Source organism: Lagopus leucura, unplaced genomic scaffold, assembly GCF_019238085.1.
Source record: "Lagopus leucura isolate 7727_CA_CO unplaced genomic scaffold, USGS_WTPT01 Super-Scaffold_73, whole genome shotgun sequence".
Taxonomy (NCBI): domain Eukaryota; kingdom Metazoa; phylum Chordata; class Aves; order Galliformes; family Phasianidae; genus Lagopus; species Lagopus leucura.
Genome location: NW_024962252.1, coordinates 32,980,719 through 33,124,897, shown reverse-complemented (window position 1 = coordinate 33,124,897; position 144,179 = coordinate 32,980,719).

Below are 144,179 nucleotides of genomic sequence, written 5' to 3'. Positions count from 1 at the left end.
ATAGGAACATCTGGACAGGGGACAAATTGGGACAGAATTCCTTAACTTTGCAAGTCCTTTTAAGCAATCACTTGTAGTGCCATGGCTCAGTGTCACAGGTTAGTAGCTGTGCATCACATAGGGGATGCAAGGACAATTCAAACTGGAGAGTTAGTTGTCAACCTTTTCTTTTCTGCTATGAAACAAACAAATGCAGACAGATTGTTTGTTGATAGAGTCACTTTTTTTGGGGGGGGTGGAGTGGGGAGGATCAAACCAGTGTCGTTTGGTTTTTTCATTTATATATACTTTTTTCAAATATTACATCTTTTTGGTGCCTACTGACCTATCAAAAATGAATTTTATCAGGGTATTGGGATTTTGAGCACAAAGAATGTTAATTAATAAGTGAGATGCATAAATAAGTGAGATGCACAAATTAATAAGTGAGACTGAATAATTTTTTTGCCTTATCTTCATTAACTGCATAAAAAAGTGCCTGGCTTGAATAAATCAGTTTAAAAAACTAAAAGCTAAGCAGGATAAATGTGAATCCAAACACCTAGAACATGAAGTAGAAGATCTTTTGAAGGCAGAGTGCTTTGTATCTACACAGGTGCACGGTGAAACCATTTTCTTTGTGTTCTTTGATCCGCCTGCAGTGTGTGGGGTCTGTTAATATGCCTCGTGCTTGGACTGCTGCTGCAAGATAACAATAAAAACAATCAAATAGCATTCTTTTTACAGAATCACACAGAATCACAGAATGGCCAGGGTTGGAAGGGACCTCAAGGAACATGAATCTCCAACCCCCCTGCCACAGGCAGGGCCACCAACGGGACGGGGCATCCACAACCTCTCTGGGCAGCCTGTTCCTTTGGATGCCTGAAACTTCAAATTTTTGATTCATTAGAAACAGCCCCGAGGTATGTGTCTGTTTGGGAACATCTCAAATAAACTCAGGAATTTTTGGACTACCACTTCAGACTGTTATTTGCACATAAAATTTTTCTGAGCCTCTTCTTCCAGTTCCACCTCACAACTAGCAAGAAGCTCATTTTACATTCCTTTTGCTAAAGGAAGGAGTTAGTGAAGAGCTGAACTGAACTGCCCAGAGAAACATGGGAACAAATGACAAGCATTGAGCATAAGCACCCTGAAGATAGTATGCTATTAGGTAAATTGTCAAACCAGCCCAGCATCCCTAGATCAATGCCCTGGCACAGAAAATAAGGCTTCCCTGGATTTGTAAAGTTTCATGAAGACATATCCTCACCTGTCTGGCAGTGCTGCAGAAAAGTGCCCAGAAATTAGAACGGAACCCAGACCAAGCATGTATTCTCAATGTTAAACTTCTGCCAAAATATTTTTAAAAAAGCAAACACTGTATCAGGATGTATAAACATGATTATTATATGTGAACCAGCTGCTCTGCTGAATACAGGCGTCAGCTGGAGCATTACTGCATCCAATTAGAAGCAACGCATTTCCAGAAATTTGTGGACCAACAGAAGAGGAGGGCAAAGCAGAGCAAAAACACTGATCAGAAACCAAGGAAATGTGGTTTTAAAGAAAGAATTGGGATGATGGTGTACAAGGAACAGAAGACTGAGGGGTAGATGTAAGTCTTCAAATATGTGCAAGATTGCTGCAAAGACTTCCAAAATGTTTTCCAGGCATTATTTAGGGCATTGATCTATTAATCTTTAGGGCAAGGAGTTACACAATAAAATGCAGCCAAGAAGATTTGGATTAGACATGAGAAAAGATTTTCTATCAGTAAGAATAACTACACAGCGGAAGAGATTTTTGAGGCAAGATAAGAAGTCTCAATTGCTGGAAGTTTCTAAGAAAAAATAAGACAAACATCTGTCAGGAATTTTTTAAGTATTGCTGATTCTACCTTTAGATTAGTTGACCTTCCTACTACACTCTGTGATCACAACTGTTTATCCTGAGTGATTTGTAAGATACTGGTTTAAGGGTTACCAGGTCAAATGTGGTGGATATATTGATTTCCCACTGTCACTAAGCTGGGTGCTAGCTAGGCTGTGGAAATGATGAGCCAAATTTACCAGTAGCCAGAGAGCACAGTGGAAGAGAGCAGAGTCTGAGATGAGTACTAGGGGTAATTTCCTTTTCCTCTCTTGACCTCTGGTTTGAATTTAGCTGATGGACTCGCCATCTGTACCTGCTCCTTAAAGGAGCATGCTTTCACTGGTATGCTGCAACAAATGGAATTTCCAAGTTCAGAACTGATCACTTCAAGTGGGAAGAACAGCAGGGTAAGTGAGCACTAGATAAGTGAGAATGTAGCAGGGAAATAGACAATACAGATCTAAATTTCAGAAAGACAGAACAGAGACAAAAAGTGGTAAGTCATTATCAAAGCAGTTTAACTTACAGCAAGAGGTCAGTTGAACTTCGATGGAAGTGAGCATAAGCTGAATTTGGGATCTGCAGTTAAAGAAATGAAACTGGCATCTAAGTACCCAAATCATAAGACATTGTTCCATATGGTCAATCTGTATTTTTAAACTGCCCTCATCACCTGAATATAAGAACTCTCCAGTAATGCATTAAGTGGGGTGATTTATATCTGCCAGAGAAGCCTGCTCTTTTGATCATTTCTTTTCCTGAAGGGCACTGTATTGTTCTGGTTTAGGAGTTTTTAAATGGTATGACTGATTAAAAAAATGTTCGCCAACACATGACTTTGATATTCATGTTTCATTCCCAGGATGTCTTTAGGATTTATCAGTCCAGGCATGTGAAGCTAGTGAGTTTCACTTGGCTAGTTTCATTATTTTAACTTGAATGATTTTGTGACTACATGTTGCTCAACTACAAAAATCACCTAATTAATGAATTTTCAGTCAGAAATTTCACAATTCCTACTTTTAAATACTTCAAGAGCACCAGAACTTACTGGCAAATATAATATCTAAACAATGGAGAAATCTAAGAGAAGTAGGAAATGTTTTCTTTTTTAGAAACTTATTATTACTGTTTCTATTATTATTATTATAAAGCTAGTGCACTTTTCTCTTTCTCATCTGTTACAGAAAAAGTGCTTGTGTCCTATAGCTCAAAGGTTGTCTTTTTATGTGCAGGAAGAACAGTTTCCATGGAGCAAGCTGGCATCAACTTAAAACATTAAAAATGTGATCAAAGAAGTTCAGTTATTTTTGGACTACAAGTCCGTCCTTGATGAACTGTATCCAAACAGTCTTTTAAAAATATAGACTGCTACTGACTTCACCTAGAGTGAAAAGATTGGGTTCATTTAATTACTCATAACAATAATAATTCCAGAAGGTCTTTTATTTCAAGTCTAAATATTAAGCATTAGATATGAATGACATATGAAAGACAAATGTTGGCACATTCTTATTAAAGATGTGATTAATAATTTCTCACATATTTCACATCTTTCCTGAGATGTTTATAAATATTGCCCTTATTTTTAATATATATCATTCAAAATTTTGTCGAAAGGAAATTGACCGTATTGGCTACCTTCACCTTATTTCCCTTTCATTCATACTCATAGTGAACATCCTCAGGTTTTCAGGATTGTTATGCTTAGATTCTGATGCTCCTGCTGGTTTAAAAAAGAAATGCAACACTAATAAATTATAATAAATTGTCAGTCTCAACGGGTCTGTGACCTTTAATCTGTAGGGGGTTATATGCAACACTTCATTTCCCCTTCTTTTAGCTCTGGCTGTTTCCCTTGCTGTTAGCCAGTGTCCTTGATTTATGGGTGGGCCACCAGCAGGATATCTCACCTGCAAAAATAGTTCATACTGTGTTGTTTATTGTACTAAGTAGGCTTCATGCTGGCTGAGGATTTTTACAAGGGAAAGGAGCTGCTGTCAGTCTTTCTGTCATCTGAGCAAAGCTGGCTCCAAAGTTCTCTCAAATTTCTACATGAAGACTAGGAGCAAGAAGTCAAAATGAGCTATCGGCCCTTCTGCGGTGAGTCAGACTCTTTTGGCTTTTTGACTAGAAGTTCCACAGAAGATGAGAACAAAACTAATGGAAAACAGGGATAAAATAAATTAAAACAAAACAAAGCAAAACAAACAAACAAACAAAAAAACCAAATTCACTCTTAATTTAGACAAAATATTTAATGCTGCCCACATCTTTTTAAATATCTGGTTTTCCCTTATGTTAAATTATTACCTGCTGTGACACAGTGCCATTTCTTGTGATTAAGACAAAAGGTTTTGATTTGCTGAAGAAAAAAAACAAACAAGCCGCAACTGTCCCAGTGTTGTAATTTTAGTGCAAATTCAAGACAGAAACACTAGTTGCATATTTGACCTTCATAGCATGAGCTTAGAGGCAAGAAAAATATTTAAATAAGTCAGTAGAATTACCTGCTTGTTATGCTTTTTCTGTCTTCATATTTATGACATTTTCTAAGCAAAGAATATTCCGTGTTTCACAAAGGTACCGTTAAAGAGAAGTAAATAATATCTATTGATTTTGAATACATTTACATTGCCAGTTTCTGAACAGGACTTCATATAAAAAGGGTCTGGGTTACTTTAAAATTAGTAAAAAGCTCCAGAGGCTGTCAGCACTTTTGGAAGGACATTTGCTATTGATGGCAAAAATAAATATAAAGTAAATAGATCATTGTATAAAGTCTAGAAATACCCTTTTCCATTGTGCTCTTCTTTAACTGCTTCTTATTGCTGTACTCACAAGTCACTGGGAGGCTATTAGCTGACATGGTCAGCTTTGTTGGATCACCGAGTCTACTAAAATATTTTCCATATTATGGAATCTTTATCAGCCATTTTTCTGAATAAGACTGAATTCTTGATTGAGATGATAAGAAACACGCAGTTGTAAGGTGCCTTCCAAGGGTCTCCTTAAGTGCAGAGAGGATGAGATATAATGATGACCAGTTTTGTTATTTTTCACTACTTACTCATGTTCTTTGTTACTCACCATGTGTTTCCAGACTCACTGTTTGATCCTGCTGCTACATTTCTTGTATTATATATTGTATTATATTATATCTTGTATTATATTTGGTTCTATGTTGTGAAATAAAAAATTATTGTAGACGTCTTTTTTGTGCGTGTTTGTAGGGGCATTCTACGTCTTTAACAATGTAATTATGGTACAAATGAACAAGTGAAAGAACAGAGAGGAAATAACTCACCCCAACTCATCAAAAAATTTATGGGTTCTGGAACATCATGCTACATGTACATGACATAAAGCTACTTATCTCATTAAGTAGGATGAACTGGCATGTAGCCGTAAGATGAGGGGTAATGGCTATAAACTGTAAGAGGGTAGGTGTAGACTAAAAATTAGGAAGAAATTCTTTTCTGTGAGGGTGGTGAGACACTAGAGCAGGTTGCCCAGTGAGGTTGTAGATACTCCCTCCCTAGAAGCATTCAAGGCCAGGCTGAATGGGGCTTTGGATGTCCTTGCTCACAACAGGAATATTGTAACTAGATGATCTTAAAGGTCCCTTCCAATCCAAACCATTCTATGATATTATTCTATGATTCTATGGTGTGATTCTATAAACAGAACTTCTGTGATGCAGCCAAACAATATTTCTGAAATTAAAAGCACAGATTAGATTAACAAAGCCTAAAAATGAAAGTTAGGATTACATATGTATGCTGCACGCACTCCCTCTGAAAGTGTGGCCAGCTATATCCCACTTTAGTAGTTCATAATGTTTTTATGTACTTCCTTATTGTTTGTCCATTGCTAAAACACATACCATGTTCTTCACCTCAGAACTTTTCTGTGTTTCTTTGTAAAAAAGATGCTTAAGTTTCTTACAAGTGCAACACATTATCTGACTGTCTTTCTGTCTGCTTACCTACCCGTGTTGTACCCACCAATCATTCAACTTTGAGAAGGATTCTTATCTAGAGTACATTTAAGCCTTAAATAAGACATATTCTTATACAAAAATTGTAAAAATATTGTAAAGTAAGAAATAAAATACAAGGTAATAATACTTAGTTATCAGTTCAAATATTTGCTGTACACATATGCTTTTGATAGAGTAGTGGAGATGGTAAGTCATGACTTGAAACAGTGATTGAGCACCTGTTGTGAAGGCAGCACCAACCCAGGAGAGCTCAGGTGCATGTAATGCACCTATGTGACTGGAAGGGGTGGAGCCAGGATCCACCCCTTCCTGGAATTCACTTAAGGGTTGGCAGTGGGGGCAAGAGTGTTTTGTTGGAGGTCTGTGCTTACTTGAGGTCTTCTATAGGTAAGCAAACTTTCTTCCTTTGTTTCTGTGTCCATGGCTGCTGTATTTGTGCTTGTCCTCATTTGTTGTAGCTGGAGACTATGCTACCCCACTATTATTGCTATGCTCTCCATCACATTATAGCATTACAGATATATTTCCTTTGTTCCCATGCAATCTTAAGTAATATTAACTTATGAATAAAATTCTGCTGGTTTAAATTTTTCTACTGGCACTAAAAAAAGTAGTAACTGTCTGATGCGTTTTCCTGAATGGAAATTAAGTATAAAATGAAATATATCTTTAAAGTTATGCTTTCTGGGTTAGCCTAGGTGAATGAATATGTCATGTGCTGTGTCGTTTTCAATTTCAAGAGACCTGACTTAAGATTTGAGCTCATTGTTTATCACCAAGCCACAATGCAATGACCTGATTTTCAATGCCAGGGATTTTCTACTTCACAGAACAGTGTGGCCTGTTCTGCTCTGCCAGAGAGACTGGCAGAGACACAAAGAGCTCTTGCATTGCCTGCAAGCATGATGCCTGTCTCTGTAATGCAATGGATGTGGCTACACTACTCTCTGAGTTGATGTTTTGGATATACAGACAAAATATCCAAAGATTATATAATCTTTAGAATAGTGAACTCTGCTTGTCAACATTAAGCATGATTTATGTTAATTTTTATGTTATTTACTTCTTCCACGTTGTCTTTAGCTTTTCAGCAGGTGTGGTATATATGCTGAACAATACATATGGTCAAAACCACATCTCAACTTAATAGTCTGGCATCTGTACATCTTTGTTCACAGCTGCAAGGAATAAACAAAGGAAGAATCTGTCTGTATATTCAAGGAGGTGGCATAGTCAATTTATCTTGATGGAAGTATTTAAATCCTTGAATATTGCTGCCTTCTCACCTGCCTTTGATGTCAGTATTTGCTTCTGCTACTCTTCCTATAAAATCCATGTAGACCTTAGTATATGAAATGTTTTTCCTTGTCCATTTATTTGAGGGAAACATGTCTCCAAAGTTCTATGATTGAGGCTCTAGGGAGACCTTGTTGTGGCTTTCCAATACGTGAAAGCAGCATATGAATAGGAGGGGAAACAACTGTTTACAGGGGTTGATAGTGGTAGGATGAGGGGGAATGGTTTTAAACTAAGATGGGAGATTTAGGTTAGATTTTAGGAAGAAATTTTTCACTCAGAGGGTGGTGACATATTGAAACAGGTTGTCCAGAGAGTTTGTGGATGCCCCATTCCTGGAGGCATTCAAGACCTCACTGGATGTGGCTCTGTGTAGCCTGGTCTAGTGGTTGGTGACCCTGCCCAAAGCATGGGGGTTGAAACTAGATGATCATTGTGGTCCTTCTCAACCCAGGCCATTCTATGATTCTATGACTGTAGTGTTTAGAAAGATAAGTTATGAACTGTATTATTTTTATTAGGCCAAATAAGAAGCCAATTTAATTACAACTTGTTTTCTGCCACACTAAACCACATCCATTGGAGAAGGCACCTAATATTTGCTTTCTATTCTTTCTTCTTTCCTACTACATCTATATTCACTTCTCTTAGTTTGGCTTGCTGCCAGGTATTTACCCATGTGCTCTTTCAATTTCTCCCCTACACAGAAGAACAGGATAAAATAAGACAAGAAAGTTCAAGGGTCAGTATAAAGACAAAGGAGATCAGTTACATATTAGGGGTAAAATAGATTCTCTATGGGTGAATAATTTATATATACAGATAGGCTGGAGAGTTGGTTGGAGTAGACCTTGAGGTTCAACAAGGACAAGAGTAGAGACATACACTTGGAGAGAAATAACTGCATGCATCAATGCAGATTAAGGACTGACCTGCTGGAAAGGAGCTCTGGAGAAAAGAACCTAGGTGACCTGATGGACAGCAGGTTGACCATGGGCCAGTAGTGTGTGGAGGAGGTCAGTAGTATCCTGGGGTGTACTAAAAATATCATGGCTATCAGGTCAAGGGAGGTGATCCTCCTTCTTTTTGCCATGATAAGGCCATATATGGAGTACTGTGTTCGATTCTGGGCTCCTCAGTTCATGAAAGAAAGGAGATTTTTAGACAGAGCCCAGTGGAGGGCCATAAAAATGATTATGGGACTGGAACATCTCCATTATGAGGAAAGGCTGGGAGACCTGGGACTGTTCAGCTCAGAGAAGACTAAGAGGGGATCTTATCAATGATGATAAATGTCTAGAATGTGGGATTCAAGTTGATGAGGCCAAGCTCTTTTGTGGTGCCCAGTGGCAGGACAAGGTACAATGGGCACAAACTGGAGCACAGGAAGTTCTGTAGAAACATGAGGAAGAACTTTGCTGCGAGGGTGGCAGAGCACAGGAACAAGCTGCGCAGAGGGGTTGTGGAGTCTCCTTCTTAGGAGATGTCTGGATACTTTTCTGCGGAACCTACTTGTATTAGTAGGGGAGTTGGACTATGTGGTGTTCAGAGATCCCTTACAGTCTCTATGAGTCTGTGATGCTTTGATTATTAGCAGTTAAAACAGAGTTGGGTGGTGAGAAGCAAAGAAAAACAAAAACAATTTTACACTTTACTCTGTTATTTCTGACTTCTCTAGCTTCTCTGTCATGTACAGCACAGGAGGAAGAGGGGGTTGCATCTCCCACATAACAGCAACTCTGCAGCTAATTCCTCCCCATATCTTTCCCCTGCTCCAGCATGAGCTCTTCTCCATGGGCTGCTCTTCCTTCAGGACATAGCCACCTGCTTGGGTGTTAGGTCCTCAGTGGCTGCAGCATGCACATCTGCCCTGGCATAATCCTCTTAATGGGAAACACATAGTCCTCTGCAGGGAAACACATGCTCTGGCACCTGGAGAACATCTTGCCCTTCCTTTTTCTCTCACCTTGATGACTTTAGTGTTATTTATCACATTTTGTGTTTTTTCCTTGTCCCTCACTATTGGACAGCATTTTGCCCTTTTTCAAATATGCTATGCCACATCTTGGCTTCTGGGTCCAGTGATCCTGTGGTGAGGCCATTGGAGTCAGCTGGAACTGGTCTGGCCTCTATGTACAGAAGAGGCTTGCAGCTCCCTTCCAGTGCCTGCATACAATGTACTTTTATATAATTGTAAGTTAATTTGGTTCAGAAACTGTAGGTGTTCCTGACACCTTCTTTCAACTGATGTTACAAATAAAGTGAATGTTAATTTGGGATCTGCTGAGTTCTCATTTCTTGCTCAATGCTAAAATGCAGGCTGTTTTCACCTTAATGATGGCTATTCATTTTACTCATGCTGTGTTTGCAAGGGCAAGGAAAAATAGTCAGAGAGCACTGGCGTAACTGAACTTGTCACCAAGTCACTTGGCTTTTTCTGAACTCCAGTGAAAACAAATGTCTGCTTTGGCAACTCCAAGGACAGTGTTTGTGAGTTTTAAAAGTTACAGAATTAAGAGCATGAACATTAAGCAATCTGGTTGCTAATTAACACTTTACTTTCTTAACCTCTAAAGCTTTGCAAATTTGAATGAAATTGGCTTACTTTATTTTTCACCTTGTGCTGAATAGTTCTTTTTTAAGAATGCTCAATGCATTTTTTTGTCTGTTTTAAAATATTCTTGTCTCTTTTGACTATACAGTATAAAGTGTTTTGGAGGGGACATTAATATCATTAGCAGTATTGAAAAGCATTTTTATTTGGCTGGTTTTTCTCTTCCTATTTCCCATCCTCCCTCTCTTTTCCTTTCCCCTCCCCCCCCCCCAAGAATATTTGTCTTGTAATGTTTAATATTTTACATAATATTTTACTTATTTTCCTTTTGGAGATGAAACAACAGTCAAATAGGAAATGTAGAATACGTTCCACGTTTTTCCCTTCTGTCTGTGATCAGAAAACTATAAGAGATGAAAGGGCTTGCGACTTGAATGCTTCCTTTCTGTATTTTATTGAACCCTGGGAATAGTTCTGTATTCTTTTTCATTCATTCATTTTTCTTCTATCGGCATAAATAAAACTGATCGGGGGGGAGAGGGGGAAGTCAGTTGTCTTCTAAAAATATAGATCTTATTTATTTATTTAGCATAAATTTAACAATAGTCACAGGGAGAAGATCTATTTTCATAGAAGCATTGAGTTGATTTTTTTTTTTTTTTATGTAAGATGCTTGGTATTCTTGAAAGTATGATATCCTCTATAAGGATATGACTGTCACACTGAGAGCAGTGCGCATAGCTATACTGCTTGAATTTTTTAATTCTTCCCTTCTGTATTCAGATTTTATATATTACTGTGGCCAATTAAGTAAATCATCTTGAAGTACATGTACTGACTGTATGTATTAGTGTCTGTGTTAAAGTATGATCATTCTATCCTCTTGTAGCTATCAAGAAAAAGTTACAGACTTGAAGAATTGTAATTTAAGTTTCATATTGCTTACTTATAGCTATAAGGCAAATACCAAACTGTGATCAGGCAGCTATGAATATGAATCAGATAAATGACTAAATTTACGGAGACCTTATTAAATAAATGACATATATTGTGAATTATGTAAGTGGTTTGGAAATATTTTTTTTCAGTGAGCTAGAATGCTTTCTTCAGAAATATAAAATGCACTGGAATTTAAATCCATTGCACACAACTTTCAAAATATGGCAGAAGTAAGGAACACTAAATGTGCTGTGCATTTAGAATGAAATAAATTATTTTCCATTTTTCACAATGTATCATTGAATTCCCCTTCCCCCTCCCCCCCCGGTTCTTTGTTTGTGTATGAAGTAAATCAGGAAAAGCCATTGAAACAGTTTTTCCATTGTTTTACTGCCCAAAATGCAAGAACCTCATTTTAATTTCCCCCTTATTCTAAAATTGCTCTGAGATAACACCATGTGTATCTGAGGCCTGCCTGGCCATGTGCTGTCTCCAGCAACGCACCGTGCAAAGGTCTGCATTGGTATTTGTCAGTCATTTCTTGATGATTTATAACTGAGTTGAAGTCTTTCCTCTCCCCCTCCTCCTTTCCCACTACTGCAGGAATTTGTGATGAATAGGATGGAAAATCTACAGCACGTGTATTAGTTAACAGGAGGCTGTGACTACAGTTTAAATCTGAGCAGAAATCAAGTAGCCTCTGAGGAATTAAAGAGGTTTTAATTCATTTAAGCTGACCAGCCCTGGTTCAACTCTTCTACAACTGCAAGTCTTTAGCATCTAGAGTATCTATTCTGCTCTAAGAGCAAGAAAATATACATCTTTTCCTTCTTTACAGCAAAGTGGTTAGCTTCCTTTTTCATCTGCATGTCAAGCCATTCTGAGTGACAGAACTGAGGACTACATAATTCAGCTGGAGTTTAGAGCAGAAAGTGTCCCTTCAGGAAACCATGCAATGTTATTATACAGATATTGTGGAAAGAGCCAAAAATAAACATTATGTAGAGCCAAGTCCAGTAACATTTAGACTGATTTAGGTCTCTCGCACTGACAGCTTCTGCTTAAGCCAAAGGCATTTTAGTAGCAAGCTGACAGGACATCTAGACTGTGGAGCAGGTGCTTTCAGTGATGTAAAATGTCTTTCTGGTTCCTCAGATATTCAGTTCTAAGAAACTGGTAGGTTACCTTGTTTCCTTGTAATGGAAATCTGCATGCAGGAAAAGGGAGAAATGCTGTGTTTCTTGGTCTCCATCTCAGCATAAAGAGGAAAAGTTTATGGTATGAAGTCTGGGACACCGCGCTGCTGTAATGATAGACTCTCTGAGACAATGTTAGGATACTGAAAGAGATGAAGTGTACTCTGGTGAATGTAAAACTAAGCATATGTCTTCATATAAAATCTAATCTAGAACAAAGTTAATACAAATATCACATTAAACCATTTCAGCCTGTTAGTATTCTGGGGTTCTGCATCATTGATGAATGGCTACTGACTGTTACAATTCACAAGTGTATTTTTTCTTCAGGCTTGGATGTCCTAGTTATATATTACCAAATGCTGTGGGGTATTCTATATTCTTTTACTGTTTGCAGGAAGTCCAAAATATATCTTGAATTGGAAGTTTACCAAGTTTCTTGATTATCATACAGTGAGGAAAGGAGCTTTCAAGCTATCTAATCTATCTAACTTATGTGTATATAAAGTGGTTCTCAAATTTAGCAATTCTCTTGAACTGGCTGTTAACCAACCTCTGTAAGTATGTCTTTCTGACAAAAGTGAAAGAGGACTTATCTTCATTATGTCCAAGGAGTTTAAATATTATATGCTAAGTACTGAAAAAGCCAAAGCTCTAGAGCCAGAGCAGCTGCTGCTGGCGATGTAGTATTAATGCACTTAGGAAATTTCAGAGTACAACTCTACCTCCGCATAATATACGTTCACAGCAGTGGAAAAAAATTTGTTCTCAGTGGGAACACATGGGGAAGGCTGTGGCAAACCTTTGCCAGCAGTTCTTTACCTACCTCAGGTGTTCAGTGTCTAGCATAAGAAAAGCAATAAAATAACTCATGGGTCATGGTCACCAAGCAACTTACTAGTTTCTATGAGTTGCTACTAGTTTCAGATATCAGAGAATATTCTCTTAGAAAATGATACTGTGTACTTAATGCACATTTGTTTCTACTCTTCTTAGAATTTCTATGATGAGACCGACAGGGAGAAGATGAAGAAAATGTAAAGCAAAGCCTTTTGAGCAAAATACTATCCACACATTTTTGTAGCTCTACAAATCTCAATAGTAGTGCAATTTCAAGCAGTTGTAATTGGGTATCATCATCCTTGAGAATGCTGCATTTTGTTTCCTCTACCAGAAATATTTTATTATGAGTATCAGGAAGATTATTCAAGTAAATTTACTAGAACACTTCTTAGTTATTTGGAAGGGGTGACATTCAGAGGGACATCAACAGGCTTGAAAGGTGAGCCAGGGTGAACCTAATGAGGTTCAACACAACAAAGTGCAAGGTTTTGCACTTGGGCCAGAGGAATTCCAGGCATCCATACAGATTGGAAGGAGTAGACCTTGAGAGCAGCCCTGCAGAGAAAGACCTGGGAGTCTTGATAGATGGAAAGCATAACATGAGCCAGCAGTGTGCTCTTGCAGCTTGGAAAGCAAATGGTATCCTGGGCTCTGTCAGAAGAGGGGTGGCCAGCAGGGACAGGGAGGTGATTGTGCCCCTGGGCACTGGAGCACCTCCCCTATGCAGACAGGCTGAGGGAGCTGGGCTTGTTCAGCCTGGAAAAAAGAAGGCTGCAGGGTGACCTCATTGCAGCCTTTCAGTACCTAAAGGGAGCCTACAAACAGGAGGGGAGTCAACTCTTTGAAAGGGTTGATAACAGTAAGACAAGGGGAAATGGCTTTAAGTTGAGGGAGGGAAGATTGAGGTTGGATGTTGGGAGGAAGTTCTTTACAGAGAGTGGTGAGGTGGTGGAACAGGCTGCCCAGAGAGGTTGTGGATGCCACATCCCTGGAGGTGTTCAAGGCCAGACTGGATGGGGCCCTGGGCAGCCTGGTCTAGTATTAAATGTGGAGGTTGGTGGCCCTGCATGTGGCAGGGGCTTGGAGGTTCATGACCCTTAAGGTCCCTTCCAACCCTGGCCATTCTGTGATTATCTGTTTCCCTTTATTTCATAGATAGTAATACATATTAGTACGCATTACATGTTTGTACTTTACTTTCAGTAAATATTGACAGAAAAATTACATAATATTGCGATTACATTTGTATATATGTGTATAGGTCTGCTACCAAGGGCTTTCTATAAAGCTTTACCTGTGTAAAAATTCATACAATACAAAACAACCTAAAATGAAATTATTAATGTAAAATGAAATAAAACAGTTCTTTAAACTCTTGCTAGGCAAGCAAAATCAAGATTTGTTTTTAAAGTATAATCTGTACAAAAATATATTACCAATTTTGCAGTTGGATGAATGGTATAAAATGTTTATTTCATATATTATAAAATGTTTTAATAATAGTATAAATCAGTCTTTAAAGGATTTAGCTTTGTTTCTTTTGTCTTGTTGAATGTTACTGCAAGTAATTCATCAAACACATGGATAGGAATGTCTCTAAAACAGTGACTGTCTATTCCTATCAATACAGTAGATGCTATCCATTGTATTTCTGGAAGTGAACACCATAAGAAAATTCTCAATTGCGTATGGGCATTCTGTTGCAAAATAATTTTTAAATTATGTGAATCCAAAGGCAACTATGTGAACATTAGACATACAATAACAACTACTTCATAAGAGAAAGTTTGAAAAGGTCACAATGTTATGGCACTTCTGTGACTAATAATCACTCTTAGCTGGAGAGAAATTCCATTAGATCAGTGGTAAAAATTATTGTAATAGAAACCATACATTTTCATTTAAATCAGTGTGAACATGATTAGGAGGCTCAAGTCAGTGTTAGTTTATACTTACTTGCATGTCAAATCAGAGCATTATATAATTACTTGCTTATGCTCTTTTGTGCATGTTTGCCTACACAGACAGTAAATTTACTCTGCTTTTCCTTATAAATTCAATCTTGTTGTATTAAGTTCTCTGGATAACAAAAATAAATTAGATTTCTGTCTATTCCCTCTACAAAAGTAACACAGAAATTCCTAAAAATGTCTTCTTGAAAACCAGGCACTAGAAATTTCTATTAGATCTTTCATGTGATGCTGCTCATTTTTATTACAGTTCCTACTGAAAATTTTTGCTTTTATGGAATTGCTTCTTTTTCATTGGAAAAAAAATAAGTAAAATACAGAGTCTGAGCAAGGTGGATGCTGGAAGGTACTTCTGGAGATCTCAAATTCAACCCTGCTGCTCAAAACAAAGGCACCTATAGCAGGTTGCTCAGAGTTGTATCCAGCTTGGTTTTTAAGATTTACAAAGAGGGAGACTCCAGCACCACACCATGCAGTCTGTGTCAGTGCTCAGTCACCCTCATAGTGGAAAAAATAAGTCTTCATACACATAGATGTGATTTCAGTTTGTCTGTGTTGTCTCTTCTCATTGGGCTACACTGAGAAGAGTCCAGCTCTGCCTTTTCCATACCTCGTCCTCATCAGGTATGTAAACACATTGTTCAGTTTTAACTTGAGTCTTCACCATGCCAAATAACTCTAGCTCTCTTGGCCTCTCTGTGTATGATAGATATTCCAGTTCTTTCATTATCTCTGTTGCGCTCCAGTAAATATGTATCTGTCTCACACTAAGGAGCCTAGAAGTTGATCACCAGGTACTCTTTTGCAGAGCTATTTCCCCTTCAGTTGGCTGGCAGTATTTATTGGAACTCTGAGAAAGGAAATGTTTTCATTGACTATTCACAGAATCACTGAATTGTAGGGGTTGGAAGGGACCTCCAGAGATAGAGTCCAACCCCTCTGCCAAAGCAGGTATTCAACCTGCAGCTGACTTGAAAATGTTATTCTGAGACATATTTTTATCTGCATCAGAACTTACTATAGTCATAAATAAACTGCTAAGTGCTGTATTAAAATGAAAAGAAATGCAAAGAACTGCTCAAGTAAACAACATCTGAACATCTATGTGAAATTTAACTATTGTCTTTATATATCTTCTTTTTCACTTGTAACTTACAACAGTGATTTGAAGTTGGATTGTAAAAAAAAAAAAAAAAAAAAAATCTGACAACAGTTACACCCTTGAAGTTAAGAGTTAGATTAATATTATCCTTCGTTTGCATCCTAGGCTCCCTGTGGAAAGAGGAAGGCTCTTACTATTACTGAGATATCTGCTTGAAGGTATTGGAGTCAAAACTGCAAAGTGGGTTAATTTATTTTCTAGGTCAAGTAATATTAAATTTTATTTCATCAAATGTAAGTTTTTATGTTTTATACTGTTGATATTTGGGTTGAAGTAATAAAATTCACATCCTTGAGATGGATGTATTTTTCTGTATCTTTCATTAATTGTAGACTAATAACAGGAAAAAAAACCCAAAAACGTTATTCTGGCCCAATACAAGGCCAGTCTGATCTGTTGAGACTCCCATAAAAGGCTTCACTAATATCTGCAGTATTCAAAGTACCAGTGACAAAAGAACTTGGTTGTACCCAGAGCTCCTATCTTATTCATCTCAATTTGTTCATTTTGAACATATTCAGAAAAGACCATTGAAACAAAGAACAAGTTTAGGTTTATTAGTGCATAAACAGATGTACATCAAGATCTTTCCCTGCTATTTAGAATAGCAGTTTGCTTCTCAAATACTTTGATGCCAGGAGACTAGATACCTAGTCTAAATGAGATGGAAGTGAGAAGTAAGCAGATTAAACCCATACTCTTTTACGTAGGTGTCTTCATTTTATCTATTTTTGTTCCTTTCACTAAATTATTGTTAGGGCTTCTAGCCTGTTTGACTGCAGTTCTTCAAACTCCTGAGGTGAAGAACAAATAATTTACTGAACAGGCACCATGTAACAGGAGCAATGATTGCAAAGGCTATGTAGCCTGCTGGCCTGGTATTCCTTATGATATTTCTCAAAAACGTGAGCTGAAACCACAATATGAAAGGTGAGATGTTGACACATGAACCTATTCTACTTTTTGGCAGAAAAAGATAGTCATTTTCTGATTTGTTCAAATTAGAAATTGAGGAAAGAGTAAGAATAAGAGATTCCAGAGAAGCAATGGCTTTGTCATAAACTGAGCAAAACTTAAATAGAAAACTGTTCTAGAGAGTAGAAGCTTGCAGAACAAAATTGGAAAGGCAAAGTAGAATACAGTTTTCCTAAGAATGGCTAGAAAAGACCATAACATTGACTGAGAGGGAACATAAATATTTTGACTGAATTGATAGTCTCCTTTTGACTTAAACAAGAATTTAGTCCAGACGATGGAGGCACAATAACACTGATTTTAAACCACCTTAAGAACTTTCATTCTTAAAATAGAGAAGATGAGATAAAATACATCTGTCTATGTTCAGTTTCTGTAGGAAAAGTTCCCTGAGTCTGGGGGAATATTTTCTGTTTTGCCCCAGGAATGTGATACAGAGCAGTAAGACATCAAGCATAGACAACAGAGGAGAGACTTTCTCATGTGAAAATCATTATATCCAGCAGCAGATATTCACAGAAATCTCCAGCAATAAATTTTTTTGTCCAAAACTTACTGCGGCCAGTGAAAGCTTTTCTTAACCTCTTGCTTAGAAACATCTAGTCCCTTTCTTAATTCATCTCAGTCCTCTTACCAGTAGTGGCCATATATGGTTCCCTCTATTTTCCCACTTTTCCTGAAATGTATCAATTATTTTTACCACCTTCATTTACAAAATCATCACCTTGTTCTCAGTCAGATCCTTTCTAAAACGGCACTTCTTTTTAAAACACACCAGGAGTAAATTTAAAAGAAAACACTCAAACCCAATATTGCTAGCCTTAACATTTTCAGCTGGGTCTAATCCACTTTGTTTCTGAATCATAGTAGAAGCAGGGAGTGTCTATATTTGTGGATTTTATTAGGTAAGGATTCTGTTAGTGGTTATTTAGTAAATAATTTAGTGACAATAATGTTAAGAGATAGCTTTTTACAGTTGTCCATCTTCTTTGTTGTATTATATTGGCAGCCTCCTTTTTTTTTTTTTTTTTTTTCCCCCAGAAAAGAATGGCCTCCTGTATTTTGTACAAGGTTGTTTTCCCTATTACAAGATGGTTATCCTCTTTTTGCTTCTAGCTGAGCCTTAGCATGGTTTCTCTAATTCAAATCAAATGTGCACACCGCATTTTTCATCACAATTAAAGACTAGCTCCTGATAGAAAAATAGAATTAGAAACGAATTAATTGTTGGTGCTAGTTTGATACCAGATACAAAGAATCTGTTTTTAATTAAGTGTCCCTCTGGTGAAAATGCTGTGTTATAAAAACGACAGCTCAGCATGCATATGAATACTGCATTATAACTTCGATGTCATGTTTGCATAGTTTACTGTTTTATAAAATGTATTGCTGTGCTCTGCCCTACTGGAATTGAATTAAATTATGAAACTCAAGCTGGCACAGAAATAATGGACTGAGGGTGTATCCAACATTACATTCTTCCCACTCCTTCTAATAACAAATAAACTGAAATGTCATCTGGTTCCATTTTTTTGGAGGAAGTAGAGTGGTATAGAAAAGTCAGGAGGGGTTCTTTCATACTTTATAATACTCACATTGCAAGATGATGTAAAATTCTGAAATAACTTTTCCTGGCTGGATGAATACTCAGAGGAAGATGTTTCAAATGTGACAAACAAGATCTCTTTTGATATGATTTTATTTCAAGCAAAAATTACACTGTGGAACTGTCAGTGCAGCTGCACATATAATTCAGGGCAGAAAATGTAGGAAATACATCTTCACTTCAAAACAGAGATTGAGACCTTAAGATTAGGTTAGCCCCATGATGCTTTTCAGAACTCCTAGATTTTAAGTGGCTATCCCTTAGCTATTTTAAATGTAGAAGGTTGCCTGTTCATACACTGTCCTTCCACATCTCTCCTAGCTAGCATGTCATGCTTTTCCTACCATCAGCCTCTGCATGTGAGATGATACTTGAACTTCTAAACCTAGTTTTGGATTCTTTTTCTGATTTATACAGGGGAAGAAGACCTAATTGAAAACTGATTATTTAATGTATTACTGTGTGATATTTAACAGCCATTTCTGCAGTATTTAATAGAGAGTAAATATTTCACTTATCTGTCTTGGCTTTTGGAACCCAGATGTTTTAGTGTCTGGAGAATACTGAAATAGAGGTACTCAATATGCCTGAATACTTTCCCATTTTATCATGGAAACAACATTTTTAAATTTCTTGGAAGCATTTATGCTATATTTTAAGATAAATATAAGAAAGGTTGCATGTCAGATTTTAATTGCTTAGAAAAACTGTATGAGTTGTTTGAAATATTTATGTTGCTTGTAAATAAAGCACTGCTCATTAGTCGTGTTGTGATGAACTAAAATGAATTTAATCTATGAAGTGTAGCACATTCATTCAGAAATAATGTATTAAAAAGCTGTAGTGAAGATTTCTTTCCTTGATTTTTCCAAATTACATAAAGTATGTTTAATTTCTCTTTTACTTTGAGAACAAAACAAATCTGTGAAAGAACCACAGGGAGAATAAATGTTCTTAGAAGTCCCTTAGGAAGCTATTCCACTGATTTCCATCATCAAGATGAAGGCCTACAGAATTTGGATCACAACCTGTTGATTGTGCTGCAGCTATCTCTGGAAAAATTGGCCATCTTTGTGTAGATTTCTCTTTCAGATTTTCATCTGAGTCTCTGGCTACCATGCATGCTACCGTACTAAACACATTATATCCTATCATAATTTGTACACTGGCGTTGAAGAAGAATCTCCAGGAACATTTGAAATATGATACAGAGCAATTCTAAATGGCTAAAATTTGGGGCAAGATGGAGACTGCTGCATTCAATAAAGATATCAGAGATTTTGACTTAAGTGTGTGAAACATCGTAAATGAGTGATACATCATATGCACAGGTCAGGCTTTCACTTGGATATATAAAATAAAATTGATTTTTTAACAAATTAAATGATCAGTCAGCAGGTAAAGAACCCAATAGGAGCAATAACCTGTATCATCAGTTATATAGATATTTTTCCTCTTGAAGGAAGATTCTATCCTTATCTAAATGTAATAGAAGCTTTGCCAGCTGATCAGTTTTCACTCAAGAAGCAATTTCAAATCACCTTCACATTTTATCCAAATGAGCATTCATTTTAAAATAACTGCTTTAGAATTGAGGACAACTGATTCTGAACACTGTAAAATAGACATACTGTTACTCTTTGTGCATGTTTGAATTAGTTAACTCACAATCTTACTCCCAGGAATTTTTGCCTTTTTTATCATTGCAAATTCCTATAAATAGGCTTCATAATAATGTTTGAATATTTGTTCACAATAATAAAGTGAACAAAACAAAGTATTTAAAGGTTCTCTGTAGCTTGTTCAGAGTCTGCAGCTTTCATCCATATAGATTCTACTGCATTTAGGACATTATTTATTCTTGTGTTGCACTCTTTATTTTATAACTTTTTATATGAATAGTAAGTTGACTGATGAAAAGGAGGGTTGCTAACCAATAAATGTAGAAAGAATTTTTCGAGTTCTAAATCTTGCTTGGTTGCAAAGAGAAACAATAGTTGCTAATGTTAAAAATTAATCAGAGAAGCAGGTCAATATTTCCTTACATGTAGAAAAGAGTAATTAATGAGATAGGAAATGAACCATCTTGTTGAATTCACTGAAAATTAAAGAGGTATGAATCAGTTAGAATGACTGAAGCAAAACTAAAATGATAAAGAGTTTCAGGGTCACCACAGCAGACCGAGCGCTGTCTGCTGCTGTATGAGCCGATTTTCTGTCTTGTAAATTAATCAATTTTACAGATTGAGAGAATATTCATCTCCCATAATTTAACTGTTAAAAGTTAGTTTAAATTCAGGGTAGTCTCCCTAGGAACAGCTAACGGTGAATGAGAGAAAGAAGGCATTCTTTTAAACTGATTGCATTAAGGTAGGCAACATGAATTATTTCTTGAAGTTACATAACTGCCCACAATGGGCATCAGGACTTGGACTTCTAAAACGAGGAATTTTAGATTAGAGATCAATCCCAATCTTTGCTTATTGCTACAAACCAATTGGCATTTGATTCTGCCAGCTTTGTTTCTCTGTTTTGGCAGGAGGGAAAAAAGAGCCATTTTTATTATTAAAAAACAATATTCAAGAAGTATATTTTCAAAGCACCAGTAGCATTACTCAATTTTAGAGTTACACATTCATTTAGAGTGTGTATTTTTTGACTGCAATGCTTAGATAACTTTTTAAGGATCACTTTTAAATTTATGAGATAGCTTTCTTGGAAACAGTAACATTTTAAGAAAAAAGAAAACAAGCCCAAAATAATGAATTAATAATTATGAATTGTTATGAATTAATAATTATTAATTCATAATGAACCCACATAAATGAATTAGTTAATTATAAGAAAAAGGTTGAAAAGTTGGCCCTTGATACTTTAAGCTGCAGACAATTAGAAATTATGTTGTTGATTCTCTGGGTGCAGAATATGCTCTGCTGTACATTTTAGATTTTGATGAATTGTAATTGTTTAGTTTTGTGATGGTAACCAAGTTAAGTTTTTACAAATAAATGTAGTAGTTTCCTACATTCATATTTATTTTAAGAATTAAATGGTGTTCTAATAGTTCTCTTATTCTGCGTTGTTGCTTTTTGGCTCTCTTTATAGATCATTTAAATAAAAATGAATTATACAAGAAGTTACAATAGGTTTCTAGTCTATAAAGTGAGCATTTTTGTTAATTTTATCTCTCTCATTTTATCCTAAGCTATTTGTTTTTCTATTTAAAAGCTAATCTGTTTTAGTTATACTTTGAATTTGGTGCTCCACCATGCCAGCATGGAGCATCATTATGTTCATCAAAATGACAGCAGTCTCGTATTATGGTCAAATTTCTCACATCACTGAGAAGAGAAAGTGCTGATACTTCAGCAAAGCATGATAGGAAAACAATTTCTCCATGCGGTTTGAATTATGGTTCCTAACTGTAAAATATAGCAATGAGTTTAATTAAGTTGGAAATCCATATAAATGTATACAAATTTATATACTTATGAATTTGTGTGTATATAAATTTAACCGGGAAACAGAATGGAAACATAATCCTGCTTTATCATCAGATCATCTTTCAAGAGGTAGGTCACCCATCTATCCAGAGATGCTGTGGTCATCTTCCAGCATAGTGAAATCTCCGTACACTGACATTTGAAACCACTGAGTTTGCTCCATGCAGACAGCATGATAAGGACCCAGCATTCACCAGCATATTCAGGTTGAATACTAGAAAATATTTCTTCTCAGAAAGGGTGTTAATGTTTTGGAACTGATGGCTCAGGGAGGTGGTGGAGTCACCATTCCTGGAGGTGCTCAAGAAACATGTAAATGTAATGCTGAGGATGTAGTTAGTGGGCAGAGTGTGGATAGGTCGATGGTTGGACTAGATGGTCTTAGAGGTATTTTTGAACCTTCATGATTCCATGAAAACCTTCACAAACTGCTGACACTCTGCAAATTTGCAGAATAATTCTGTTTTGGTTGAATAATTCTGTTTTTTCTATAGCAAAAGTGTCACATGTCTATGTGTTATGTTTCAAATTTTTACGGGGACAGAAGTTTTGCAAGAAATGGTGAACAATTTAAGTTAAGAATATTTTGGATCAGATAGAGGAACAGCAAGATGATTCAGCCAGATTACAATGGCCCAACAACACCTTTATCTAAGACCATACTCTGAAATCAGTGGGAAAGACAGTGTTAAGGGAATATGCAGAAATTACAAGCGGAAGAAGAAGGAATATATGTCTCATTCCTTTACTGACTGAGTGGAGCATTGGTTTAGTTGCAAATCCATTAGCAGAAACAAGCACATATCCATTTACTTTCAGTCAAATTTGTTGATTAGCTATTTCCTTTTTTTTAATATGTTGTATAAGTTTAGATCTTGTTTTAGTTGGAGTGCATTGGTGTGAACACTTATGTAAAAATTCTCACAAATATAGACTAAGATGGTCAGAGGTAGCTGATGAATACACTGTATATAAACTCATTCCCTTAGAAACTGATCCTACGTTTCAATTTTTTTGATGTCTTGATTATGCTTTAATTATCTTCTTACCTATAGATCTCTCTTTTGCCTATCTCCCACCATCCTGCTATCAGGAATTCCTGCTACTGGTGCATCATCTCATAGCAAGATTTGGCAATGAGACAATAAACATTGCAAAAACAATATAATATAATGTGTTTCCAACACTAAACAAGATGAATACTTGGATTTTTCTTGGCTTTTTGGTAACAGTAGCAGCCAGTATAATTCTACTGTATCCTTCCAGGTCATTGGTTGCAGCAATTCCTTACACAGGAGTTGTAAGGAAAGAGGCAGAAGGTGGACAGTTATACAAGGGTCCCTGAGGTAACCATGAGACGAGATGCAGCCAAAACAGTGTCAAATGGGAAGAGAGATTTCTTAAGGATAACTTAAAAGTGAGTACATGTACAGGTATTTACTTCAGAAGTTTTTCCTAAAACAAGTTGATTTCTGTTGCCTGCTGCTTTATTGTAAACAATGCAGAATGACACAGTGTGAATCTGTATAATTTGAACTGCCTTTATAAACATGCCGTAATTACTGATAATAAAATTAGTCCCTAAGGAAAATAAAATCTGTAATAAGCACCTGAACAGATAATCCTAGTTTCTGCAATATATTTTTTAAAGAAAGGGAAAAAAAAGACCAACCCTGTAATTAAAAGTCTGTCTGTCTGTCTGACTGATGTGAGGTACCACAGGTTTAATGTACACATCCAAACAATGATCTCTCTTATAACTAAGGAGCTCATCTGCATGTGATTTGCCACAGTAGTTGAGTTGTTCCTGCACTGTTTGCTCAAGGTTCTTGTTACTTTTCTGATAATCTTTCAGAGTACAAAGCAGGCAAGAATAAAATATCTTTGAAGAAAGTGCTGAAGTTATTCTCATAGCAAAAGGCATTGGGCCAGTAACTACAGTCAGTTATCGTTAATTTTAGCTAAATTGAATATTGACTTCAACATTGTTTTTACAATGTCTCATCATTAAGTAATCTGTGAATATTTTTTTGTTTTTGTTTTGTTTTGTTTTCCAGTAGTAAGTTACAGTATGTGGATATAAACAATGGCTATCTTGGAAGTATCAGTGGGAAGCAACTGCTTTCTTAAAAAATGAGGGTGTTTCATTAACAAAAGGAGAATTTCTACCCAAAAGATTTAAATATGCTGGATGCTGTTTGTTTATTTGTTTGTTTTCAGTATTTTACTGAAACTAAGTGCACTGAATTTATTTCAGGTACCTTGTCTCACCAGGTTACCATTAAGTTACAGGCATTATGCAACCATCACATCTATTTTATTCATACCATTGTGGGTTGGTGTACTCTTTCACTAATTAAATACTGATTTGTCAAAGTAACTGTCATTCATTCAAGCCAATATAAGTGCATTTGCCCGTACACTGCTGCCTCCTCAGCCCAGCTGATGCATATTCTGCTAAATGGGAAAACTGCCATCGGATGGACATTTCCGAATGCGCGGATTCCCAGCCCTAGCAAGGTGCCAGGGAGGTTGCATCCATCGCTGGAACACCCTGCTTTGGTGGCTCCACCTCTTCCTTTCGAGGAGAGCTGCCCGCCTGGTTTTGGAGCTCTGGCAAAAAGCCTGAGCTCATTGATTACGGATCACTGTTAATAAAGAGCATTTGTAATGCAGCAGTGGTGATACAATCTCCACACGCCAGTTCATGATGGCCCTTCAGTCTCTACAATTAAGTCGTCCAGCAGGCATGCCCCCTGTTGCAGCTGCTCTGTCAATCTCATTTTGTAGTACAAATGATCTTAGACCCAGTGTTTGACATGGGGTTTTAACACCAAAGAAGGCAATTCTGCAACTTCAAATGAGCCTAATTGGTTGTGCGCTCAGGCGTTCACTCAAGCTGCTTCAGTCCATCAGAGAGAGATTTCCAACTAATTGAACAGCTCAGAAGAAAAAGAACCACGGAAATCACAATGCACTGGGCCGATTGAGAGGGTTTTTTCTTGATAAAAACCTTCAAAATAAGATTTTTTTTTATTTTTTTTTGAGAAATCAGCCACCTGTCAATCTAAAAAGTGGTTTCATCGGTACAGAAATTCCTAATGAGGTATGGCCTAAAAATCAGGGTCTATTAATAGCAAACTCTACAGGTAACTGTACATTTGTGTAGAAAATGTTTATTTTGAATTGGCAATGTATTTTCTTTAGACTGGAATGCTTTTCTTAAGGCATATAATAATTATGTGGTAATGGACAGACAGAGGAATGCCATTCAAGCCAGTCTTAGCACTAAAGTGTGTAAAGTTATTCATGTGTACAAGTGTTGAGACTGGGCTGGGTGAGATTCTGCTCATGTAAGTATTTGCTTTTTTTCTTTTTTAGCAGAGTTGAATTTAAATTAGAATGTTTGTTCTAGAAAATTATGAGGATATTTTCTCTTCTGAACTGTACCTTTTTTACCTCTTGTTTTCACTCTACTGATTTAAATAACTTCCCTTCCAAGGTCAAATCACAGAGACTTTTGCCCTGATGTTTACATATTGTATGTCTAATAATTCCATATCTATTCCACGAGTGACTCAAACATATAATTTATACAACATTTGTATTCGACATTTGAGGTAGTAGTCACATCTGAACTGATGACAGCTCAGCACCTACTTTTTGAAAAGAAATAACGAAGATAAAACTGACAGAATGATATGTATTTATTTCCTATTTAAATAGGAAGAACCCAAAGATTTTTCCTTCAGTAAATAATACATAACTTTATTTCAATAGGCTTTTTCTGGGAGGAGCTGATTAACTCTTTAATAAAGTGCTTCTACACCTGTTTAATTGTTAAGATAGTAACAATAATCCTCTGGTTCCAACTGCCAAACTGGCTTTGCCACTATTTGGATCTTTGTTGTATAGAGGGTTGAACCCATCTTTAAGTTCCTGTAGAATGTTCTATGCACATAGTAAGGGACAGTGCTTGCCCCTGTAATTTTTAAATTTGTATGACATATACACATATATGTATGTGAGTGCATATATATACCTACACATGCATACAGACATAGCTATATAAATAGAAAATATAAACAAATTGTTCCAGGTTGTGAAAAATTCCTAACGTTCTGAAGCTTGTGCTTGTACTTGCGTGTATTGCAGCAATGTTTATGCAATTAGACCATAAATTAGTGGTATTTTCCAATAAAATAAAGCCTCAAGTGTCTGCAAGGAATGTAGAACTCCATGAAATCTAAGAGCATCCTTGACCAGCTAATTATGCCATCATTTATATATTGTTTGCCATGTTTAATGCCAAGTAGCAGTGAAGCCCAGAGTACCAAAGTCTCATAAACGCGTGTATGTTAGCATTTCACAGGCATTCATAGAAGTTAACAGCAACACTCCATTTGACTTCAGTAGGAACATAATCAAACGCTCCAGTTTCATGAGCAAAGAATGACTCCTGAGTTGTGCAGTGAAGAATAATATCTGCATGTTCATAATGTGCTTTTTCCAATCACTTGAGGTGTTTCTTGCTCCAGTGTTGAATCATTACTCAGAATTTTAAAATTCAAGCATATGTAAGAGGATATAAACATAACATGGTTACTTAGATAAAATATCCTTTTATTTCAGGAATATTTCCTAAATTAAATTAAAACACCATTATGTTTATCTCTCTGAGGAAGTAGTTCAGTGTAAACTATACCTCAAGAATATTTTTTGTAAAATCTGAAGTCTTGTACTGTACATATGATATCAAATGCACTTGTAATCCTATAGTAAAGACAGTAATTGCCAAGTGCTTTGTAGGTCCCCTAACAGTGGGATGGAGCTGTAGCTACAGGGATCGCTGTTGCTGAACTCAGCAAACAAACTGTCCATGTGATTCCAGATGTTTCTGTTTCTTTGGGGCAGGGGACCTCCCAGGATCAGAATGCCAGCATGTCTGAGGCAGAGAAGCCACCCTTTGACACTGGAAACTCAGTGGTCCTAACCCTAAAGCTCTGCAAGAAATTGAGTTGGATCCTCAGGAGCAGATGGGCTAAACAGATCCATGTTGTCAGCTTCCTTAGCCAATTGCATCTGCCAAAAATCTCATGTTTAATTTGCACACACACAGTATATTTCCAAACTAAAAAAATAAAAAGAACTGAAAATCGTATGCAGAAAAACAGCTGTACTCATTTGTGCTGTTAACCAGCTGAGTCAGCCCCTGAATCGAGCCCTAATTAATTTGTGCACACGGTGTAGCCAACAAAGAGTGACAACAAACAGAAGAATGGACTGTGTTGAGGGGGCTTAGTCTCTAACAGAAAAGATGCCTGAGAAAGGGAGCTTGATGACAGCTAATTGCTGCCCAAAGGACCAAAATAATGGGCAGCCTGGGAGAGACAGAAAAAAGAAGGGGTTGGTGGAAGTAGTCATCAGGTGTTTGCAGTGATTAAGTTCATTGTCCACACTGTTTACTTTGGTGTTCAGCATTAATGTCCATTTGGAACTGGCACAGTAAGGAGCCTTGTTAAAATAATAAGATCTTAGTGTGCGATGTATTGATGGAGTCAGAACTCCACGCAAATGCCCTTGTCACAGTGGATATTCAGTCTGAATGGCATGTAGGGTTCATGCGCTGGGAGCCTTGGAAAGAGCTGAAGAGCTGAATAGCCTGATGTTTTCACACCGCAGCTCTTGCAGACACTCAACATCTGCACTTAATACAACTTCCTCTAATGGCAACTGTTTAAGTGAGTGATGGCTGAAGAGATTTTTTGCCCTTTAAGATTTGTTCAGTCTGTTAACATCCTGATTTTTTTTAATCGTGGATATATGGCAGAGTGCTACCAAACCACTAGTAGCTTAAACATTTTTCTGCACTATTTTCAAGTGCCTTTCTAGAAGTAGAAGATAAATATAGTTCTGTGGTTGCATCTAAAATTGTGAGGGTGAATGTTTAATATTTGATAAACATATAGCTTATTATCCTAACCTTATGATTTCTTGTACAAATGTGTTAATATTTGTTAAAAAAAAAACTTGCAACACTACTACTCTAGTCTGAGTGCATTGCCAGCAATGACACTGAAATTCAAGCATTGAAAACAGATGGACTGCGAAATCTGAACTCTGGTTTCATAACTGTATTTAATATTTTGCTTTGCACGTCTACTACAGACATATACTGTCAGAAAATTGCAGAACAGTGCCATTCTAGAAGAACAAGTAGCATTTCCAAACAAAATATATCTCTGTGATTAGAATGCAGAAAGAGTCATGAGAATGCCATACATAATGTATACATAGACACTGAACAATCCATGGAAACATGTTTATCCGTATATAGACATACGAGTGATTTATTAACAGTAAATGTCAGCAGTGGTTGATAATAGATGACGTAAGCTATCAGATATTTAAAATTTAATCCTTAAAAAAGAATAGCAAAAAAAAGAAAATCCTGTTGTTCATAGAGTTCCAGTAAGAAATAAGAGTGTAGACGAGTATGAAATAATGGTGCAAGGACTACCATCAACTAGCAAGAATGTTAATTCAAATCTAGCATAGTAAGACAATTTAAATCTACAGGATTGGAGAACTTATATCCACCATTTATAGAAGAAAACCAATGAATTTTCTCACTCGTTTTTTCTTGATTTGAAAAAAAACATAGGTATAATGTCCTGACATTTAAAAAAAAAAAAAAAATAGTGTATTTTGAGTAATCAAGATGGCTAATCTTCTGAAGAAAGCCGTGGAAAATCTCATAACAGGCATAGGCAAATAACAAATTAAAACACGCTCACATAATCAATGCCAGACGATTAAGTTAGCTGTACTAACATAACATAAGGGCACAGTACTGTGTTGTATTATGGTTAAAAATAGTTTAATAAAAAATATCACAACGCCTGTATTGAAGAAATTAAACTGATCTTCAAACTCTAATTCCGAAGGGAAAATCTACACCCAAAGGTGGCAAAAAGTCTAGTTAGCCAGTGACCTGTACCAATTTTCTGTTGTGGCCTAGATAATGAAATCATTGCTCATGAAATCATAATGATAATAATAATAATAATAATGACAATAAAACTCTGAGGAAAAGTTTGCCTGATAATTAATGTTCTAAGATTTCAGAATTTGCCTTCATTTCAAGTAGGGAAGAAAAATTATAAATCTATATATTCTGTAATAAAGAAAAAATATATCTGTATTTGACTATATTTACTTTAATTTTGCAGCATTAGACTTTTTTAATACCCAAACACCCTCCCACAAAAGTAAGTAAATTTAGAACAAGCAAGTAAAAAGTAATCAGAAAAGCAAGTTCTGTGCTCTTGAGCTGTGAATCCCTGCATTGCCTTATAATTTTTCTTCCTGAGTTACATTCAAGAAAAATCCGTGTGATTTTGATTCCATCATTTTTACTCCATTTAGTACTGATAACATAGGAATACAAATTAGGTCATGCACACCATATATGAGGCACTGATCTTGAATTAGATGACATGGAAGCCAATTCAGAGCCACAGTGAAGAATCAGCTAAATATTAACAATATGAACAAGTAGTATCAATTCAGGATTAAAAGAGAGCTAAAGAGGCAGTCTTGTTTAAAAAAATAAAATAAAAGAGAAAGAGAGAACAATTAAAAAAAAACATGCAAAACCTACAGAAATTTTAGAAAAGTCAACAAAATGTAGACTGCTTTTAAGCTTTCTTTGCATAAGGTAAAGAAACAGAGCTTCGCTGAAAGAAGACATTTTGAAATTAGATAATTATTTAAACTAACACAATCTTTTCCAACATTTCACATCTCTTCAAACGCAGTAAAGCTGAAATTATGAAGGTCACTCTTAAAGCAGTGTCTCCTATTTATTTCAATGGAAACTGCAACAGATACAAAAAGCACAATAATACCATTTCATAGAGCAGATTCTCAGCTCCCAGACACTATTTTTCAACACAGTCACCACCATTAGCTATGCAGTTTTTTGCTGGTGATGAGAGCTTGCATGACGTGCTCGTAAAAATCTGTACCAGCAGAGTTGAACCACTGTCCCTGTTGCCACTGCTGAAACACACTATCCACTGCCTCACTGTACTCCACTTTTTTGTTTCCTAAATGTTCAGCAAGTGTCAATGAATGCAATATCTTTCCACATAGAGGAATTCAGTGGCACACCTTTCCGTCATATGCACTTCCATGTCAGATGCTACTTTGTCAGACTGCCCCTCTGCTGCCATCCGTCACATGACAACAAAATGTAATGGAATACTGGCAGGAAGATTGAGCCTCTACTGCCATATCACCAATATCTACCTCTGACATTGTGGGCCAAAGTAGTAAAAGAATTGGTGTCATTTTTTGGAGCGGACTCCAAAAAATACATTAATATGGCTTGAAAATGGTCCTTGAAATAGTGACAAGCATAATTGTACAACTTTGTCTGTAGGTCAGGCATGACCAGGACTAATCTCTAGCCCCAGCTGCAATTAGTAAAATACAAACTTGTTTTATAAAGCTGATCTCATCTGCATCACCAAGTTCATAGTCAGCCTGTTGGATGCAGACTATAGCTTGTGTTCTCTCCTGAATGTATCAGCGCACTGCTAGAATCTTGGACTGAAGTCTTGCCAAGAAAACAGATAACAGTTCAACAGGATGGAAAGATCTGGTCCTGGATAAGTTTATCAGGACACAGGTAATACTTTTGGTCACATTAAATAAACCTTCCTTTTCCTTCATTTTTATCCCATTTACTATCAATTTTCCTGTAATTAGAACTCGCTTCTCCTCATGGCTGACCACCAACAGCCTCAAAACAGTAAAGTAGTTCAGTTCTGCTCTAAAGTTTGTTGTTAACTTGGCTACTGAATTAAGCTGCTTAACCAGAATCTAAATGATAGAGATGTGAGGTGAGCTAGCTCTCCCATGGATAATCATTTTCATCTAGTGACTACAGTGTGAACTTGGGCAAGGTTCCATACTGAGGGATGTGAACTGGGGCCACTGAGCTACCTCCCTTAGGTAATGAGAAAAATTAATTGCGATTTTGCACTCTTTGCTGCTGATTGTTTTATTAGATGGTAATAGTGTACTTTGTGGAAAACAGGTAAGCTGTTTTTGTTTTAGTAGATTTCAGTCACTTTTTTTTCGAATTACTGTTTGTAAATCAGGCATAGGTGCTTAAGCCTCATACTGATAGTTTCCTTCTGCAGAAATCCTGCCAAATCCAGTCCTTGCCTAAGGAATTTCTGTATTGTGAATTAATGTTAGTTGAAGTGGTATGCATTTCCCCTGTCACTGTTATGGCTCCAAGCTCTCTCTACATGGGAGACCCCTAATCTTATAAGAGACTGAGATGTTTCCGTCTGCAAAGACCCAAATTGGTTTTACATCTGTCCTTCGACTGTCTTGGTTCAGCTTCAGTCCCCTGGGTATATTGAGCTTGGGCTTGGGCAGTGAACTTCCTCTCTCCTGCCATATTGAGGTGGTATCTAACACTTTGTACATCTCTGACTGTAAGATGGTCTTTTTTATGTGAATGTAATGGATGAGGACTCAGGGGCAAACGGTTGACCATTTCATAACACAGGCCCTGTGATATGCAAAGCTTTCATGGAATAAGGACATATGCTTGATTTCAACTCTGCACTCTCTGTCTGTTCTAATATCCTTTCAAATTGTGTGACAGGGTTGAGAGACACGGCAAGAGGAAAGTGCGTTAAGAGGTTTACAATAGTTCTCTCTTTTCCAGGAGCAGTGTTAACAAGAAAAGACCATGTTCCTGGCACAGTCCCATAGTAGACATTAATCTCAGTCCTCTGGGATAGCAAGGGAATGAGACCCTCGAAGACTCAATGTCTTTTCTAAGAGTTACTTTTAATAGTCCAGCTAAAATGGCCAAACTGGCCAAATAATAGATCGTTGCAAACCAGAAGTGTCCTACTTAAACTGTTATTTCTTGAATATTGCTTCTTCTGTTAAAAATACAGAAGTTTTGATTGTTCTCTTTCTGTTTAATCATCTTTTTCTATAGTTCTGATGCAAGCATTTATGAAACACTGGGTATTCTGTTTTCCAAAGCAACTTAGTGGCCAAGGCTTATAGATTGTAGTCCAGAGATTTTCTTGTTAAAAGCACCAAGGCATTCAGTGGGAATACAAGCAATTATTTCTATGTATTGACATTTTAAATTCATAAATCTGGAAAGCAGTGAGATAATGAAAGGCTTAATTGTGATGGCTAGATAAACAAGTTACTGTTGAATAGAGGACAAATGTGTTTTTTTGCTGTGTTCTTCAATGTGCTTTTCTTTCTCTGAAGACAATAATACTCACGTTGTTTTTAGTTATTTGGCACAGTTCACATCTTGATATATCAGATTTTCTCATTTTCTTGGCATTTGCCTATTTAATATGTCTATTTTGGTGATTGATGCTGGGGATTTCTCTATCAAAATCTTTCATCTTGGTGGCAGTAAGAATACAAAGCTCAGGTCTCTGCAACTCAACCCTGATCATAGGACTTGGAAAGGAAATAAGAGGATTGGCAGTTTCTAATGTGTACATCTTTTTCTGAATGTATATATTATACTCATTTCTAGAAGAAAAAAGAAAAAGTTACTGAAAATGTGCACAACAGAAATCAACTTAAAGAAAAATGTGATTATGCAAATATTGACAAATTTGTTCCAGGAATATTGACATGGGTTCTATTGATAGCATAGTTTCTATTTAAAGCCTTATGTTTGGCAAGCATGAAATATGATCACCTGTCATACGCATTGTTTCTTATAAAATGTTAAGTTTCTAGCTCTCTTAAATCCTACTTGCTGTAAAATACCACATTGGCTATTTATTTTATGATCCAAAATGGAAATAATACAGATCTCATGTTTCATTCACTAATTACAAATACTCAAATCAGTGTAAGTGCAGAATATGGACACAGTCAAGCCAAACTGCTATGCTATTAATTTCATACATCAGACAGTATTTGTAAGTACTTTCTGTGGCCTCTAAAAGCTAGCTTAAATACAAAATGACTATTTTTCCTATAATCAAAGGAAGTACATCATACAAGAGATTGTAGTAATTAGTCATTAGTACTGACTGAGTACAGAGATTTTGTTATAAAGCCAAATGCTATTTTTGCATTTTAAAATAACTGGATGTTATTTCATTTTTAAATTGATATTTAAAGGATGTAGGGTTGATGCTCATTTTGATTATTATGTGTTATAACGCATGATGGATAGACAAGTGCTGTCTGAATATACTCTATCATTAGGACAAATCTCATCAATTGGCAATATACTTGTAAGATAAAACCAACAACTGACTACCACTTTTTGGATAGATATGAGTTTTGTTTTTATCATATTTCTTTTGCTTACATGTCTTGCTAACTACGTAGTTTCTATAGCAACATCTATTGACCGTTGAAATAATGAAAGCAGCTCTCCTGCAGTGAAATCCCTCATGCTGACAAGCACAACTCCTATTTTCTTTGTCCAGTGTTGCCCATTACTTACATGACTGACTCATCTGTCAAGATGTTTGAAACGTTTGATAATTACTTCTGAATTAGACTACACTAGACAAGGCATCAACCTTTAATGTTCCTTCTAATGTTCCCAGACTAACACTCTAAGATTTAATATAGGAATTATTTTAGTGTGCTGAAAATGCAATTTTACAACAGGAAGAATTTCAAATATGTATTTGCAATATAGAAAACAAAGTGCTTAACTTTTGGAAAATAAAACCAAACAAATGTTAGTTTCTGTAGCTTTTTTTCTTTGCTATGGCTACCTTTGAACTACAGTATTTTGCTTTTGCTTCTTAAATTTGATTGTAACTTAGCAGCTAACGGTATCAGCACCTGGATACTGGACATGCACCTTAAAGAAGGAAGAGCAGGAAGCTGTTTTACTTTAGCTTTTTAACTCCCCAAACTGATGGTTCATCATGAAGTTTGTGGGAACTTAACTGTTGGTGTTCCCACTGTTCATCCAACATCCAGCTGAAATAAAAACTAAAAGCTGATGCCACCTCAAGAGCTTTCTACAATTTCTGTGTTAGCTTAATGATGCTGGCCATCATTCCATTGAAGCAATTATATTTTCCAAATTAAATTCTCCAAATGGATACAATATGTGAACCAGGGTGATGAGCCCATGGCTATTAGTCAGATGTAGCTCCCCTGTGACTGAAATGAATCTTCTAAACTGAGTGATATCTGTAAAATGGAGGATGGAGGCCACGCAGTTTGGACTTCTGGCCGTGTGAGTAAGCAAGCCCATGGAGATTTCTGCTTTGCTGTTGCTCACTGCAGTCTCCTCTAGGCAGAGGAACAGCAAAATCCATGGAGAGTAGTTGCTTTTGCTTTTGGACTGCTTTTAGAAACTTTCCCCTAGCTCTCCAGTATCTGGCTCCTGATATTGTGTGTTCATTGAAACAAGGTAAAGAGAAGTGATGGCTATTTCTGACATAAAGTGCTTAGCTTCTTCTCATAGAGTGGTGTGTTATTTTTCTGTGAACTGTTTACTAATACATGCACTTTCAAGCTGGATGTAGCATTTTCTTATTTTTGTAAGATTTAACACATGAGCTGATTTGAAATTCTGATGGAATTGTTAAGCTGAGCACTGATCATAATCAAATAATGAGTCCTGGTAAACTGTGAAGGTACTTCACATTTTTTAGGTACTTGTTTCTCTTTTAAAATGATTGGTTCAAAACAAATTCAAACAAAATTATTTACTGTATCCTTTTAGATCCGTCTCAAAAATGCAAAATGTGACTTTTGAATCTTTTATTGCTCACATTATTTATCCCTTTTTAAAATAATTAAGTACAGGAAAGTATATGGATAAGATTAAAATCTAAAAATGCATCAAGAATTTAATTATTAATTAAACAATTGAACAGTTTGTGATTTCATCTTGCAGAACAGCAATGCAAAAAACAGTGCAGATGAGCAACACTGTCAACCTGGTCAGCACAAAGCAGCATTGCTGAGCAGGATGAGTAGAAAGAATGTAATGGAAAGGCACTCCATTACAGGTGATCATGTTTTGCAAATGGTTAACCTGCATTTTCTCTAAAGTAACTCTAATTGATAATGCTTAATTTTTTTCTTCATCTGACATGTCTGTGTTTATGGAAGGGATTAAATACAGTGCAGCAATAAGTGAGAAAGTAATATTTGTTGGTTAGAGCTGGTTTAATAATTATCTTTGGTTTGTCTTCCAACTGCAATCACAGAGTACATTGTTTGACTCAGCTTTTTTTTTCTTTTCTTTTAAAATCTGTAAGATCTTTCACCAGCCAACTTCAAACTTTATAGAATTTCAGTGGAGAAATAGACACAATTGATAAGGGACTGAGTCATACATGGAAAACCACAAACAGTTTTCCAATTCTCTGTTAATCTGATTGCAGTTCCAACAAAAACACAGCATATTCAGGAAAAATACTGTCAAGCAGCGCTGTACTGTCCCTCGTTTAGGTATGAACAACTACTTTAAAGTTCTCTGAAACTATGTGCCAAACGCTACTTAGTGAATTAAAAGACAAATCTAAGAGCTGCTTCTCTAAAAGATTTAGGTCTGAAACATTTTTTACTTTTTTGTTTGTTTGTTTGTTTAAGAATAGATGCTGCCTGGCGTAGCGTGGAACCTACTTTGTGCGTGACTTCTCAAGGCCTAGAAGAACTCAGCAGGACATGAGAGCAGTTGTGAGGCTGAGAATGGCTGACTTCAATTTTTCATCTTGAAGATAGCAAGCACAGGCAGTCACTGTCTTTCCCACACTGTAGTCAGTGGTCTCTAGCATGGTCTTCCAGCTCCCATTAGATTTGTGGCTATATCCTTGTAATACCCCCTAGGATGAAGAACAGCCAGATTTGAATCTACCTTGCAGGAGAACTGTGAGCTTACTGAAAATAAATTCCCAATGTGTTTGAGGATGTTTAGATGCTCTTTCGGTTTCATCAAGAAAATTCTGAACAGCTCTAATTTTATAAGGGAAAACACAGGTACTTTTTGCACATAGCGGGTTAGGAAGCAGTTTAGTGCTGGCTTTGATCATCTCACTGTTAGTAAAGGATCTGCATCTCTAAAGTTTCATGTAGTTCTTAGCAGATAAATCAGCAAAGTATGTTTTAGTGTAGATGAGGTCAAGTCAACACCTATAGAATTGTAAGTTTAGAAGTGGAAAATCCAAAAGTAAATGTTTTTTTCTGCTTCTTTGTAGGTATCCCAAAACCCAGAATTTCCCTCCACATTGTCAAGGTAGAAGAGCATTTTATAATTTTCCTGCTTTAATATCTCAAACTTTCCAAACTTTAACAAATTTAAAGACTCTTCTGTTTATGTTTTGATTGATGATTAGAATAGTTGAGATCAGAAGGTCTTCATCTAGATTCATGTGGAAGCCTTTTTTTAATAATTGTTTGTCACCATCTAAAATAATTTCAGATAAGCCTTACACAAGGGAAAAACAAGGTCTTCAATAAACTGCTTAGTATTGCTTTAACACAATTGATTTTTCTGTTAGAGCTTACCAAGATCTTAAGAATTTAAAAACCATCAGGGTTTTAACATACAAATGTTCAGTGGTCAGCTTTCTATCATCTTTCATCTGAAACAGCCCAAGGAGGATTGCACAGGTGCAGTTCACCAGAGTGAACTACTGGTTTGCTTATCATATCAAATACACTCTTTACAGTAAGTCAATCTCAAGTTTAGTGGTGAAAACTGAGTAAATTTATTAGTAGCATGGATTCTTCTCAAGGTTTATGCCATAGTAGCCAAAATCAGCTATGGTCTCTTCAGTTTAATAATGTGGTATTTGGACAGATAATTGTTCACTTGAGTATTTTGAAATAAGAGTTAGTTACTGTGCAGAATCTGTTCAATCAATTTCATGGCTTATCCTTGGCTAATGGGTATCATCTTAATTACTGCATAGAAATGTTGCCTTCCAGCACAGTTCTTGCCATGGTAGTATGCTGTTTTCAGTAATCATCTCTCAGAAATATGTTGACACTAATTTATATATTTAAATTCATTCATAACTAGCCAACCATTTACAAAGGCATGAAAATTGAGAACTTAATTTGATTTTTTTCAGATAAGCTTGTCAAATTTGTTTATTGCATAGAACAATTTTATGGGCATAAATGTCTAAATTTATAAATTACCTACATTGATAGATCTTTGAGCCAAAAAAATAGGGTAAGTGTTTTGATGGATACAATCTGGTAAATATTTTACTGGAGTTAAGAAAAAAAAAGGTGAAAAAAACCTTTCAAGCAGTGTTACATCACTTTTAGTTTCATTTTTAACTCATTGTCAAAATAAATAAGCTTACCATCCATCTTTTGTACTAAAAAAATAAGTTGAACATTAGCTTTAAGTTCATGTCTCTCCTCTTCATAGATTAATGAATTATATTGAACATGTGGTATTTTCTCTAAAACGTCTGCACTGAATCTACGACAGTTCTCATGCATCTAAAAGTGTTTACAATGTATTTTTAAAAATGTTATATTAAATCAATACACCAAACTTCTTCAAAATTGTTCAAAATCCTTTCTTATACGATGTTTGTAAGTTCTTCTCAGTTCCTAAGAATGAATATCTCTGCGTCTTGGGCATATTTTATCTTCCTGCTACCTAAGAACATGGGGGTATCTCAGATAATTCACACAGATCGAACACCTAACTTTCTGATGGATGAACGTAAGTGGTATGATGAACATGTTATAAAATGAGCATACAAACAATATGTATTGGCTGTTGTATTTTCTACATAGAGGAATTTTTTTTTTTTTCTTTCTTAAAAATAGGGCAGTGTATTCATATCACTTGAGAGTCAGGGTGACAGGAAACAAAAAAAAAGAAAACAGGAAAAGAGGATGACAGTTCTGTTAGCAAAGCACATAGCCCAAAATCTGAGCCCTTGCATAGCACTCCTGGTTTTACCACACTCCAAAGCCAAGTCAAGTCATTTCTCAAGTGTCTCTGATTTTCCCTCTGTAAAATGTGGGTAGCAATGCTACCCTGCAGTAAACCACAGATATGTAAGAGTGTATTCCACTTCTTGTATGACAGTTCTCATGCAAGTGCTAAATATTCTGTTATGTAATATGGATGTTCTTGCATGTGGTTGCCTTTTGATGTTAAGGAAAGACTGAAGCAGTTTAAATACAGCACAGATTTACGGATGGGTGATATGGATACAATTGATGAGGCAGTCCATCTGTTGCCCTCTGTGAAAATGTTTTGTGTATTAGGAAATTAGTATTTAAGCATAGATACTTTCCACACCATGTAAGATCTTCTTTAATTCTGCAAGACAAATTAGATCCAAAAGTCAAAGTTTTGCACTTTCATCCATAAAATAGATTGTCTGGAGTATGGACAAGACAAGTGAGTGACATTGGTAGAAAGCAAGGAGTCTTTAGAGATATTTAAGTAGTCCATTCACCAGTATTATCTGGCTCATACCCAGCTATGAACTGGCTTCCTTCTTGTCAGATTTTTATGACAACCAATTAAATCAATATGACTGTGGAGACATATGGCAACAATAATGCTCTGAGTTTCTGCCCATTACCACTTCAGCAGAAAACCAAGAGCATAAAGTATTTGTTATTGCTTATTTAGAGAATTCACTGAAGAATATCTCTTTCTTAAATAATGGATTCACTGTGACTGTGTCAAAGGCAATCATTGCCATGGATGCTATCTATGCTGCTGTTAACAAAGCAGTGAGCAGGAGGAGTTAGCTGTTTTTCTGCCATCTAGAGCCATATTCAGAAAATGTTGCTGGAATCCTAATGTTCATCTGTTCTTGCCAAGACATATTTTAAAATATTAGATATTAATCTTGCTACAGAAAACCCTAGGAGACAAGCCTACATTAATGTGCATTTCTGGGATTTCTGTTTCATGGGTGACTAGACATTTGAGTGCTGCAGACTTCACTAAGCACAGCTTCTTTCAGTGAGTGCATTAGAGCTATGATTTGTGGCCTTTATCAGCTATGAATTTATTTTGGAAAATATGCAACTTGCTCCCTTTACTTCTAGGTCCTCATGGATTTTAATTCAGATAATGCCATGTTCACAGAGCTCGACATGCAAGGTAGTTTCAGTAAAAAGTTTGACTTTGGAATTTCCATTTGTTTATGAGCATAAAATGGACATGGTCCAAAGTCTGCCTTTTCTGATTAGTCATTCTTAAGTAAGCCTTGATGACCAAAGAGACTGTTTGGAGTTCCCTCAATCCGTTCATTTTTGGCAGGAGTTATTTTTCTGTTGCTTTGTTAAGAGGAGAGATTTGTTCTTTACTGGAACTGTGATTTATACGCAGAACAAATATGGATATATTTAAGAGGAAGAAAATGTGGGGATTGCACTACATAAGATGACCATGATGTTGAGACACGAGCAGTATGGTGGTATTAGATCCACAGAGAGCTGTAGGGTACTGTGGTTAAGTGGCTGCTGGTACCTCAGTTGGCTAGCATCTGTATCTGCAATCAAATGTTAGAATAGTACATAGATATCCAAAACAGATATCCAAATCATAGTCTCCTGTGACAATGTCAAGCAGTACGTTTTTGATGTTCCTTCTCATTCTTAAGTTGCCATTGTATGAATCACATATAGGTATAAATCTCTGCATTTAATTGTGATTACAACCTCATGTACTGTAATCACAGCTTTAACTGAAAAGCTGGACTCTTTAGAACTACACTGCAGTTATATGCATATATATTATGGGCAAGGCATATGAAGAGAGAGTGTTTTGAAATTAATTTGGGGTAGTTGTTTAATGTCTTCCTAAAATTTAAGGCTGGCATCTTTCAAGATGGGAGTAAAAATCTTCAAATCTTATATCTGTGTATGTTTCACTTGAAGTGAAACAACTCAAAATGTACTTTGCCCTTGCTGTTGTAATAATTTAACAGTTCTTACTATGAGTAGAAGTAAGAGAATGCTTTGAGATTTTACAGGAAAGTTTGAGACCACACTAAAGAACCATGCTTGTTTTCCTTTCTTAAAAACAAATCAAATGAAAAACAACTCATTAAAATTCAGCACAAAATGAATGCTAAAGTTTTGTCTTGGTTGCCTCCATTGACTTTGGTGTGTTTGCCTAATAATGTGTGAACAAAACCTTTTGGATAAATCCAGACATTCATCCTTTTAATGAATGACAGGTGTCAGCTTCTTTTAAGGCTAACTTCACTGAATAAGAATAGAATTTGTTATAGAATAAACTATTCTTCAACATTAAAAAACGATAATTTCAGACTCCCCTTCCCCCCACCTAAAAAAAGAAAGTTAATATTAGGCTTTAAGCAAACTTAAAAGGCAAAATAAAATTCACACACTTTACATTCAGACTTTTGTATAATGCTGGCACTTTTATCAATGAAGTGATTTAGAGAGATTATCCCCTGCACTACATAGCTTTAGGAGTGTCTAGAAATTTCTAGATATCTTGCTGGAGTCTTGCTAGTGGTCTTGACATTTTGATAGATCATGTCTTAAGTTCACATTCTGTACATTTGCATAAATGCTTTGACAAACAAACTCTCCCTCAACTTCATCATCTGGAAAGCAGAAAAACCAATGAGTACCTTAGTCCTAAGAAACACTGGACTCTAACTGTGCTGTTAACATGGAGAATACAGATCCTGCTTTTGTAATGAAAGAATAGCTATAATGAAGTGTTAAAGTGTGAATCTGTTTTCATGTAATGACCCAGTGGCTTTAGAGGCTGTCTGGAAAGACAGAAGCTGAGGGTCAGTTTCCTTCGTAGCCTGAGAATATAACATTTCTTTCCTCATCCACTTCAAGAACATGTGCAGTACACACTAAAGACAGTGGTTCAGAGGCATCTCCTCATCCAATTGACACTGGTCAGTGTGGATTGCAGCTGTCGTTGAGTTAGAGGAAGAACAAGCAAGGGTGTAAAACACTTGAAACTTAGTAGTGGAACAGTCAGGGTGTTCAGATCGGTCAGAGGATATCTTGGCTTTCACTTGTGCTCTGAGCACGATTTTTGTAGTGAGTAATTGATAAAATTAGAAATTCCACTTGAGTTCAAACTAACTTTGTAGAGAAAATGTAGGTCTAGATTTAGAGAAAAGAGTATTTCTGCACATGTTCAGAAGTTTTTAAGGTGTCTTGTGTCATAGCTCTTAATAAGTTGCTGAAAGTGTTTTAAATACCTTCATGCTTTCTTGAAATCTTTTTCTTGGACTAACAGTCTAGCAAGTCAATATCCTGTCTTTTTCAATGTCTTAAAGTCTTAATTAGGTTGCCTCATCTGATCATTTTGGACTTTTATGTGATATCAGAGCAATTGATATCTACCTGGATTTCTGCAAAGCCTGTGACATGTTTCCACAGCATATCCTTATCTCTAAACTCAAATGATATGGTTTTGTAGAGTGAACAGTTCAGTGGATAAATAACTGGTTGGACAGTTGCAGGCAGAGTGTTGTGATCAGCATCTCTATGTCCAAGTGGAGACCACTGAAAAGTGGTGTCCCTCAGGGGTCTTTCTTGGAACCAGTGCTCTTCAAAATCTTTATCAATAACTTAGCTGGATTGAGTGTACCCTCAGCAAGTTTGCTGATGACACTAAGCTGAGTGGTGCACTTTATACAAAAGAAAAAAGGAATGCTAATCCAAGGGCCTTGGACAATCTTGAACAATGGGCACAAATAAACCTAATGAGGTTCAAAAAACTCGGGTGTGACACTTTGGACTTGGCCTGGGACAATTCCAGATATTTATGCAGTCTGGGGAATACACTGAGAGCAGATCTGCAGAGATGGGGGTCTTGGTGGACAAAAAGCTAGACATGAAACAGCAGTGTGTTCTTGCATTCCAGAAGGCTAACAGTATGCTGGCCTGCATGAAAACAGGGGTGGCCAGCAGTGAGAGGGAGGTAATTATCCACCTCTGCTCTGCACTTCTAAGTCCCTATCTAGAGTACTACATCCAGACCTGTAAAAAATTATAGTGCTTCATATTATAATTTTCCTATGTCTTTAATATTTACCTCACTCATATCAGATGTGTGCGAAGATGTTGTGACTGGAATTAACATTTTTCTTATCCTCCTTGACATTCTAGATATTGTACTCCCTCAGAGTGTGACCATATAATGCCTTTGTTTCACAAGGGAATGAAGATGAATGTGGCTTTGTAATTTTTTTCTTTTTGAAATGGTATAAGGGAACTGATAATGATCATTTACAACATTCTATCCCAAACATTGATGGATATTTTGATCATAGAGAATTTGTTTCTTATTTAGAAAAGCACTTATCTAAATGTTTGGTGGAAAAGGGCATTTTCATAACTTCTTGCTACACCTGCATGCCTTGCTATATTTGACCAAGGTTAAAATTGTTGGAGGACAAAAATAAATATTTCCACTAAGGCATAAGCTGCAAAAATAATATTGATATTATTAAATCTGTAACTCCAGTTTCATTAACAGTGCCAGTCCACCACGAAAATGATAATGTACTTCTTTCCTTCTTATCTGTATTGTTTCACAGTGCTTCACCTTGCTATGTGTAATCAATTAGTCTTTGTTTTCATGGAGATAAGCTGCTTTATTTCCACTGTGGAACTCTGGAATGGCTTGCATCAGTACTGAGGAAACAACCAAGAACATTGCAAATTCAAGTCATGATAACATATGTAGCTAAATATAATACACTAAAATCTTATTTCAGCTATTTTAGAAATAGCTTTCATTTTTCATCAAAAAGCTTTCACCGCTTCAGAGAAGGCACTGCCAGGTACTTGCCAGGAAGCCAAGAAAAACCTCTCCCAGACAGCCTTCATTAGATACATATATTATGTGAATACTCATGGAATCATTAGATGTTGAATCTTTATTTCTATCAATTCAGTCTTTTTGGAAACTATCATAGTAGAAGGCATTATTTGTAGAATGGGATTTTCAACTTCTCAAACTTAAATGGCTAATTATATATAGTACAGAGCCTAGTGAGATATACATAAAATACATATCTAACTAGAGAAAAATGCAGGCATTGAAAATTGGCCAGTAGAAGACAAACCCAAGTTAATTTATGTCTCTTTTCCTACTTATAGGAAACTGATTGTAGTGTTTGTTATTCAAGGCCTGTATAGTTTCCATAAAGTTAGAATGTGAAAGGAAAACTTAGAAAAACATACATACTATCCAAATTAAGTGTGGTAGTATGAAGTATAATTTGAAAAGAGTATACCATGTATACTGTTCTAACTCTATTAATTTAGAAGAGTTTCTCCAGATTTGAGGTTGCATAAGATAGATTTCTCTGCCTGTGCAGCCAGAGTTGTCATGATGCCTACTTTGCCTCCAAACCAAATGGTGTAAGGTGGCCCTTAACTGTGCACAGATCATCTTTTCTGGAGCAGAGTGAGCAAACTGAGATCATGTCCTGCACATTCTTCTGGACCTGTTGAACTGCTTCTGCAAGTTCAGATACTGTTTTTTGGGTATTTGTCTTTTTCATTAAAAAATCCTTAAACAATTTAAAGACTGTCACAACCACCAGAATACTGTTTTTTTACAGTATGAACCAGATGTTTTGGGAGGAACTGCCTATAATCAGTTAAATATTTTCAGGAATTTTGTCAGGATTAAATCATAAAATAGAATAGAATCATAGAATCACTAAGGTTATAAAAGGTCTCTAAGATCATCGAGGCCAACCATCCATCCAACATCAATATTGCCCATTAACCCATGTCCTTAATTAATCCATGTACTACATCTACCTCCAGGGACTGTGACTCTACCGCTTCCCTGGGCAACCTGTTCCAATGCCTGATTACTCTTTCTGAGAAGAAAATGTTCTTAAAACCCAACTTGAACCTCCCCTGGTGTAGCTTGTGGCCATTCCCTCTTTTCCTATTGTGGGAGAAGACGCTGACACTCACCTCTCCACAACCTCCTCTCATGTAGTTGTAGAAATGTATAATGTCTCCCCTGAGCCTCCTTTTTTTCCAGACTGAACAATCCCAGTTCTCAGCTGCTCCTCACAAGATGCTTCAGACTCTTCACCAGAATTGTTGCACTTCTCTGGACATGCTCCAGGGCTTTTATGTCTTTCTTATTATGAAGAGACCAAAACTGAACGCAGTACGCCTGGTGTGGCCTCACCAGGGCTGAGTATGGACAATCACTTCCCTGCTCCTGCTGAAACACTATTTATGATATAAGCCTGGATACCATTGGACTTCTTGGCCACCTGGACACACTCTTACTTTGCTGAGTGTTGACCAAGATCCAGGTCCTTTTTCCTCCACACATCTTTCCAGTCACTCTGCCCAAAGCCTGCAGCATTGCATGGAGTTATTGTGATCAGCACTTTGTCTTCTTGAATTTCATCTACACGAAAATCCCAAACAAACCACCTCAGGAAGCATATATATGGCATAATCTTGGAGGAACTGTCCAATGCACACCAAAGAAAGCCTGAGAATAAGTGCTGACTGAGACAGGGTTGAAACATAGAGCAAAACCATGGAGGTAAAGTATTTGTCGAAGTAGATCAATCTTGTTAATGGCAAGATGGTCATGCAAATGAAGGTCTTCTTAAGGTTGTCTAGTCTCATCAGTAAAAGTTTATACATATGGTTATTAAGAGAACAGAATAGAAATGATGGGATTTTGCAAAATAGAAAGGTGTTAGTTGCACTCAGTTTTGAGATGGAAGAAATCTGCCAAATAAATATGATTGTAATGCATAATTGTGACTAATTCAAAAGAATTCTGAAAAGGTATCACTAATGTTTCAAGCTGAACTGTTTTCTTTTTCCCCAGGCAAGTAATTGGATTTTGGTAATGGTTTTAAATTGCGTGCTTATATGTTACAAATGCTTTTAAAGGTTTTAAATCTGTGCCTGGTTTATATTCAGATTGTGCCTTTCTGTAACTTAAATCTGGTACAGTAATAAGGAAAATAGTAAGCACAATAATCAAAACAAGATCATGAAATAAAAGTGATTAAAGTGCAAATGCAACCTAGCTATATAAAATAGTACTAATGCTAATAGCTGAAGCAAGGCTATTTAAGATCTAAGGATCTTGCATTCTTTTTTTTATGATCTAATAGAAGCTACTATTACAACACTATTGTTTTGCTATAAGGCCTTTGACTAAATGGAAAAATATTTTTTCTGAATAACTTTACTTGAAGACTTAATAAGCTGTTTTAGCTGAAAAGACATCTGATAAAAGTTATAAAATTTCTGTGAGATGTTAAAGCTATCTCTCCTAAAATTTGTCACTCCTTTCTTTCCTGAGTAACTGTAAAGCCATTATGCTCAAATTCACATACTCTGTGGTAAGCAACTGGGAACTATTATAAGTTAAAGAACTAGTATTTGGCACTTATGTATGTGACTGAAATACTGTTTCTTCCTGCACAATTCGGGTGTGCTTTTCATCAGCATGAGTCTGTGTCTGTAGTGTGAAATTCCATTAGCTGATACTGGAATAGCCTTAATGCAATAGGGGTAATATGAAAAGGCTCATGTCTAATTCAGTGCAGTACACCAGGCCTCCCCATACCTCAGTGTATAAGTGTGTGATCCTCCCATAAAAGAATGCTGGTAGACCTTCCTCCAAAATATGACTCTCTTGGTTGAAATATGGGACTAGTTCATTTTTTGTAGACTTCAGGTACCCCTGACCTCTTGATCTTTTGTATGTCTTTATTTTTTTGGCTTGACAGACCACATGCCAACGTGCAGCCCAGAATTCCTCACCCGCGTGATTTATTGTTTACAGCTGTTTCTGCATTTCAGACATGGCAGCTGCTTTTCAGATGTCTTCAAATTAGAATGAAACTCCTAGATAGAGGTCTTAATGCAAACCTGAGTGCTTGCATAAAGAAGGGGAAAAGTTGATGAAAAAATCATCTGAATTCTGTTCTAAAAGCTCTCAATTGATTCTAGCCTTGAGGGCAAAGGAAAACGTTTGGTTTATTTCGTAAGCTCATTAGGTGTGGGAGAGCCTATTTGGCATTTGCTATTGACTGGGCCTGGGCGAAAAGTGATCACTGGCAGGATGCTCAATAAGAGATCAATAACAAGCGTGTGATTGGATTAGCTACTTGATCAATGCTTTGTGCTAATATATTAACAAGCAAATTACCAGGCAGCCCATAAGAGCAGAGTGCTGACTATAATTGTATTACAAACTATCGTGATCTAATGACCCTTGAAGTGCAAAAGGTTATTTATACAGTGAAAAGGCCTAAAAGTGCTTTAGGTGATGCTGCATTATTTCAGAAAGAAAATCTCCCCCTCAATTAGCTAATGCTCAATCATATGGTTAAAAAAGCTTGCATTGTTCCCACATTTTCACACCGGTTTTAGCCATAGATCAGATAGAAACGGGAGAATGGGTGACAGCATTTTGGTGGAAAGTTGAAGGTGGCAGGATTTCCACAAGAATACAGAAATAACCAGAAGGGAGAATGGGAAAGCATATGGCTTTTGGAGGTACAGAGGAGTGCTAGAAGTAGCAAGGTCCCAGTGGGAAGCTTGCCATGCAGCTGAGAGAATTGCTCAAAGGTCTCCATGTCTGCAAGACACAGCTGTGCAGATACTTAAATTTAAATCTGAAAACTCTGCATGAAATTTAGAAGTCATATTGAGGGTACTGTAAAAACAGAAGTATAATGCTTTCTAAAGAGTCTGCGTAGATTTGATTTTTCTGCCTCAAGACCAGAGTAACGTATTTGCAGCTTGAAATTGCATGTATGCTGTATCTTTTACGTTACCATAAAGAGCAGATGAGCGTGTTTAAATGCAGGATCAATGTGGGTTTTGAGACAAGGGACAAAGTCTATCTTCTGAATTTAATCCTCACAGTTAAGTTGAAAGGCAGGAAAAAGAGCAGGAAAATAAAAACCAATGATGTACCCTTTCTAGTTAATTCTCCTTTCACTTTATTGTGCAAAAATCTGAGTGATTTGATTTCTGTTCTTTATAGACATCACGTTCATGGGAGGAAAAACCCAGGCAATTACACTAGTGCAAAAAAAAGGTCACCACTTCTCAATCAGCTGGGCAGGCTTTCAGCTGCAATTTCAGACTTCCATCTCTGCCATCCCTGCTCACTTTCGCCTTCTCCCTGTCCTCCAAGGGAACACATTTCTCGTGTATTCTCTGGGCGGGCTGCGGAGTAGATACAGCTGAGCAAACAGTGGCCATGTTGCTCCCCACAGCGATCCATGCAGCAGAGGAGGAAATGCTGTCAATCACTGTGCACATCTGGGCAGTGAGGAGCTGCTGAGGCGGTGATGGGCACATGTCATTTCCGTAATTTCAGACTGCCAACGTGAGCCAGGGTAGTTTGCCCAACACAGTGGTGGCCAGGCGCGTTACCTGTATCATCATTGTCAGTTCTCTGAGTGTGCACACAGCTAAAAATGTCTGTCCATTTTACCTCAATCTGTGTCTTTTGTTTTCTGTATAATTTTACATAAGAAGCTTTGCACAGATGTCTGTTGATGAAATGGGGTTCTCTGGTGATGATGGTATTGAACCATGTGCGATTCATTTGACTTCTTTCTTTTATTTCCCTTTTTAGAATTCCAAAGTGACCATCTGAAAGTGAATGTTTTCACAGCAACCAACACCTTCACAAATGACTTCAAAGTAATCTGTTTCCTTTTCAAAGCCACATGTTAGGAACTGAAAAAATAACAGCAGTCATTACTCAAAAGAAAGTATGAAGGAATTAAAAATCAGAAATATCTCCTTATTTCTTTTACAAGTCCCTCCCTTTAAAATGTGTAGTCTCTGGACATGACAGTAAAACTAATTGACTGTGACAGAACAGTTTAGTCAATGGATCTTTGAGAAATCAGATCTCTTAACTTAATGTCTGAACATACATTAGACTTTTTGCCGCAACAAGGAAACTAGTTAAAGAAATATGTGCCATCTATTGCTCTAACCAAGCTCATCCAAAGCCTTAGTTTGCAGTTTTAGATCTCACTTTGAAGCTGAAGGCAATACAGAAGTTAAAGGGTGTAATTTCAAAGCAATGCTGAGCCACAGAACCAGCTATTCTTTGTACTCATTCATTGTGCCATGGATCAGAAAGAGATACGTATTCCCATCACCTGCAGTGTAGGAGAAAGGAAGTGGTCACATATAGCTTCTCTATTTGGATAGTCCCCATCCATCCTAAACCTAAACTCTAAAAATTCTTGGAAGATTTAGAGATATTTTCTGTTAAGTAGTTATATTAAATAACATCTGTGTCTGCGTCCATGTTTATGCGTGTCTATATTTTCTCACAGACATTCTGATAACTATCCTTGATAAAATCAATTACTTCTCAGATTTTGATTGTTCCATAAGGAGTTTTGTCAGGTTATTATAGACTGAGAAATCTGGTAGTTGGGAATGCTCTTCACACTTGTGCAGCTTGAACATGGCATAGCAGCTTAAAATAAATATGTTTTTCCCTTCAGCAAAGGGAAAAATATATTTATCTCTGCCAGTCTTTACAGGCAACAGGTATTTTTCCAACAATAACAGTGATGAGGAAAACTGTAGCTCCTCACTAAAATAAGATTCTCCATGACTGAATCAAGAGCATTTTTAATGACAATTTATAAATCATTGTCAAGTGTGGGCCAATACTGTTACGTCACAGCCTTCAATATAAAACAAAGCCACAAAGTGGAGTTAATCATTACGTCTTCCATGGAAAATAATACTTCTTTACTAAACAGTAAAATCCCATTTAATTCTTAATCTTCCGTAACTCATCCACTGGTTTATCAAATGCTTAAAATGAGCCGTTAGATAATCCTGCATCTTAGCAAAGTTTCATAATGCTATTAGCTCTCCTTGTGAAGATGTAAGTTAATACTGCTCTCCACTGCAGACAATGTGACTAATGATACTTCTCGGAATAACTGCTAGAGATGTTTCTTCCTAGAAGAATTGTTTGCACAGAGTGAACTCTGTTTTCTCCAGTGAAGACCATTTGGTGAAATCTTTAGGGAAAAAGTACTGCCTGGACCCTGTGCCTTGTAGTTGGCTGCATGCAAGGAAGAGAGGGAGAGGGGAAAAAATAAAAGCACTGTATTACAGGCTGGAAAGATAACCAATATACTGCTAAACCATTTCAATGCCATGCCATTAAGTGAATAAATAAAAGAGAAATTGAATTGGAACCTTTTGACTTATGTATATGCTTACTTACACAATGACAGCCTTTGAAACACAATTTATTTTCCAACCAACCAGGTAGATGAAACAGAAGAGTCCTAAGAGCAAACTTTTCAAAGCCCCTAACCCCATTCTAGAATCACTGCCTATAGTGATAGGAACTGTGGGTTATCCTGAGCATATCTTCTTTCTTCTAAGAATAGAAACAGAACCAGCATGTGCTAGGGAACTGTGGAATGTGTCCTGTCCTCTTCTGATGGGAAATAAAAAGTTTCCTATCATGTTTATCTCAACATCATAGGTGATAACTTCCAGAGCCTCCTCCTTTTTCTGTCTGACACCACATAATTCCTGCTGATATGTTCTTACTTTCTGGTCTACAGAAGAAATTGGTCTTCAGAGTAAAATCTCAATGATGTGCAACAAATTGCTTTCTTCTGATAAGGTTACTTTCTAGGATTGCTTCAAAACCCAGACAGGCGTAACTATGTCGGTTCTAGTTAGTTAGAATTTCAGCACTTCCTTGAAAAATGTGGAGAGTAAGAAGATGAAATTTCTTTTGAAATGAAAACTGAGACAGACATAAGAAGCCACAGCTTATGAAGCCAGGAATTTAGACTAGGCTAGCCATAAAATACCTATCCTTTAATCAGGCATATCCCTAAGCCTGTTTTATGACCTGGTTCTTTGACGAGGCCCTTCCTGTGTTTCTTTCACATTAAGTCTTGATTTACACCTTGAGAAGATAACCATTGGTACTGAGAACCTGTAATGGCAAACTGAACAAGAATGGGCAGCTTGTTCTCATGAAGCTTTGCTTCCTGAAAAGAGGAGAGGACAGAATCAACATTTCCACTCACTTTATTTCCCACATGAAAGCAGTACAGACATCCCTGTAGTCAGGATGGCTTGATCATCTGGCAGTATGTAACTCTGTATGGAATAATTATTAGAGGTGACTTACTGAGATGTCACCCTCTTGAGAGAAGGTACGGTGCTGAGGAAAACTCCAGAGCAGAATACAGTGAATGTGTGAAGAATCTGTTTCATGATGGTTCCCTAGGCAACATAACCTGCAGCCCTGGAGCTGGCAGCATCAGGGGAGCTTTGGTGATGTCTCTAAGAGAAACAGCACAGAGAGTAGAGTAGAAACACCTTGGCCAGGCTCTGTGATAACATCACAGGGATGGGAAGTTGGTGGTGGTATGGAACTGTTAAACTATGTAGTTGTTACTCTGACGCAGCAGTTTTCTTTCCTTTTTCTTTGTTGAAAACACACTTCTGGGTGATCTTTGCTAATTATAATCTCATTATAATACCAAATCACACCTCCATCCCGAAGGCTACCTGCCTCCAAGGTGTGATCACCCCTAACTGAGCACGTGCTCTGAATTTTTTTTACAAGCAAAGTGAGATTTTATAGCAATTACAACAAAAAGTATATGTGAGTAGCGTCATTCAAGCTCCACCTGAAAGTTAGAAAACAGTGTAAAAGTGGCTCAAGAGATGAGGAATTTTAGGAGAGATACTACTGGGGACAAGTAGGGAGAACGTTTCTGACTTCCAAGACCTGTGAATGGGCTGAGCTTCTCTTCCCCTCCATAGGGGCACCTTTTGCGTGAGATTTGCACATTCAGTTATAATAAGCTCTTTCCCAGGAAACTTAGAAATCTCTAGAGTTATTCCATGATTTAATGTGTTTGCAGTCAGGTGTATTAATGACTCTATTGGTACTTGCACATGCTCTGCACAGTGTATTTATCACCAATGATACAAAGGAATCTGCATTCTGTTGCTTCAACAAACAGCACTATTCATTAAACTAGCTGTGAAAGTTCTCATTAAATGCAACCAAACTCCTTAAACAGGGAGGTGGGAAGGCTGTATTAGTTTGTTCAAATACTGTGAGGTTGAAGATGCCTTATGCTATCTGCACATCTGTAATTGTGATAGTTCAGTATACTGAATGCAACCAGACTTGCAGTGCCAAACTGGGTATCGCTCTGAGTCTAACCCCAGTCTCACCCAGTCCTTCTTATTTAAGGACAAGCTGGATCACAAGGGGATTTATTTTCTGCCACACTTCCTTACCCTTAAACGCCACATCCTGCTGTTCTGAGAAGGTCCTCCACCTGGGACCCTTCCCTACTCAGCAGCATGGTGAAGACAAGCAGGTTTTCTAGGAAGAGCTGCAGCACAGGCATCCTGTTCTCACTGTTCAGGTGTGTGGCAAGAGGAATGAGCATTCCATCATTTGGCTCCTTCACTGTAGTGTACCCTCAGGGAAATGGAAGCCTCTCTGTGAGAGAAGAGGATCAAGGAAACCAGGCTGAGAGATTCGCATGAGCAGCACAGGTCTCAGAGCCAGTATTAAGATAAAGTGACCCTGCTTTCTTCCTTCCCACTCATCTGGAAGCTGAGAGGAAGAGGGAGATTCTGCAGGGTGAATCCAGGGACTTAGGAAAGGGTAGCCAGAGATCAAGATAGTTATCTGCATGTACTTCTAATGTTTCGGATTTTTTTAAGCAACAAGTCTAAATGATTTCAATACATGTATGTTTATTATGATTATTCCCGTATGAATGCCCCATTTTTGTTAGTCCTTTATTGATCTGCCTTTCCATCTTGTCTGTATCTGTTATATCTAATCACAGTTCTGCTCAGGAACTTCTAACCTGACAGTAATCCTGCTCACAGGTGTGACCCCACCTGAGTATCCCAAAGCCCTGATGAGCGAGTGCTCTGGGTGCAATCGTTGTCGAGGTCTCAATTAATTCTCATTAAAAAGATTTCATTAACATAGGATCTGGAATTTTTTTAAGTGTCTCCAAATGAACTGGTTTCCACTTTGTCTATATACTGCAGCATCTCCCTGGATCCAGAACTCTGAGCAAAATAATAATGATAATTGTATTGTTATTATATTATTCAAACAATGAGTTCTAAGTATGCAATATTTAATAGAACTCTATTAAAATATTTAGCGTATGTAGTGAGTAACAGGAAAAAGGAGAAAAATATATAGCTGTTTGCAAAGAACAGGTTTTGATCTTTTTTTCTTTTAGTGCTTGGAACATTATGTGTGCAACTTTCAAAAATATTTGTAAATCTTACTGTATATAAAACAAAAAAATAGAGAAACAGGTATTCTATGGGTGATAGTGTTGGCCTAGCATTTCTGTCTTCTTTTTCACCCTTGCTCATCATAGAACAATTCATTGTGAGGTATCCATGCCACAAACCTTGTTTAATGAGTGTACATCTGCAAAAGTACTATAGCACATGGATATTAGTGAGAGTCAGTGGCATTTCTTATTCTTATTAGTACTTCATTAGAACAAATTTAATGGAATTAGCAAACATCAAAGTCTGCAAAGTATCCTTGCACTATATATCAACATGCCAAACAACCTTGCAACATTGTTAACTGCAGAAAAATCATTGCAGAGCTTTACCAGCTCTATACACTTCAAAACAGCTCCTTAAAATCTCCCATTCCTTTGATCAGATACCTGGGAAATATGCCTTAGTGCATTGACAGTCTGGAATAATCATGCCTTGGTCATTCTAATGCATAGTTAATGTTCAAAATCACATACAGATTTTTGAGATAAAACAACTTTTTTTTTTCTTTCCTTGTGATATGTGTTAAGGTAGTTCAGTTGCTTTGCACATTTGTAGGAAAAAATTTCACATTTAAAAAGTTATTTGGCTGGTAATTTTGTACCTTCCATCACCACCAGCATTAAGGTTTCCGTGATGAACCAAGGATTACAATTTTTTATATAAGCTTATAAGTTAAATGCTTATTTCTTACTTTTCACATGCTTTGGGGTGTTCTACAAGGCCTAGTTTTGACACCACAGATTGTGAAGGATGTAGATATTTAGTAAAGTCCTACAGTTGTTTCAAACCCCATTTTTTTCTAATTCATAGGAATACTATGGTGTGTAATTATTTTCCACTATGCTTTACTGTTGCTAGTTAATTTAATCACACTGCACATCCATAACGTCGGCAATTATTATATTAGTTCAATTTCTTATGTAGGAAAACAGACATTGAACATCTGTGCAATTTGTTCAAAGACTTACCTCAGCTAAATGGGAAAGCGATGAAGAACATCCAGATCTATCTTTAACCACATGATGATCCTGCCAGACCTAAAAAGACATATTGAATTCTACTTAATCACTTCTTGGAGCATGATAAAACACTCAGCAATAAACTTTGATGAAAAAGACACTTTCAAAGTATTAATGATTGGACACTACCATTACTTTATAAGTAATTAATTGCTTCATGAAGATAGAATTGTCCCTCCCATTTGCTATATGGATTTCTCTATACATCATGCCTGCACGTCTGTGCTCTGGCATGTCTGTGTGTGTCACTGCTAAAGAATTTGATATTCTGAACGATAAATGACAGTTTATGTCTTTCATATATTTCCTTCGTGTTTAGATTTTATTTTAATTTTTTAATTGAATACTAGTATATGCTGGTTTAATACTTGTAAACCACCGAACTATTCTTGTTACTCCCTGTAGAAGAATTGATTAAATCATTCCTTCTGATCATATTAGTCACCCTGCAAACTTTCCAGTGGTCCTCTGTGTAGCTTGCATTTCTATGAATGCAAGTTTTATACACAAATCATTTTTTATGGTCTTTCACCACCCTGTCACTGTCATACAAATTCAATAGAATGTGGAAACATCAAACCTCAATCAGATGAGGAAATAGCTTTCAAACCCATGATGAGAGACCATTTTGGAAAGTGTAACTTGAGTTTTTTTCCTTCCTCAAACCAGATTTGGCTTCTGAGAACACCAAGCCAGGACTATGAAGTACCTCCAGATGTACCCCATTATTCCACATTACACTCTTTTTACAATATATTTATTATCTGTATTTATTTAGCTATTTTTTCCATTACCTCTCAATGATCTAATAAATGTGTGTCAATTTGGTAGTGTTGTGATGCTTAAAATATGTCTTTGCATTTCTGAAAATTAGCCTGTTCTTTGTATTGTATATTGCCATTGTGCAATCAGCATTATTTATGGATAAGGACGTCAGTGATCAGACTTTAAAATCTACAGTCAGTAAGTGCATTTGTATATACAACAACATAGTTTCTGGTACAATTTGTATTTATAGAGCATTACCCCAAAGTAAGAGAATATATATATGGTCTTAGAAGAATGGGCTTACTACATGTGCTTCACAACATGTTTCTGAACAAGGACTGAAATTAGAAAAATGTAATTATTTATTTGTTCTCTTTAGAAACATTTTAACTTAATTAAAATTTGCGAGAGTGCTAAAATATTATAGTAAAGCCTTTACAAGGATATATCAGCCTTTGTTCAGTTCCGTGGTTTTGCCCATCTTTTAATGGCACTTTCAGTGGCAGTTCCAGGAGATTAGGAATAAAGAGCAAATAAGCAGTTTAAGGAGCACTGTGTTATCTTCTGGCATGCTTTCTGAATTTTACAGGAAATTTCACTAAGATTATGTAAATTTGGAATGAATCTGTAAAGGAATTTGCAAAATATTGTGCATTGAAATCTTTCAGTATAGAGGAAAAAATATGGTTAGCATGACTGTCCAAATTTGCTGGTATATTCTATGCCCTATTCAATACATGTAAGTGGCTCCTTTAATAAACAGAATCTGTAAAGAAAATCAGGGCTATGGCATAAGCAGTGAAACTGCTCTGTTAAGATGCTGGTTTGGAGGGGAAAGCAGTAGTCCTTCTTGCACATATAATTGTTTTTACCCCATTAGTGAATAAAATTTAAGGAAAATTGAAATTACCAGATTGTAATTTCACTGAATGGCCAGGTAGAACCAAGTTTAGCTACATTTTAGCTATCAGTTTAGCTACAGATGACAGCGCATAGTAGTAAATTCACATATTGCCAAATGTTTACTCTCAAACAATAACTAAAATAGAATATAGTTGAACTCCTGGAAATACCTGTTCAGACTTTCTATATAATTGAGTTCATCAGTCACTGGCCTTTTCTATTTTTATTTACTTATTTTGTTGTTTCAGAAAAATTCTCCATTGCACTAACCATGTTGAAATCCTTCTTCAGAATAAGATCAACATCTGAGGCTAGATTTAAACCTCAGGAAAGGTAAAAGAATCTTTAATTTATGAAACTGAACAAGTAGACTTATCTAAACATCTCTAGGGTTTTAGTGGGGGATATCTATAATTCTCTGAATTGTATTCCTTTCACAGTGATATTTTGTAATTCCATTCTATTACCCTTGCTTAACATTAATGAGATAAAAAGATCACATTATGGCGATTGATGTTCTTCAAATTAAATGCACGTTTCCATGTTCAAAGCTGTCTGCTAATTTAAAAAACATAGCATGTAACATAGAATCATGAGCATGGTCATCACTCAGCTGGGATCAGATAGCATTTTTTATCTATTCATTGGATTTAACAAGGCATGAGATGGAAGCAGAATACAAAATGTGGGTAGATTATCCCATATCCCCCTTTTGGCCACTTCTTGGCAATCTCAGCAAGGAAACTGAGGCTTCATGTTGTCATGGAAATAAACCTCAAGGTCGAAGGGGCATATGGAAGGTCAGGGAATGACAAAGGAACATCTGAGAGGCCATCTGGATGAGTGACCTGACATAATTAGTCATTAATCCCACTCTTGGGAACAATAGAGTTAGTCGAGAATGTGTTTGGACTTTGATCATGGTCAGGGTGATCTCATGGGGAAAAGGGAAGAAAGCTCCACTTGGTAACTAAGCAGATTACCCTGGCATGCTGTTAACTAAAGAAGAGTAGTCAGAAGAGGCCAGTGAGATATGCATTTTACATATGCTGTGTTTTTCCCTTTAGTTACTACAGACCATGTGGCTCTAGGATTAGCTTTTGGATAGTGATTTTTTTTATCCTTTTTTTTTTTTTTTTTTTTTTTTTTAACAATTTTCAATGAAAAGAGAGCAAGTGTCCCAAAAATACTTCACTTAAAATTCCCAGGCAACAGATGGGAAGAGAGCTGAAGAGCCAAAGGCATCAGCCAGCTTGGTTTACAGGTGTCAATATTTACTAAGTAGAGTTTGCCAGGGTGTCTTTGGGGAAAAAAGGGAGAGAATAGTTAATCAGTAAAACAATAGCAATCATCCCTGTTGTCTGTTTTACACTGAATGGTTAGAATTATAAGATGACCAAGTGTGTGGCAAAAGCTCCCCATCAACACCTGTCTTTCCATTCGCACTCCATTCCCCCTCACATGTCATCTTTCCATTGTTTGGACCAATGTCTTGATGAGAGGATATCTCTTGCATGGAGCTCAGATTCTTCTACTTGAAAAGTTGCTGATATTTGGTGATTGATTGTTTGCAGTTTTGTGGGGTATGAGTGTGATAATGGACTGTGCTGAATGCATGTAACCCAAGAGATGCAAAACTTAATTTTTTCCTTGGATAAAAAAACCCATACTTTTGACTATATCATCAAAGTATAAAGTGAAGTGCAGTGTGTAATATAATATACTCATTTGCACGTGGGGTATATTTGTTTAATATCTTTCTCTTAAAAATATATATATATATGTTTTATCATATTGGAAAATTTTTGCTTACATAGATTGCATTTTCTTGTGAGAAAGGTAACACACTGTTTTCCAAGGCTCAGGGCAAAAATTAAGACAGTGATACTTATCTATAAAGGCAAGTAAGATAATTTTTGCATTCAGGAACATTCATAGAGAAGGTCAGATCTGACATCAGCAATTACAATCCTTTGCTGTCTATGTGTAATGAAGGCAACTTTTGCAAATGATTTCCACCATGAACAGGTTCCACATTTTAAATTGTCTTTATTAATTGAATAAACTCAGGAGGAATGTGTGCCAATTCCCTACAATTAGTACTTGATTTAAGAGTAATAGAGGAAACAGTGCAGCTGATCTAAACTGGCCAAAGAGATTTTCCATACCTTATGATATAATGCAAGAGTTTAGAAGAGAGTGAAAGTTCATCTTTGTCCTGTTCGCTTGGAGGCTAGCTGAGCATCTATCAGTGGGTGGTGAGCAATTTCTTGTACATTGCTTGTTATATACATATGTATATATACATATGCATAATCATTATTATTTTCCTTTTCTCTATCTTAGTAAATAGTTTTATCTCAACCCACAAGTTCTTCTTCCCCTGCCCCCCATGTTCTTCCTCATCCCATTGGGAAGGGAGTGAATGACTCTGTGGTGCTTAGCCACCTGCCAGGTTAAACCACAACAAGACCTTAATGAATGGCCTTAGTATAAATAAACACAAACTAAATCTTGTCAGTTGCATTATTTTGTAGAGGCAAATATGGAAAAATTTTAGCATTACTCTGAAAGGAATAATTCAGCCCACATAACCAGTGGTGCTCACACAATAATAAAACTCAATGAAGAATAAGGTATATATCTTTGAGTAACCAATAGCTTTTCAATTAACTTATTTATTTTTAAATCTTGTTTTCATGAGAGAGAATTAAGCCTTGCTCAATTTAGTAGAGCAGAAGATTTCTATAGTGTCTCATTCTCTCTCTTTCTTTCCTCTTAATCTTGAAAAAAAGAATAAAAAAAAAAAAGAGAGGTTATGTAACAACTTGGCCATTCTATATGACTCACCACCATTGCCCTCACATGGAAGGATTCATATTTGTTTCAGTAACTGTGCTGGTATCATGATATTTGTTTCTCAAGAAGACGGAATTCTTAACAGATTTAAGGTTCTGTTTATCCTGAAATACCTGGGCTAGGTTTCTGTTCACTAAATTATGAAACACCACTCTTAGAGCAGCATCAGACCTGTGCTGAGTCCAACTGTTTCTCTTGAGAGACAAGACTAATGCTGTTACATGAAACACCAAGCTAATGCATCTCTGTGGGCTACAGGATCTGAATGAGTACAGATAGCCCAGCTGTTTCTTACAGAACATTGCATGACATGGAATTCGTGCACCAGATGTACTCCTAGGTAACTGAGGTCAGATTTTTCTTTTATTGTGAAGTCCAAAATAATGTTTAAAAAGTAGGAATGATTTACTGTCAATAAGTTTTGTGAAAGGATCCAGTTCAACAGAAGGTTGCACAGCCATAGTTCTGATATCTTCTTTTCACCATGTGCATGCAAAAATAGTGATCAGAGAGCTTCAGTAAAATGTATAGTCATGATTTTTATATAAATATGAGATCACAGTCTCAGGATTGGAAATACATCTGGTGAGACTGAAGGCAACACATTAGAATTGTTCTAAGTTGGAATATACAGTTCTCTTATCAAACAACATCTGATGTTTCTTGGGTTTCACTCGAACACATCCATTGGAAGGCTATTTCAAACTTTTTCCCTCTTTATGCTTCTCCATTTTCATATTTTACTGATATCAGTAATAAGTTTTCCTAACATTCTTTTCATCAGAAAAAACATGAGTTCTATACCTGTCTGCTAACATGCTGGCATCTATCCTCTACATCCATCAGGATAAAACTTACCTTCCTGAACCATGTAAGACCAAAAAGGCCAAAACTGTACTTTCAGTGTAAGTTTACTATTACAAAATATCACCAAATTTTTCACTGTGTAGTCTTGTTTCTTGGCTCTAATGACATTTATTTCACAGTCTCATGTAACTAGGTAATATGAGCAAATCTTTTTGGCTCTGTACTTTCCTCCTGCTCATAGCATTGGATATTGCTATTGCAAATGGGATCTTGCACTTTGAATGGTGAAATTTCTCTAATTTCTGTTATTCCAGATAATATGTTTGTGCAGGTCTTCCTCTACAATGCCCTAGTCCTCCAACAAAAAATGATATTAAAATACAACACTGTGAAAATATGGTTTGGTTTTCTGCCATCAGTTAGAAGAGACACTTTACTAAGAGAAGAAAGAATGGTAAAGAAGCTGTTTTCATTTTATGTTAAGAGGCTAGATTATATCCTTCCTTCAACATCACATTCAAACACAAGCCCTTGATTTCAGCACAGAACTAGTTAAAAGAAGCCAGTCAGAGAGAATCCTGAAAATGTATAGATTCTTTTATCTCCTCCATGTACGAATATGATGTGTTCGTAGGACTCCATCCAAACTTCATGTACCATACATGTACCATGTTCATTAGTGAGACAGAACAGAATGGCTGAATGAGGATATAAACAGGCCTTTAAACACATTCTTGAACAGCATTGCTGGATTGCTTAAGACATGACTTGGAATTGTTCAGATACTGTATTTCAAAATGACTCATCCTAATACCAGTGGTAACAAGCTGCACTTGGTTTCATTTATCAGCACTATTAAATAAAATACATATTCTATGTCCCCACTGCTCTGAATACCTAAACAATACTCAAAGGAGATAACATTTTCAGCTGTTTGATTTAACAGCTCCATGTGATGCAAGGAAGTGTTGTATTCATACTTACAAGTTTGTTTATTTCTTGCCTATGTGGAGTTTTGAAGACAACATCTTCTCCTTGTTTTAATTGACATTTTGAAAAATCTGAAAGTGCTTAATTCTTGACCTCTGTGCTGCCTGCTACACACAGGATCACATTGTCCTTCCATTGCATCAGTGAGAAATTTCTCACCCTGTATGAATAAGACAATGTTCTACTGCAAAAATTGCATAGGTTTCTTATGTTTCTTTCAGAGTTATTAATACTTCACAGGCAAGAAATCTATATAGGTCACAGAATCACAGAATCACAGAATGGGCAGGGTTGGAAGGGACCTCATTGATCATGAATTTCCAACCCCTCTGCCACATGCAGGGCCATCAACCTTCCCATATAATACTAGACCAGGCTGCCCAGGGCCCCATCCAATCTGGCCTTGAACACTCCAGGTATGGGGCGTACACAACCTCTCTGGACAGCCTGTTCCACCACCTCACCACTCTCTCTGTAAAGAACTTCCCCCTGACATCCAACTGAAATCCAACATTCCCTCCCTCAACTTAAAGCCATTTCCCCTTGTCCTGCTGTTATCAACCCTTTCAGAGAGTTGATTCCCCTCCTGTTTGTAGGCTCCCTTTAAGTACTGAAAGGCTGCAATGAGGTCACCATGCAGCCTTCTTTTCTCCAGGCTGAACAAGCCCAGCTCCCTCAGCCTGCCTTTGTAGGAGAGGTGCTCCAGTCCCCCGATCATCTTTGTGGCTCTCCTCTGGACCCTCCCCAACAGCTTTCTGTCTTTTCTTGTACTGGGGGACCCAAACTGGACAAAGTTTTCTAGATGGGGCCTCACAAGAGCAGAGTAGAGGGGGAGAATCACCTCCCTGTCCCTGCTGGCCACCTCTCTTCTGATGGAGCCCAGGATACCATTTGCTTTCCAAGCTGCAAGAGCACACTGCTGACTCATGTTAAGTTCTTCATCCATCAAGACCCCCAGGTTCTTCTCTTCAGGGCTGCTCTCAAGGTCTACTCCTTTCAATCTGTATGGATTCCCCCTGGGATTCCTCCAGCCCAAGTGCAAAACTCTGCACTTTGCCATGTTGAACCTCATTAGGTTCACCATGGCCCACCTTTTAAGTCTGTTGATGTCCCTCTGAATGGCACCCCTTCCTTCCACAGTGTCAACCACATCACTCAGCTTGGTGTCATCTGCAAACTTGCTGAGGGTGCACTCGATTCTGTCATCGATGTCATTGATAAAGATGTTCAAGAGCACCGGTCCCAAGACAGACCCCTGCGGAACACCGCTCATTGCCGGCCTCCACCTGGACATGGAGCCATTGATGACCACCCTCTGTCTGCAGCCTTCCAATCAATTTCTTATCCACCAAGTGGTCCACCCATCAAATCCACATCCTTCCAATTTGGAGATAAGGATGTTGTGGGGGACCATGTCAAGGGCCTTGCTGAAGTCCAGGTAAATGATATTGGTCCTAATCTACCCATTCACTGTAGAAGTTGACACCTGACTGACGGTTGCCAGGCTAGGCTAAGTAGCTTTTTAATGTAGACCTGAACCTGAGCTTCTGGTTGCAGTTCTGGTTAAGTATTTCAACTCATGGAGTGGGGAGGGGGATGGAAAACAACTGCTGGAAACAATAGAGCATATTTTTCTTCAGTTTTCACTCAATGGCATCAGTATAAGGGCTCCTTCACAGCATCAAAGAACAGCTGAGGTCAGAAAGAAGCTCTGGAGATCATCTGATACAACTTCCCTGCTCAAGGAGTGACGCTAAAGCAGGTTTTACTTATTTGCTTCGATTTTCCTTCTCTCCTCCCAAGTGAATGAAGTTGAAACAAACAAACAAAAATTAACATAACAAAAGAACAAAAGAAACACCTATCTCTCAGTTTTAAGCTTCTATTTTTTGCCTCATTTATCTGTAGTTCTGCATTGTTCTGGCTCATTAAAGAAAGCCTAGGTCATTAAGCGGTGCTGGCTAGTACCTTGCACAGGATCTCTGGGGGACTATGAGCCTGGAGCTAGGGACAGCACTGATCAGGCTTGACTTCAGCATTAATTAAGTGGTGGTGAAGGCATGTGTTATTTCACATGGCAAAGCTGCAGGACTGAAATGTTCATTTTCAGTTACCTCTCACAACATTTCATGATCCCCGAGTTACTCTATTTTCACAATCCTTAATTGAAAAATGGCTTAAAAATACTAAGAAAGATCTGGTGATAATTGAAATATCGATTGAATACTGCTATTGATATTTTACCTTGGAAGATTCACAGGACTCTGAAGTTATTTCCAACCCTGTTATTTATTTTCACAAAATGGAAGCCAGAGGTCATTAGCTGATTTCTTATAACCTGGAAACATTCCAAGTATAGACAGAAAAGTTGCAGTAAGGGTTTATTTCTTCTTCTGAATTTGTCATTTCATGTAAATGACAAAGAAAGCCCCAAACTTCTGAACTCAATTTTTATTGCAAGTCTTTGAAGACTGAAAAGCATGCATTTTTAAAAGGAGTTCTGAAGCAATCTTTTCCAGTATTCATGTTTTAAGTAAAATTTTAAATAATGAACAATTATGAGTAAAAATAAGAATTCAAGCACTAAAAATTCATTACGTGGAAGACTTGCAGTCTGGATGCTGTTGGTTCAAATTCATGCTCTAAAAGAGGTAAGAAGGGATTGATCTTCAGTTTTCTGCATGAACATTCTTACTGCATGTGTTGGATTGTTGCATTCTGTAATTTTTTTAAACTATCAGGACTCTCTGAGCCTCAAAACCAGAGACTTCATCCCAAAAGGGTTTGAAATTATTTGACACTTCTAGATGTCCTTTGGGGTTAAAACTGTAAGACATTACTTAAATTCCCAAATAAGCTTGAATTTGCTAAGACTGTGTTTTCAAATGAGACCTAAAAATGTTGAATATATATCAGTTCATTCATGCATGTATTTCCCAGAATCATAGAATCTCAGGGGTTGGAAGGGACCTCTAGAGATCATCTAGTTCAACTCCCCCTTTTGCTAAAACAGGTTCCCTACTGTAGGTTGCACAGGTAGGCATTCAGAGGAGTCTTGACTATCTTCAGAGAAGGAAACTTCACAAACTCTCTGGGCAGCCTGTTCCAGAAAAGAACTTCCTCCTCGTGTTAGTATGGAACTCCCTGTGTTCCAGTTTCTGCCCATTGCCCCTTGTTCTAATGTTACTCATCATCAAAAAAAGTCCACACCAACCAATTTGACTCCCACAGCTTCAGATATTTATCAACAGTGATGAAATTCTCTCTCTGTCTTCTCTTCACTTCTCCAGTCTGAACAGGCCCAGGTCTCTTGGCCTTTCCTCATATGGAAGATGCTCCAGGCTCCTAATCATGCATGCATTAATTTAATGTATTTACACAGTATAAGCTGTATTCATAAAGTTATGGTACCATTTTCTGGACTGGAATAAAATCAGGATAGATAAAATAAGAAAAAATTGTGTTTTTGATTCTAGATATAACTTTTATACTGTTTATAACAGCTGTTAGCTTCCAAATTATAAAAATTTCAAAAATATTTAAAGCCATGTATGACTGTAGAATTCTATTCTGTAGAATCTTTATACTACTTGTGTTTCAATAAAATATGACAAATAAATGTTTCCTGAAGCAGAACCTCTGCTTCAAGAAAAGCTAACATAAAAATTAATAGAAAAATCTGAAATGATACATAGGTTTAAAAAGTATCAAGCTTGGTATATGTATTTTTCGAAGGGCAAATAATTTAGGCCTGTGTAAGAAAGGTAAATAAACAGAATAGTCCACATAGTGCCTAAGGAATCTTAGTAAATATAATAGGAAAAAAAAAAACAAAACAGAAGACAACTGAATTTTGTGGGTTTGTTCTTGTTGTTTTTTTGCTTTGCTTTGCTTTGCTTTGCTTTGTTTTGTTTTGCTTTGTTTTGTTTCGAAAAAAAACTGAACATTTATTTGCTTGTCATCTTAGAATTTAAATTAGGTCTTGACATTGACATTTCAGACTAAAGAGCAGCTTGGAATATGTTTTACTGTGTAAATCTTTCTTTCACTACAGAAAAAGGCTTCAGAAGAAAATATGCTTGAAGAAAGTTTAATTCATATTAATCCCGTGTAAAGATTCACATAGTACATAGCCTGAATTTGCCAGTGAAGAGCATGAAGTCTGTACTTACATTGTCGTACTCCTATTGCATAATATGGAAGGGACTGAAATCACCACTGACTAGATAAGCCGATTAATTAAGCACTAATATGCAGATTTCATACTGTCTGCACAGTTCTGTTACCATAAAAGTAAGAAAAAATAATTTTGATATTACAGTTACTTTGAAAGTATAACTTCAGTAACAGTTAGGATGTCCCAAAATCTCCTGTAAACATGAACTTTTTTATCATATGATTTGGGAACATCTGGTCAAAGTATTGTATATAATCATGTAGTAAAACTGAACATTACTGAAAAAATAATTCCAATCAAGCAAATAGGAGAGACAGTTATTTTACTATATTTGAACTGAAACTACAGTATTATATAATAAAAGTGTCCTAGACAGAGCTGCCAAGACTGATGTAGAACCCCAGAAGTCTTTGATTTTTCTTACATTAAAGATGACATTTTAGTCTGAGCCTCACTCAGTGTTTGATTTATGGTGTTCTTAAATGAAAGAATTGAAATGTGATTCTGTGATTCTGTGAAATGTTCTATGTGACAAAATCAGATTTGTCAGGTATCATTCAGACAAAATCAATGGATATGGCATGCTTTCAGAAGTTAACCGACCGATTTCTGCCCACCTCTCAAAAGCTACTCATTATCATCACTGCAACCTTGGGAATTAAGGATAGGCTTTGCAAATCTGCAGTGAGTGCCTTCCATCCCTATATAGCAAAGGAAGAAGATATACGTGAAAGATGGGTATCACAAGAGTGAGCATGCTCACAAAAAAAAAAAGCACACCCACACCAGGAATTCTTCAAAGAAATGTTGGAAGGCAGTTGTCTGGCCAGTTTTCTTTACCCAAACGACCACAGGCTCGTATCACTGAGCCTATGCTTTCTATTTGCCACCTTCACAATCTAAATAGAAAATGCTTTGGGCTGGAGCACAGAGGAGAGTCTGGAAGAAAGACTCAAGTGCTCAAGCTCTAAAACTGGACTCTACCACTTTTGCAGCAAAGTGCAGGTGGCTTACATGCTGTTTTTGATATTAATGCATAACAGGTTGCTTTTTATTATTTCTCAGCACTGCATTACTGGATTTTGAGTAAACTATTCTGCTCTGTTTCAGAGCAAATTTAAAGATGCAAGTTTAAATCACTGGAGTCGCAGCTTTCAGTTTTCACCTGTTTGATTTTGCTTTCAAAGGGACTGCATGCATCTTCAGTCAGTTACCAGGTCTTAGCTGGAAGCCAGGATCAAACAGCTGAGAGATGATAGAAAACAGCTCCAGAAACTACTTCTCACTTATTCCCAAACGTATGAGCTCTTCCAACCTGCTTGTTTGACTTTGGCATGAGGCGAGTTCAATTTAAGTTTTAGTTTTATATTATCAGCTTGACTCTGTCTTGAAAAGGAAATGCTCATGGAGGTATTGCTGGGAGGAGTTTAGGAAACTGTTCCTTACTGCCTCTCAGCTGTAAGTTAATGGCTTCCAGCTGAAATCCTTCTCCTACAGCCTATCCCAAGCTAACCACTGCCGGACATGGACACAAGCCCCATCAGACGTCTTAGATGTCAGAGCTAGGAGCCACTGTTTCTTAACAGTAAGTTTATTGCTTTCCTGCTTGTCTCCAAGTGAGTTCTTGTCTTCAGATTTGCTCCTTCAGTATTTTTTTGTGAAGGACTGTTAGTGCTTCGTAGTCAGTGTCTGCACTTCAGCTGGGAGCCATTAACTGACAGCTTGTGAAATGGTAAGGAACAATTTCCTAATTGCCTCAGTCAGTAGCTGACTGAGGAACTCCTGCAGCATGTGTCACAGCAAAGCCAAACAGGTTATTTGGGTTATTTCAAACAGCCCTCAGTAGAGACTTTGGCTATTCTGTTCCCAGCCATCTATACAGGCTGGAAGGAGGAGCCCATGAGAGCAGCCCTGCAGAGAAGGACTTGGGGGTCTTGATGGATGAAAAACTTAACATGAGTCAGCAGTGTGCTCTTGCAGCTTGGAAAGCAAATGGTATCCTGGGCTCCATCAGAAGAGAGGTGGCCAGCAGGGACAGGAAAGTGATTCTCCCCCTCTACTCTGCTCTTGTGAGGCCCCATCTGGAGAACTTTGTCCAGTTTGGGTCCCCCAGTACAAGAAAAGACAGAAAGCTGTTGGGGAGGGTCCAGAGGAGAGCCACAAAGATGATCGGGGGACTGGAGCACATCCCCTACGAAGACAGGCTGAGGGAGCTGGGCTTGTTCAGCCTGGAGAAAAGAAGGCTGCATGGTGACCTCATTGCAGCCTTTCAGTACCTAAAGAGAGTATATATAATATGCTCTCCTGTAAACAGGAGGGGAGGTTGGTGACCCTTCCTGTGGCAGGGGGGTTGGAGATTCGTGATCCTTGAGGTCACATCTAACCCTGGCCATTCTGTGAGATATTCTGGTGTTATTTTTGTGGTGGAAAACTCATGAAGTCCTGTGATGGAGAAGGTACACATCTACAAAAATCCTCCTTTTTCAGTGGCTCGCTTTCTGCTCAGACACAGCTATCCATGATTGTACAATCATGTGTGTGAGACACAGGAATAGGAAGTCCTTTGTGACGGAGCTCAGAAGGCTTGCCAGCAGCCCAGAGCACATCCTGGACAAGCATCACTCTCTTATGTGCAAATTATGTCCTTTTCATTGGAAAGACAGTGGAATGAGGTTAGTGCCTGCCTTTGTCATGGTTTTATGATTTTTGGTTATCAGTATATTTCACATCATAACACCATATAATGTACTGGGGGTTTGACTGTTGATGCTCAAGTACCGGGTGCCTTCCAGAAGAGAAGAAGAACTACATTTCTCCATGGGGCTTTGCAGTCAGCAAGGAGATATAACTCCTGGCAAGGTCACCTGATGTTCTCTTCTTTGTCTGCACTTCTTTGTCTGCTCTTCTCTGTCTGCTTTTCTTCATTGGCTCAACTGCACTGCATATCTCACCTCTGCATTGTGGTGAGGCTTATCCACCTTTCGGACACATCTCTCTCTCACTTTTGGACACACTCTCTCTCATATTATGATTTATTAGCTTCAATTCCATTATACCACATTATCTTGCATTCTGATACTATATCCCTCCACCCCGCTAGTCACAGAACCGGGCCGAACCAGCCCGTCAATCACTGACAGCCTTTTTTATGACAAATTACCTAGGGAAGTATTAGTGTAGGAAGAGAGCAGATTATGTTAACTTTTCACAGAATCACAGAATCACAGAATTGTAGGGGTTGGAAGAGACTTGCAGAGATCATCGAGTCCAACCCCCTGCCAAAGCAGGTTCCCTACAGCAGGTCGCACAGGTAGGCATCCAGGCAGGTCCTGAACATCTCCAAAGAAGGAGACTCCACGACCTTCCTGGGGCAGCCTGTTCCAGCGCTCCGTCACCTCACTGTAAAGAAGTTCTTGCGCACATTTGTGCAGAACTTCCTATGCTGCAGTTTCCAGCCATTTCCCCTTGTCCTGTCTCCACTCACCACTGAAAAGAGTCCGTCTTCACCATTCTGCCCCCCACTCCTTAGATATTTATAGACCTGGATCAGGTCCCCTCTCAGTCTTCTTTTCTCAAGGCTAAACAGACTCAGTTCACTCAGCCTATGAGTTCTCCTATGAGTTCACTCATAGGAGAGATGCTTTGTGGCCCTCTGCTGGACTCTTTCCAAGAGATCCCTGTCTTTTTTGTACTGGGGAGCCCAGAACTGGACGCAGTACTCCAGATGAGGTCTTACCAGGGCAGAGTAGAGTGGGAGGATCACCTCCCTCGACCTGCTGGCCAAGCTCTTTTTAATGCATCCCAGAATGCCATTGGCCCTCTTGGCCACAAGGGCACACTGATGGCTCATGGCCAACCTGTTGTCCACCAGGACACCAAGATCCCTCTCCTCAGAGCTCCCCTCCAGAAGGTCATCCCCCAGTCTGTACTGGTGCATGGAATTATTCCTCCCCAGATGCAAGACTCTACACTTGCTTTTGTTAAACCTCATCCGGTTTCTTACTGCCCAGCTCTCCAGCCTGTCCAGGTCTCACTGAATGGCAGCACAGCCTTCAGGCATGTCAGCCAATCCTCCCAACTTCGTATCATCAGCAAACTTGCTGAGGGTGGCCACTATCCCCTCATCAAGGTCATTGATGAAGATGTTGAACAAGACCGGACCCAGCACAGACCCCTGAGGAACACCGCTAGTTACAGGCCTCCAACCGGACTCTGCACCGCCAATGATGACCCTCTGCGCTCTGCCAGTCAGCCAGTTTTCAACCCACCTCACTGTCCACTCATCTATCCCACACTTCCTCAGCTTTGTTATAAGGATGTCGTGGGGGACAGTATCAAATGCCTTGCTGAAATCAAGGTAGACTACATCCACTGCTCTCCCCCCATCCACCCAGCCAGAGACAACGTCATAGAAGGCTACCGGGTTGGTCAAGCACGACCTCCCCCTGGTGAACCCATGCTGACTACTCCTAATAATCTCCTTTTCATCTAGTTGTCTGGAGATGACATCCAGCACAAGCTGTTCCATTACCTTTCCAGGGACAGAGGTAAGGCTGACTGGCCTATACTTGCCTGGATCTTCCTTCTTGCTCTTTTTGAAGATCGGAGTGACTTTGGGTATCCCTCAGTCTTCAGGCACCTCCCCTGTCCTCCAAGACCTCTCAAAGATGACAGAAAGTGGTTCAGCAATCACCTCTGCCAGCTCCCTCAGCTCCCGTAGATGCATCCCATCGGGTCCCATGGATTTGTGAACATTGGTGTTGCCTAGGCGCTCTCGGACCGCCTCTTCCCTGACTGAAGGGAGGTCTTCCATTCCCCAGATCCTCTCAATAACCTCCAGGGTCTCGGATTTCCAAGGGGGAGCTTTTTCACTGAAGACAGAAGCAAAGAAGGCATTCAGTATCTCCGCCTTCTCAGCATCCTCCCTTACCAGAACACCTCCATCACTTAGCAGGGGAGCCACATTCTCCCTAGTCTTCCTTTTACTGTTAACATACTTAAAAAAGCCTTTTTTATTATCCTTTATCCCCTTCACCAGATTTAATTCCAGGCGGGCTTTAGCCTTCCTTGTCACATCCCTGCAGGCCCTGACAACATTCCTGTATTCTTCCCAAGTGGTGAGACCCTTTTTCCACATTTCATGGGCCTTCTTCTTTCCTTTGAGTTTGTGCACGAGCTTCTTGCTCATCCACACAGGTCTCCTGCCACCCTTTCCCGATTTCTTCCTCACAGGGATGCACCAATCCCGAGCTTGGAAGAAGAGCTGCTTAAATGCCAACCAGCTCTCACAGGCCCCCTTACCTTCTAACACCCTAGCCCACGGGATAGCTCCAAGGTAGCAGCTGTGAAGACACATCTCACAGGCCGTATTACCTTCTGCAGAATGACCTTGGCTGGGAAATGTTTCCCTGCTACACTTAAAGCTGAGCATCAGCACAGCCAAGAGTGAAAGGACTTTTATATCAGAAGAGTGGGGACAAGCGGGTCTATGTATATGTAGTCTATTTTCCAGAGCTATGGGTTGCTAGACTGCTAGACTGGGTTTATGATTCCATTTCCTGAAAGGTTTCTGTATTTCATGTTAGGCATTATCTTGCTACTTGGACTGTCAGCAAGTGGCAGTTAAACTGTGCTGCTCTGGTTTTCACTGCTACAAGCTCTGTTATTGAGAATTTTCCACTAACAGCGCTTTCTTACCTGCTATGGTGAGCCTAAGTTGAGGTGCTCCTCTATAGTGTGCTACCAGAGCAGAGAGGAGCAGAAATGGATTAATGGAAATGAAACGTCTGATTTAGAACAATATCTTGAAGGGGCGGTGAGGCAGAACAAGAATTTGTCCTGTTAGTCTTTGCATAAACTGAATGACTTTTTTTTTTTTTTTTTTTCTGAATAAATGTAAGAGACAGAACCATTAGTCTGGAGATAAAAGATCATGATTTATCTCAGTAGATCTGCATTCAAGAAACATGTATTGTACAAGCACATTAAAAACAAGAAGTGGACTTTCTAAATGCTGTCAGCCTGTGAAAATTAATGTTTTATTTCAGGAACTTCTTTGTTTCAGAAATTGCTTATACTAAAGAACTGTGGAGCTTAGACATTAGCTGACAGAGAAGAATTGGGCCCTAGCTTAAGATTTTAACAAGTCTCCAGGGTGGAATGCAAGCAAACCAGAAGGGGCAAGGCAAAGCTTTATTGGAAAGCTAGTTCAGTTTCATGCATTAATTTAGGAGACAGCTTAAAAGCTGTTAGTGTCTATGGAACCAGGTGCATAAACCTACCTCCCTTACGAGTAGTTCTCAACAGTAATCTAAAGAAAAGAAAAAGTTTGAGGATTGAACTTCACAGTCTAGTGTATGTACATTGCTAACTGAAACCCCAGATGGCTTTGTTTTCATACTGTAAGATTCTCTGATACATTAGCATGACAAAAGTGACCAAAACAGTAAATGAAAACAGCTGTATTGGGTACTAAAAATGTGCATCATTCAGAGTGAGCTACACATGGATGTCTGATGTCGCAGAGTTATAAAGCACTTGTACTGGAAACACAGAACATTCCTAAATTTCTATCTCAAGCAAAAGGTCTTATATATTTTTAGTGTGCTTGCTTGAGCAAGAGATAGTTCTACTGGAAAAGATAAATAGCTGATGCTATTCATATAACTATTCTGATTGTCACAAACTAATTAAGTGCTTTCAGCTGTGTCTATATTGTGCCATTGTTTACTTGGCTTATTGACACTCAGCTGTAGGTGGTTCTTCCAAACATTTTTGTATTTATTAATTTAGACCCTCTTGTTTCAGAGTGGTTTTAGAAGGTATTATATTGAAAAATTTCAAACATTCACACCTTGACTTGTAAATAAAGGAGCAGGAAACATGCTGGTGGTCACTGTGAAGGAATTCACAGAATGCAGATGTAGATGCTTGGGAGGAATAGCTACCCTTGAAACTTCAAATCATAATTGCTTTCAAAGCAGATTCTTTCAGAATTGGAGTGCAATTCTGAAGATCAAATGCCTGGTACTCCTTAGAATGTTGCTATCTTTATGGCAATGAAACTTTAATTACAAAAAATATGTTTCTATTTTCAGGTGAAGTTCTGAGAAGTTCCACTTGGGAACTCAACTTTTGCTTGTTTCCTTCCATCTATAAATTTATTAAATGTGTTAAACAAACTATAATTCTAGACGTCTGAAACTGACAGCAATCCAGTGTTTAACTCATTTCCAGTTGTATTATGTCTGTATCTAAGTAAAGTATCCTTTTAAGAACAACTAAACACACAGCTTGTGTGAAGTGAGTAGCAAATAATGGCAGCTAATTTTTATTTATCAACTTCAACTGAATAACTAGACATCATAAGTTAGAAACAATCAACAAATTCTTATAAAATTTGGCTTATCTAAGAACGGTTTGGTTTTGTCAGAAAAAAATACAGATGACATTGTAATAAGGTTGTTCTCTTTGACTTTTAAGCAGAGCTTCCTAACATGTGAAGGCTGAGAAAAAGAAACACAGAGGTCCAAAACTTGCCTACTCTTTCATATACCCAACCTGACCCACTTCATTCATGCTGTTAGGTCTTTCTTACTTATGTTACAGGAAAAAAACAAAGTGCATTCTGTGGTTGGACTAGATGACCTCTGAAGGTCCCTTCCAACCTAAATTAGTTTACATTTCAGAAGATAATTAGTAAATACAGAAGATACCAAATCAAAGTGGCAATTTTTCTTCACTTGCTTTCCTCAGTGCTCAATGTCTACACAGTGAACAGAAAATTCTTTCAAGCTAGCTTAGCACGAGCAAGTCACAATTTTGTTGGTGGAACTGCACTCACTTTTAGAAGATACACCTGGGAGCACAACTGAGGGATCTTAGCAAGGCCCATCCCTTTCCTTCAAAACTGAGTGAGGTCATATCTTACTCTGTAATGGCAGCACTAGACAGAAGGCAACATAGATGTACCAGTGTTTGACAAAAACCCTCTGTTTTGATCACTCACACAGGTGAGTGGACTAAATGGTATACCATACAGAACAGTATACTAGTGCTGTAGGAGGAAACACATAGGATTAGAAGAGTTTTCTACAGAATGCCTATGATGAGAAGCCCTGATAGAGAGCATGAAACAATGCTACAGTGAAGAATTGGATACTGCTGGAATATCTGACTGAGCTCTGAATTAACTAATGTGACACTGGCAGTCTGAACACCATAACCCAAGGGTTTGCACAAGTTCATTTACCCTGTTTCCTGTTTAACTGTTACCCTCGCATTCCTGCTACAGCCTATTCCATCAGCCTCTTATTGGGCCTGAAGGGGAAAAAAAGAAAAAAAAAAGGATAAAATCTTAATGGGATGATAGTTCCCATTGTTCTCAAATTGCACCCAAAACACAGTGGAAGCATTCCATTGCTGCAGCTTGTGTTCAGTGGTTACAGTGGTGGGCAGCAGTAGAAAATCCTTTGACAAATAGATGTTGATCACTTTTGAAAATGTCACCATCAATTTTTGCTGAATGCTTCTGTAAGGGGACTCCTTTATTTTCTGTAGTGCAGGAATGTAATAGGAATGCAGTATGTATAACATTTGTATATCATTATAATCATCATCATTATCATAATGTGTTATCTGTCTGGCAATCTGCTTGCAATATGAATAACAATTCTTCATATTGGTTGTGTTTTTCCATGAAGCAGATAATTATTGCTGGCAGAGAAAGGCAGTTTGGATTTAAGAAGGCACCAGATGTTGCTAAAACTGCTTTTAAACTCCTCTTTGTTGTTTCCTGGATCTTGTACCATACAGAGAAATTGCGGCGAAGTACTGCTTCACCAGATCTGGTAGCCTAATCTCTTCAGCTGTTTTTGTTTCAGTTTAGTAGCACTGTCTGTGTTGTGGACATCCAAGGAAGCCTGTAAATCTAGTCCAGGTCCTCTGTATGGTCCACTGGCATCAATTAAAGATATTGATGGCAGCTATATCTTCCTTGTTGAGAACAACCACAACTGAAACCCATACCAAAAAGACAGCTCAGCTTGAGGCAGAAGACTCTCCTAAATCTACTTAAACACCAAATGTCTTTCCCTTTAGCAAAATATTTTGCATTGAGTTTTGGCAGTAGAGGGTTAAGGGTTTGACACTGAGTATCAGCTATTTGGGAATGCATTTATTCAAAACTGATCACCAACTCCAGGGTCTCCTATTTAAGAGACTTTCCATTTGCCCAAGACCTATATTTTGCAGGTGTTTGTCCTGAGATCCACATTACCTAAACACAATTAATTACTTGAAAGCTCTGAACAGAGATACAATCAAACATAATTTTATCATAGAGCAAAATAAAAATGTTGAGAAGGATCACAGAATCACAGCTGGATGAGCCTATTGCAGGATTATGTTATGTATGGAAGAAAAAACATTATGCGCACCCTATGTTACACACACAGTAATTTATGGATGTTTAGCAGTAAACATTCTCAGTTATTTTTCTAGTTTTATGTTTTGTTTTGTGTTTGTTTTGTTGTTTTGTTTTTTTTGTTGTTGTTGTTGTTATCTTTCCATCTTCTTAAAAAAACAATTACACAATTTATTGTCTTTTGGAAATGGTAGTTTTCAGTTAGTAAAAGAACTTTTGGTTGTATTTTACAGAGAATTTCAGATAGCCTAACATCACAATAAGTTTATTTTAAAGGTAGGTTGGGTCTGATTCTATCTTTTACAGACACTAAATTACACAAGTATGATTACTTCTGTGATATTTCTGTGAAGATATTCTCAGTTCTACTGCTGTAAGACAATGAGGAACAAAGTAGCTCGTGTAGATTTCAAATTCTTCAGATTGTCCTAGGGTACAGTGCTAAAATGGCCAGGAGAAAATTATCCTGAAAGGAAAACAAAACAAACCCAGTCCTTTTCAACCTAAGCAAACAGCAAAGTTCTTCAAGTAATCATATAATCAAGCATCTTTTTGCATTGATGAAACATGTAGCTATCCAATTGAAAAAAATGATTTTGATCGAAGATAGCTATTAATGTCCCACTTACATTTGTGAACCACATCCACAAACATGTCAGATCAAATCACCCCATGTCTGTATCTATCAACTGAACATTTTAGTATATGTAAGTGCAGAAGAGTTTAGTGCAAAGAATAGCTGGAGTGTTAGAAATGTTAATATTTCATTGTTTTTCTTCATTAAAATATTTCATGAAATATCTCATATGTAGATGCAATGATCTCCTTTTCTAAAATGCTATGCCTAGAAGAAAAAGTTAAAGGTTAAAATTAGATGCAATTATGTGCCCCAGGAATAAAATGGATATACTTTAAAAGTATAGTTAGGCTGTAAATTCATTTAAGCTGTTAAAAATTACAAAGGGATATATAAAATGCAAATTAAAGGAGAAAATCTTATTTATCTCCCTTGTTTGTATGGTAATTGGCTGCTTTTAATGAATCAATCTCATGCACAGACTCTTTCTAAATTAGACTACCTATAATGTACTGTCTTCAAGTAACTTCACATTCTCATTATGGCCTTCCTAATTTCTAAAGTAAAATTAATATAATTAGGGAGCAAATCAATACGTATTGATCTTGGGTTACTTCAATGGAACAAAAGAATAACAGATTAAAAGGAAGTGATTTTTGTTAGCATTGATTCTGTTAGCATGCTGAAACAACAGTGCTGAAGAATTAGATCTTAAAATATTTCTCTTCCCTGAATGATATCCTCTGGACATTTTATATTTTTATATCTCTTTGAAGCAAACACTTCTCCTTGGCTGTGTTTGAAAAAAACAAAAATCTTTGCACTCTTTGTGTTTGGGCACCTATAGCATTGTTTTCTTATTGCAAAAGATATTGACTATATTTTCTTTTCATGAGATCAATTTCAGGCTGCAAATTATTTCATCAGATTATGTTTCTTTTTCTTAGTATAAGGTGGATGCATGCTGGCAAACACTACTTAAATCACTGATAGTATACTCGGATATAATCAAGTGTATACAGTAAGGAATTTGATATTTGTAATGAGAAATAATGGAAGCATTCAAGAAATCAAAATATCAACACTTTTCTACAGAACCACAATCATTTCACATTGAAGAAAACAATACTTCCCATCAGAAAAGAGTAAGTTCTCTTTATTGTATTTGGGAAGACATGTTGCACTATAATGGCATTAGACCGACATTTATTAGTAAGGTATGAAGGGAAAAATAATAATGTGCTGCCTCAACAGATGAAGTATGTATCCTAAAAGTTGTAGCTGGGGATCGAAGTGTCTCAGGTGAAGGCATTGTTCCATGTTCCCACAGAGCCTCTGCAGGGCACCAGGCTCCTGCTGCAGGTAGATTTTACCACAACTCATAAGAGCATGTTGATTGAAGTCAGGCGCAGTTAATTTGTTTTTCACATCTTAAAGTCTCTACAGAGCACAAACCCTTTTTCCTAGCTCATATTTAATTTCTGTATTTCACAGAGGCTTTATGATATGTGAACAAATTCCCTTGCTGCATGTGATAAATCTAAATTGCTTTGTTTAAAAAGGTAATTAATTTAGAGTTTTTCTTTCAATTTTCACACCATATGAACACAAATAAAAACTTTTCATGGTATATAAATTTATCTACAGTGATTACCCAAATGAATGGCAGAAACAGCTGCAACTTAAATCTTTACCCTGACTATTCTGCTCTAGGTGAAGCTTAATTGCAGATTCAAGTTACATTTCAGGTATTCATTTAAACATAATTTTAGGCAAACAATAGTGGTATGTGTAAGAGGTGCTATGAACATTAACACAAGAGCTTTTATGTTTTATTTGCAAATATACCAAAGTTTTGTACTATGTAACTTTACTTACTTAAAACACATCTCTGAGTGAGGAATGGCTATTTCACTATTTAACAATATTCTACATTATGTTATATGCTAATATAGTTCTAGTTCAATGTATTGTGAAACAATATGAAAGTAAATAATACCTGGCCTTCTGCATGATGGGTGAGAAAGATGTTGCCTAATATTAAATTTTGTCATTGACAAAAGAAAGAATACTTTCAACAAAAAAATCTTGGTGAAAAGAAGGTAATTGAAATATTACGTGGCTGATATCACCAAAACATGTTATTTTTCTTGTATTAAGACACATCTCCATCCAAAGAAGGCAAAGAGAAGCTAGTGACACCTTAAATATCGTGTTGGTAGTTGTTTTTATTTGTTTGCTTGTATGTTTAAATTGGTAATTTAGGGAAAAAAAATCTCTGTTATATATAAAACCGTCTACAGTTGTGCAACAATGCAACATTTCTGGGAAAACTGAGAGATTTCCCCTGTTCTTGTTATATAATCTTAAGCTTAAGCTGTTCATTTTTTGTTTTTGTTTTTTTTTTATTGATTCCTCTCTTTCCTTGTTAAGAGAGATGAGATGACCTTATTAAATATTATTTTCAACTATACTTAATATTGGACACTATTTGAATAAACGAAATCCCAATGATAACAAATTTTTACCTGAGGGAAAGTAAGCATCTGTGCTGAAAACAGAATAAGCTCACCCAAAAAAAGAATTTGCCCGCAGATGAATGATAATGAATGACAATTATTTTGATTTCTGTTTAAAAGAGAACCTTAAGAAAAATAAATCAAGGGAAAAGATACCACTTTCAGGAACAGGCAGATCCTGAAGCTTGATAGATAACTGGCATTTCTTGCTGGTGTCTAAGAAAAAGAAGTTACTCTTGAAGGGCAAGAGTATTATTATCATGATAATTTTAGGTCTCAGATTTGCATTCTCTCAAGCTGAAGTTAATGACACAAAGCAGTACTTATCTTTGAGTTTACTCACTAATAAAAATCATTATTGAGAAGTGAGGATTTTTGTATTTGACTCGTTTGGGAGAACCTTTATTTAAGTTCTTAATAGTAACTGATTTCTCTTTCTTTTTCTTTTTTCTTTTCTTATTTTTTCCTTTCTTTTGCCATTGCCATTGCCTTTTTGCCTTTGTCTTTTCCAGGTTGTTGTGGTGGTTTTGGTGGGTTTTTTTTTTTTTTTTTTTTTTTTTTTTTTTGTCTTTAAGATCATGGGCAATTTTCTATGGCAGAACATTCTTCTTGACACTGCATAAGTATTCCCACACTGAGAACTGAAAGGGAGGGTAGCAAATCTTTTAAGTGGAGAAATCTTTATAGGCAGAGTAAACATCTAAAGTGTCATGCAAATTCCTAATAAGAAAAAAGAGGTACAAATACTAGAGAAATAATGATTTCATTGAAACAGTAAAAAAAATGAACAGAAATTTTCTCAGGGCGCTAACTGAAGAACTGGTTTGGGGATTTCAATGCTTACTAAGCTAAATAAGGTTGTATAAGGTAAAAAAGTTAATCTGTGTTTATGCTAGGCTCATATTAGCATTTAAAGACAAGATGCAGTAGACAGTGTAAAGTTCACTCGCGACAAATCAATGAACCCTTAAATCAAAGGAGCTTTATTTTCCTTTTCACTGGAAGAAACCAGCCAAATTCATATGTGGCCAAGGCAATTATCTCTGAAATTAAGAAAAATATTTCTTCTTGTGTTTTCTCCTATTGTCAATCTTTAAGGCACAGAAAATACAATACTTACCCAGAAAAACAGGCAAAATAGACAGCAGGCAGGATCATGAGAACAAAAATTATTCCCTTACATGCTTCCTACTTTTTTTCCCATGGAAACTATAGCAGCTATGAAGTGCACAATAGTATTATTTGATACAAAACATTATTTTGTATTTCAGCTACCAAACACAGTCATCACCGTTAGCTATGCATTTTGCCAGTGACGAACAGGAGCCTGCATGCCATACTCATCAAAATCTGCACTCACTACAAGAAAGACATCAAGTCCCTGGAGCAAGTCCAAATCAGAGCAACAAAGCTGGTGAATGGTCTGGAGCACAACTCATATGGAGAGCAGCTGATGGAACTGAGATTGCTTATTCTGGAGAAGAGGAGGATTTGGAGAGATCATATTGCTCTCTACTACCTGAAAGGAGATTGTAGTGAGCTGGAAGTCAGCCTCTTCATCCAGATAACTAGCGACAGGACAAGAGGTAATAGATTTAAGTTGCACGAGGGGAGGCTGAAGTTGGATATTAGGAAAAACTTCTCTGAAAGAGTGGTTGGGCTCTGGAACAGGCTGCCCAGGGAGGTGGTGGAGTCACCATCCCTGTTGATGTTCAAGAAAAGTGTGGATGTGGCACTGAGGGGCCTGGTTTAGTGGACGGTGTTGGTGGTATGTGGACAGTTGAATTAGATGATCTTAGTGATTCTGTTATTTTATGATTCATGCACATTTTGTCAGACTACCCCTCTGTTGCAGTTTGTCATGCAGCAACAATATTTAACAGAATGTTGGCAAGAAGATTCAACCTCTACTGACATACCATTAACATCTGCTTCTACTGTCATGGGGCAACATAATAAAATAGAAGGAATTACTTTCAGAGCAACCCTTGTAGATAGAATAAAAGTAAGGAGAGAAAACATAGGAAAGACAAGTAATGTCATCCTGGTGCCACAGAGACAGAAGGGTACAGGTTTCGAGCTCCCAGGCATATGTGTATCCATCCTGTGAGTACAAGTAGGGAAAACTACTAAAAAGACTGCACAGAGTAGATTTGATAGAAGCAAAGTATTTGTGCCTGAATAGTCATACAAATAAATTAAAAATCAGCAAATCCAGTGTCCTCCAAGATATTTCTTGGGGAAATATCTGTAGGTAAATTCTGTTTTCCTTATTTAGAAGGAGGTAATCTTGGTCAAAGAAGATTTCCTGAAAAAGAAAGACGTATGGGATGAATATGACCTTTTAGGGAAAGAAAGGTTATCATTCTTGGCCATGAGCCAGCAGTGTGCCCTCGTGACCAAGAAGGCCAGTGATATTCTGGGGTGCATTAAAAAGAGCGTGGTCAGCAGGTCAAGGGAGGTTATCCTCCCCCTCTACTCTGTCCTAGTGAGGCCATATTTAGACTACTGTGTCCAGTTCTGACTTCTAAGAGGGCCACAAAGATGGTAAATGGAGTGGAGCATCTCTCGTATGAGGATAGACTGACAGACCTAGGGCTGTTCAGCCTGCAGAAAAGAAGATTGAGAGAGATCTGAGAAATAAGTATAATTATCTAAAGGAAGGTGGGAGGGTTAGGTTTAGGGATGAGGCTAGGCTTCTCGGTGGCATCTAGCAATAGGACAGGGAGTTATGGCCCAAAACATGAACTGAGGAAGTTCTTTACTAACATGCAGAAGAATTTCTTTATGGTGAGGGTGACAGAGCACTGGAACAGGTTGCCCAGAGAGCTTGTGGATTCCCCTTCTATGGAGATATTCAAAACCCAGCTGGGGTCCTACAGGGTACCTGTTTTAGAATGGAGTGGAGTTGAATGTGGTGATGTCTTGAGGTTCCTTTCAACCCCTGCGATTCTCTTATCCTCACTTCCATACCCACACTTTTATATATTTTTACCCCAAAGAATCATTGAGAAGATCATATTGATCAGTAAGTTAATTTTAGTCTAACCACAACACTGAGCTGAACTTCTGTTTACTTTGGTACTTCAAGTATTTCTTGGCTTACTTATTTCACTCAGTATCCAGGAAGATACATTTTTTCTAGTCATTATTGTAAGACTTGCTAGTTTATCGAAAAAAGCCTTATAATGACCACCATCTCTTAGATTGGTAGAGAAAGGATACTTTGTAAAAATACTGAATGAGATAAGGGGAACAGGAATACTCCTGATAATGTTGAGAATTGAATTCGGAAATCTAAAATGAACCTCAGACATGGAAAGTTATACAAGATGGATTAAATTCAGAGGATTTTGAGAAGCTTATTCTTATGCAAAGATAATTATTATTATTTTTAAATTCAGAATTTCAAAAGAGTTGTTTAGAATTTTACTGCTACTGCAGCTGTGAAATAAATTAGATCTTCAAAACTTCATCTGTCATAGATGACATCAATAAATTCGGTAGATATGTGTATGGGAACTACTGAGTCATGGCCTGAACCTCTAATCACCTGAGGCGAGCCATGAGCCAGCCAGAGGAGCACAGGTGAAGGCAATTCACCTGTGCTGCCAGAAGGGGTGGAGCTGGGCTCCACCTCTCCTAGACCTATATAAGAGCTGGCTACAAGGGGGGGAAGGTTCTCAACTGGAGATCCCTCCTTCTGGTGCTTTGTGGTGAGCCCAGCATACGGGTAAGCCTTCCATTTATTCTCTTTTATTATCATAGTCCACTTCGCCTCACTCTCTTGTTTATATTGTGATTGTAACACCTTGATATCTATTGATTATACACTTGGCGGGCCAGGCAGGAGAAATATACTAAAATTCACATCATGTCTTTTCTTTAGAATTTCTATAAATGAGTCAAGGGGGAGAACAATACTCCTCTAAAGAAAATGATTCCAGGGCAGATCCCAGGATTTGAGGGATCCCCCTATTATCAGTTAGCAGTTATCATTGAAAAATGGGGTCCCTTATGTGTTATGGGTATTATCTCCCCCTATCGCATGGCGGACTATTTTCAAGGACTTAGTAAGGATGTCCTCATCACTAAAGAAAGACAACTGGCTGCCTCCATGGTGGCATGGCCACTATTAAGTGCCTTAAATCATGCAGATATAAGAAATAATACTTTAGAGACCGAAAATCAGCTTTTGAAAGATCGCATTGAAAAACTGGAGCACAAACTTGGCATTTTAACAGGGAAGAAGCCAATTCTACATCTTCCTGTAGGCCAAGTTCGTAACATTTCAATAAATGATGACCAGACTCCTGAAGCAACAGACTTCGTTGATCAGGAGAACAAGAAATCCAAATCAGACCTTGAATATCCAATTCTGACTGATCCACTGGAAGTCTGTCCTATCATAACCCAGAAAACAAAAAAAGTGCAGGACAGTCCGGCAGGGGTGCCGCCTGATCAGTGGGTTCTCTTCTCAGACTCATTTACATGTAGCGGCTCAGCCATACACGACAACAGAATTGATGGATTTAGTACAGTGATTTTGGCAGAAGCCTAGAGAAAGTGTGCCAGCTTGATTATTAAGACTGTGGGATTCTGGGGCAGAAAGCGTCTTGGTGAATGGCCTAGAAATAGCCAAGTTGGCCACCATGACTGTCCATCCTGCTCTCAGACAGAGGCTATATGTGGGTAATCAATATCGTGATGAAAACCATTCCATACTAGAATGGTTAATGGCGGCCTGCCGTATGGTATGGCTGAACGGACATACCTTTACATACAGGCATGTGGTCCTCCATGGAGGACCTTCAAAATTATATCCGCGAACTGGGTGTAAGAGAGGCTATCTACAAAGACACATTTGATGGCCCTGATATGGTTAAATTTTCAGCAGGGATGAGAGATTTAATTTTACAGCAAGCTCCCTCCCATCTCTATGGCACCCTAGTCTCCATATTAAATCCCCTTGTAGTGTCAGAAGCCGTAGTCCAGCAGGCTGCCCAGTTAGTTGCCAACTTGGGGGAAACAGAACGCCTGCAGACTAGGCGTAATATTTGGCTATTGGAAGAAGCAGAGGTCCTGCTGGTAAATAAAACCAAAATGCCAGCTACTCGAGCTCCTCGATCAGGACCCATAAGGGTATCCCGAAAACAAATGTTTAATGATTTAATTTGGGCTGGGGTCCAATTTGCTAAGATTGACCATCAGTCCAACCATGTCCTTCTCCAGCTCTGGAGACAACTAAAGGACAGTCAAAAATTCCAGAGCTACTCTAAGAAATCAAGGGTAAGGGTTATAGACAGGGTACCAACAACAACATGGAACCTAGAAGATTTTATTGTTCCGAGCAGAAAAAAAAAAAGCCACCTCAGGTGTCTCGGGCCACAATGCCTGAGCCATCAGAAGCAAAAGAATTGGCCATAGCACAATTCATGGCGTGACTCAGTAGTTCCCATACAATATGCTTCAGTTCCTGTCAAAATGCACAGGAAAAGTGCACTATCAAACAGTGGTTGGAAACCGTCAAAAGCCTCCTGAGCTGTAACAGTGATGACTGCCAGTGATGTTTAATGTTTAAACACTGGTGGCATTCTCAGACTAAGAGATCTCAGATGTGTCCCAGAATGGCTGATATAATAATTAGTGATAATTACCTTATCCACATCATACCTTTGTGGTAGTGCTAGACATATACTTTACAATCTTTCCAAAGTAACCTTAATAGCCAATAAATGAGTTGGAAAGGGCAAGAGTTGACAGAAAGAAGATAGAGGTACTCATACAATGAGTTCACAGTTAACTTCAGACAGGATGGCTGCTTTCTGAAGTTAATTTATTCCATAAATTAATGTTACTCTTATAAATGAGATGGACAAATACCTAATATTTCATAAGAGCAGCACTGTATGTTTCATATGCAGAGTTTCTCACACAAGCCTGTCTCTCTTGTCCAGCTTTCCTCATTACTTCCCAGAAGGCAATGAAGCAAACACTTGGAGCAGCCAGTTTTCTCTTTCTTATCTTCCTAAAAATCTTCAGAAATAATAACAAAATTAAATACAGAACATCAAGTCTATATAGCCAAAGTCAAGAAAAGTCAAGAAATCCACAAAGTTTTCATTAACTACTGATCAGATTCTATAAAAATCCCATTCGTAATCCTGTTTCCTTGTTAAATGTGAAACTTAATAGATTATTGATTATGCTATAAAATCTATACCATAAAATATACAAGATATGTTGAGGTAGCTCTTGCAGCATTAACTTTTATGTTTCCTGACTGTGGATTTTAACTACAATCTCAAATGTTATATTTTTATACCGTCAGTTCATATAGCTCTTACTGAAATAAATTGCAGCTACCTTTTACCAACAGACATATTTTCCTCTAGAAAAGTACGACAATGATATTTTCATTCAAAATTTGTTGTGACAGTCATGGCAAACATGGATAGTAACAGTCTTACTGGCAGGATGCTTATCTTTTTTACTAGTTCAGAAAGGTCTGATTGATGTGAAAGAACAAGGTCTCTCTAAAGATAATTTAGCCATTTCCATACAGTTTACGCTTGTGTTAGCTGTATCCTGCAAGGGAACTCCCAGGGGGATTTTCTCTGACCTTCCCTCTAAAAGGTAACACATAAGAGATTCCTAAAGGAACCATCATCTAACAAGACTAATGATAGCTTCCATGCCTATTATCATTCAGTGAGAGTGAAAGAGACTTTAAAAATGCAGTACCACATTCCTCCCTTGATGTTTCTCATGATCTATTAAGGTATTAGATGCCAGATAAATTAATCATTAAAAACTTACAGTTAAGACTTTACAAATAATAACCAGGTGTACTTTGATTATTTTTTATCTCACTATATATATTTATATATTTCTGTCAGTAAGTATAAACCACAAAAGACAATTTGTTTAGTAATGGCTAATGGCTAGATAAAGTTCATGAAAAGGACTGTATTCTTCAGCCTTTCAGTGTGTTAGAAAGTCAGGATTACAGAAAACCATTTGTTACTTATTTTTGAAACAGTTAATGATTTGTCACTCAGCTATCCTTTCAAGCTATTTTGGTGAGTGTGAGCTACTGTGATGACTTTTAATTAGTTCATATAGCCTAGTATTTGATTTATTTTTTCCTGATCAGTAATGCTTTGCTTAAAAGTTCCTCCAGTACAGAGTTTCTACAGAGAGTTTGCTTGGAAACCTATTTTTATTACAGAAGCGATTCTTCCATACCATCATTTTTCAGCACGAGACTTGATCTTTGACAAAATTTAAATTTTAATTTTAAAACAGAAAATGATTGATCTGTGTGGCTGTAGCTTAATTTTCCTGATGTGGGTAAGTTCAGTTGTATTTCTAGATCCCTAGATAGGCATGCATTTGCACTGAGTATGGCGTTTCTTCACTGGAGTACAACAAATACGTGCGAATTCAACAAAGTAATTACAGATATGATTTTAAATGATGAAGCTGTATTCCAGAAATATTTTTTCTTGATAAATATGCTGATTAAGTAATCATATTTTAATGTCTGTTTAGTTTAGATTTTTTGGGGGGTCTTGATTTTTGTACATGGATATTTGAAAAACTACACCAGAATCTACTCTATTCATGCAGTTAAGGGGATAAGATTTATCTGTGATTTCTCAGTTGGATATGCTGATATAGAATTATATAAAAATAAATACATATATAGTAATATACAGATGCACTTCTGTATATGAAAGATATCTGGAGGTCTTTGTAATCTCCTGGCTATTCCTAGTGGATATGTGTCTACCACAGATAAATCATTTTGTGACCATCCCTGTCACAAAATGGGAGCGCCGAAGACAATAAAAGCACATTTTGTCTTGGAGGAGGTTATTCAAGGTACAGATTAAGCAGAGAGGTGAGTCAATGTGAAAAGTATCTTTTATTAAAAGGTTTTTCCCACTGATCCAGTGATTTGAACAAAACGGGAACATGTTTAACAAGTAAGAAGATTTAGCACGCATGGAATCCTGGATAGAATTTGGGAAGGAAAGATAAACTTTCTTCTTTATTCATATTCAGACAGAATAAGAGATGCTTTGCAATGCCAAGTTTGTTCCAGCCAATAGAACTTGTATGCTGTTGACACTTTTGTTTCAAACTGTTATTGGGTATGCCAAAGCTCTCCTCTACCATTCTCAAAACTGTGCAGAATGGTTCTTATTCAGCAGGAGCTTTGCCACTGCTGTTTACACATTTATACTCAGTACATCTACATCTGTGGTACAACGTGTTATCTAATAATAGTTTGTTGTTGTGAGAAGAGTGTTAAGAGGCAGTGTAGCAAAACTTAAACCTAGAAGAAAGTTGAGACATCAAATGATGATTAATGAATCAATCAATAATTAATTTGAATAATTATATCTTTTTTCCCATGTTATCTGAACAAAGTCAGGACTTTCATATATATGTTCTTTGACAATTTTGGCCTTATTTCTAGAGATAATTTATACCCTACCAAACAACTAGTATAAATATCTTAATGTATTTTTGATATTGAAGAGTTTTACTGATGAAAAGTTGAAGTGATGGGCAAACCTATGGTAGTTGGAACCTTATCTGTGTTCATTAATATAACTGACCACTTTGCATTTTGCTGGTCTCTGAAATATTTAGCTATTTCTTTCTAAGGCCAACACCTTGCATCCTGCAGTGGGGCTCTAATGCCTTTCTCGGTATCACTGTGATAAGTTCCCACCATCACAGTTATTTTCCACTAATATTATACAAATATAGGAGAAACTAATAAAAAAAAAAATTCAAATATTCTGTTAATTAGGAGACACCTTTGGAACATATACAAGTCAATGCAGTAATGTTCAACTGCAAACTATATGAGCTATTACACAACGTACCTGAAGGTTAACCACAATCAATTCATATAAATCAGTTCTCACACTAGGAGTAGGCTTTCTAAGATTTTTCTAAGAATCTACCGGAGTAGCCATGTAAATATTTGAAAATATGTTTGCACGATATATTATGAGCCATTTATCCACCTCTATTATTGACACTTGAACAAAGAAAAGATGAGAATTCTCTTCATAGAACTGTTCTCAAAATTCTTACTTAGTGGAAGAGAGAAGACTCCAGCAATTGTTATAGACATTCCTTTCCTTTCTTCTAATACATTCGATTAGGCATCAAGATGAAGAACCCTGTTTTCCACAGAAAATGTGTTTTATGCAAGGCAAATTGTCAATAATGACATTTACACACATATCAGCAGAATAGAAGTACCCACATGACATACATTCCCGAAGGGTCACATACTTACTCTATTGGTCTGTCATAGAACCAAGGTATAGTGTATTTTTCATATTGTTAAATGAAATACCAAAAACTAGGAATTGGACAGGTATTTAATCAAAGAAGTCCTCATCTGGCAAATCTGAGACAAGAAAAACAACACAGTGAAAGATGCAACTGCGCCTAGAATTTTCAGAGACCTCATAAGAAAATAATCTCACAAAAAATTTTATGTTAGCCAGAAGGGAAACTATAAATAATGCCATCTTCAGCTTCCTCTTTTGGATTATTCCAAAGCTGGAAAACAGCTTTGTCCCATCATGTCTGCATATTTGCCTGATTAGGAGTCTGGTCTATGGGCACCAATGAGGACCATCAAGGACAGGTCAGATGTTAGGCAGGCTGAATTGCTCTTTGAAGATTCCTTTTTTTCCCTCCAATAGAAGGCCCTAAATATAGAAGTCTTAATTTAATCAGCATTTTTCTGACCAAGAAAGAAAATCTCTATTCAGTAGAAAAGAGTACCCATAAGTATTGACATGCTGATCTCCTTCAAGCTGAATTATACTGTTGTGGTCAGCACCATGACGGCTTGATGCTTATTCTGCTAAATGAAATAAAACTGTTTTTTCCTTCCTAGGAAGAAATGGACTATAGTTCTAAGTGTGCCAGAGATTAACACTTTGAGTTCTTATACGTTGTTCCTTCAGACTGGATGCAGCTGAGAGATTGTCAATGAGGCATTTGTGCAATAGGGTTGGTAGAGACAGAGAAAAGATGTGGGATATTCTGCATATATGAAAGCTGAGTGTTATTTTCTGAACAGTTTGATGTTGAAGATAGCACTGTACATCCAAGAATTTTCATGTGATCTCTACACAATTATTCTGTTCATTGATATTTTTTTTGGTAACAATATTGCTCTTTTGAACATTTCTCATTTGATTCTATAAGTACCCTGTTGAAGGCTATAAATGCAATGAATGTAGAAATGAATGATTGCCTATAGTGTTAATAAGCAATAAAGACTCCAGTATGACTTACTGATATAAGGCAAATGTTTTATTACAGGAATTAAATAGGTGCAGCGTGACAGAGGTGTGGAATCTGGAGTGTGGAAATGATAGAGGCTCAGAACACTGTCATAGGAAAAGAATGTTATACAAACAAAGGGGAACAAGGAAGTGATGGGAAAGCACATCAGAGAACCAGTCTCTTCCTCTGTGGCCTAGCTGTTTCTAAGCATAATAAAAAAGAGAGATATGAGGGTAATAAAATTCATGCTAGACACATCTCTAAAAGGGAACTGACCAAAGAATAAAAAAAGCACTTTCCTCCCATATGTTTTAAATTTTCCAAAGTGAATTCACCTCCAGTAGCAGAGTACAAAGGTACCAGTGGTCCCTGGCTAATTTAGAATATAGGCAGTTCTGATGAAGTGCAATATATGCATGGAGCAAAAACTTTAGTATTGTTCTGAGGAATACTTTTTCTCCCCTGCTTGTTTTACAAATGTCTGCATTAGAAAGAGTTTTATTCAGAACATCTGCAGGAACGTTATGTTTCAGGACTTGTGAGTATTCTACTTAGCTTTATCAAAGGCTTACTATCAGATGACTATGCCATGATTTCTTCATTTTGTACAAAGCCTATCCTCATATGGCTGATACGAAGCATTGTGCTTTGACTTCAACCTCAACACTACAAAAAATCGAGTGGCAAATATTACCATTGAGTGGTAAATAAAGCCTTTTTCTTCTCAATAATCTACATATGTCTTACTTGTTTGTATGTCTTATTGACGGTCTTGAAGCTTGAAACTCATGGGCAATGAGAAAACACATTTGTATGTGTGTAGATGAGGGAATATGGTATGGAGTCCATGGACAGTAATGGACAGTAATGAGTGGCCCCCTGGCTTCAGGGAGATCTACAGCATCTTTTCCACATGTCAGTAATGTGTCAGCCTCAGATCCCCCCATCATGGCTTCCATGGCTCGACTACACCTCCTGTCTCTCACTCTGATAGTTCTCCATTAAATACTAATGTGAAAATCCAGGAACTGGAGGAATGCTAGATATCCAAGTAGTGTAGAAAATGTATGGAAATAGCAAGAAGATTATTGTGAATATTAAAAAAAAGAAAAAAAAAGGGGGGGGGGAAGGGGGAAAGGAACGTGCCACTTTGAATGCTTTGCCTAAATCACTGAAATTGCACTAATCACTGAAAGTAGCAAACTGAAAATACTACAATTTCAAAAAGGTTTTGCTGCAGATAGTAGTTCCTATTGAACAGAATCTCAGTCCAAAGCCAAGGATCTTCCCATGTTAGGTTGTAGTTTTATAATAAGAAAAACTGAAAAGTAACTTCACTATGGACGCTGGTTTCCGTGTCTGTGTTGCAGATTGCCACCCACTCAGCTATGCTGACAGACTTGCTTTTTAACCCTGCATAACCACTAGGACAACCACAGAGAAACAGATTAGGATATGAAACCAGAAGAGCAGGAATGAACAGTGAGGGGGAAAAGCAGGCCTTCTACCAGCTCTCATGGAGATTCTATGAGTTCTGCTAGAATAAGTGAGAGAAACGCAGCTACTGTCATACCCACAATCACAAAGGCATTATGTTTGAAGAATTCAGCCTTAAACTGATTTTTGTGCTGATTTTTTTTTTCCACAGTTATTTAGTTTAATCTTGAAAGTTACATACTTGGATTCAGAAGTACTGTAGCATTCTATAGAAATTGCACTACATCTGAATCACAGAATCACAATCACAATCTGCTCTGCGCATAAGTTCTCCTACACAACCTTCTTGACCATCATGCACTATGATATCACATGTATGCCTTAAAAGTATCTGCCATGGTGAGTTTGGGATGGAGAAGAAATTCTGTCTACAAAAGAGAGGAGTAGCACACACACACAAAATCGCTCAAGGATCCATCAAAAATCTATTTCCCTTAAAAACAGATTTGATTGAAAAATTTTCAGCCTCCTGCAGCAGTCTCTTAGGAAGGCTGCTGATATTACTTTGAGAAAACCATTCTTTATACCTTTTATTTGTTCAAAAGATTTTCAGTGTCCTGAAGTACTGTCAGCTACTTCCCTAATAGGTCAACTCAAGTTGCTATAATAATTAAAGCCAAAACTAGTGCTGCAGTCAGAAGACTGCAGGGCAGTGTTTGTTCCTGATCCAATATGGCAAGTAGGACTATATTTACACAGGTTTCCTTGACTGTTCATGCCAAGAGTAGCAGAAGGGAAATAAAACTGGCATGCACACTCAGATGCACGTGCACGCAATCTGTTGAAGGTATGAAAGTTTTGGTCAATGTAACAACCTTGAAAAATTCAGATGCACACACTTGTCCTAAATTGCACAGCACCCACGTGTGAACTAAGTGAGTGTGAGCTTTAAAGGTGACTTTAATGATATGAGGTATTCTAAATAGTATGTTTTCAAGGGAGTTAGATGTCTGTATAATTTTGAGAATGTGCATGGAGTGCTGCTGATTGTTCTATGGCTTCATACTATTGTTAAACTGAGAGGTGGTGAGGTGGAGGGTTACTGATAAAATAATTTAAAATTATGTGTTCTGACACCTTTTATTCGTCTGGGTTCCTTCCTTCCCTTCTTCCCTCCTTCCTTCCCTCTTTTCCTCCTTCTCTTCTTCCTTCCCTTTTTCCTTCCTACTTCCTTTCTTCCTTCCTTCCTTTCTGCAACCATCCCTTCCCTCCCTCCTTCCTTTGATAGTCATTTCTTTACTCAGAGCTAAAAATAATTTACGAAAGACAAGCAAGTCCTGTTCACACTTAAGACGGTGGCAAAAAAAGTGCATTTTGAGGCCAGCAAAGAAAAAAGAACAGAAAGAAGTCACTTTGGAACTATCTGTAGGAATGTAATTAATAATAAATAATTCAGAAATCCTTTCCTCAAATAAGAAATTATCAAGGGTATTTGACCATCTGGAAAGCTTGAGGCAAGTAACACATAATTCTTAAACTAGAAACATCAGACAAAAGTTAAAAGTTTCAAATGACACGGTTTTGTAGAGTTTTTAACTCAAAAACATTTCCAGCTTTGGAAGAATTTTTTTTTTTTTTTTTTTTTTTTTTTTTCCATGGTGAAAATCCAGCAGTTTTGAAAACAACAACAAATATTTTCAAAACCAAGAAATGATTTTTAGTGCTGAAGTTCTTGCATATCCAATATGAAACTGATTAATGTCTGATGGGCACATAGTTTTACAGAACATTATGCATCAACCAGACTCCAAAGTACAGCAGTTTGGGCACATGAAAACAGAGATAGTCAAAAATCACAAGTTCATTAAAAAATCGGAAAAAGAGGATTTTAAGTCAAAGTTAACAGAATAGTCAAAGTTTCTGCAGCACTTAATATTTTAAACCAAGTGGAAGAAGCCTTTGAGTTCCATTGCTGAACAGAGTGTGTAAAACGACGAATTAGTAAGTACCCACAATAGCTCTTCCAGTGATACAGCCCTGAGTCATTTCACCCATAGGGTGGAAATTGATCGCACTGAAACAGATGTCTCTGCGCACACAGAAACAGGGGAAATGATATTGCAGTAGGAAGAACAGTGCAGACACACAGAGTGCAGCTTGTGTGGCACTGAGAAAAATCTGAGAGGCTAAGTGCAGGCTTAAAAAGAGCCAGAACTGCAAGTATGGAAACTCTTCTGCTGCTTGGTTCTTGCTGTCTTGAAGGAAATAGCACAGTGTTCTTTTAGAAATGAACAAGATGATATCCAAGACACTGCTGATGCAATTTTTCCTCCCAGCAAGCACCCTCAAAAGGATCCTGAGATTTGGCTGAAACCTGGTTAAAACTTTTTAAATTAATTAATATTAAAATTGTAGGATGCTAATATGTCCACCTTCCTACTTACATATATTAGACTTCTCCCCCAAATTGCAATAAAACACCTCTTCATAATAATATTTGTCTTTCTCTTGCTTTTTTCTTACATGTCAATATCTCCCAGATGAAAAGCTATGATGCTTCTGCTGCATGATTCAAGATGAAAAAGGATTAAATATCAGTTCACACATCTTAAGATACCATGTTTTGGTTGCATTTAGAACAGCAGATAGTAGTGGTTTACCAGCATGTGTTAACAATTACCAGATGATTCATTTTAACAGCCACTTCCCTGTAAAGATTTCAATATTTCTTAACACAAGGACTTGTCACTTTGCTAATCTGCTTATTTTATTGTCAAAACCAAAGCTTGCTCATTCTTTGAATTTCATGTTTGCGTTCAGAATCCTTTTGACTCCAGCTTTGGGAAGTACCAAATGCTTGCCCATCTGGGAAGGACATTTTAATCCCCAAAATGGACTTGCTGACATTAAAACATATTTGGAATCACTCACAACTACTGAATAGTTCTTTGCAAATGGCACTTCAGGCATGGGGCATAGGAAATAGACATTTATTACCCACACACCCTGTTTATAGAAATACAAGTAGTTAGTAAAGCATATTATTCATGTTTTGTCTATTTTGCGGTGTTATTTCCCTTTTTCTTCTCACCCAGAAACCTTCTATTGACCAGAAGGATCCCTAAGTAGCTGTCTGCTACCGATGGTAAGTTACATCTTACAATGCTGAGTCCAACCTCTCTTGAAGGGAGTGATATATAGGCTCATATCTGACAACATGAGAAAATAAAAGCAGGTCTGTATAACCACAAAGAGCAGGAGGTTGCCTTGGGCAGCAAAATATAATGGGCTGCAAAATGTTAAGAGACTGTTTACACACTGGCTGCCTATTGTGCTGCCCGAACACAAATCATTTCATTCAGATAAAATTGCACTGAGGTATGTAGCCATATATATGTACAGCTTTAGGGAGTACGTGAGATGTCCTCCAGCTCCATGCCTGGCTTTTCGTAATGCTAATGTTGAAAATTCTGTTTTCAACTTTACCTAAGAGGTAACACTTTCTAAATTGCCTTGGGTAGAGGTAGTCACATATTTTTTCCAGCTGGGAGTTGTGCTGTTTCTTTGGTTCAAACAGGAAGACCACATACAGACTGTTCAGAGGGAGGCAAATTACAGCTGCCCCCAACAAATATGAGAACTTGTGTTATAAAGCCACAGCTCCCACCTCAGCTTGATCCAAGCAAGTCTTCTACAACCAGTATAGCATATGGGATCTTACTGGAGTGATCTTATACACCACCCTGCCCTCAGCTGTAGCTACCACTTGTGGCCAGAAGCAGCTTTAGGACCTAGAAAATATCAAATATTTTACAGGGTTTTTCATATAAATGAGCAGCATTCAATCGTAGATCAGATAATTTCCTGATGCCAGCAGTGCAGAAAGAACAGCTGCTAGGACATGAGTTTAAAGTCTTTATAAAATTTTGTCCATTTGATTTGGACATCTCCATTTTCAACATCTACATGCACTTTTCTACCTGTAGATTTGCATCAATACTTTCAGCAGTGTATTCTGTAGAGTTGTTTGGTCATTGTAGTCAGTGTATCTACCTAAAAACTAACAAAGTCATACATCAAAAATCTTAATTTACAGAGAAGTAACTTTCCAGAGATACTAACTAATGGCCTCTTGACTCACAGTGTTCACTTTGGAGTAAAAAAAGTACATGAAAATCTGCAGCTATCTGATCAATAGTGGTTTTAATTCTCTTCTCTCCTGAGTGAAATTAAAGGGCATTTCTACAAGAATAAAATTACAAGATGCTCAATGAATGATATAAAACTTCTCCATTGATACTTTCTTAAAAATTTACACTATCATATCAAGATATGATTATAGGTTTGTGTGCTGATTTTCTGCAAAGAATGAAGATATTGAATGTAAGTGGCACAAATATAAAACCAGTTTCAAAAAGATATATATATATATATATAATATATAATTGCAGACAGAAGCAAAGCTTTGCATTCACATACAGCAGCAGTTTGTGCTGGAAACTCTAGGGGGCTCAGCCAACCAGTGAAAAACCTGTTCTGCTCCAAGTAGCTTACAGTGCTTAAGTTTTGAACACTTGCATGCAGATCTATTTACACAGACAGAACCTTCGAGTGTAAATTTCCCTATGCAAACATGCTATTTTAATGTAAAACACATCAGTTCTTTAATGTTTATTCTGCAGCTGAGAAAATCATTCATCAGTTATTTAAGAGCTTGGATCCTTTCAGCATCAAATTGACACAAGAAAGGGCAGGTGTGAAGAAAAAAAAACAACCTCCAAAGCAATTCAAACATATAGGAGATGAGCCTTGAAGTAGAATAGACAAGAAAAAGCCTTTCTTTAAGTCATCAGCTTGCTGTAGTGGTTAACTTCAAATATATATTTACTTTTTCTTTAACACTAGAAGTCTAGGACTATATTACCACATCTTTGACTTTGTATTTAGTGATGCTATAACTTTGGTTTTCTATGTCTTTCTCAAGTCTTAAATTCTTCAGTGTTGTTCTTATGAAAATCCATATTTTCCTATGTTCCTGGTCTTTAAGGTTCAGAAAATCTTTGAAATCCTTCACTGCTTGAGCTCTCTGACAAGGTAACATGGCATCAAATGAAGGAGAAGAGAGGGAGAAAAGAAAATGAAAAGAAACAGGATTGAAAAGGCAGCATCAGCTGTCCTCATTAGCACAGAGTAGATTTTAAAATCACATAACGTAGATATCAATTTCAGAGTGATATGATGTAGAAGATCTGTTTTATATAGAAGTACTCAAAGCGTAGAGTTTCAAGAAGTAAAATTGAGTAACTTGCAGGCAATTAAAGAAGTTTTGCTTGCTTGAATACCATTTTTCAAAATGTTTGCAAGAATCTGGAGAGAAAAATTCTTAAAAAAATGAGGAATACTAATTTAAACTAAAAAGCATTTGTTACTAAGATTATTTCAAATAATACATCAGGATGGTAGATTTCCACAATTTTGTTGTTCAATTTCATGCAAATGCCAAAACTTTGAACAAGGGATGTCAGCACAACTTAATAGGATAGGCTGACTCAAAGAATTGAGAACAATGGTAATGAGATGCCTGTTGAAGAGAATGTTGAAAGAAATACTTAATTTAACAAAATATAGATAACAAGAATGAAAACAAAGATATCTTGGGAAAGATTTTATGAATTTAAAATCTTAAATTTTTTTATAACTTTACATTATTGAAGGACAGTTAACACAGTACGGTAACTCTGTACCTAGGATAAGTAAGTGTAAGTTATAAATAATCACCACCTGTACCTCATAATGTGAATGCATTAAAAATATATATTTATAATTACAAAGTGTCGTAAAAACTTTTGTATCACTATCAGAAAAACAACTAAGCACACCACCCTATTTCAGCTCGGCTTAGCCTTTTATAAAGGTTCTCCCAACAGACATCATCAAATGATTCCACCTGTCTTCATTATTGCAGTAATAGAAACAAATGCTGCTGGAAGAAATCAGCATTCATTGACATCATTGATCTGACATGCTGAATTATAACTTAAGTTACAGTTAAATTTCCTGCATATGCTAAAATGGAAGTCCCATCACAGGGATTAACATCTCAGTGTTACTGAGCAGAATAAGAATGATACGCAACAGGCTCGTATAAACTTCTCTGATGTTTCTCAGTTCTTAAAACCGAATAACTTAACTGCAAAACGGTATATTGGCTCCTACTCAGCCTTTTCTTGCTCAGCTAGACTATTTTCCTTATTGCTCCCTGTTAAACTGAGAACTCTAAGTGTAGTTTCTTTTTAAGTCTTTGAACAAGCTGCCTGAGGGCTTTTATCACATTCTTAGCAGACATTTCCCCTAGGATTTGAAGTACAATTTCACTTGTTATTTGCCTTTGTATTTCATTGAAAGTTATAGTCAAACTAACAATTTCATATTATTTCATGAGACAGGAAAATAGTTATTTTGCATATTATTTTGCATTTAATAAGAAAAAAAATGCCCACAATTTCACTCAACATTACCCTTGCTTCAGCGTAAATACTTCATGTTAGGGATTTGCATCTGAGAATGAGGGTGGGGAAGCGTCAGTTTGAGCAGCGCTGGGGGTGAACCTCAGCACAGCTGTTCAAAATTCACTGCACTCTCTTCAATTACTATTAATGCACTAGTTGCAGGTAACTCCCAAGTAAACGGTGCAAATATGGCTCAAGCCATACAGAATCTATTTTTTCTTCAGATTTGTTCTTATTTTCAAAAGTTGCAAAGAAAAATTTTAATAAGGAAAACTAAATAGGTAACAGGAGAACTAGTCTGTCCAGGGGCAGGAACTTTACTTTTATTCTTGTTTTATTCCAAAATAGAAATTTCCCCGAGTGTTTTGGAAGCAGATTTTTAGTGTATAGATCTTGCATTTGAATGAATGAAATCTAAATACTTCTATTGTAAAAAATATTGCAGAAAAAAATAACATCAAAAATAAGAAAACAATGCTTATCCTTCTGTGCATTACCTTACTTAACAGAACAGTTTCAAATTATAGAGTTCCAGTTGGAAGATAGAAAGATGCTCATCCTTGTAGGCTTAAATTGTCAAAGAACATAGGAGGAAATTCTGGTTAACACCTGTATAATATTTGTACACTAATGGAAAAGTATAATAGTAAAACAGAAAGTCATTGAAAGGCCAAATGTAAATTGGGAAGCTGAAGACTGCAATATAAACCCCTGGAGATGTTTCTACCACAGATTTTGCATGGCCAATGAAGGGATAATCTCAAACTATATCAACATATTGTTTGTTGATTGGCTGCCATGTGTGGCAGAATCTTTTTGTATTAATCCCATAGCAGATGCTGGTGAATATTCAGCATAAAATAGAGAAGTTCATGTTAGCATTCCTAGAGCTGTGATTATAGCCCATAGAATCATGGTTGTAAATGGCCTCTTGGGATAATCTGTGTATAAAAGAAGGACTCCAGATTGAGAAAATAAATCATGACCAAATATTATATAATTTACACCATTTGCTAACTAAGAGAGAACATTACTCTATTACTCTATGCAAATAGAAGAACAAATGAACAAAAATTATAGCCAGGGGCTTTGAGCATTCAGCTTAATTTTTGTATTTGATGTGATCAATACTATGCAAAAAATCCATCTTGACTTTTGTCTTTGGGTCCTTTTATCTATGAATAATGGTGGTATGAAGGCAGAAGACAGCAATGTACTATAATAGTAATGATTTGTGTGCCCCATCAGCTACTCCTGACCATCTACAAAGCTATGCCCCAACCTCTGCTCCAGCAAACTGAGCAGCTGCCATTCTCATAGCCAACGCAAATAACTGCTGCTACAATGGACAACAAAAGCAGTGCTGCAGCACCTGCTACCCTGGCCAGCCGAGGAGATGGTAGGCTATCATTCAAGCCAGTGGCAATAGGGCCACATAAATCCAAACGCATTCCCTTATGAGCTGAGCTGCTTCCCTATCTGAGCATGGGCAAATGGCTGCCAGCCAGGTTCCCTCTCATGGTTACAATCCTCAGGAAGCTCAGCCGGGTATCATCCTGCTAGAAAGGAGAAGAAAAAAGCAAATCAGGCTATCTGATTATTAGGCAGAGAGCAAATGCCAGGACTTCAATGCGACTCTGTCAAATTATGCTCTGTGTTTTCTGGTCATACCACATGGTCTTGAAATAAGCCTCTGAGAGATTCTTCAGGTCCACAAGGACGTAGCATTTTCAACTGCTCAGCTTGTTCTTTCTTAGACAATTTAACAACTTGCCTTATTATTCCTTGTGGAAACAGTATTTCTGTAGGCAATTTCTACTAGATTCTGAATATCATTGGTTTCTCAGCATCAGAACTCTCAGGAGAATGACAGCCTCTGTCCTGAGTCCAAATTTAGTCCTAAGAACTATAAAATTCCATGTAATTAAAACAATTAAATTATCTCTCTTCTTACTGATATAAAGATAATTATATATCAAATAACATATTACCAAAGGCTTGACAAGATCTAGGAGAAAATACAGTACCTGAACTTCCTTCTAAAAAGTTCCAGATTGGTTTACCCTCTTTTCTTCAGACCTAGCATGACTGTGGAACTCTGGAGGACCTACAGAGTGAATTCATTTAAAGGAAAATCAGTAAGATGATATTAATATCTCCATTGTTTTCGTGCTCTATAAATAAGATTGATTAACATGACTGTGTTTTGAATAGTCTAAAATTATTCAGGCCTTGAATAAAGTCTAAGAATAAGCAAAACTTGACCTCCATGCAGTATGGCTATCAAAGCTTTTGAAAAACTAAAAGACCTTTGAAAACACTTGAAATATAAATCCTCAAACTGATTAAATCAGTGCCTTGCCATAGACTATTTGCCCGGGTTTTTGTTTTGTTTTATTTTGCTTGTAATGAAGAAAAAAACAGACAAGCTGAACATGGAGGGTCCTGTTGAGATCAGCCTAACTCCCTTCCAGTTTACCTCGCAGAGAGTTCCTGGCTTCCTGCCATAAAACTGAGCATATGGATACCTGAGCATCCTGGTTCCCATACAGTGAAATCAAGTTCTCTTTATTCTAGTAGGATTAGAAACCACAACTGAGATGAAATTTTCAGAACAAAGTATTTTGATTGTATAAATACTAATCATGTTTTGATTTTCCTCTCTATGGGAAATTTCTAAGCAGATCTTATTTTCAAATTCAGATGGAAGGACTTTTTTTTCCCAGAATCCTCAACCAAATATGATTTTTGGCTTTTTACCAAGCCTCTTAAGAGCTGGTTCCAAAATATATCGTGGAAAAGTAGAATTCCAAGCTGCTGAGAGGATTGTACTCCAAGGGATGGTTTTGTGAATGAAAAAAATGCTCTCTTTCAATAAGTACTTAAGGTTTGAATAAATCTTTATGCTGTCTTCATGCTACATTTTCCAGCAGCTGAGAGCTTGATTCCCATGCTCAGCTCTGCAGAACTCAGTAGAAATATTTCAATACCTGCTAAGTGTAGATGCTTAAGGTAGGTTATAGTTGCTCCAGTTTCTCCTCTCACTTAAACCCATTTATAATCTGAATGGCCTTCTTCAGGATCCTACCTTGCCTCTCCACCTTCCACTTGTGTGTTTTGTATGCAGTGCTATTCACGTGGCGTTATGCTATTTTTGCAGTTAAATTCACATCTAGTTTTTTTCTCTAAGAAAAGCTCAGTTTTCTTTTTAAATCTTACTTTCTACCCATATGCTTTTACCCACTCCCAACTCCTCTTTTTAGTTCATTTTTATAAATAAATTCCATATTGAAATGTAAACATTTACCATGACAAGATATAAATACAGACTTACAGTACACAAGCATGCCAAATTTAAGAAATATTGTGGTAAATGTGATGCCACAGAAGAGTATTTGTTTACCTTTTTTGAGGCACCCTAGTTGTTTAAGTAAAATTAAGTTTGAATCTTTTTTCATAGGTTTTTTGTCCATCACTGGAAAGTATTATTGGCACTTACAAAATTAACAACAAAACCCACAGATTTTTTGCTGTTCTTTAGAATTAACTTTTCCCTCACAGTAAAAAGTAGAATGACACATTCTTGCTATCATTTTTTAGATTGGGTGGATCATTTTCCCAGCTATAAAAAGAGAAATATGTATGAAATAAGTCTACAGTAAAAATAAAAGTAACTGGATGTATAACCAATATGTCAATAATACTTATTCTTACGGAAAAAATATCTTTCTAACTTTTAATTTGACACAAACTTTATAAATAATATTTGACCAACAAAATTTTCAAAGGATGTAATTAATTGGAAAACTGAGGCTGTCTGAATTATTTTCTTAGCAACATTTGACCAGCAAATAATTTCTTTACCAGTCATGCTCTCTGGAAGCAATTCTTTTTCTTAAGTAGTTGCCAAAATAATTTCTTTCAATAATTTCAGAATTTGGCAATAGTGCTGCATTTTCCATAGTGCTAATTTATTTTTTTTTATCAGGTTTATAATCACAGCTACATTTTTGAAATAAGGTTATCAGATGAATCTGAAATTCTTGTATCTATAATTTTTTTCTTCAACTTGAAAAACATTGAAACGAAAAGTTGCAGGGCTTTTCAAATTTAATGCATACCAATATCCACTGTTTTTTTAACATTTTTACTAATTTTAGTTCGCCTTAGAGAGGACAATAAAATAACATTCATATTTCCAAATCTGAAGGATGTTTCCCATTACACGAAACTGAGTTAGGGATTGGAGTCCTAGATGTCTTACTGGCTCTCAACGCATTACCTGCAGAAGTTGCTTTATTGTTTGAAAACTAGTATTTATTCAAATGTATAGGAACACAAGCGTGAACATGATGGGAAAGTGCAGAAGCCCATCTAACTTTGCGACAGTCACCAGCAGGGAATAGCAGAACAAAATGATCTTTCCCTCACTGTCGCTCCTAGTTCCTTTCCTGAAAATTGGAGTTATCTACAGGAACAAGTGGCATCAAAACCATGCAATTTAATAACCCATGACGGACTTTTATTCTCTTTTTTTTTTTCTGATTTTTTTTAATGTCTTTTATACTTATTGTATGTTACTTTTGCATAGGAAAAATAACTTATTTTAGTTTCCTATATGTGAACTATTTTAATCATTTTATTTGGTGTCTTCCACATCCTGAGCAATGTGAAACATTGAATAATTATTTTCCGTTCATCTTCTCTCCCACATTCAGGATATTATATTTTTTTTCTCTTATCTATTGCCTGCTCAGCTGAGCCATTTCCAGAACTGTTCTGGTCTGTTTAATTTCTTCTTGTCATCCTTTTCATCTTTCTCTGTATTGGATTGACTGTATCCTGTTTCATTTGATGCAACAAAAACTCCAAGGCACATTAAATATCTCTTTTGCTTTGTTGTCAATTATTTCTTTTAATAGTTCATCTTAGCACCCTAATTAATTTTTAATCACTGAGGAGTACTGAGCTGATAGCTTGAAAAAACAGTTTATGGTGTCTACAAGATCCTTTTCATGAATTAAAGTATCTTATTTCTAAGTAGGTCACTCCAAAAGTAATGCTTCCATGTTTATTTCCATGGAAACCACAACAGACACAGAGCACAGTAACGCAATTTGGTAGAACAAATTCTCACCTGAAAAACACTATTTTCCAACATAGTCACTACCACTAACTGTGCATTTTCCCCAGCAATAAACAAGAGCATGTGTGCAGTGCTCATAAAAATCTGCACCAATGGAAGTGACCCGCTGTTGCTGTTGCCACTGCTGAAATGCATCACTCACCACCTCACTGCGCTTGCTCCTGCCTCTCTTGGATGTGGAACTAGGCTGAAGACCCTAAATGATGACTCTGCGTAGGACACCGTTGACATGTTGAGAGTTTAAAACATCTGGTCTTTTTTAGAAAGTATATAGACAAAAACTACAACTTATTTGGCTGTAGATCCCACCTGCTATGGCCTGTTTGATTATGTTTTGATCCAAGGTTTACATAAATATTTAAAATATATCCTTGTTTCTGATAGAAACATGGCATTCATACTTGGGGACTAGAGTGAGACTGAGAATGGAGTAACAGACTGATGGATGCATTTCAAAGTTACTAAAGGCCAGGACAGCTCACATGGGAGAAAGCTCTTGTAACAATCTCAGACAGAATAATGCTTTATTAAGTTTTTGTATGGCTTAGATACTGAAGTCAGTAACAGGAGTGAAAGCTATAGTAAAGCATGCTTCACTAATCTGATGATTAACAAGCTGTTTTTCAAACAGTGATGATGTTCAATTACTTTATGTTTTTCATAGAAACTTGAAACATAAAAGTTGTGTAAGTTATATATGGAGGTTATATGCATTGTTATAATTGTTACTATTGGGTATTCTAATGACAGGTAAAATTTGATGCTTTTGTTTTTGTTTGTTTATTTGTTTTATAATTATTTTAGCTTAAGGAAGGAGGTTAGATTTCCACCTCCACATTCAGAGGAAAAATGAATTATCTGTTGAAATCACCACCAAAACACCTTCATCCCAACTGGGCTGACTGCGAAAGGATTTATAACAAATTATTGTCAGAGCATTGTGACCAGCATTGAAATAAGTATATCTGCTTGAAATCTGTGTGTGTATCTGTAGCGCTGATGCTAAGATTGAACATCTGCTGTGTACCTGTTGGTAGTGAGTGTTAGCAAGGGTAAAGCAATCTTTCCCTTCTTGCACTTTCCTTTGTTGGAATAAAGCCAACTATGTTCTGTAAAATATAGAGGAAGGAATGGAAATGTGTAAATCAACTTATAGTAATGGATTACATTGTGTTACTAAGCTACTTCTCTATCTTAATTCTCTCTCTGTATTGCTAAAAACAAGCATGGGTTTGTCAAAATTCTTATATTGGGAACTCTGTATTGATTTGACCAAGCCTGAGGTGCTAGTCAATAGCTCAGTCTTTGGATGGCAGTCCAAAGACTTTTAGAGGCAGTCCCTAAGCTCTGCAAAGACATTTCAGATATTTCTGGGGAACAATTAAGAGTCACGAATGGAGAGTCATTGGACTAAGAAATAGACAAGCTCCATCACTGCTGGTGGAAAGCAGCATTAGTGAAGAGGATCACCTGTCCTGAAATGCAGCCAGCACACATCTGTTTCCTCTGCATAGAACTTTTGAAAATAAAGCAAATTAGCTTTTTTAAAATATTGTGGAGAAAAACTTCAAGAAACAAACTTTCTATTGGAAAAACAGTAGTGCAGAAAAACCTCAACGTTACTGAAGAATTTCAGATCTCTACCATACACTTAGAAGTGCTTTATAAAGACAGATGTACAGTTTCCACAATGACAGCAATCCGTCTTGCAATTCTATCCAGCAAAAGCACACAGCTGAATGGTCATTTAAATGCTTCTCTCTACTCAGAAAGATGGGACATGAACGGCTATTTTCTCCACCCAGATGAATGCCTTAAACACTGTAGTTTACAGGATATTCTGAGGTTTCCCTCTTGTTGAATCCTTTATACAAACTGCTAAACAGCAGAATGACTGGGATGCTTGGTACTACGACAATCCTAATTCCTTCAGAAAATAATGAACATGCTTACAGTGTTCACAATTAGAGAAGCCATCAATGAGACAACTGAACTCTCTAGTTTCCTACAGTTTTGGCAATCACATTTTGTCTAAATATATTCTATTCCTTTTCAATCAGTTGTTCAATTTGACTTGAATGTCTAGACAAGTTTGGAATTACCTACAATATTTTCACATAGTGACTTTTTGCAAAGCTCTAATTATCAGTGTAGTACAAAGAGTTGGCCAAAAAATCATCAGCGTAAATGAAGGCAACGACACATTATATATTGGAGTATCTATTGGAATGAGAAGAAAATTCAGGAGTAGAAGGGGTTATAAAGCTTTTTTTCAATCACTAGAAATGACAACAAAACAATGGTAACAAGGGAATGCGTCACAAGGAGCTGTGAGGTTAAAAGATGACTACAGGGATCTGGGAAGAGGTCTGAGAGAAAAAAAATAGAGTTTCTAATTATTCTTCAAGTATTATGCATGTTAGAGAAGAAAAAAAATAGGTAATTGTGGACGCCGAATGTGATGGCAATAAAGGACACTAGATGTATTGTCCAGGCAACTGATGTGTGGAAAGCAGCATGGATTGCATCTAATTACAATGATAGTTAATCACACTGGAAAATGATCAGAAGCAGCCATGAGAGCACCAAACTAAGCTTTAAAAAAGGCAAATGTGGTCATGAGTTTAACTCAGCATGTGGTAAACAAACTGAGCTCAAGTTGGAATAGAGCTTCACTTTAATGAAAATTAAAGAAGCTTTGTAATGGCTGATATTAATCCTAGAGTTTTGAGTAATGGAAAAAGAATTTTGGCTGATGAAATGAAATTATTAGTAATTGGCATTTTCTGAAAACTGATTGAACAGTTCATACACACAGACTTTTAAAGGCCCCAGTCATAATCTGTTTAGGAAGGACAGTGCGCATAAAAGAACATTCCAAGCTGATCTTTTATGATGTGAATACCATTATTTATTTCATAGATGCATGTGGCTTAATGTATTATTTAATGTAGCCCAAGATAGTACCTGGTGGAGGACACAGAATCAAATGAAAAAACCATTTATTTTGAACATTTCTCTATAGTATCTGAAAGTAACCATTGTGGAGGATGCCAGTATAAGCTGGTAATTTTCCAGTGTAATAAGATAGATATATACATCTAAAGTAATGCTAGTTTGGATTTCATTATATTGATATTATGCATCAGTGAATAAGTTTGTGGTTGCTTAGAGAACCAAAGATACCAGTGACAGGACCAGTGGCAAAAGAAGGTGTGCTTAGAGAAACTAAGGATAAGAGAGGCATGAGACTTCATTTCAAGATATACAAGGAATGCCTTCCCATTGGAAGGCTACTTAAAGGACAGAGGCTCAAAGAAATAAGTTTCCTGCATATAATTGAGGAAGAACTAGATATCATCAAACAAAGGTCTAGAAAACTGATGCACTGAGCAGATAACTCAGTGCTGAGGGTAGGAGTTGCCTGAACTCCTGCTTTTCTCTTAAATTCACAGGACTGTTCCTTGTTATCTATGAGACACTTCTATTGTTCTAATGTTAACGAAATGTCCCTATATAAACACTGGAGAATGGCTCATTCCTCCAGAGTACTTAACAGTTACAACTGGAACACTTGCCTAAGTAGGTGACTTATTGTAGGCAGATTTCCTTTAGGTTAAGGGGCTCAAACCATCCTTTCTGAAGGCGGCTGCCATAATGTCTCAGTGCAGGAAAAAGATACTTCTCCACTGGGGCATGCTAACATGCTAAAATGAATGCCAGATCCAGAGGTGAGTAGGCACTTCACACCCTTCATCTGTAGCATTTTGATTAGACCCCTGTTGGAAAAGGTAAATCAAGGTTTCCAATCATTGATCCATTGGTCATTCTGTTTGGATTTGTTTGTTTGTTCTTTAATTTTAAATAAGCAGTATAGGATTGTGCCTCTGGGCAATATGGGCCAAAACCCAGGCTTCCTCACCTTTCTGAGGAGCTAACCATTGAAGGGAATATTTAAAGCCTCTATCTAGAGATGGGACTAAATCAAATCCTCTTCCCCCTCCAACTATTTCATTTGAACAAAATGATTGTATGCCAGTGTTATGTTTGGCATAGTGTAGAAGTCTGGCATAGAATTTTGGTGTTATGTTTTAAAATGAAAACTTACATACAAGAGTGATGGCAATATATTTTATAGAGAAGGAAAAGATTTCAATAATTAGATTTCTTGATTTACATTTTCCAACAGGGGTAACTGTTTAATCAAGAATAATGAATTACTTTAATAATTTCAATAATTTCTACTGGATGTAAAACAGCCCGTTAGTAAGGATAAAAGGAAAGTTGAGTAGTGACTTCATGACAGTTCAGAAATACTTTTTGAGAGGGAAAAATATGAAATGCTAAAGCACCTCCTAAGCCAGGGGAAAAAAAATATCTGTAAAAAAACCAACAATAGTTGAAGCGGAAGCCAAGCAGTACTTTTAGTAACTATCCTTGAATCTTGGACGCAGCCTGGGAGGTATGCTATAGCCCAAACTGTATCAAGCACGGCCATGCATACCACTTGTGGAGCTATGTTTTGAGCTGAATTAATAGCTTGTAGAGTAGTTGTTGGGTGATAAAGAAGCTTTACTGTTTTATGGGGGGAAAGTATGAAGCTTTTCTGGGCATAGACAGAAAGCTTTGGGGGAAATATAGAATATTAAGACCTCAGGTAGAATTGTAACACAACTTTCTTTGACTTGGTGCATTAGTGTTCTCCCTGAGTTGTATTTTAGATGTCGAAGTGTTATTTCAAAATCCTCTGTAAAACCATGAAACATCTGAATATTTTTTATGGAATATGTAATTTTGGAGCTCTGAGGGTTCAGATCCTGGAAACAGAAATGGCAGACAGTGCTTCTCCATTACATATTATTTTTCATTCCTATAGCATGCTGATGTTATCTCCTAGGTTGTCTCATTATGTTTAAGAGAAATAGTTTGTATGTGCTAGTCTAGAAAAGAAAATCCTCAAAACACAGATAGTAGAACTTTTGCTTCCTAAACTCCAACAGTTCTCAGTATTTGTATCTGAATCACCACTAATTTCTATTTATAAACATTTTCGGCAAGATCTACTGCTCTGGAGCAGTACAACATGCTGCAAAACCTGAACCCATATCCAACATGGAGCCAGGCTCTGTGTGCTCAAAGAAGCAGGTAAATCTCCTGCTGTAGGATGCAGGCCTGATCACTCCACATCATCCCTGTCAGGCAATTTGTGCGCCGGCATGTAGCTGCAGTTAAATGAAAAAGCCTTTAGGCAATCCTCCGGAGTTGAAGGTGAAGCGCTTGCTGCACAGGAGGCAAAATTGAGAAATAAAAAATAAAAATGTCACTACAGAACAAGTAGGAGAAATCCGTAATTATTTCTACTTTAAGAAGTATTACAGGAAAATCCCACTGAGGGAAGAAGCAGGATGCAATTTCATCAGAAGAAGCAGAAGCTGAGCGAATGTCCTTTATCCTCCTGAATAAAAGTTATTTGTATTGCTTGATAAATTGATCATTTCTCTTTTAAAATATTGTATTTTGGTTCATGAAATATTATCTACATGATTTTGAAAGCCCACTTTTTGCATCATGCCTGGATTATTTTGCCCCATGAGGTACAGTAGTATGTTTGAGAAGAAGCATGGAAGCCATGCCCAGGAGAGATTTACAAAGTACCTCAGCAGAAGAACAGTGTGTGCAATGGGATATGCAGCTGCACTCACCTGTGGGAAAAACAAGATTTGCACTACAGTTCTAGTGCACATTATAGAAGGATTTGGGAATTTTCAGCCAGATAGGCTGAGGCTAAAAAGCATTCTCATTTTCCCTTATTAAAAAAAAAAAAAAAAAAAAAAAAAAAAAAAAAAAAAAAAACCAAGGGATTTCATGAATATGTCTGACTGAAACTTGATTTTATTGCACATCAAAATGAAAATAAGATATTCTAGTGTAATTCTTTAATGAAATAAAATCTAGTTTGGAGGCAAGTTGCTTGACTGAAATGTGAGAAAGTTATATTCAAGTTCCTCTTTTAGACTGACTCTTCTTCTTGACTGTCGTGTTCATAGTTTAAATTAAACAGATTTTCCAGACATGCAAGTGCTTTCTCCAATGCATTTTCTTCATTCATGACTATTGCAAGAGAAGGGTACTAACTGTATGGTACAAAAGGAATTTCCATGCAAAGAGGTTTTTGTGATGTTTATGTTGTAGTTATCACTGGCAGCTGAAATAGTCAATGTTGGGTAAAAACAAGTTAAAAATGCTCTGAACAGAAGCTGAGGCATCTCAGCTTTGGCCTTCTGAGTGCTCAGAACCAGGGTGGCACAAAGACACCTCTGCTGCATCTGTTTCCACCTTGACCCTTGCCTCATCAAAATCTGATGTTCTGCACAATGCATTTGTTAATATTTTTTTACTTGTACTGTGTGAGATGTGGTACTCTGGCTCCTGTGACAAATCAAAGCTTTGGTCTGGTTGCAGACATTATCACATCATGTAGAGTAAGAAAGGAGCACTAGATTAAAGTAGATGTAATGCTCTGGTTTATGTTAACTCCATCTGTTTGCTTTTGGGTTGAATCCTAAGCTGTCCAGTAGACTTATGCCTTTAGTAGTCTTCCTCAGCTTGTATCCCCCATGTACAAGCCTCTCTAGTATTCCGAAAGCTGTAATAAAACTATATGAAGCTAAAACTAATAGGCTGTACTCTACAAGTCTTCAAAGTGAGATATCTAAAGCTCAGAAGATCTTTAATTACATTAGTGTTACTTATACCCTTTATTAGTGCAAAATTACACACTCTTTTCTTGTAAACAAAGGTATAACCCCACATAGTGGGACATATAAAAGAGATTGTGTGATTTTCACAGCACCTCTTAGTGAGTGAGGACTTAGTGAGAAATAACAAGATTTTTGAAAATCACACCCATAGTGAATTAATGGAAGAATAATTATTTCTAGCATAAACAATTGTAGATGTACATAAATCAGTACCAACAGTTTGCCCAGTTTGAACAACATAACGAAAAATGGAATAATAAAAATAAAACTGTGGAAACCTGAAACTTCTCCAGTAGAGTATTATTTTAAGAGCAATAAGTGGAAACATATAATATCTGCTCCATTATGCAAAGCAGATCATGGGTTTGTTTTCAAAGACATCTGCAGATTGCAGCTTCCCTTTGAAAAACAATTCAGGTAGTTGGCCCAGTTTTCAAATCTAGGTTACTAAAGTCCCTCAGACCTCTATAAAAGAAAACCTCACCTGAATGACCTGTCAGAGATGTCATACCTTTTTAGACAATCTCCTTGCTACCTCAATGCTGTTCCCGTTCATCAGCAGAAATAAATTGAAATAGAAACTTGGCAGCATTAAGATGATATTATGTGCCTATTTCTCTTCCAAAGAAAGATAACCTGATATACTAGGTGTTTGTTTCTGTGGTCATTACTTCTCCAATATTTGAGGACCCTGCAACTTATGAAATATAGTAAGATCTTGGATTTCAGAGAGCTCAGGATCTCACTGTACAATTAATTTATTCTATAAATGGAAAAATACAGTGGAGAAATTTGTAGACCATAAGGATGAGGAATGATATTTACTGAGTGGTGCTTGTAGTAGAGGATTGCCACAGGTTACTTGCACTCTTTTTTTTTTCACTTTTATATGATGGCAAAACAAGTTGCACATCTATTCACATCTATTAATCTATTTAATGTTGGACACTAGAGAAAAAAAAATCATAGAAAATTAGGTGAAGTTGTTGTCTAGGTGAGTTTATATGATTATTTTTATACTCTTTTTTTTTTTCACCTATTTTTTCCTTTTTTTTTTTCTTTTTTTAAGTGGTCTATATTTTGGCCATGCAAGAGGCTGCCAAATGTGTATCAGAAACCAAACTGTGTATTAACATCTACTGATTTCTCCTTATCTATGATGTTAGTAATGCTTTCAAACATGAGATCCCTTGCCCAATTTTATGCCTCCCATCTTTAATCAAGCTGTCTCTTACCAGCTGTTGCCCATCTTTAAGAAAGTTTCTGGAGATGAGCTCTTTTAAAATACATCTTCTATTGTAAGGAAAGAGGTTGGCTCTGAATTTACATTTGTAGGAACTTGCTCATAATAGACATCACTAAAGTCAAGAGTGACAAATGTAAAATTGTGACTTTGTGCCTTATTTAAGATTTTCCAACTAAACATCTAGTGGCATAAGCTATCTGCTATTTTCAAGCCTTTCTGAAACTGAATCACCATTAGAAATCATGAATTTAACAGTTAATGCACGGATTTCAGTTTTCATTTTCTTAAAAGCAGATGGAAGGAAGAAATGGGTGACATTTTCCTGTAAACAACTGGGCCAAACAGGGTAGAGTAGATTACCTGTAGTACTGAAAAAAGAATATCTATCTTTTAAGTTTTGTTTTTGTAAAGTGTTTTAAATAAAACAATTTCTTTAATAACGATATTAATGATATTAGCATTAAGGTAACCAAATGTGCAACTTTATTACTGTTAGTAAAAGTGGAGCATCCAAGAGCATGTAAATCTTAACATTACTTTTAGAATATGCATCATTTCTAAATTTGGAAATTGTCAGATTAAGATGAAAACTGTTTAGTTGGAACCTAAATGATGATCTGAGTATCAAAGGACACACTGTTAAAGTAAAATAATGGAAGCTTCCAGCCATTTTCATCATTGTTGATGTCTGCACATGCTGTAGGCAGTTTTCCTTGTTTATAAATGATGTCATATTAGCAATAATAAAAAGCATTCATGAGAAAATGCACTCTTGCAACACTCAAAGCAATTTGTAGGATTAGTTCTATACAACAGAGTGCAGGATATTGCACACTTTCAGTCCATGTACTCATTATGGCTAAAAGTGAATTAGCTGGCATTTTATTTAGACAATATTATGTGTAACAGACAACTTAGATTAGTGAAGAGCTAGTGTATAAGATGGGTATATAAAGTAACATGGAGTGTGGGGAGGTTCTGTGTCTGATACAATGCATGTTTCTGTCATGCCCTGCTAACCAGTACATTTGTCTGAGGTATGAGAAGTAGCAAGAGCTATAATCATACCTGCGCAAGTGCAGGATGGTGTAACAAGATCCATATTTAGGAGGGTCTGAAAGATTAGATTGGGTACATATGCCTGCTTAGTGTACGAAGTCTGTAAAACCCATTTTCCTCATGCCTGGGTAAAAGAAAAAGCACAGGCCTTGTTTTAGTTACCATTTTTTAGCATTCACTTAAGGATGCCTGAAGTCGTTGTCACTTTTAAAGTTGGAAATTTTCAGGCCCAAAGGAAAGCAGTGGGATTTATTAGTAGGGCATTTGTTCTAAGATTGGGTATAAATTTGTTTAAAAGAAGGCTTAACTTAGCAATGCTTTGTTTTCAGGTGCTTTGTTTTTTGGTTGGTTTACCTTCAGTGGCATGTGAGCTTAAATACTGAGACCGTGCTGCCACCTTGAGGATTTTCTTGAAGCATTTCTCTTAGCAGAAGGGGAAGTTTCACACGCGCATTTCAGAGTTTTTGTCCTCACTTGTACTCATAAGCTATATTAAATAATATCATATTAAACATATACATTCTATAGAAAATTTACTGAAAAATACAGCAATGCTGTTAAAAGTTTCTGTAAACGTAACTAAGAAAATTTAGCAAGGGGCTGTATCATAGACAGACTTTAAAATAATTTTAATTGTTATTATCCAAAGATCAAGGTTGACAATATTGTGCACTAAGGGCCATGCAACCAAGTGTCAGATCTGCATGTGAGATACAGGCAGATTGGTAAGTTTCAGGGCAACTTGGCATGTTTACAAGATCAATGTCATTTACATGACTAGGGACTTAAAGAAATTGACTGTGATTATGGATTATCTGTGATCTAGGACATGTAGATTTAGAGATCTTTTGTTTGTGCCTAGCTGCGATGGGAGCTATGTCCTGCAAGATCTCCCAGTATGTAGCCTTGCATCAGAACCCAATGTCAGTCACTGCTACAGACCAAAATTGAGGAGATTAATTGGGGTACATTCACTAGCAGGAATTAGGGGCTTTCTTTGTTTCTTTGTTTGTTTCCTCAGGAATTTGATACTTTATGCTGATTTTCACCAAATGCAACATTTAATAGTCTGTTCAACTGCAGACGTCCACAGGCAGATATTAAGTGCTTAAGGTAAGAGAAAGTTTTGGGTGTGTTTTGAAGTGAAGTCTACTGATGGGTATACAATATACATTACTGACAAGAGGAACGCTGACCTTATAAAATGCTGAGTCTGCAAAGAGAGACATACATTCACAATTTGGAATCTCTTCTACATAGCATCTGCACCTGCCATTTAGATAGTTGAATGCTGATTTGGTCTTTTTGGATAAAGAAAGAGCTTCAGAAAGTGCTAGCACTACCCTTTCCATGCTGTTGCTGGGTGAATACAAAAGTCACTTAAGAAATAAAAACCAGGAATTTTAGTTCCTCCTCAGTCTGAAGTGATGTAAAGCAATACCTCTTAATATTAACTTATATTATGTTTTGCTACTGGGATTTTTCCCTGAGTAAGTGCACCTCTTTACTTCTGGCTTTATGGAATATATAACTATAGCAGGCAGTTTCAGAAACAGGGGTGAACAGTAGCCCTTCCTGTCGTCTGATTAAAGTCCACTGCGTTAATGGAAGACAGAGATTTGAACTTGACTAGAGAACAGAGTCAAGAATTATTATTCTGGAGGGAATGCTATTTTATAAGTGCATAACTTCAGTGCCAGCTATTCCAGACGTGAGTGAAAGCAAAGACGGTTGCTTTGTTTTCCACTGAGTTCAATGCTTTGGACCAGTAGGATTTAACAACACTGACTAAGCCAAATTTCTCTGTGAATGAAGTGAAGGAATACCTGCAGTCAACTGTCTCACTTACGTGTAGGCAGGGAGTTACTCTGACCCACAGTGGCAGTACTTCGGAAGACGTGCAGTAATAAATTTCTAAAAAATGCAGAAATTTCATTGATGAAAATTTTATCGCCAGAAATTTCTGGACTTGAAGAGGGTTAGTAGAGTTGGAGCGTAACAGCCTTCAAACTGAGTGTTCAAATTCTGGTAAACTCCCACTTTAGTATCCAAGCATCTCAGTAGGTTGGCTGAATTAATATTTAATGTTATCAAGGGTAATGAAGTTCATCACTTGAGAGAAACATTTCATTAGTAGGCACTATAATTAGCTTGAACATGTTTTTAACTTGACTAAAAAATTTCAGTTGCTCCTCATTGGCCAACAAGAATGGATCTACTATTTATAGTACATGAGTCGTTACTAATAGGTGACTAGGCAGACAAAGATTCCTCTGCCAAATTATGAGTACTGTGAGGTATTGTGAGTGATTTACTGATAAGTAAAGATATTTACCTGCATAAACTGCATAGAGAGGACTGTATGTCTAAAGAGAGCTTAAAGAAACTTGATACCAAAAAACTACATTTGTCTGAGGAAATCAGTGACACAGAGAAGGTTTTGGTGGAGGGAAATGATGGTACTCCTTAAACTTCAGTTGAACTTCATCTCTCCATGCATCTCAAGGCATAAATATGTTCCAAGCAAATTTTAAAAGCTTTCAGTTGCAATCAGCAGATGAAGTTACATCTGCTTTGCATCCATTCAGTTTACATCACTGCAGAATTTGGCACAACTACTCCACCAGGTTCTTACAGAGAAAATATTTCATTATTGGAATGCTTTTATTTATTTGTTGTTGCTTAAGATAACACAACGATGAAACAACTGGATTTTATTCACTTACTTAAATGCATTTCTTGGATTACTCATTAAACAATAACATTAAAATAACAGGGAGAACCATCTGGCTTTTTGAAGTTTTTTTTCAATACATTACCAAACCACATCGAGTATTTTACCAGGAAATAATGTCTTCCTGGATAGTCTGGATACTTTTCCACATGTATGGAGGGAAATTGTCTATATTTCTATCCATTTCTCACTTCAAAATAACTGGCATGTGCAGATGAATGTAGAATTATATGACAGCATTTTATATGTCTGCATTTATGGGGAAAATGACTTGTCTATGTGTGTGTATGGTTATATCACTCACAAATTTTAAGCTAACTCTCTCCAGGTTGTTTCACTTGCATATATATAATCTGGCCACCTGAGTCATCTAAAGGAAGAGTCAAAGGATGAGCAGAACTGCTGGGTTTAATAAGTTATAATAAGATCTCTCATGAGGACTTTGCAGAATCAAAAGGTCTGTCTGTTTGAAACACCGTACACAAGGAAAAGTTGCCTTTTAGTAACTCTGCAGAAGAATTTAGTGGATATTTTCCGGTTTTCATTCTTGAAGGTGTATATACAAACCTTGAAATCAGTGAAATACAAGAATATAGAAATGAACAAACTGGGAAATAGTGTGGAAAAAATTTAGCAACACAAATTTATTCATATGCAGGTATAATCCACTGCATGAACAAGACTGAGGAATGATGGGCTATGCACGCTGGCGTTCTGCTGAAAAGCAGTTTGGGTAAGAGCAGACAATCAGTCAAACACAAGTCACCAATGCTGTGATGTTTTTTAAAAAAAGAAAATCATATTAACATCTGCAGAGAGTATCACGTGAGCTGTACAATTTCTTTGGCTACATGGACTAGAATAACTCATTCACCCTAATGATCTACATCTTAAGAAATACGTGAACAAGTTGAAGAAAGCATCAAGAGGAATAGGAATTATCAAAGATCTAAAAGCATGTCTGTGAGGAATTATTGGTAGTGGAACAGGAGTAGTTTAGTTCAGAGAATTGAGAAGACAGAGAGAAGTTCCAGAAAGTTGCAGATATATAAGCCAGATACACCGAACATAAAATCTAGGAGCAAAGAGGAAAGATATTAACAGTTCCCTGCATCCGTGAACAATAAAGCCTGGAGGGAGTTGCAACACTTGCTTCACTTGTGTTTTGGAGAACAATTTGAACAATGTCTTTCAGGATGCATAGTTGACTTTCCTTTTGAGGCATGAGGATGGAGTAAATTATCCTCTGTTATCTTTTCTTAATATATTTTCCTATTAAATTCTTGGAAAAAGAGCATTGAAGTTTTCCAGGCCCAGAGTCAAAGCTGTAGTAAGCTACAATGATCACTATTCTGGTAATCAAATGCTCCTGGAAAATGTCACTAATTCCTGTGCCAACAGATGACTGGAGTATAATTGGCTGTCTTAGGGCCATTTGCTGTTGAATTTTCATACTTCTGTGTTTGTGGTGAACATTATAGAGGCAAGAATATTTTCTCTTTATCCCCAGGTTATAATCTGAAGAGGAAGTGATGATGGTCAGCTCTTCCTTAAGCAGCGGCAGGGTTTCAATATCCAAGTATTCTCTTTGTGCTATTTATGAACTAGCTTTCAAATCATCAAACACACAGCATCCTGAGGTTTCTAAATTCTAGTCATCATTTGAGCCAAATGCAAAATTGCCTTCTTACACCAAAAGAAAAAAGTTCTGTTTAAAGGTCTGACTCTCTGCACTGTATTTTTTGTTTGCTTCATGATGTTGGATGATGTAATTTAGCCTAGGGGAAAATACTACTCTTTCAAGAACTGCGTGTAGCATTTCATTTTGCTCCTTATTTTGCCCTGTAAAGTTGATATTTTAGCAGTGTAGTATCCCAACTCCTTGCAAAAATGTAATCTAACATCTGGGGGAAAATAATTAGTTTTATAAATATTCAAAGTATGGGCAAAACTTGGAAGGTTCAAAATTAATATAGAATACAAATATGCACTTGTCTGTTCTTTTTACAGAATATTTATACCAGTAAATTGTTTTTATTTATAAGTTCAATCTACTTACAATATGCATATGTTCTCCCCAGATACCTGTAACTGTCTTTATTTGTGAAAGGCACTTAACTGTTTACATATTATTTACACATGAATATATACATACATTATGTATCTCAGTTCAGTGCTGGCTCTCTAAGATAAACACAATTCTGTTTAATTTGCTTCTCCATCTATAAATAGCATGGATATAAATGCTTTTTGCTCTCATAAAATTTTTGGAAGGCAAACAACAAGGTAAACACAGATTTCTTTTTTTTTCATCTATATTTTGAGTTAATGATTTTTTAAAAGAACATCTTTGTCCTAAATCAAAACCACATCGCCTGTCAATGGCTTTTGGTGATTTAGAAAACAACTGTGAATCATATGGCACACAAAGGAAGAAAGAGTTCACTGAAACTACCACCAAACAGAATTTTGAAACAGAAATAGAACTGAGTAGGAAGTGGTTTTCCTGTCCCGCGAAAATTTTCGAGATCTCATTTTTCCCATTATGCATCAGAATGAGCCCAAGGCCCGCCAAAGATGAGACAGGGGGTAAGGTAATAAGCCAAGGTCTGCTAAAACGCGCGAGAGAGATGGGTGGGGTAAAGCAGTGTGGTCACAGCCTCAACAGCTGTGTAAGGTAAGGCACTTCCCTGGGACAAGGAACACCGTGGCAGATGTCCCTGGTCTGACTCCAGCCTGAGCTCTCAGTTCTTCAGCTGAAGTGTTAACCATGATCAATAGACGGACGGTAGAATTGGCTGCAAAACTATCAATTATTTTGATGCAGACATCTTGTTTGTCCATCTCTCCTAAAAATTTTTGTTAACAAATTACTGTTTTGAACTGAATCTTTTCCTCTACTGAGAAATCTCTGCCCTTGTTTAGTTCTCACAGAAATATTTTTTACTTGCGATGTCCAAACCCAGGGGATGCAAAATTTCCTGTCAGTGTTCTAATAGCTGCATATGAACTAGAGATAGAATCTTGGTGCCAAATCCTCAAAGGCATTTAGGCACCTAATTCCCAATGAGAGATGAAGACAAGACCAAAAAAAAAAAAACAACGAGATTTGGGTATCACCGCTATGAGCCTGCTGACATCTGAGACCTGCAATAGAATGTAAATGAACAATTTCTGCCTCAGTATAGGTCCACATTGCAACACTAGACCAACTTTGGTAACTGAGTCTCAGTGACACCCTGTGCCTTCAGGGAACAGATGTGCTAAGGATGATAGAGAACTATCCATACTGAGGCAGTTCAGAGTTCATTGCAACTTCAGAAGGGGTAAAGCAGTGATGAGATACAACAGCTGGCCTGAGCCTGCCCCTGCTGCCACATCTGTGCTACTATTGATATCTCAAGACACTGTAGTTGATGTATACAGACCTTTAACTGTAACCTGAAGGTTCTCAGTGCAGAAGCACACACGCAGCTCCTTTGCTAACTTAATTGGATTGAAAGGAAAATAGGCAGAACAAGGAAGGCACCAGAGCAGCTATATCCACACAAAACTGGTACAGGTTAAGTTTCCCATGTGACATTTCTTCTCATGATATAGCCATATTCGGATCCAAGAGTTAATCTGGAACTGCTTTAGCTGCATTTCATCTGTCGTCTCCACATCAGAGCCCCCAATCTCCACTTATATTGCAGAGGTGAGAAATGCATCCACACATTAACAGCAAGTCTGCCTCCAGCTGATAAGCTAAATGATTGTTTCTGGTTTTCTGGTGACATTGCTGTTCCATTTCTTCGGATTTCTCTTGACATGGACTGCTCATGGTATCCCTACAGCCTTGGGTGATAGTTCAACACTATCCTAACACTGCAGGCAAACGAGGTGTCTTTTGGAGAAACCTGTTTGCTCTCCTCTGTTGCTTACTGATATAATTAAATTCCAAAATGTCTTGATGGCAAAAGATGACTGGATGCTTTAAACAACATAATTCTCACAGAGTAGAAAGAGAACAAGTGGTCTGCTGCACAGCTGTGCACAACCCACCCACTACACACGGATTGTAGTACAGCCTTACTTTCTTATAAGGGCAATAAGTGTGCATATAGAATGAAATTAAGAACTCTTCCAAGTTCCGGGCCAGGTGCTGGGCAGATGTATGACGAGGGGGTGGAGAGACTGTGGGGAAGCAATGAGAAGAAATCTCATGTAGGCCACAGGCAGCTGCAGAACCCCCGAAGGAATTTCATCCAATTCAGTGGCTTACCTGGGCAGCCACAGCAGAAGATGATGGGAGCATTTTGCTCAGTGGATTTGGTCTTGTCATGCTGCTCTCCATGCAATAGCACCACCATTGCTCCTTCCCCTACCCCACAGAAGTGACACAGGACTGACTGCTATGGCTGCATGTCCGCCTCTGTGTCGCGCTGACACTCACAGACAGCCCTCAGAAATGAACAAGGGAGCGTGATTGTTTCCTGGTAGCTGCTACTGACTTGTACAGTATTGCTCTTTGAGACAGCTGTGTGGAAAGAGTATCTGAAATCTGCATTCTGTTGCTAGCTTTCAATTGATAAACATTCACAAATGAGATTTAATGTCATGTAAAAACTGATGAAGACCACACCTAAAAAAATGAGTTGTTTATACACATTCTCTATATAACACAGGTTATCACTTTCTGTATCTACATCAAGACTTGCAGTGACAGATGAACAATCAAAGAATGCAGTAGTTAGGGTGCTGACATGGAATGTCTGTGAAGATCATTTGGCTTTATAGATTGCAGCAGTACTAAGAGAGGCTACACTTTAATGTAAATACACTTCTAATGCATCATAATAATAACGTGGAAACCACCAGAAAATATTTATTCCCAAGTTCCAGTCCTTCAACTGATATATACTTTTTTTTTTTTTGTACTTTAAAAGAACAACAATGACATCCAGTGGCTGTAAAATTCTCCAACTTATTTTGCTTCTGTACTTAACACCGTATCTAGTGTAAAGGATAGATTTATTCTTATTAAAATTCTCAACCAAGATACAAATTGCATTTTGTCTTTAATAAATGCTAAATAGAAGTGAAAAGTCTTAACATAAGGCTAACCCTTTATCATAACTCCATAGTATATATGTATAGTATATATATGTTCTTTTGCCTTTTTTTTTTTTTTTTTTAAGTGAAACAAGCGCCAGGAATTTTCCCTAGAATCCCAAATCCAACCAATATAACAATAAAAATAGGATCTTCTTTTCAAAACTACTTTACATCTGTAGGTGTACACTAGAATGAAGTCTTTCTCGCCTGCCTTCTCTGCCTGTTTGATACGTATAGAAAACATGAGTACATGGTAACTTCTAAGCTCTGTTTTGTGGACAAGAATCTTCTTAATACTTTTCTCAATTTTTCCCAAAGAACTGAAAATTCTTTGTGAGTCTTCTGAATCCACACAAAACTCAAACAATCAAATTGACATCACCTGCAGACACATTCATCTTACAAGCATCCAAACAGCATTTACTATAGTGTATGTACCACACCACACTTAGAGATGGGTATGGTAGGAACAACTAGCTCTCCATCATTATTTCATTCTCCCCTGAGAAAAGTATAATACAGACTCCCATAAATATTGAGGGGAGAAAAAAGGGAACATACTAAAGCCTACACTATTTTCCAAGGTTCTTTGAACAGGACTAGAAATGAGTGGGAATTCCCCCAGCTGAACAATAATTCACCAATTCACCTTAAATTCACCAATACAACTTAATTTTACTTTCTGGTAAATGTTCAAAATGTATTAATAGAACTATTCAGGAACTAATTTGAACAAGACTTTTTTTTCAGCAGATAATCTAGTAGAGAACTCTAAGAAATGTACCATCACAGTCATTTAGCCATTTTTGTTTCTACACCTCACAGACACCTCACTTCTCTGAATACCAGCACTGCAGAACCCACCTCAATGGGAGGCTTTGACATCTCCTGCCCCAGAGTTATTGCAATGAACAAGTCGTCAACTCCGATGGACTGAGGTAGCCCTGTGCAAGGCCAACAACCAATGCTATTCCCTGTCTAGTCTCTGTCTCACACAGCATACACCACCTGAAATCTCTCTCCTGGGCTCAGACAGCTTTAAGGCTCCCATGCTCCCACCCTACAGTAGGTAAATCACAGCTTCAGGAGCTGGAGACAATCTACAGACTTCCCAGGGAGCCAGTAAAACCTTGAGCTGCAGCAGGGAATGCACAGATTTCAGTTAACCAGTAGTATTTTAAGCAACAGTGAGCTTATATGGAAGAAAAGGGATTCATTTGCCTCTCCTGTGGCCAGTTGGATTTAATGAGACGGCTCTTGCTGTGGGATTTATTTCACAATCTAGTAGTCTAGCAGGGATACATTTATAGGTGGGCTGCTATTTTTTGTTACTTAATCTTTCTCTTTTCCCTTAGATTGAGGTAGTGCATGCCAATACATTTGAGAACGCTAAAACTGGTGTGAGAAAACTGACTTTAAAGCAGAAAATAAAACTTTTGAAAGATCAGTGCTGTATTTCTTTTCTCCTGGGAGTAAGTCTGCATTTTATGTCATTGTGGTGTGAAAATCTGTGGTATTTTTCCTATCTAAAGTACATTTTACTTCCATTCATTTGTGTGTATTTGGCAGAGGTACAGGCTGGCTTTCCAGCTTGAGAGCTATACCTAGACTGACACATCAGCTGCACTAGAGAATGAAGTAAACTGCTCTCAGCCTTTTCTCCTTGCTAGCAGTACTTGGAAGCTTCTTTCGCCCCAGCATGGAAGTATTTACTGACTTTGATCAAAATATTTTCTCTGTGAACCTCTGAATGAATTGAATATCCACAATCAAAAAAATCAAACCATTACAGTGAGGTGTAAGACACACAGTATATGAGACTGAAAGGTATAATTTTTTCTCCAAAAGAATTGGCATGATATCACATTGAGCAAGGAAATGCATTTGCTATTTCTCCATCTACTGCATGGATTAGAGAGGAATCAATGTTCCTCCTTGCATAACTCTTACAAAATGTTATCACAACTGAGAGGAAGGAAAGATGGCCCTTGGTTTCTTCCTAACACACTATATGTGATTGGCAAAGTCTCCTCCAAAATAGTAGTGCTATAAGCCTTGACAGGAAATAGACACAATCCTGCCAGGCAGGCTTCAAACATTTGACAATATTGTTGAGGAAAAGAAAAACAGGATGAGAAGTCTTTAAAAAAAATTGCTCATGAGTAATGAAGCTTACTTGCTTTCTCTAGTGACTGATCAGTGGTAAAAAAATGAAGTAAAACATGGAATAGAGGTGACATAATTATCGTGTATATACAGCATGTATGAGGAAATTATTTTTAATTATAAAGGCATATTGATGCCACTTTGGTATAAAACATACAATATGAAGTATAGAGGAATTCAAAGTGTAAATGAAATGCAGTGCAACATCTTTGACAGTACATAGATCTCAAAGGGGAAGAAACATCTTCCCTAGCTATAAGCAGCACAGTACTCTTGTTGTTCAGCATTACCCTTTATCTATGGCAGCTGAAAAAAAAAAAATCCCCATAGACATCAGATGGCATCATTTCATTGACTTTATTTGGGTGAAACCAATTTACAGTTGTGAAGAGTCTGCCCCTATTATCTTTAGGGTATTAATGCCCATTAAAATCTCCACAACCCAGCCTGACCTAGAGCTTCCCTCCCTCCCTCTCCATTCTTCCACTCTCTGACTGGTCCCCAGAGACTCCATCCTGGTGTTCCTGCTCCTGTGGGGTACCACCACATTCATGGGCAGCACAGGTGTATTACAGAGCACACACTGGGGATCAGTAAGTGTTTTCAGAGCAGAACAAAGCATTCTGGCACCGCACTTGGAAATCAGATATGTAGTTTCCCTATGTGAGTGGGAACTGTGGGTTACTATCCAGGTGCATCAAAAGAATAACAGCTTATCTGTGAAAACTTGATTAGCTGACTTCATTTGTCAAAGCATATGTTCTTCTCCCAGGAAAAAAGGAGAGCATTTCACTTTTTATTATTGCTGTTAATATTACCTTTGTGCTTAGCAGTCCCAGTCAATATTGAGGAATAGAAACATGCAACCACCGAATAAAAATCATGTCCCCATACTAACAAGTTCACAATTTAGAGTCAGCAGATGGACCCAGACAAAGAGCAGGGCACAAAGCCACTATGAGTCAGGGGTGATCTCCTACCTACCACTGCTGACCTTGGGTAACCCTAGAGGCCAAGTTTTATATGCTACCTGGAAAAAGAGGAGGTACAATCAATAGCTGAAATTTTCAGCCCCTTGTAATGAAAAATGGTTGGTAAGTATAGAAATACTTATACCTGTACACATATATATGTCAATCTCTTTGTCTCATATTTCAGCATGTGAAATACACTCAGCATTAGGAGAAACTACAAAGTCCTAAAACTACTTCCTACATAAGCAAATGCATTGCTTTTGGCTCAACTTCTTTTTATATTTAATTGACTTACCAAACTGGAGCAGTTTTCTCTGTAAATCACCAATTCAGCTGTTTTTCTGTCAACGAGAGAAATGGATATAGAAGCTTTGGACATATAGCATTTTTATTAAAAATAATTTTAAAAAAGCAAATGTTATCTTGTTAAAAATGTTTCCATTTGTCTACTACCCTAATGCTTAAAAAACAGTCAAATTTAAAGCTATAACCTTCTGAAAGCTATTATCTTTATCCTAAATGTCAAAAAAAAAAAAAACCAAAAAACTGAACCAGGCAGGAATGTCAGAGTAACACAATAAAGTTGCTTGGGGGTTTGAATTGTCAAACTTCTTAAGAAGTTTTGTAGTTGCTGTATCGTAAGCTGAGGAAAACTGGTAAAGTCATTTTAGTAGCTGCTCAGATCATGCAGGATCTAACCATAACAGCTCCCAACAAGCACATTTTAGATGGACGAAAATCGTAAAGTTTGAAAGTGCCAACAGTACAGTAGCTATCCTTGTAAAATAGACATTTCCAGCTTAACTGATAGGTCAAAGTTTCTTTAGGGGCCACAGGAGACACAATCTCCAGAGCCCATTTCTTTTTATTGAAGACAAGTCTCTGGTTTATCTGCCAGCCTGTCCTCAGCTTTTGCTGACAGGCTGTGTCCTTCTTGCAAAGTTTCCATATAGTTCCAAGTCCCATCTTAATTTGGGAATCCAAATGGCAGCAGAATCTTAACATGAAAGATCTGGTTTATTTTCTCAGTCCAACTATCCTGACTTTATTTTATATGTCCATAATGCAGTCAATCTGTCTCCTTTTTGTCCTTCTGTCTTATGTAGGACAAAATGGAAAAAATTTATTTCTGTTCCTTGGTATTTTATTATTATATTTTTTTCTTATTAATGACACATAGTGAAAATTCATCCCTGCTGCCATTTCACACTCATCCAGAGTGAAACATCTCAGACAGTGCTGTCCTCTCTTTCAGCACGCTTCCTTCAGACATTAATTTTATCCTCAGCCAATTTTTGTTTTCTTATATGGAAACTCTAGAATATCATACCCTGACTCACAATAATGAAATCTCAGCTGATGTAGTAGAATGTGGTCTTCTTCTTGAGATTCTGAGAATGGTCATTAGCATGGGTAACTAGCTGTCTTACCCTTAACAAGAGTAACACAGCCTAAGAGAAATAGCCCTGAAATCACAAAAGGGATACAGACATATTTATGTCATCTTGAACTCTGTCTATTCTCTAATAAGAGATACACAGACACATTGAAATACAACAACTAAACACACTTTTGGCCAATTTGTTCCACATAAGTAGCCTTTTCAATCATAGAATCATGGAATTATAGAATAACTCAGGTTGGAAAAGGCCATCTAGGTCATCAAGTCCAACTGCAGTCTAGTCATACTACTCTAACAACCTACCAGTAAATCATCATATAGCAGGGCTTTCTCATTCAGCATGTTGACAGCTGAGTTTTCCCAGCTAAATATGAAATCATTGCCTCTTAACAATATCCCTAGCTGTGAGGATCTTTCCCAGTACACAAATTACAGCTGCAGCAAGTAAATGAACAAGCAAGTAATTCACTAGTGTATCATTCACAGAGCAGCCCTGTCAGTAGCAGCAGGGACATCACCCAATCAGAAACTTAGGACTGCAGAAGCATATTTCACTCCATATTTTCTGCTTGTGTCTTTGAATGCTCCAACCACTCATCTCACCTACAACCCCTAGCTGGAAATAAGTCTTTTTTTTTTTTCTTTTTTTCAAATTAAAGTCCTGTAATGTTAAAGTCCCTGTATACTGACTGGAGGCTGCAGAACAGGGGGCTTCAGTGAAGAAATTATTGCTGGTACACATTGAATTAAACAGGTTCCAAAAAACAGTGATGGAAGTTAATGTTAACTGGAAGTCCAAGAACACAGCTTTCTGTTTTATAATTGGTTATATAATTGGTTTATAATTTATTCAAAGGATAAATAACAACCCTAGGAAGGAATGCCATCATACACTCAAGTGTCATTTTACATTGCTAGAGTTTAGTAGGCTTGTCAATAAACAAGTCGAATTTATTTACATACATAAATAAATCTTTCCAAACAAGTTTCTTAGTCATCAATCTTTCTTCTGAAATCCATGTCGGATATTTTTTGTGTTCACTTATGCTGAGATAAACAGAAAATTATTTTCAATTCACAGTAATAAGCCTGATGAGCCTCAACTTCTGATTCAGACAGATTTGTGGAATAGAGAAGTCCAGAAGAATATATAACACTTCTTACTTTCTAAAATAATGCTATCTTATTAAAGCCAAGGTAAAATACATTATTATTATTATTTTCATTTCTGCATGGGCTGCTGTGAGATTTAAAAAAACTTTTTTTTAGTTCTGCAAATTCTGAACCTAAAATTGTGATTTCCCTGGTGACAAAAAAGAAATGTATGTTTTTATTTCACGACAGCTGACTAGTCATATTTCTTTCAATATAGAACTCAGCTGTGGATGGTGAACAGGCAGTCCTCATCCTGCAGAAGTATTTAATGATAGCCTTATACCTTCTTTCTGAATTTTGTCTCAGTTAGCCATGTAGATATAAATACTTTGTGAATAATCATAGAGTCTTCTGAGTTGGAAGGGACCCTTAATGGCCCTCTACTCCACTTCTGCTTGAATGAACAGGGTTACCTGATCAGGATGCTCTGAGCCCCACCCAGCCTGACCTTGGATGTCTCTAAGGGACAGGGCTTCTAACACCTCTCTGGGCAACCTATTCCAGTGCTTCATTACCTTTATCATTAAAAAACTTTTTCTTTATATCTAGTTTAAATCTCCCCTCTTTCAGTTTGAAACCTTTTTGCCTTGTCCTGTCACAGCAGACCCTGCTAAATAGACGGTTTCCTTCCATCTTATAGCCCCCTTTTAGATACTGAAAGACTGCTACCTGATCTCCCCAGAACCTTCTTTTCTCCAGGCTGAACAGCCCCAGCTCTCTCAGCATCTGTACTAGAATTTTACACCAGGATATCTATTTAAAATTTTCAGTAAAAATCAAATACAGAGTACTTTTTTTTCCACCAATTAACATAGTCTATGATTTTTTGAGTGCATTTCATTTGCAATGAAAGGGAAAATGCATCTTAATCTGGTTTTGAACAGAAAACTTAGGTGCACTCTATGGAAATCAATATTACAACCACAGTTTTCTGAATAAACCTTGAGCCATCCAGATAAGGGAAGAGATAGGAAAGGAGAAAGAGCACCAAGGAAAATGGGCCAGTTGCAGATCTTACAGTAATTGCTTTGTCTGCACAAAAATCTCCATTGAAACTGGATGCTTCAGTGGAGGCGGTCTTGGGGGCCCTAGCAGAGTGGGAAAGACAAGGCAGTGTCTTTTTGTTGTTTGGTCCCATGCAGCTTCATTTCATTTTAATCAAAGAGAAATACTGACTTTCTTTATATTTTTTAAGGCCTTGGGGGCATTGTAAACTCCAGCCTCTCTACTTTGTCTTGCCCGTGCTGCAGACTGAGAGCTGGTGTGATCTATTGTTAATGTTTGAATGGATTTCTATTTGGGCTGGGATACCAAATGTAGGCTTAGTGAGCCACACAAAACAAATAATGGACAGGAAAGCTTGTTTTCCAGGTTGAAGTGCAGTGGGATAGGGAGTAGGGGTTATTGAAGGTGGGGCTGGAAAGGTAGTTGGTTAAGATTTATTTGACAGACATGTACAACTATCCTTTTTGAATTGTATTTGAATTAATTAACTTCATCTGTGTAAACTGGGTCAGCATCCTGTAATTTCCTAAGGGTATGGCTGTATCAGGAAACTGAGTAGTCAGCAGAGCTGGTTGAATAGTTAGAATAACTGATTTACAAATATTTCCAGGAATAAAACCACTGAGTTTTGTTTCTTATGATTTATAGGGCAATATAGGAAAATTTATCTTACCTGAAAAATATCCTTTCTGTTAAAAGGGGAAGTCCACAGCTCCTTGGGTTTTGCTCTCATGCTTTCTGCTCTCTGGAGGCAGAGCCAGTCTGGTCAAATGGGGCCATACATCAGTCCCACAAGTTTCCAGTACAGCTTCAGAGAATGGAGTCCTTTACAGCTTAATCCACAGCTAAGCCGATAGAATTAAATAAATACATATACAAAAAACTTCTGCTGCAGAACAGTTTAAACATCCATGGAAATTGCTTCTGTACTCTATAGTGTCTCTGAAATCTGTATGGACAGTAGACAGAGACAATTGACATCAGCATTTGCAATGAAAACACAAGGCAGCATACATCCATACACCTTGACTCTGAACTTCACTTCTTGTACTGAGTGGGCAGAGGAGATCTTCACGTTTTCTTGCCAGAAGAAGTGAAGTTGGTGTAAGTTTCCTCCAAGGAAAGACCACACCTTTACTACAATACATTACCCATTTCATGTCAGGTAATGTGAGAAAATAGCAAACGGAAGAAATGTAGCTTTTTGCCTTTTCTTTAAAAAACAGAAGAAAAAATGTGTAATTTCAAAAACGCTACGCCTAATATGTTGTTTTCTTCAAATGATGTCAGGATCTGAACAGAATTGCCTACGTAATTTTGAGAATTAAAGAAAAAAACAATAAAAATTCTTCATGTATTTTTGTATGCTAGGAAAAAGCTGTCTAGCCTGAAGGCTTCTATGGCCAACAAGGAATAAACACAAATATTTGAAAAAGAGATTATTAGAGCTTTGTAAAAGTCCGTGATAAAGTATTCATTTAGTCATCTAATAACTGGAGAGATACCAGGACGATGTTATTTTTCACTTCTAATTAATGAGTAGGACTAAAGCTTATCATGATGATAAGTTCTTTACAGAGAGAGTGGTGAGGTGTTGGAACAGGCTGCCCAGAGAGGTTGTGGATGTCTCATCCCTAGAGGTGTTCAAAGCCAGATTGGATGGGGCCCTGTGCAGCCTGGTCTAATATTAAATGGGGAGTTTGGTGGCCATGCATGTGGCAGGAGGTTTGGAGATTCATGATCCTTGAGGTCCCTTCCAACCCTGGCCATTCTGTGATTCTATGATTATAGGATTTTGAATGATATAGATAGATAGACAGATAGATAGATAGATAGATAATGGTTTTTATAGATATTCTGTTATCAAAGATTTCTCAAGGATTACAACACAATTTTTTTTTATTGTTTGTATGTTTTATGTTTCAGATGTATCTGAGTAGGACACATAAAAAAATTCCAACTAAAGCCTTTCAACAATCACTACTTCTCCCAGTTAAGACCACAACCATAAAGCATATTTATCAGTGAAGTGTTGTAAGGCCAGCAGTCTTCAAATTTGAAAATATATCAGTTTTTCTGAAAGGTAAAAAAAAGTCTGTTTAGTCAAGTTTAATTTCCAGATAGGATTTGTTTTCAATAGCACAGGTGTATTTGGTTGTGAGGATAGCTCTGCAACATTATGTAATCTATAGTGCTCTAGGAAGTGAGCTCATTTATTGCCTGTGGTAAATAAAGAACACATCTTTTTATTTCCAAATTTATTGGTATTGCTAAATAAATGAATGAGAGAAATAAGATCTTTGAAAGTTGCTGCATGCTGACTATTTTTTCAAGGTTGCAAAAAGTGTGGTGAGCCCATCTGGATAGCCTACTTTATTACTTCCTCCCAGATCATCTTAATTCTTTTCTGGCTGAGAGCAAAATTTTGTGGGTTACAATACCAAGAAGAAATTTTGAGTGAATCTTGTGTCTTAAAGGAATTACAGAAGGTAGTGAGTATTTTCCTTCATCTTATGCCATCATACTTTCTTCACAGACTTCAGACATAAGGACAAAACGAAGGGCCTTGAAAATTAATTTTGAAGATAAATGACCGGAAGTTTCCCTATTTTTTCTAGCAAATCAAAGCTGTATCAACAGCAAGCTCTATAGTCTTGCAGATTGCAGATGCAGACACAGATGTAGAGGTCACTGAACTACTTCTGAAATTGGAATAAGCCCAGTCACGTCAAGATGACGTTATTGTATTTAACTATCATAATTAACTAATGGCAAGATGGCTGCCATAACTCTAGCATTTTGCACTGCTCCATGCACTGTAGACAGATCATATTTTGCCAGTCTTTTTAGCTATCTTAACATGCAACTGCAGTTCATATATCAATAAAGTTATATAGAGACACATTAAAAGAATGTATATAAACACATACACACACAAAAAGTAAAATGTGGAGAACAAAGCTTGAATGAGAATATAATGTTTTACTATGAGTCTGTAAGATACATTTTCCAATACATTTTACTTTAGGTTCTAAGTGTTAGCAGCATTATAAGAAGCAGTGTGGGCAGTGACAGTTGAGTAAGAATCCATAGTTTCATTTTCAGAAATAAGCCACAGATCACTACTTCTTTTTCCCGGATATTCCCTATACTCTTTTCCCCATCTCTGCAACAGTTCAACAGTAACTGGAATGTATTTATATTTATATTGGTGGGATTGCAGTCAAATTTAGAACTGTTCTCTTGTATTGAACATGTTAAAACATTACAATATATTTTAGGCAACAGTAATAAGAAAGGTAGAAATTAATTCAGGAATCTGGTTGAGATACTATTGTGGTCGTCAATATGAGTAGAAAGGATTCTGGAAAACTTTCTAGTAGGAAGTAGTAGAACTTAGTTGAGACATATTAAAAATTGGGTACTTTAAATAATAAAAGAAGAAACTTTTTAATGTGCTACCTTGTTAGTCTAGAATAGCACTGAATTATAAGACCTGTATGTTGATATAATACTTGGCTGTTTGAAGTTATGCTGCCATCAGAAATGTTGCTTCTGTGTTTATACAACAACTGTAACCTTAATGATGCTGACAAAAAATAGTAGAGTGACTATGGGCAAGTTAATTGAAGTTAAACAGCAGAATAAAAGGAACTAAATGCATTATGAATATAGGATTCTAATAGTAGTAACATATACAGAATCACAGAATCACAGAATCACAAGGTTGGAAACGACCTGCAAGATCATCTAGTCCAACCACCCTCCCATTCCTATCAGTGCCACAAGCTACTAAACCATCTCTCGTAGCTCCTCATCCAGGCGCCTCTTGAACACTGCCAGGGATGGCGACTCCACCACCTCCCTGGGCAGATACATATGTACACATGTATTTCCATGGATGGCTTAAATGGTAGATTTAAGAGACAGATTTCTTTGGAGCACCTTTAATGCTCAACTCTTTGTTCTACAGACCAAACAGGTGTGGGAATGAAAAGGTTAAAAGTTAATTTTAACGTTTAGATTGTATATAAGAAGGCTTCTTTAACCTTGCCATGAAAAATGTTCATGGTGCTTTCTGCTTACTTAACACCATAATATTTAAAATAACTGTTTCTATTATTTGTTGTGTGACTCTCTTGTTCCCAAATTGATGAGAAACAAGAAAATGTTAATATTAGTAAAGGTGGAAATTATTAGTTTATGGTTTGCAAAAGCATCATACTGAAGTTCTACTAAATATGCAAAAAGAAAGGGAAGGATACATCCTTTCAATTTAAAGCTAGGATATTTTTTATAGTAGCATCAAATGAGGCCCGTAAAAACAATATCAATAAGTCAATTAAAAAAAACCACCACAATTATTTTCAGTGCTTCAAAATCCTGGGACCAGCAACTAGAATAGTAGCTTCTAATTACCCAGCAAGCCCCATCTCCCTCAAGCTTTAGTGGACTGAAGATTTTATCTCAGGACTAGTCAAATAGATCATGCTATCATGATCACAAATACCATATTTTAATAGGCAGTCTTTATTACTAAAAGCTAAAAATGATTACGGTTTCTGGTATCCCACTGTGTTTACTTAAGGAGCATTTGAGTTCCAGAACAGCCTGTACTATTTGGCCTAACGATTTACACATTTCCGAAGAGCTTTTAAGCTTGTTTTCTGTACAGTAGAGTCATGCAGATCAGACAGCCCACTTCCTTCACAGCAAAGGGGCTTTTGTTTGTTAACTGCTCAGTGTTCATTAGGCATTTCGGTGAGGAAAAGAAACACTGTGCAAGTCAATTTGCTCAATTGATTGAAGTATGCACTCAGATTTAAGCACACAAACAGAGTTATTTAAGGCATCAAGACTTCTGTTTCTGAGCACTGTGACTGATTCTGTTAAAAAGCTGTTCCGTATAAATATTTTGTGTAGAAAAATTCTTGCAAGTAATTTTTCTTCCCATCCAGTAAGTACAAGAAAATTAAGTGCTCTGTGTTAAATATCTAATATTTAAATCTCTTTACTGTTACTATTAACTTCCTTAATTTTATGAAAATAGCATATTTCCTACATCCTGGAGAACTGCTGGGTCTACTGTCTTTTAGTTTCCTATGATCTTTGTACAATTTCTGAGCTGCTCTGCTTGTACGCTGCTATTTTTTTTATTTCCCCATCATCCCCTCCAAACAAGAGCAAAAGTGAATGTAGCTGAATAGAATGAAATCAACACTTATTCCAGAATCATAGTAGAGTGCTTTATAATAATGAGAAAAATGGGCTCTGGAGTTTACGAAAGATTCTTTAATAGAAGCAAATGTGAGAGAAAACAGAAACAGGATATATTCAGAGAAAAAGCACTCGTTATTAGAAAGATAGTTGTAAATAATGAAGGTTATGTGAAATAATTGATTAAGAAAAGGAGTGATAGTCTGAAATAACCGGTTAAAAGAAGAAAGAGGAAACGTTAAGAAAAGCATTTAATGAGGTAAGAAAATACAGAGAGTAAAGATAGAAATGAGAGATAAAGGACATCATCAGAGATGAATATTCAGTGCTATTGCAGAGGTGATGTTTAAAGATAATGTACTCCCTAATATGTCTAGCAGTTTTGTTCTTCCTATTTCTATTAATTGTGTTTCATGAAAATACTTTTTATCTCAGTATATTTTTCCTGATTTTTATTTAGTTTTTTTTTAGTAATGATATAATGTGAAAGAAGGAAATAAAAGGAAAAAAAAAGAAAGAAAGAAAGAAAGAAAAACTTTATTCTTCCTTTGCATGTGTCATTGATATTCCAATAGCAAGGCTTTTTTTCTTCTATTGTTTTAATCAGGTTTGTAGAGTGATGGATAACTGAAAACTAGTGTAAATTACCCTTGGTCTATAGTATTTTCCCTACCACCATCAGGCCAATAAAACTTTCTAAATTCTAGTTCTCTGACCCCACTGATGTCAGCCACAGTGATTCAGTTTTTATGACCAAGGAACTTTTCCTAAAAATTGAGGACTCACAGGAAGATAAATGTCCAAACTGAGTAATTGGACAAAAAGCACATTTGCCAACAAGCTGATCAAACTTGTGAGAACAACTTTAAAGTGGGAGTGATAGGGAAGGGAGATGGAAATCCCCAATCAAATGTGAAAGTGTTGGACTAGGTTAACAAGCAAAAGGTACTGCAGGATATGGATAAGAAAACTCCCAGAGTCACAGATGACAGAAAAACTGGGAGAAGTGGTTGATAAACCATATGGCTGTGCTGCTATTCAGAGAGAGCTGGACAGATTGGAGAAATGGGCCAGCAGAAGATAAATTGAGTACAATCAAAGGAAATGTCAAATCCTGCACATGAGAAGAAACCCCAAGCACATGTCTGGGGGCCAACCAACTTGGAAGCAGCTCTGAAGAAACTTGTATGGTGGACAAGTTGAACCTGAGCCAATAATGTGTTCTTGCAGCAAAATTAGCCAACAGCATCCATGTCAGGCAGGACTTGGCCAGCAGTCTAAGGGAGGTGTTAAGACGCACCTGAGTGACTCATCACACACATCCAAGAACAAGAGAAGAAAGTTTTCAGTATATGCAATTGGAAATTATTTCAGAATTAAAATAAGTTAAACTGTAGTTTCTTTTAGAGTTATCATATTGTTACCCTGTAGGCTGCAGGAAATTAAAACATAAATAAAGAGAAGATCTTAATTAACTTTCCAATTAACAAATAAGAAAGAAATGGTTAAATTTTATTGAATGTTGGCAGGTTTATAGATTGATGTAGCATGCTACCCTATCTTTAAAACACTACATTCCAAAATTAGTACTTATGAACTAGATCAGGTAAATGCTGTAAAGAGCAGCAGAAAAAAAAAGGAGTTTATATTTTTAAATCGGTGTGATTGTATTGTCTATTTAAAATAAAAACGATAACTTAGTTAATGGTGTTTTTACAGCTCTTTTTTTTTTGCAGTTGTTTTGTTTCTGTTACTTGATATCCATGTTGAGTTTTTCAAGAGAGTGAACACAGTTAAGTTACAATTTTCTGTACCGATTCCTTCCTTTTATTTTAAGTAAACCCCCTATTTTTTTTCCTTTTAGGTCGTGTCACTCAGACCACACAGTACAGTGACTCATCTAAATATAAGGCCATCCTGCTGACAGAACTTGGTAGCCCTTCTGCGTGTCTGGGTACAGAACCAATTCCTATGAACTTAGAAGTTATAATTCATCCAAATTCCATGGGGAAAAAAAAACTTTTAAAAATAATAAAATAAGCTTTTAAAGGACATAAAGGACCATAAAAGTGTATGCTTATTTCTGCTGGAGACTGATGGGATGTTGAAAAACAGCAGTGTTTGAATTCAACAGCTGAACTTCTCCAGGAAATTATGTTTACCTAAGATAGTTATGGGTTTCAGTAATTTTTCTACACAACATTTGAGCCCTAAGCCAATGATTTTAGTGAAATAGAAAAATGTCTAGAATAGTGGTAGCCAAAGGAAAATTAGAATATTGGTATAGAGATAGAAACTCAAAGAAATCAGGCACATCATCATACATGTGCCTATACTATGGAGACTGTTCAGTGTTGACTCTAATCATTTACCCCAACTTTTCTTTTGACATCTGTGTTTCTATGTTATACTTTAACCCTCCATTTATTCTGTGTAAAGCCATCCATAACACCTTTTGAATACGTCTTTAGTAACGTGCAATGTTACTGAAATCACAGCAGAAACATAAAGAGAGTTGAAACAGAAGCAATTGAACTTGCTATGATCTGGACGTTACATGGAGATCATAGTGTTTGGGAGCACAGTTAATGGTAGTCTTTTCTGAATTCTTCATTGCTTGCCTTCACAAAAAGGCAAACCTACATTTCTTTCTTCAATTCCTCTACTACTGCATTCAAAAAAATAAAAATCTTGGGATTGGGATGGCTCAGTGCATGCATGAAAAACTTCTTGGCTGAGTCTTAGTCTCCATAAGAAGATGAAAAGATGGCTGGAATGGAAATTATCCAATGAATATGGTAAGGGAATTACTCTTAATTCAAGGAACAGATATGGCTTTGCTCATTTCTGTTGTAGTTTAAATTGAGAATTCTTGTTTGATACTTGAGTTGCAATTATATAGTGAAAATTATTCATTACTTTTACATCACCCACATTCTCTAAACATTCATGCATCTTTGTGACTGTACCCACTCTCTGTAGACTTGACCTCTTCAGGGTTATAATCCTCCGTATGACTTCAATCCATCTGGTAAGTAAACCTAGTGTAAAATCTGGCTGTTTCAACCCTGGCTGCTCTTTTAAGAAAGTATTCTGCCTTTGTGAAGTTTACTGCACTTTTGCCATATGATCTCCACTAAGTATCAGTAGACATTTAGGTGTTTTGACCTTTTAAGCCCTAAATGACTGTGTACCCAAGAGACTACCCTCCTCTTCTGTTATTTCTGAGACAACTGCAGGCAGCAGGTATGCTGGATTCCCTTTTATCTACCAAAGCAGGAAATCTTGGGAAGTTATGGGTGGTGATAACTCTTTCAGATTGCAAGAGTGGTTGCCTATTTAGTCTTAACTTGCTCAATGTACTGAAATTTTTACTACTTTGACCTTAATCTTCAAAAGATTGTGCTATTAAGCAGAAAGAAAAAAGATGATTAATGATTGGAAAGTGGAATATTTCTTAATCTTTTCTTTGATGGTTTTGTAATTGGGGACCAGCTGGAATTGCTTGAGATTAATTGGTGCATCTTTTCTTAAACAGAAAGAAGGACGTGATGTAAATGTGCAACTCTCTTAATGTAAATTTGGGCTTCTTCCTTCTGTGTTGCCTAAAATCCATGTGTATTGTATGATTTTTTCTGAGGACCCTGTTTACTTGTTAACCTTCTCTCTCCATGTCTGCATCAGGCGTCAGTCTAACAAATGTAAGCCTAAAGGAATAAGATGGAGACTGAACCTGCAGCACCTCTTAAATAGTCGAAATTGGCATAAGGAAGGTTGAGATGTGGCAAAAATATCATCCAGCTGCTATACATGAGGTCTATTCAGAATCAGTGATATTTAGTGAAGTCAGCAGATGTGATAAGGCCGCTAACCTTCAGAATGATGATGCCTACCTACTTTCCACAGAATCAAATGCAGTAAAACCAAAGTGATCAAAAAAGTGGGCTGCTCCAGCCACTTCTTCAGCTGGTACAAGAAGGGATTAGGAAGTTCCAATAGGTTTCCTGAATCTCCTTTTTTCTTCTTTCTTTTTCTTTTTTTTATTTAAAAAAAAAAAAAAATTCCGTTTGTTTCCAGAGTAAGAAATCTATCGCACATGCTTTTGTTCTAAGATATAAATGTGAAGTTTTATTTAAATAAAAAGACATAACATGGCCCAGATATTAGAAGGTGAACATATTAAATACCAAGCACTAACTAGAAAACTGTTGCACAATGAGGAATAATTGCACAGAAAGATGTAAAGACAAAAGAAAAACTAATGAAGAAGTAACAAGACAAGGTAACAAGCTGTAAGGACTAATAGTTACTAAGCCATGGCTGCTCCTGAAATCAAAGGATAAAATAACTTATTTGACAGATGAGCTATAAAAAGGACAACAGACAAATCTTGACAGATGAGTAGTCACGTTAAAAGTTCAAACAGTTTTATAGTTCTCATCTACAACTTGACAGATGCTTCAGAAAATGTTCATTTGCTTAAGAAATAGATTTTTTTTTGCCAAAATATTTAAAGAGACAGGCTCAATTCTGTGTTTACTATGCAAAATGTTATGTGCACATTTGTTTTGGCGTTTCATTTGCAAAGCAACAGGAGATCATTATCTAGAAACAGGAGACCGTGATCCTGCAAGCGTGCTATGGGTTTTCCAAGGTATATGGAAGATCAGACTACTCCAACTGACTAATAATTCATTTGCCCTTGCTGCATCTATCTGTACAGAGTAATTACCATCAGAAATAATTCACATAAACACCACGAATGCAAGGAAAAGTACATAATGTCTCCTGATAACATACAGGAGAATGACATTCAACTTCTTTTACATTGAATCACAAGAAAAAAATATATGAGAAACAATAAAATATCATAGCAATGAGCTGTGCAACCACAGGATATTAGCTAGTGCCAGGGACTGCAATTTGCTACCACAAATATCAAAAGATTGATATTTTCAACAACAAATATAATAGCTATTGGAGCCAAAGCATTTGCCAAAAAAGTTTGCAAATGATATTGCTAAGCCATTCAAACCAGACATGAATTAGAGATTAATAAAGGAGAAAAACACAGAAAATGGGTGAACACATAGAAAGGCTGAGAGCCATTTCTCCCCTCTTGCTGTGCTTACTGACAAAGCAGTACTGGATTATGAAGTCAGGAAATATTGTGGTAGGCATGTACAGTTTCATCCCACTTTAACATGCCTGTTACAAGTCTAGCCAAATTCAGTGGATGATTTCTTAATATCTACAACAGACATGGGATCACTCTTTATTATCTTTCAGCTCTTCTCAGTGAAGGGTAAACATGATGTGAGTGTCCATGATGAAGCAGACACTTGACAAAATTCCCTGGAATTTTCTATTAAATATCTTGGTTCTGCTAATAGGTGAACACAGGTGACATTATCATGACAGCGTAACTTAAAAGCCCTATAACGTCACTGTGCCTGGAATACAGTGCCAGCACAGATATTTAGTGGAAAAAAAGCAAAGAAAAAATATTTTGACTTTCTCCAGTCTCATATTACTCCCTCACTCTGGTTGGTCCTGCATATGTTCTCACACCATGCTATGCATTTGTGCAGATTCCCTCACAACATGTTGCCATACTGTCGCTCATCCCAGCTTCCCTCTCTTTACTGTACTTACAATTTAGATTGACAAAGCAATGATTGAGAGGGGAAACAAGAGACATGGAGGTGTGAAGTTTCTTACCAAGGTTCTCTAAGCTTTGTATTTCTTCCTGCACTTTGTGGTTCGTCAAAGAGAGCAAAAGTGTCCCCTAATAACATTATGCCACAGCTGTTCTCTATGCCATACTGTGACATATTTTTATAGATTTTAGGCAGAGCATTTGCCCAACATGCTTTGTATACAGATACATGCAAACACACAATATTCAAGAGTAAAGGAATTAGGATAAGAACAAACACTTGGAATACGCTTAAAACAAGTTAAATCCATGTCCTGCCTAATTCTAAAATCTGTGCTCTGCTAGGAAAGAAAAGGACAAGAATGGGGAAAAAATGAAGTTTGTCTCTCAAACCACTATCCTCGTTAACTATATACAGTTTTTGTAATGGTATAGGTGATATAGGAAGAGTGCTAGGAAGCAAAGTTACACAGCATGGGTGATGGAGAGAAGTGGAAAAAGCGGGAAAAAGAAGAAAAATAATGCTAAGAAGAAAAAAATTGTTGGAAAAAATAATGAAAATTGTTGAAATTAGGAAAAAAAAAAAAAAAAGAAGGTATTATTAAACAAATATATGCCTTTCCTTTTAAATTACTTGTAAAATTCTATTTAATCAGATGGAAACTTACCTGATAATGAGCCGCTGAAATTAATAAAAGCTAGAAAGCAGTGCTAGTCTTCCTGATGAAGCCATCAGTCAATCTTTTGTTTTAATTTATTTTCTTATTGTGTACATTTTAAAGTTTCCTTCTAGACTTCTTTTGTTTACACTGTTCTATTTCTTTTTCTTTCTGATTTCAAGGATTTGTTTTTTTACCACAATTTTCCAAATAAGCAATGAATTTCAACCTCAACAAAGTTGTGAAACATTTCAACAGAGAATTGAGGCTGAGTTTGGGACTGATCTTATATGAAAGGCTAAATCTTCAGTCCTCTAAAATCCATATGGGCTCAGACTTATTCCAGTATAATTTAGAACAGCTGCAGAGAAGTCCTAAACCAGCTTGTCCTTCCATTTCCCTGCAAGGAAATTCCTGGGTATGACTAATGGTGGTATATGTGGGAATAATCAATACAGCATAGAAATAAAATCAATTATTTTTCCAAGTACCCTTCTGTCTGGACATAATCTACTTTGCTCCAAGAATGAAATACAAGGAATATGTTCTTACTAACACAAAAAGACAGAGTGTTCTAAACAAAGGCTTCCCTTGAAAATCCTAAAACAAGGTCCTCATGCTACACAAAATCTTCTGAAAAGCAGGCTTCTAGCATCCTAGAGTCACTCTAAAAAAAAAGAAGAAGAGAAGAGATTATCAACCACTAATTATTGAGGGAAAATGGCAAAACTGCATGACAGGACACCTGCCTGACTTGTGCATTGAGAACGTGCCATCCACTGAAGGGTTGGTGCATGGTGGTAGAGAAGCAGCAAATGGGAGGTTGGTGAGTGTGCCATGTGAATGCATTTTTCCTGTATCTCTGAAGCCCTCTGCCACAGGTTGGGAGACATGAAAATGCCCTGCATTCATGCCTTGAAAACATATGAAACTGAATTTTTAATCTGCAAATCTGGAATAACTACTGATCAATCTGTCATCATCAAAAGCGGTGACAAAAGGAGATGTGGTTATTAACAACCCAACATGACTGGTAATTCACAAGGATTATCCATGTGCCATTTTCTCATTGAAAGATGCATTATTGAAATCCTCTTCAATTTCCATAGAATATCTTTTTTTTTTTTTTTTCTCCAGGAGAACTTTCCAATTTTAGCTAAGTAATTTAGAGCACACTGGCTTGTACTGGCCATACACATCAGGGTTTCAGTAACAGTGATGATGGATAGAGCTACCCTGTGCTGACTGGAGATAATTCTAGCCAATTTGGCTGCCCTTGATGCAGCATACTGCCCCAAAAGACTTAAACTTATCAGAGGAGCACATGGTACCTCTGCTCAAACTTACAGAAGAAAAGAAGTGAGGGCATGTGAGGACATGCAGACGAAGTTAAGGGAAATTGCATGTGGAAGAGAACACAGTGAGAGACAATAGGAAAGAGGACCTTCATGCTAGAGGAGGCACACCTACAAGGGATTGCATCTCTGGGTGACCCACAGTGGGGTATGGACTCCTCCAGAGGACTGAAGCCCATGGAGAAAGTCTTGCAAAAGCAGACAAAACATACAAGAAGAAGAAGAAATCCATTGGGTACTGATCCCAGCCTCCTGTACTGCTGATCACTTCAGTAAAGGGCCTGACTGTAATGGGTGGAGCAAATAAGGACAGCAGAGAGGTGCCAGGACTGAAACAGCCTGGGAAAGGAGTAGAGATGTCTTTTTGTAGGGGTTGTTTAACTATCTTCTTAGTTTCTCCGTATCCAAAGTGACAGAAATACATCAAGAAATTTGACCCGTTATAAGAAGCTGTGTTCCGGCAACAATGAACTAACTGGAAGACGTGGGACCTGTTCTAATCTTTATAACAATTTCAGTCTGAACTTAGGCAACTTAATTAACAATTCAGTGCCTGTGTTTTCTTCCTCCACTGCTTGAATTTCCCACTTGAGAATATATTTCCAAGGTAGCATAACCATTTCATCAAACCTATATATTGCTTATCTTATGTCAGGACTTTAATCTGATTTTGGCCTGCTAGATACTACTGCAATGTAAAAGCAAATATAAATTAACTAGTAAAACTAATAATTAAGTAGCCTAACTAAAGAAAGGAGATGTATGTGAGAATTTTCTTTTAGATCATGGCAAAAGACAACAAATCTCTTGCTGTCATAGCACAAGCTTACAAGAGAAAAAGGAGTATGAACATTGATCATCATTTCTCTGCTACTTTGAGGTTATTCTACAAATTCTCATTCAGGCAGGCAGAGCAAGATGGCAATTTAAGAGATGAATATGTCTTTTCTTTAGAATTCCTTTCAACCAAATTGGTTCTGGGTGCTTATTTCTCACATACACACTGCATCATGTAAAGGTACTTAAGACAATTTCAAAAAAATTCTCTAGGAAAGTAAAGTGAGATCTAAGCAAACAGTATCGTCTCAGCCCAAATTATGTTCTGAAGACTATCGCTAATCCTAAGGCCAGCTAAAGTCTATAGGTTTTTAGAACTGTAACATTTCATTTTGACAGTACAGAGAGATATCTTCCTCCATAAGACTGTTAGCTGTAAGTGCAGCTCACATTCCTTATTTCTACTTGGATGGACTTACACTGACAATTTTACGAGGAAAAGAGAGATAAAAGTTTTGTCCCATTTGTTTTTCTGAAGGCTAGGAAAATTCCATCCTCACTGAAAATGGCAACATTATTAATTCTAGTATGGTATCTGATAGTCTTGATTGTCAGATGAATATGGATTCTGGTGAAATTCATTCTGCCCAAATCTTTAGTTCTGTTCAAGCTCCCTTTAAAATAATTTATTCATATTCAAATTACTTGGATTATAGATTCATGTTCAGATTTGTTTGAATTGAATCTAATTCAGTTTATCATTTAAATTTACCTTTGTATTCAAAACTTCATTTTACAGAATCCCCTCTGTCTAATAAAATACACAAAAGTATGATTAGTTACAGAATATCTTAAAGGCAACAGTCTGAGATGCTAAACAAAAATTGTATACAAAGCACTGCAGACTCGAGTCAGCAGTTAGAAGCATGTTTCTTTCCGTATTAAAAATTTTGTCTATCTCTAAAGTTAATATAAAAAGATATTTTCTTAATTTGAGTACATAAACAATGATTATCGTCCTTCAAGCAAATAGCAAGACAAAAGTAATATTTTATGACAGAATTAAAGAATTATGCATGAATTTGATGAAATCTATATAGATGCTGTTGCTTCATTTACTCATTTTTTTCTGAATTAATTTCCTAAAGCAGAATGACATTAAAGAAGGCATTTTAAAACACAGACAGAAAATAAATCTAAGAAAGTTACTGCTTATAACAGGCTTTCAGTATACAAAGAATTTATGTGAAAATATTTGTGGAATCATTCAATCCACTGAAATATTTTCCAGATTGCCTATTTTCTGTCTTCAGTATCCAAGCTTTGAAAATACCTGCATCTTTTAAAGTAATTATTGCTTCACTGGGAGGCTTTCCTTTTCCTACTGATGCAGTTATCAGCAATTTATAAATGCAGCCTCTGCTCTTCTAGAACACTTGCCTCTCGTGTTGCTGCCTGTCACTTTGAGCTGCAAAAGCAAAGTAATTCTGAAGGGACCAAAAAGATAATTTGCAGCTTACCTAGCCATCCAGTGTGCACAAGGAATCAAGTATGTTTTATTCAGACAGCATATACAGCAATGCTATCAAAAAATTTCAACTTAAATTCCCAATCTTTTAGAAGAAAGAAGTATGACAGAGTGGTAAAACCCATTTTCAGAGGCTTAGAATATCAAATAAAAAAATACCATTTGGATGCAATTTCCAATGGCTATTGTCAGACCAAAGAAGATGTGGAGTGTGTGTTTGTGAGAATATTTTGAAAAAGTATATTCATTTATTCTAAGACAAAGTGTTTTTCAGCTGCTTTTCATCTACTTCCTTTCTTATTCATCTCCCCAGTGAAATTACATAGAACATCAGTCCAACAAAATGCCAAATACATCTTGATAGATTAAGTAGAAATAAGAGGAGGGGCTCATACAGCACAAGGAGGTGGCAGGAAACATGAAAGAATTGCTTATCTGGGCTGAGGAGAAGGGGTGAAAGAAGGGATTTCAGTATGTTTGCAGAAAAATTATTACAAAACAAATAAGTAAAATTCAGCCTACATGCACAATACTATTTTTGCTGAAAAGTGTTACAGTTAAGCATGAGGTATGACTTTATGGAGTTACACAAATGAATTTGCAGTTTGCATCTTTTTGCTGTTGGTTGTGGTGGTATCTACCCTCCCAGCAAGAGAAACGGAAGATGAAAGCAAGCTACAAGGCAATTTTTATTTTCAACATAGTTTCATGATTTTAAGATTCTGAATGATAACTCTGTAAATCTTCTCACTTAAAGGTACTACACAGTATGTGTCCCAGAATCACAGAATCACTGCAGGAGTTGGAAGAGACCTCAAGAGATCATCGAGTCCAATCCGTTGGAAAACAGTTGAAAAGTCATCTGTGACTTCTACGCAGTATTAATATGTTCATAAGAAACAATGGTTAAATCAGTGAAGTTTCTCTTGCCTCTATCATATTTTTCAGAAAATGAGATTCAAAAGCTGTAGAAAGGCCTACGGAGTACAAATAGTAAGTTTTTGTCAGACAAGTCTGAAATTCCCAGTTAGACAAACCTCTTCTGGCAAAACACATATTAATCTACAACAAGCCTTCATAATTTACCTTTAAATCTGAGAAGGAAACAAAAATAATTTTTTTCTCATTGGGCTTCTCAGTCATCTTTGCCAGTCTCTGTCATACTGGCCCCAGTGCTGCATGATCATATTAGCAGTAAGATAATGTGAATAAGTAATACATTATCAAATGCTACTACGTTATCCAAGTTATCATGTTGATACTCAATAAATACTCTGCCTGAAAAATTTCTTGCAGGTATAAAACAGTACAAAATAGTTTCAGATTTGTGTCTCCTCGGTTTCCAAATTGTCCAGTATATGATACATGAAGGTAGAAAACTGTTTTAATTGCTTATCTTCCTTGAAATTTATAGAAATCTAATGAGCTCATGATAGGTCTATTGTTCCATTCCCCACACTCAGTACATTCAGAATACTTTAATACTCAGTTTCTTTGTGTGATTTATACTGATATTTTTACACTGAGGATATGAACAGGTCTGTAGAGCATGTGAAACAAATTTATAGCCTTTGGAAATTACTGACTCTTAAAGTTTCCTAGTAGTGCCAAATTTCTGTTTTGTTTTGTTTTTTTCAAACTACCTTCAATTATAAGGAATATAAAAATAAAGAAATATATTGTAGAATGCAGAATGGCAGAAAATGTCTGGGAATGATTTTCAAGACAGCCAGCAAAACAAGCAAATTATCGTTGCTGCAAGGACAATTGACCATATTCCAGTTGAGTAATATAATGCTTTTTAGTCCTGTCTATTTTACATTAGATACACAATTATTTATTTACTGAAGAAGGGATTGAAACCCAAATTTTCTTTATTCCAGAGGAAAATGTTCACCACCTACCTGTGAAACTACGTTTTCTACTATTTTCTTCAGTGTCTAAAGGAGGGCTAAAAGAAGGAAGGGGACAGACTCTTTGGCAGGGCCTGTTGTGATAAGACAAGGGGAAATGGTTTCAAACTAAAAGAGGAGCAATTTAGATTGGATATAAGGAAGAAGTTTTTTTATGGTTATGGCTGTGAAGCACTGCAGGCGGTTGTGCAGAGAGGTGGTGGATGTCCTGGCCCTGGAGATATTCAAGGTGAAGCTGGATGGGGCTCTGGACCTGACCTATCTATTTTATTGTCCCAGGAGCAGGGAGGTTGGAATTCAATATTTTTCTGTTGGATTTGGTTTGATTTTGTTTTGTTTCGGTTTTGGCTTGCTTTTCTTTCTGTAATTTTTACTTTTTAAAACAAAGTATAAATTTGAGACAAAGTAATATTGCAAAGCGGACCAAGTAAAGAACAAATTTATATAAGCTCACGTACTAGATATCAGGCATCTGGCTCTTGCTGTAGAATGGATAAAAGGTACCTAAAAACAGTATTTATGTGGGGCACTTGAGATTCAGTTATCAGGCTCTATGGTGATTGCTGTCACTTTATTTTTAGCTGCTCTTTATTATATGTCCTCTACTGAGTACTACTTTTTTCCCAAGTTAGCTGGAATTCCAACATTTTTGATCATCAATCAAATTCCACACAATCATAGAAAATAAAACAGGACTGGGTTTTTTTGAAACAGGTAATATATATGTCATTTTCTCCAGTTCACACACAAAATTTCTTTCAACAGATAAACCAAGCAAGGGAAGTGGAAGTTGAGAATTACAGCTTTGGTCCTATGATGGGATCTCTCTGTGTGAGACCTTGACAAGAGACTTACTTATAAAATCTTTGGAGCAAAAGAATACAACAGAATCATCAGCAAAGACAGAGCATTAACATAATCTCTGTGATGATGGAGCTGGGAATTTATTTAATATTGCTCACATTTTTAATAGTCCACTCTGAATATTCTCTAGAGATTTAAATAATTGAATAATTGCTAAAATGTCCATCATGATGAAATCATTTTTCTTTCTTTCATTCTTTTTTTTTTTTTTTCCACTTTATTCTTTGTCTTCTTCTATGGTTTTATGTATACTGTATACATGGGGTCATCTTCAACCAGGTATGGCTCAGTATAATTTTACTTCTTCATGTAACTATATCACAGTAACTATATCATGTAACTATAATACAGTAATTGTTTTCAGAATTCCAAAAGAAAAAAGAAAAAGGAAAAAAGAGAAAAAGAAAGAAAAAAAAAAAAGAGAATGAGGAAGAAAAAGAAAATAGAAAAAGAAAAATGGAAAAGAAAACAGTTGTTTTAGGAACTCACTTCTTCCTTCCTAACTCAAACTCTCAAAATAATAAAAATAATATGATGAGAATATATGCTTGAATTTTGCATGACTAAGTGTCTAAAGAGGATACAAATTATTCTGTTATATTTGTTATTGCCCTGACAGGTTACAATAATTACATTACTTAGAGATCTATGTTGTGTTGCACATCCCAGCTTCAGGGGCTTCAGAAGTCAGAACTGCAGGTTGTGTCTAACATAGCTAGAAGACATTTGAAGACACTGTCATAGAATCATTAGAGTTGGAAGGGGCATTTAAAGGTCATGTAGTCCAGATCCCCTGCAATGAACAGGGACACCTGCAGATAGGTCAGGTCCAGAGCCCCATCCAGCTTCACCTTGAATATCTCCAGGGCCAGGACATTCACCACCTCTCTGCACAACCGCCTGCAGTGCTTCACAGCCATAACCATAAAAAAACTTCTTCCTTATATCCAATCTAAATTGCTCCTCTTTTAGTTTGAAACCATTTCCCCTTGTCTTATCACAACAGGCCCTGCCAAAGAGTCTGTCCCCTTCCTTCTTTTAGCCCTCCTTTAGACACTGAAGAAAATAGTAGAAAACGTAGTTTCACAGGTAGGTGGTGAACATTTTCCTCTGGAATAAAGAAAATTTGGGTTTCAATCCCTTCTTCAGTAAATAAATAATTGTGTATCTAATGTAAAATAGACAGGACTAAAAAGCATTATATTACTCAACTGGAATATGGTCAATTGTCCTTGCAGCAACGATAATTTGCTTGTTTTGCTGGCTGTCTTGAAAATCATTCCCAGACATTTTCTGCCACAAATTAAGACTTATTCTCCTCTTCTGTTTCCATGTAATCCAGAATTATGATTAATACTGTTCAGTGACCCAAGCTGAAACTTATTTCATAGCCAAAAAAGGCACATTGCACATAGAAGATATTTCCATTGACCACTCAGCTGAATAGCTAATGAAAACTAATTCTACTTACAACATGGAAAGAACAACATGTAGTGTAAATTATATTGTGAAATCTGTCCTCCTAAAGCAGTAATACGTTGGAGGCTTAAATCATATAGGAAGAAGGAGGCTGGTTGCCACTTATCCTGATCAATCTGTATCTCAGCCTACCTGAGAGTATACATGAGAGACTTCATCTCTATTTTGCAATAACTGCATGAAGCATGAGCTGATGAAAACTTGTGTTTCCAGATGGACTTTCTGCTCAAAAAGTTTCTTTTTCACCCTTTTCAGCATAATTTTTGCTCTGTCCTCCACTAGGTTCTGAAAATGAGCAATAGTTTTCTTAAATAATAAATTAAAAAAATATTATTTTTTAAAATAATAAATAATTTTTTTTTATTATTTTAAAATAAAATAAAATAAAATAAAAAATCCAAAGATTGCACTGGAATATAAAAGCAGGAGAGTAGCTTGTAAAACATGATTAGCACAGCACATAGAGACAGTGTGCCTCAAAAAAGCCTCTTTTACTAATGAGCAGTCTTGAGGAAAAGCGTTAGTTCAAATTCCTATTCTCAAAACAGAAGGTCCAATCTGATGTTTTTCTGTGAAAAGTCTTGGGAGATATCAAGCTAACACTGGCAGACATTTCAGCAGATTTTGTTAACTATTTTCTGAGTTTACTTTGCTCCTAATGCTTGAAATGCTTCCTTTGTCAGCTTCTCTGACTGATTAATTTTTACTCCATTCATCATCACTCATCCAAACTGATCTCAGCTTTTGATTCTAAGATATTTCTAATTTACTTAAAACTTCTGCAGCTGTACTCTGTCAGTTTTCTTTACCTCAGAAGAAGTGCTTGAACCCTTTGTCATTTCTTTTTTCTCCCACCTGTTATTTTGAATAAGCTAAACATTCTGTATAACCAGTCATCAGAGCTTTCTCACCACATTTTTGCTGTGCCTGTTCAGTTATAGTTTTGGTTGTGTATTAAGCATTCCAGATGTCTTGCTTACTTCTCACATTTCTTGCACTACTTTTCAAAGCATTTAAGTTCATTGCGTAAATATAATATCAATAGAGCAATGGGAGGAAGAAAACAAGAAAATAAACAAATGAAACAGAAACTTTAAAGAAAAAATAATGAAGAGGGTATTGGCTCAGTTTCCGCAGGTATTAGACCTGCTTTTCATGCTGTTGTGTGAACTTTCAGCTACTCCTAAATTAGCTAGATGCTCAATGGATTAGCAGATGGCAAAACAAGTTTCTTTCCTCTTTTCTCATCCACTGTCAATAAAATTCTAGCATACAATAAAGAGAGGCAAAAGCTTGTTGGCGACATTGTGTTGCAGCACCCATTTACAGAGCTCACTTTCCTTGAATCACACCTTGTGAGGAGTGAAGAGAAACCCT